The 143765-nt window shown below is 37.8% G+C and overlaps 9 protein-coding genes, 1 long non-coding RNA gene, 2 other non-coding genes and 1 pseudogene across 28 annotated transcripts in view; 4 read left to right on the top strand and 9 right to left on the bottom strand.

The window, feature by feature from the left end:
• Positions 1-16544: 16544 nt before the first annotated feature.
• Positions 16545-25721, bottom strand: LOC141656726 (CLP protease regulatory subunit CLPX1, mitochondrial). The gene is made up of 14 exons (XM_074463735.1): positions 24728-25721; positions 23803-23861; positions 22804-22901; positions 22538-22617; positions 21465-21515; positions 19329-19403; positions 19166-19243; positions 18750-18806; positions 18348-18418; positions 18149-18248; positions 17875-17979; positions 17624-17686; positions 17051-17173; positions 16545-16957 (listed from the first exon to the last, which is right to left on the bottom strand). Exons 1-14 carry the CDS (start codon positions 25295-25297, stop codon positions 16742-16744), a joined length of 1746 nt encoding a protein of 581 aa, XP_074319836.1. The 5' UTR covers positions 25298-25721; the 3' UTR covers positions 16545-16741.
• Positions 25722-29546: 3825 nt separating this feature from the next.
• LOC141656727 (uncharacterized) lies at positions 29547-40649 on the bottom strand. Of its 2 annotated transcripts, XM_074463737.1 has the most exons (12): positions 37993-40649; positions 37093-37226; positions 36681-36780; positions 36452-36584; positions 36208-36271; positions 35173-35926; positions 33937-34266; positions 32502-32903; positions 32140-32212; positions 31967-32052; positions 30191-30310; positions 29547-29950 (listed from the first exon to the last, which is right to left on the bottom strand). In XM_074463737.1, exons 1-12 carry the CDS (start codon positions 40417-40419, stop codon positions 29846-29848), a joined length of 4728 nt encoding a protein of 1575 aa, XP_074319838.1. In that variant the 5' UTR covers positions 40420-40649; the 3' UTR covers positions 29547-29845. The 2 variants fall into 2 exon arrangements, with proteins under 2 accessions (XP_074319838.1, XP_074319837.1); XM_074463736.1 differs by having other exon boundaries at positions 29687-29950; positions 31967-32212; positions 37993-40640.
• Positions 40650-43056: 2407 nt separating this feature from the next.
• TRNAQ-CUG (transfer RNA glutamine (anticodon CUG)) lies at positions 43057-43128 on the top strand. The gene has a single exon. It is a non-coding gene; the product is annotated as a tRNA-Gln (tRNA).
• Positions 43129-44437: 1309 nt separating this feature from the next.
• Positions 44438-44509, top strand: TRNAQ-CUG (transfer RNA glutamine (anticodon CUG)). Its single transcript has one exon. It is a non-coding gene; the product is annotated as a tRNA-Gln (tRNA).
• Positions 44510-44791: 282 nt separating this feature from the next.
• LOC141656733 (uncharacterized) lies at positions 44792-59087 on the bottom strand. 2 transcript variants are annotated; one of them, XM_074463748.1, is made up of 2 exons: positions 59004-59087; positions 44792-45384 (listed from the first exon to the last, which is right to left on the bottom strand). In XM_074463748.1, exon 2 carries the CDS (start codon positions 45368-45370, stop codon positions 44984-44986), a length of 387 nt encoding a protein of 128 aa, XP_074319849.1. In that variant the 5' UTR covers positions 45371-45384; positions 59004-59087; the 3' UTR covers positions 44792-44983. The 2 variants fall into 2 exon arrangements, with proteins under 2 accessions (XP_074319849.1, XP_074319848.1); XM_074463747.1 differs by lacking the exon at positions 59004-59087 and adding an exon at positions 48091-48300.
• LOC141656730 (protein DEFECTIVE IN MERISTEM SILENCING 3-like) lies at positions 50053-65780 on the bottom strand. Of its 2 annotated transcripts, XM_074463742.1 has the most exons (8): positions 65658-65780; positions 64029-64169; positions 63411-63525; positions 62290-62527; positions 61945-62136; positions 61548-61868; positions 60882-61107; positions 59955-60300 (listed from the first exon to the last, which is right to left on the bottom strand). In XM_074463742.1, the coding sequence occupies exons 1-8, from the start codon at positions 65676-65678 to the stop codon at positions 60256-60258; spliced, it is 1299 nt and encodes a 432-aa protein (XP_074319843.1). In that variant the 5' UTR covers positions 65679-65780; the 3' UTR covers positions 59955-60255. The 2 variants fall into 2 exon arrangements, with proteins under 2 accessions (XP_074319844.1, XP_074319843.1); XM_074463743.1 differs by lacking the exons at positions 59955-60300; positions 60882-61107 and adding an exon at positions 50053-50236.
• On the bottom strand, positions 52095-59093 carry LOC141656731 (transcription initiation factor TFIID subunit 10-like). Of its 3 annotated transcripts, none has more exons than XM_074463746.1 (7): positions 59004-59093; positions 57976-58130; positions 57805-57869; positions 56804-56866; positions 54820-54877; positions 54110-54160; positions 52095-52370 (listed from the first exon to the last, which is right to left on the bottom strand). In XM_074463746.1, the coding sequence occupies exons 2-7, from the start codon at positions 58075-58077 to the stop codon at positions 52290-52292; spliced, it is 420 nt and encodes a 139-aa protein (XP_074319847.1). In that variant the 5' UTR covers positions 58078-58130; positions 59004-59093; the 3' UTR covers positions 52095-52289. The 3 variants fall into 3 exon arrangements, with proteins under 3 accessions (XP_074319847.1, XP_074319846.1, XP_074319845.1); XM_074463745.1 differs by having other exon boundaries at positions 57976-58233; XM_074463744.1 differs by lacking the exons at positions 52095-52370; positions 59004-59093 and adding an exon at positions 53363-53565 and having other exon boundaries at positions 57976-58202.
• Positions 65781-66864: 1084 nt separating the features above from the next.
• On the bottom strand, positions 66865-68423 carry LOC141655905 (uncharacterized). Of its 2 annotated transcripts, XR_012548233.1 has the most exons (3): positions 68101-68416; positions 67281-67385; positions 66865-67137 (listed from the first exon to the last, which is right to left on the bottom strand). It is a non-coding gene; the product is annotated as an uncharacterized LOC141655905 (long non-coding RNA). The 2 variants fall into 2 exon arrangements; XR_012548234.1 differs by lacking the exon at positions 67281-67385 and having other exon boundaries at positions 68101-68423.
• Positions 68424-68646: 223 nt separating this feature from the next.
• LOC141656728 (structural maintenance of chromosomes flexible hinge domain-containing protein GMI1) lies at positions 68647-112404 on the bottom strand. Of its 2 annotated transcripts, XM_074463739.1 has the most exons (40): positions 111873-112404; positions 110945-110977; positions 110533-110619; positions 110372-110427; positions 109484-109567; positions 109261-109333; positions 108918-108973; positions 108714-108825; positions 108481-108549; positions 107966-108049; positions 107815-107859; positions 106992-107127; positions 106777-106829; positions 106510-106638; positions 105926-106016; positions 105794-105828; positions 105514-105583; positions 105233-105415; positions 104799-104957; positions 104614-104635; positions 104428-104530; positions 103951-104067; positions 103083-103400; positions 102886-102995; positions 101807-101984; positions 101617-101725; positions 101418-101512; positions 101181-101279; positions 100762-100828; positions 100160-100245; positions 99787-100065; positions 99363-99530; positions 98485-98667; positions 98218-98373; positions 97894-98020; positions 97194-97407; positions 96751-96918; positions 95988-96314; positions 95521-95876; positions 68647-69055 (listed from the first exon to the last, which is right to left on the bottom strand). In XM_074463739.1, the coding sequence occupies exons 1-39, from the start codon at positions 112224-112226 to the stop codon at positions 95570-95572; spliced, it is 5142 nt and encodes a 1713-aa protein (XP_074319840.1). In that variant the 5' UTR covers positions 112227-112404; the 3' UTR covers positions 68647-69055; positions 95521-95569. The 2 variants fall into 2 exon arrangements, with proteins under 2 accessions (XP_074319840.1, XP_074319839.1); XM_074463738.1 differs by lacking the exon at positions 68647-69055 and having other exon boundaries at positions 95292-95876; positions 111873-112394.
• Positions 74360-87421, bottom strand: LOC141656729 (protein DEFECTIVE IN MERISTEM SILENCING 3-like). 2 transcript variants are annotated; one of them, XM_074463740.1, is made up of 9 exons: positions 87308-87416; positions 84997-85137; positions 84525-84639; positions 83396-83633; positions 83040-83231; positions 82648-82968; positions 81908-82133; positions 74768-76506; positions 74360-74686 (listed from the first exon to the last, which is right to left on the bottom strand). In XM_074463740.1, exons 1-9 carry the CDS (start codon positions 87326-87328, stop codon positions 74629-74631), a joined length of 3051 nt encoding a protein of 1016 aa, XP_074319841.1. In that variant the 5' UTR covers positions 87329-87416; the 3' UTR covers positions 74360-74628. The 2 variants fall into 2 exon arrangements, with proteins under 2 accessions (XP_074319841.1, XP_074319842.1); XM_074463741.1 differs by lacking the exons at positions 74360-74686; positions 74768-76506 and adding an exon at positions 76581-77042 and having other exon boundaries at positions 87308-87421.
• On the top strand, positions 88403-90191 carry LOC141654835 (putative peroxygenase 4; annotated as a pseudogene).
• Positions 112405-127501: 15097 nt separating the features above from the next.
• Positions 127502-132794, bottom strand: LOC141656734 (uncharacterized). Of its 6 annotated transcripts, XM_074463753.1 has the most exons (6): positions 129948-132794; positions 129761-129821; positions 129436-129603; positions 128832-128956; positions 128277-128434; positions 127502-128097 (listed from the first exon to the last, which is right to left on the bottom strand). In XM_074463753.1, exon 1 carries the CDS (start codon positions 132276-132278, stop codon positions 130005-130007), a length of 2274 nt encoding a protein of 757 aa, XP_074319854.1. In that variant the 5' UTR covers positions 132279-132794; the 3' UTR covers positions 127502-128097; positions 128277-128434; positions 128832-128956; positions 129436-129603; positions 129761-129821; positions 129948-130004. The 6 variants fall into 6 exon arrangements, with proteins under 6 accessions (XP_074319854.1, XP_074319853.1, XP_074319852.1 ...); XM_074463752.1 differs by lacking the exon at positions 129761-129821; XM_074463751.1 differs by having other exon boundaries at positions 128277-128395; positions 129761-132794.
• Positions 132795-139932: 7138 nt separating this feature from the next.
• LOC141656735 (uncharacterized) overlaps positions 139933-143765 on the top strand; it is a 6856-nt gene continuing 3023 nt past the window's right edge. For 2 of the 4 annotated variants that reach the window (XR_012548556.1, XR_012548557.1), the window contains exons 1-3: positions 139952-140155; positions 140897-141246; positions 141603-143541. Coding sequence is in view for 2 of the 4 variants with exons in the window: in XM_074463757.1 (XP_074319858.1) it covers positions 140900-141246; positions 141603-143541 (2286 nt within the window). In the remaining 2 variants the exon portion in view is untranslated. Of the gene's footprint in view, positions 140474-140517; positions 141247-141602 lie in introns of all 4 variants that reach the window. The other 2 variants (XM_074463757.1, XM_074463756.1) reach the window with 2 other exon arrangements.

The following is a 143765-nucleotide window of genomic DNA, read 5'->3' on the forward strand; positions in this document are numbered from 1 at the left end:
GACAACATTTGTGAGCCAAAATTCAAGCCAAAATTGTTTTTACCCCTATTGCCAAAAGAATTGTATATATGTGTCAATAATCTTTCTTATCATTGTATCAACATCAAGGTAAGTGTATTAAGGTTTTTAAATTAATAATTTATTTATTTATTTTTAAGTTCAATTGGTTTGAAGTAATCTTCATATTTTTAACCCTAATATATACGTAATTTTGTTTTCATTTAGAGACTATATCAAGATTTGCGGAGTTGAACTATTCAAAGGTAAATATACTTATATCTTTGTAATACAATGCCTATTTCTTACCTTATTTAAGAGAAAACATAAATTAATAACGATAAGGTTAATATTACATAAATCAAATTCCACCATTTTATTTGTTATTAATCACTCAGTGGATTTTTTTTTTGTATGGATAGTTAATTGGAGAAAAAAGGCTATAAGAAGAAGAGAAATACTATAATTGCTTAAACAAATACTCCCCCCAAACACTCAATACTATGTTATAAACTAACTACAGGATTGAAAACATGAATGTGAATGAGTAATTGTTTCTAGGTTCATAATTTTTTTTTTATTATTTCAGAAACTTTCAACTATATGTTTTATTTGGGTATGTGTGATTTTTTTATTCATCATTTTGTCTTTGAAAAATAGTTCTCATAGAATGAAATTGAAGTTGCAAGAATCTCAATCTTATTAACAAGTTGGACAAAAAAATGTCTTTTGGTATTGATAATAGCTAAATGTAAATTATTGTCTAATACTTATGCGTACATGTCATATTATCTTGTGTGTATGTCTTATAACACAAATGAGATTGCAATGAGATTTATAGTAGGCTACCATTTAACTCATTTTATATTTTATAGAAAAAATTTAAATTTAGGAATTTTGATAAATTGATATAAATGATATATTAATATTATCATTTATTAAACTTCATAATTATGCTACTATTAGAAAATATGATTTATGAGAATTAAAAGATTGAGAAGATAAAAGGTTAGGCAAAAACAATTAATTTTATTCCATATGTCACTAGCAATTAATTTAATTTCACATAGGATTAGCAATCAATTTGCTTTATATACATTTTAATTATTTATTTTATTAATTACCAAGTCAAAATGAAAAGCACAAAAAGGAGTAGCAAAGAAATAGAAAAGCAAAAAAATGACAAAAAAAAGAGTAGTTTATTATTCACATTTCACCCAACCTCATCCAATTTCACTTCCAATTCCACCGACACCAAAATACTAACTTCACTCCCTTACTATTATCTATCTATGATCTATCTATCTATGCAATTTACTTAAAAGACTACATAAACCCATTTAATTTTATTCCACATGGCATTTCTAACATTTAATTTTAATCCACATGACATTTTTTTTAATCCATTAATACATAAAATATTATATTATTATCTATACAATATTATAAAAAGGCTAACATGAGTAGTCTCTATTTGCCATGTGACAGCTTCTAATCTGTTTAAAATGATGTGTAGTAATCTATCGTAAACAACAAAAATAGTCAAAAAAAAAGGTAAATGTGTAATTTATCTCTACAATTTAATTGTTATACTAATTATAATATTTAAGAGAGACAAGGGTCATTAATTTAATAAATTCTTTCAACCGTTTGTTAACTGTTTGTTTTCCCCTCACCCTTTTCCCTCCTCACTTGACCTAATAACAATAATTTAGTTGTTTGTTTCCCCGTTTTAAATAGCAACATTGATTCATTTTTATCTTCCTCAATCTCTTATGGGTCTCAACAATCACCACCTAGCGTTATCTCTCATATACATATCACTCTATTGAACTTTATTTTTATTTGATGCTTATTATCGTACTTATTATTGTATATGATTAATTTTCTTAGTTTGTTGTTAATATTGTTGTTATTTTCTTAATAGGTTGACAATGATAGGAATGCCGTGGTGGATGGAGATCAAGCAAGTGATTTGTTGATCAAGGCCACATTGTTATATAACATGAGTACCATTTTATTTTATTTTTTGTAAAGGGAAAGTGTCATTTTATTCTTCAATTTTCCTTTTCACGGTCTTTTAGTGATTTTTGGGTACATGTATTAGACTTTTAGTGATTGAATTTTCTTATTTTTTTCACAAATTATAGAATAAGACGGTGTCACACGTGAGACGGCCCATTTTGTAAATAAAGTTATTCATTTGTTGCTAATAAACGAGTTATGTGTTTACACAATCATACAGTAATTATTGTATTCTTTTGGAATGAAAAACATGTAAGCGATGCATATATATTTATGACTGATCTATCACACTTAGCTTGCCGAGTCGGGATACAAGTTTAGTTCTTTTATTCAATATTGTATATTAGCTATGAATATTAAGTCTTTTCTGTGCAGTGATGAAATAGATGATGGTTTTACAATATAATTGCTTTTGGTAGCTATAGATTGGTCTTATTAGTGAAACATGGACTATACTGCAATAAAGCAAATTAGAGAGCGTTTGAGTCCAAGGGAAAAATGTCGACTTTTCTTATTTCAGATTAGATGACATTTAAATTTTTTTGAACAATATTAGTTAAACAAACGCTACCTAAACCATTTAATTTTATTTCAAATGACATTTTATAATTCATTACTTCGTACGATAATAGCATTATTAAATATACAATCAAAAGGCTACCTAAATCATTTTATTTTATTTCACATGACCTTTTTATAATCCATTTATTCATAAATTATTATTATTTTATTATCATCATTATCTATACAATATAATATAAAAATGATATTTTGAGCAATTCCTTAAATGTCAAATGACATCATCTTACTCTAGCTAAGTGATCATTTAAGAACCCTTATAAATTTTCTAACATAAATATGCACTAAATTTTTCATAACCCCATGAATAATGATCTTGGTAACTAAAAAGACAAAGAAAGATACATATGCACTAAATTTTTCATAACTTCATGAGTAATGATCTTGGTAACTATAAAGACAAAGAATAAAAATTGGTTAAATAAATAGCTAAGTGATCATGTAAGAACCTTCACAAACTCTTTAAGAAAATATGCATGAATACTTTTTTATTACTCCATCGTTAATGATCTTGGCAATTAAAAGACAAAAAATAAAAATTGGTTAAATTGACTCACTAAAATGATGTTTACATCTTATAACTCCTTACAATTCATTAAAGTCTAATTTCAATAACTCTCATTTATCATTAGCACTAGAAGGGTTTATTGAAATCAATTATAACCGAGAACTCAAGAGACATATCAATTAAAAACCATATAATCCAAGATTATAAATAAGACCACAAAAAGGCAGCGGGACTTCCATTAACCTATAATTTTTTATTTGCATACTTTTATTTAGTCTTTTACACTCTATTCAATTGTATTCTAATTTATTTTTGTTTATTTTCAGAGTGTACTTACCAAGGATCTAAACGTAAAATGTCGAGGTATAAACAATTAATATTTCACTCTTTCTACTTTTATTTCACAACTATCTACCAAGTATTTTTATTTCCCTCAAGTGGAATATTAAAATGGAATACTAACTTAGGGGTTGTCATTAAGACAAATCAAACCATCATATCGATTCAAGGGTTTTGGTGTCTTTCCTCATTACATAGTTTTGACTAATATGATCACAAAATTTCACGAACAATACAACAAAAATAAAATAACAAAAAAAGGTCAAACCCGTGATTTTCACGGGTTACAAAACTAGTTTAAGTTTAATAGGAGTCTTTTTTTATTACAAAGCGTATTTTTTAGAGTTTTATTTGACTTGTATAAGGAGTTAATGTGTTACAGCCGATTTTGGAGTTTCATTCATTATTTAATTTATGTAATTTATCTTTTTATTTAATATATACTTTTAAGAGTTTCGCTAATGTTGGAGACTATATAATCGCTCGAAAAAAGCTTCCTTTATTAATATAGATAGATAGATATATTGATTCAATTCGGTATCAACTTCCACAACACCAGTTACAAAAAACTAAAACCTTGTAGTAGTATCCCGCTATACACAATTGAATTAACCCTCCTCCAAAAATCCATACTTTCTTTTGGATAAAATCAATGGTGGTACTAGGGAATTAACAGGGTCGTTCCTGCAGTCCTGCTGCACTAGGAAAATTTTGAAATTTTTAGTTATCGAATTTTACCAAATTAAAATTTTCATTTAAAAAATGTGCTTAATTGTAAATGATCCAACCTGAATAAAGTCGCATTTTCTAGTTTTTCCGATTGAAGATCCATATTGTAAGAGTAAAAAAGTGTATTTTAATTTGGTAAAATTTGATAACTAAAAATTTCAAAATTTTCCATAGAGGAGTAAGTCGCTTGTCATATGTAAACTATAATCCGACCTTCTCTGAAGTCTGAACATCTAAGACTCAGAAACAATGCTGCCTCATTTTCTAGTGCAACAAGCAACATAATAGAACTGTCTAAATAAACTTCATCTACACTTTTCATCTGAAAATGCTGAACAGATAAATTCAATACTTTACTACGACGACAAAAAGTGTAACCCAACTCGAAGTCTGTTATGAGATTATGACAATCAAAATCTGTAATGAATAAAATTTTACTATCAGCAAATGCTGAAGATACAAGTTCATTAATGAAACAACAACAAACGGCGAAATCATCAGATTAGCAAATCTGCAAACATCATCCCGATCCCCGAATCAGTAAAAAGAAAAATGAGCCCTTACAAAAGACAAAAGGTACTAACCAAAGGGAGGCATAGGTTGATTAGCAACTTATGGTGGTAGTACTGTGACAGCAAACATCATCGGTACGCATCATATACATGCACATGTGACAGCAACACTTTTCCTTAGTAAGATACCAAACTATATTCCTCAGATGTACAAAGGGTAAGCTTAAATTTGTGGCGTACGAGCTAAAGTTGACCCACAGTAACGTCAACAATCACAACATTACCTTATTACCTCCAAGGCTACGGGTAATCTACCAGATACGAAAATTTGCGCGGAAGCGGTTTCAAGAATAACACAATAATAAAAAAAAAAGATATTTGACCGATCTAGACCTATAGATCATTCAATGGTGATCAATTTCGCAAGACTTATTGCTAGTTGATCGAGTTAATGTTTGAAAACGCGTCAAACAAGAACTAGGGTTGGAACGAAACGCGTCGATCCGAATAGCACGATTGCAACAACAATTCTGTTTCTTTTCTTATTCAATATTCAATCTATCTGTGATAAACAATACATTAGACCTCCTTATATAGGAGTTAGAAACTGACCTAACTAACCTAAAACACAATCTGAAACTTACCTAAAACCGTCTTCCCTTATTCTGTTAACTAGGAAATAAATAATCTAATTAGGAAATAAACTAGTTCTATCGTTTTTAGGAAACCTTTTTTAAACTACTAATTAAAATATCAGCAATAAAAATTATAGTATTTCTCCTAAATCGAGCTAACCATTTTCGGATCATCCCCTCCCCTTTGAAAGAAATTGTCCTCAATTTATGTAACTTAGAACCGCCAGGATAAAAAACGAACACGCCTTTGATGCCAAGCCTCATCTCGTTCATTCCTCTTAATTTCAGCATCCTCTTGTGCCATAACTGCATGTGCCTACCACCCCTCCTCCCTACATGCACAAGTCTTGAAAATTCTCTATCAGCCTGATTGTTATGAATCGTTTTGATAACATATTCAACTTGAAAGAACAACTTCTCAACACTTCTATCATGCTTCTCTATTTGAAAATCAACCATCCTAAAATTCAACAAGTCCTTAATCTCAATAAAGGCCCACGCCTCCTCATGATCATATTCATCAAAGATAGGAGGTGATGTCGGATCAAACTTAACATTCTCCTCGTAGTGCTTTGACTTGAGAATACTCCCGACATGTCTTCTTCTTTTTGCCCTCCCTTTTTTTTCAGTTTTTTTTTTTGCGGATGAACAGTACCACGGCTCGTGAACAATATTTTTTTTTGTAACCGTCACGCCTTGAATAACAAGTTACTAGAATGCTCCTGAGATTCAAAACCGATTAACCCTCGAATTACCTCTACGAGTTTAACCCTTGAACTCCAATCGCAATCAGAAATTCAACTAACAACTTGGTTTTGATAAGCCTAGGACCGTCTAGATTTGAGGAAATCAAGAGCCAAAACTCTTATACCACTTATGATATGAAAATTTGCGCGGAAGCGGTTTCAAAGAATAAAGAACAATAATGATAGAAGGATATTTTCTTCGAAACCTGTCTAGAAATCAAAACAATGGGATATTTGCAAGACCTATTGCTATCAATCGGGTTAGAGTTTGAAACGCATCAAACAATAACAGTTTCGGAACAAAAATGCGTCGATCCTATGTTTACAGAACTTGCAAACACGAAGAAGCTTCTGCTTCAATTTTTATTAATTCTCAATCTATGTGAAAATAACATACGACCTCTATTTATACTAGAAAATAAACGACCTAGTGCTGCCTTGCTTCACAAGTTAATATTTTCCTAAAACCCGACTTATACAATTACCTTATTCTATTATTCTGAAACTAGGAAATAAATAAACTAGTAATAATCTAATTAGGAAATAAGCTAGTTCTATGGTTTTTAGGAAACCTTTATTAAACTCCTAATTAAAATATCAGCAATAAAAATTATAGTATTTCTCCTAAATCGAGCTAACCATTTTCGGATCACTACCATATGAGAAGCGCATCACACTCACACTTTAATCCATCAACCTCCGAAACTAAAGATACCGTGTCATCTATTTGGTTCAGAAGAGTTCTAATAACCTTAAAACAGTTTAGCACATCAATTCAACTGTTTAAAAATTAACTGTTTCTAATACTGCTTATAACATCATAGTAAGAAATAATCAACCGACGCAAAATGTACAAAGTTTTGACATCATCATTAGTATAATAACAAGTGGAGAAAACAGTTTAGCACATCAATTCAACTGTTTAAAAATTAACCAAGTTATAATTGCTTTTCCCAAATTAAAAAAGTTGATAGTTTTCATAACAAAACACCACAAATATCTTCCAATTCCAATTACTAAGTCTCTCTTGACCGTTGCAAGCGAAAAACGGAAGTACTTATTAATGCTCATTACCGAAAAACATTAAAAGAACTCTCACGAGCCTCTTAAATCTTCTCCCAGTTTCAATATTCCGGTTATGCGCTTGATACGTGCAATTTATATAGACTTTTTAGCCTCTTCTTGCACGCATTTCTACGCTTTTTGTATCGTTATGTATTGCAAAATGCCCCGAATTGGTTACTTTGGTTTGTTTTATCTTAATTGCAGAAATGGACCCGAAAGTAGCGGAATCGGCCTTTATTCATCCCATTTAGTATGCATTGTAAGGAGTGGGAAATATTGAAGCAAGATTGTGCCTCGGGATGTGTGAGGGAAGTCATATGAAGCTGCCAAGAACGATTTGAGGTTGTTGCATTGGATATCCACTCGATCGAGTGGAATTATGAGTCGATCGAGTGGTTTGGTTGGAACAGGAGGTCGATCGAGTGATTCTAAAAGCTCGATCGAAATGTGCTTATTGGGAGTTACTCGATCGAGAGCCTTAACTGCTCGATCGAGTACAAATGCTGGAGAAGACCTCGATCGAGTGGTCTGAAATCACTCGATCGAGGGGTTTGTTAGTTTACACGAGTTGACTTAATCCATGATAGGTTTAGTTTTGTTAATTTTCGCTCCCCTATATAAGGGAGTCGTGATTAGGTTAATAGGGGACACTTTTACATACACTTTTACTTCTACTTTTACTTTTTTTACTGCTTCTCTTTACTCTCGACTGCTTAATGTCGTACTTTGCTTAGTGGATTGTTTTCTACGCCGGATTCTTTAAGATTGTAATCATTCTTTTTCTCCTTAATAATCTCAATACTTAGTTTACATTAATTTCTTGCTCTTCCTTTATTACTTTTGCCCTTGTTTAATTTATGCTTTACTGTTGTTCTTTCATTATGTCTTCCATTAGCATGTCTTCTGTTGTTATTGTTAATTGCACTAAAAACATGAGTAGCTAATTTTCTTATGTTAGGATTAGGGAATCCATGATAGGATTGTGACGATGTAGTGAATAGGCTAGATAATTTACATGTGAGAATCTGTCCCTATAGCAATATAACTGTAACACCTATTTAGTTGAGTGCACGCCTCTAAATTACATTAATCTGGTTAACTTTGTTCCTGGATCGGAAAATTGGAATAAATAGACCTGCTATGAACAGTAGACTACCTTAATGAGGACGAAAGTTAAGTTATTGGAATTCTAGGGTGGATAGCGGACCGGGAGGACCTTTCCCATGCCCTTCTCACAGTAGATTGTCTAGGCTATTTGCAACTGAGTCGATAGACTACCATGGTGAACCGAAATCCTCGCATACTTTCTCTTATTTGATCACTCTTATCATATTTTCTCACTTTTACTGCTATTACTTTATTTCTCTTTCCCTTAAACCTTCAGTAATTTAGAAATCAAATACAAAACCCACATTTGTGACCTAGATAGACGGACTATAGATAGATATCTTGCCTCCCTGTGGAGATCGACCCTACTTATCACTAGCTTCTGTTAGTTTTATTTAGGTTTTATTTTTGGTACAGAAACGACCGTATCAGCGCTTGAGCTTACTTCTCGACAAAAATTGCACAGAAAGATCTTGGGTCACTCCGGGCTTTCTGAAAGACAACACTATCATTGATCTTGTTATTAGGCCCCCATCTGGAAAGTGCGTCAGCAACGCGGTTATCAGTTGAACCATCCACGTGAGTTATTGAACCAAGCCTTTCACTCTTTGGTGGCCTTAACCATATGCATTTCAGAGATAATCCAAAGAAGAAGAGGCATGGACTTCCAAACTTGTTCTTATAATTGCAACACAATACTCCTTCAGCATAAGAAGAATCAACAAGGAAAAGCGGATCCACCACTTGATTATCCTCAGCAATCAATGTTCCAAAGGTGAGACCAGCCGTTTCAACAATATTCGTATCAAGTTCTTTAGGTTTCACAATTCCCACAGGCAGGATACAAGAAAGATCAAAGCGAGCATACACGGTAAAGAGGATCTTCCCGTCCTTTGAATCTCTTCCAACAATCCTAACTTGAAACAAAAGGGTACGCTTTTTGACAATCCAAAAATCAACATTGATTGATGGAATTTCAGGATCATCTTGGCCAGGGTAAGAGTCTAACTACACGTGTGTTAAAAAACACGTGACTTCCCCACCTTGGCATCCATTTCCACCAACATCGCTAAAATTGCCAAATGAACCAAATGGGGAGTTACCAAGTGGGCAAGATTTCATGTCAGAGATTCGTTCTTGTTTCATGGAAGGCCTTAAGTCGGTGAGATATTTGTTTCATGGAAGGCATTCAATGTTGATTCTTTGTCGTGCAAGCTCGCTTTGAACTTTCTTGTATCCCAACATGTGAGAGGATCCGAACGAATTATGCGCCTCTGGGAGACATGCATTTTCGCCTGCGTAAGAGGCATTGATTTTTTTATCCAGGGGAGTGTGTGAGTGTGTGGTGTTAAGATGGGGTACGCTTGCGCAAAAGGGTACGTTTTTTTTTTTTATGTATATGACCACAATTTACTAAATTTTTGTCACGGATTATTAGTATTTTGCCATGAATATTGTTTTATTATTAGTGTTTTGCTACGATTATTGTTACTATTGTAGTTGTTGTATTCGAATTTTTTCATCTTATTTATTATACTCCTTTCCTCCCGGTCATTTGTATATTAAAATAAAAATTAATGTTTATTTTGTTCCTAAAATTATTCTGACAATAAAATCTCTAATAGTATTTATTTTGATGTTTAATGATTGTTTAATTTACTTTTCGAATAAAAAGCCAAATTTTAATGATTCTGTTTAATGCTATAAATTCTTTCAAACATTTTCTCTTCTTTTTTAAAAAATAAAATAATAATAAATACATAATGATGTGACTTACTAAGTTTTTTTAAGGGCCCATTTTACACTTTCGCCTAGGGTCTCGGAAAGCTTAGGAACGGGCCTGAGGGGATCCACAAAGGTTAATGGTCGGTCGAGAAGTAATATCATCTCTTAACCTACTAACTACTCCGTAGTTAATGACTCCATGCTCCATGGGCTTGCCTGTATCCATTTTCAGGGCAGCCCAAAAAACATCACATCACATGAAGGATAAACAAAAAATTCCAGTCCAACCGCCTATGAATCGCGATACGCAACATTTTACGATTCATTTACGTATCGATTCAGACCAATTCGTTATAAATGCGCTCAAATTGATGACTCCCTGCTCCATTGGCTTGCTCATCTCCACTTCTATGGCAGCCCAAAAAACATAAATAAATTAAAGAATTCTCACATAAACTCAATCAAAGTTAAGGAAACGTAGTGTTCACCGTCCTTAGGGGCTACCTATTATTGCCACCACTTTTACAAGCAACCTTCGCGGCTTCTAAATCCTCTTCGTTGCCATCATAGTAACTGAACTCCGACAAACAACTTAGGGTGGTTGTCATTAGCACTAACAACTGCAACAACAGCCCCAAAAACCCCATATATAAGCACTAATAAGAGCAGGGAATATAGGGACAAGCAGGGAATTGTTAGTTCGAGGAACAAACAATTTAGGGCGGTCCTGTCATTTGACTTCTCCACCCCAAGAACCTACTATCGCACTTATAAACAGATGGCAATAAAATCATCCCCAAACCCAGTTGAAATGGATTAAATAAATGTGAAGAGTAAAAAATTAACAGACAATTATAGATGTTGTAATCTAAAACCGTACTTGCAGCGGACCCATTCCACAGATAAACTAACAGCAGGCAGTTTGTCCCGTGCCCAAAGCATCAACCGGTGATGAACTATCTTCCTTCGGGCTCTCCACCCCCAAGACCTGTTATCGCAATTAAAACAGCGCAAATATGAGAGCTGAACAGGAAGGACAATAATGTTAAGCTTATTAAAGCACAAGTTCGCGTATAAGCAGAAAACAATTCCAATCCCAGACACCCCCAATTGCCATACCTAGCAGTAGCGACCTCAGCCCCGGTACAACAACTCAAGCCTCAGCAGATAGCATCGATAGTCCTGTAAGACAACAATAAATAAGCTGGTAAATCGCTCACTTCTTAGGAGTTATAGGAAAATTTCCCTCTAATTAAATGGTAACCCAACCCCGTTGATATTCAGCGAGAAAGACAACATTAACCAAAAAACAAATCTACCAACAACCCATTACCATCTCTTGAGGAATACAGACAACTCGGCCCTTTAACCCGACATAAAAATAGCCTACAACAAAATTACTTAAGAAACAATAATAAATAGCATGTATAATCGCCCACCTCTTAGGAGCTTAGGGAATTAAGAGCGTCACTCACTAATTAAATGAGAGTCAAAACCTATATAAAAAAAACTCCCCAACAGAGATAACCTACCTGTCTAAAGAACCAAAGCAACCAAAGCACAGTCAACCGTATAGAAGTATATAAGTCCGGAACTGCCGCAAACAAATATTAATGAGCCTTTGGAAGAAGTATGTTCCTGGAAATGCAAGAAACCGATTTAAACAGTAACACAGACAACTCAAATTTAACGTTTTAAAAAAAAGGATAAAACAAAGTAGACTGAGAACCAAAGAAACAGACGTAAACAGTTCATGAACAGTAGCACAAACAAAAAGTTACCTGTATGTCTGAGGTGCCGCCTCCAGCATTGAGGGGAAGTAAATGCAAACCCAGGATGTGTGTCGAGACGCTGGAAACTGGTTAGAAGACAACCTAGCTACCTGATAGGTAATCAAGAAAGTTTCAAAAACTATGACTATAAGGTTTGCCAGATAGGCTTCGAGCAGCCACTGGGGGGAGAGATGTTGTAAAGATAAACGATAATGGAAACAACAATCCCCACGAACTCTCCCCAAATAAACCAGTTAAAAAGTCATTGAGACAAGGAATCATATTCCCTAAACCGTAAATAAGGAAGCTAAATACACATTGAATCCCAAGACATGCAACCAAAATCAACAGAGACGCCTAAAAGTCAGGTAAACCACAACAAATGAATACATATATAAATCTGCATAATCACCCAGTAGCGTGAAAGTACCACCAGCAAGTAAAATGTCCGCTTTAACAAACGACAAGTATGTTTACTCAAAACCAGCACCGGAATTTGCGTAATCAGAGTACTAAATAACAAAGCAATAACATATTGAAACCCTAAATATGCCTTGCAAACTAAAAACCAAAAGAGAACATGCTTGAACGGCAAACACCAAAACCTACATTACTAATTTTGTGATTTAACACCAAAAACATATCTATCCCAAATGAGCAAGCGACTAAAAGCCTTTTCATCTTTCATTTGAACTCTAACATCAATCAGAATAGCAACTATATTATCACTCATAAACACTTCCAAAAATGCCAATACTAACTACACTAATAATAAAAACAATATCGATAATATCCACAGTTCTGATCATAATAATAATAGCAACGGTGATAACAACGAAGATAATTACAATACCAATATAGCGGCGATCGCAAAACTAATAATCACTACAATAATGACAGTTATAAAAAAACGAAGGTTGCCCCAAATCGGCTCATCTAACAACATAGCCGCATCTGAAATCAGAAAATCACAAATCCTAATTGATAAACCAACTATGAAGACGAAAGTAACAGTACACCAAACAAGACAACACGTTGACCACATAACAATAAACTGGAACAAGAACGGAACGAAATAACTTTGAAATCATCAACAGGGAATAGAAATTGGGATTAGCAGTCAATACCTAGGTTTTTCCGAGGGAACTCAATCGCAGTGTGAGAAACAAGAGACAGATGAGAATAAGTGGTGGAGTGAAATGGCTGAGGGAAAAGGTGAGATTGTGGCTGTGATTTTAGGAGAAATGGAGGGACGAGATCTTCAAGAAGGATCAAACGGTGGAAGAGGCACTTGTGGCTATACTGTTCATAGCTCCAGTTTGAGTAAGTTTACTCTTTTTAAAGGGTAGGGATTTGATTTTCTTGCTCAATGTTTAACGTTAACGGAAAGGGTGTTGATTTTCGTAGTACACTTTTTACTCATTACAATACACTTTTTCCAGTCTTACCCCTCTCATTTCACCACTCATCTATTCTCATTTCTCTCTCTACTGTACTGTACTACATTGAACAAGTGAAGCTTTTATTAACAAAAAATTATTGATTGTACCACCATTGACCCCGACAATGGTCACCCCTGACCAGCTTCCTCTACCGGCTGCCGCTACCGACTCTGACCGGTTGCCGTTATCGCCCCTTCCACCATCATATCCCCTTTCGCCCTGGCTGCCACTTTTCCTCTCGGTCAGTGATACCGTCGTTTAGTACCAAAAATAAATACCTATTACTACTAACAGAAGTCAGCAGTAAGTAGGGTCGATCTCCACAGGGAGGCGGTCACTATTTACTTGTTAATTCAGTCTGTCTACGGTCACAAGATGGGGGTTTGAGTATTTGAACTAAACTAATAAGGTCAAAAGAAAGAAAGAGAGCAAATGAGTAGAGAGTAAATAAGTAAAGAGAAAGCAGCTAAGACAGTCGGTTCACCATGATTCTCAAGTAATGTAGTCTAAGGTCTCAGGTAATGCAAGTTTAATCTACGGAGCAATGAATATCTCCTTCCGGTCTCAATTCGCCCTAAGACACTAATAGCTTAGCTTCCGCCCTCACTAAAGTGTCCTAAAGTTCGCTACAGGTCTTACTCCTTCCAATCTTCCGATCTAGGTCAAGGTGTACCACGGTTTATTAACTAATTGCGTCGACTCAATTAGACAAGAACAGTTAAATGTAGCGATTAACAACGTAGATCAAATTCGTATTAAACCTAATTACTTATTTCACGGTTCCCTTAAAATCATGGCTCCCCTATGTCTCAGCAAAGGAGAATTAGCTACGCATTATCATTGAACAAGCAACAACCATACATAAGCAATAAAGATTAAGCATGATAACAATAGATAAAGAGAGATTAATGATAATAATTGAAGATTAAAGGAGAGAAAATAATAAAGAGCAAAAAAAAGATTAAGATTAAGAAAAGAGCAGTAATACCGATTACAAGTAGCCAAATCCAAGTTAGGGTTCTAAGAGAAGAGAAGAGTATTCAAAGTAGAGAGGGAAATCGAAGTAGGGAGAGAGAGTCTTAAACCTAATTATGTCTCTCCTTATATAAGGGAGATATTTATTTTCTAAAAAATACAATGACGGGATATTAAAATCTTGCGTCATATAGAAAAGTACTCGATCGAGGACTTTAGAACTCCACGATCGAGTAAATCCTAGAAAAAACCTCTCGATCGAGTACTTTAAGTAGGTACTCGATCGAACACTTATCAAAAAGGCACTTTCGACCGAGTAGAAAAAGGAGTCGATCGACCACTATAGTACTCGATGGAGTACTTTTCAGCGCACAATTCCTGCTTCGCGCACTGAACTTCAAACGGCTGCCATTTCTTCTTTACTGGGGCAAACAGAGCGTTTTCGGTGGCGTTGGAAAGCTAAGAGGATAATATTTCATCTCCAATTGGAATCACCTGAAAATCAGTAGTAAAACTCGAGATATGGCTCTTCAAAGTAGGCACTAGTAATTTGAAGTTCTTCCTTTGCTCGCCTAGCTATCTTACTTCTTTGCACATCACAATTAGTTGTTTCCAAGCTCCGACTCTACTCATCTCTTAAATGCATGCATAGGGACATGTTTTAGGCTTGATTATTCTCCTTTCCGGTTCATACCTGCAAATAATACAAAACACACCAAAGTAGCCAATTCGGGGGACATTTGTAGGTAAACACTACACGAAATGCATAAAGATGCGTACAAATATGGTACAAAAAGTCTATACAAAATGTACGCATCAGTCAGCCGCCACGTCCAGCCCCTCCACGGACTTCAGTCGTCGGACGGCCACGCCGTCTTTCTGTCGAACGTCCACTTGGCCCTTTCCCTACGACACCCCGACCACCAGCCACAAACCACCGTACCAACCAAACCCAACCCTAATAGAACCCCAAAAACCCACAATAATTACCAAAATGAAATGGAAAAAAAATACTAATTTGTTCAATAATTTGTGGTATGAACTAACTATGAAGTTAAAATATTGTTTCACATTCAAATCAAGGATTGTAATCAAAGAAATTTGGTTGATATGTCAAGAAATTTGGTTGATTATTTGATAAGTTTAATTGTTGGAATTTGAGAGAATGAATTTCGTGAGTTTTTTTTTGGGGTAAGGGTATGAAATGGAAAAAATAGTATAAAGAGTACTGTAACGAGTAAAAATCGTACTGCGAAAATAAATTACGAACGGAAAATGTAACGGTGTATGGGTTGGAGACCCTTATCTGTAAAGTTTTAAAGTTCAGGTCCTTATCAGGAAAAAAACGGATAGTATAGATCCTTATCTCTGGGTTAACTCCTTGACAAGAGCAGCATCTTGCATTGGCATGGACCAATTGTCTCAAGGGTTCTCAAAATGTCGGGATAAAAGGTATAACATGGAGTTATTGGACAGAATGGAATCAAAGAGGGAGTCATGTAACCTAAGACCACCCCATTCGAAATCCAAGCACGCCCTGAGATGTCTCAAGGGTTCCCAAAAGTCGTGATTTCTATGAAGAAATGGCCGGTATACAGAAATGTTGTACCATTCTGCTAATTCACTAATCCATCCCAACTAGGCTAGGACAATTAAGTTCTCGTCTACGAAGTATTATCATCACAGTAGAATGCAGTTCAACAGTAGAGTTTTGCCAGTAAGTATGAAAAGTAGGTAAGAAATCGGCTTCTAAACTAAAAAGTGATGCAACAGTCTACTTAAAGCTATCAAATTACAGTCTATACGACACAGCCCATCTACGAGTCGATAATGGTTACCTTCTCTAAAAACTGAAAACAAAAATCAATGAAAGAAATCAAAGAGAACCCAGAAATACCACGACATCAAATTGCAAAACCCACATCCTAAAATTTTAAAATCCTATAGTATAGTATTCAGTTATTCACAATTGAATTAATCATCCTAAAAAAATCCATACTTTCTTTTGGATAAAATCAATGGCGGAAGTAGGGCGTTAACACAGTCGCCCCTGCTGCCCAAGGAAAATTTTAAAACTTTTATTAGTAATCGAATTTACCTAATTAAATCCTCATTTCAAACATTTGTTCAATTGTTAATGATCCAAGCTGAGTAAAGTCCCATTTTTTTATTTTATTTTTCGGTTTAAGATCCGTATTTTAGAGTAAAAAAGTGTATTTAAGATCAAATTTTCTTTGTTTATGGCGAGTAAAAGTGTAAATCTAGCTTCCACTATCCAAATAATATTTCACACATTCCACCTGAACAAAAAATGACACGCATTGCAATATACGGCAAAGCATTAGAAAAGCAAGTAAAATCGGGACTTCGGGAGTATAGGAACAAAGATGCACAAACAGAAACATTTTCTCATAAATCGTCCCAAATATGCAGAAAATGATACAAACATTGTTTGTGTTTCCTATTCCTTTCTTTCCTGGCCTGCTCGCCAACCCGTCATCTCCCAAACAGTAAAAATGATTGCGCTTATTATTTATAGAGGATACTGTACAATGATAGAACTACAAAGGGTCCCACGACCCATCTTACATGCTAGCGACCACAGATGGAAGGTCAGTTTCGGCCTCAGGTTCTCTTTCAGAACCGTCAGCCTCCTTTGGTGACTGTTGCATAAGATAACGGTCTAGGGCTCCCTTGCCATACAGAATTTTACCACCACACCCTTTACCCTCCAATCCTACTGATTCCTCGTCAATAATTACAGCGTCAATGATATTGTCACCCGTTCTTGTGTCGGGAATCTGCATTACATAGTTCACACATATCTCATTACCCAAAAGAAGGAAAACTGAAGGGACACCATCCAGATAAAAGAGAATTTATCAACTGTTTACCTCATACATGGCCTCCATCAGAAGGTTCTCTAATATGGCTCGCAAACCCCGAGCTCCGGTGTTTTTATTTATTGCCTTTTTCGCAATTAGTCTCAACGCCTTATCCGTGAAGTGCAGCTTCACCTAGAGAAAGATATGAAACTAAATCGTCAGCAACTCATTTCAGCCATTATACCCAACATAAGTCAAATGCAAGACTTCATTCTATAAACTTTTTCACAAATAAGTTTTATCGAGTGCATGAACAGCAGGCCCTAGACACTTTTGGGAGAGTACTTTTCTCTTACAATCCATCAAATTTATCTAAAAATGGAAATGTGGTGAATTTGTTTGGTTGGCCCCCAAAAATGGAGATCGTAGTGAACTGCATTAGTACAGTTCTTTATCTGTTCCTCAAAATTGAACCCCCTTCTCTTCATCATGTGTTCCGTAACAAATCACTACCTTTTCATTTGCATTAGAATCTATTTCACAGCCAGCCGTTTTCATCGACATTGCCTCCCTTATTCGTGAATAAAAAGAGCAGGCAAACCTGATCACACCAGAAACATTTTAGAAAGAAGAATAACTTACGCCATTCATCTGAAACATCTTTTTGTATTGCTTTCCTAGAGCATTCTTTGGCTCCGTTAAAACCTATGACATCACAAGGGTTGCATCAGTGAAATAATTGGAAACACGGAAACTAATTCAAAGGCTCCTTCGTTACTTTGTACATGATTTTGCAATAGATCGCAAAATAACTAAACTAATGTCTTACACGACAAGACCTGATAGTGTTCGACAGGTTCTGCACCCTCAAATCAAGGAATGATTAATATTACCTCAACAAGTTGGTCTTCAGTGAGGGCTGACAAGTTAACAAGGACAGGAAATCTTCCAACAAATTCAGGTATCAAACCATACGCAATAAGATCGCTACTTTCTACCTGGAATGATACAAAGCAAGCAAACAAATGAACTCAAGCAGGATCAAAAGAAGCACTACCAATTACCAAGCTTAAATGCCTCTCCGGATTCATTCACGAAGCTACTAGTAGGTCTAGGACCAAGAAAAGCACACAGTACATCCGAAAAGTAACTAAAGCACGCACTTACATTATCTAACAAGGACGAGGCTACAACAGCACTAGTAGGACCAGTCGTTCTCATGTTTGCCCGTACAGGAGCACCAAAACCGATGGAGGAATCATTGCGTCTGTAACAAACATGCATTGTTTTCTTAGTCAACTTTATCTAAAAGTTAATACGAGTATTATGTATGTAAAGAAAAGTAAATAACAATTTAAAACGGAACCTTTCTGAGATGGTTTTCTCCAAATCAATGAAAGCACCACCGCAAATGAAAAGGATATCCTTTGTGTCCATCTGTGGAGCAATGCCATTAAATTATAAAATATCAAACTCGCCAACATGGACTAAATATCCAGTAACAAAATGTGATAGCCAGGAGTGTATGCATTGTGATAAATCAAGGCGGTGACACCAAAACACATCCGTTTTATAATGATTTTGAACACTGAGGCCGCATGTTACAACAATCTTGGCCGCATTTAGCAAGACTCGGCCGTGACAACTGACAACCAATATTGGGGGCAGTGACCAAAACTGAGACCTAATAATAATAGAATACATTGATCTTTGTTTAAGATGGTCATTTTGGGTTATTTTCTTATTGTTGATTGCCAGAAAGTAATACCTGGATGTTGTCACCCCTAGGATGCTTTCGAGCTCCTTTCTCAGGGACATTAACAATCTGGTGAAAATGGCAAACATCAGTTGAAAGAAGCATGGTACAAATCCGTCAAACAAAAAGGTGTGTGTGTCAGATGCTCAGACAAGTAGACATGAAGTATAAATAGTGATCAGTAAAAAGATAAACTAAATTCCACCAGTAATTAACTGCTTGAATCATACAAAGACAGAAATACATTGGATACTCAGCGAGGTTTACTGTTTTCACACAACCCTTCAAAATTCAAATGCTCAACAGTTAATACTCACCACAAAGTAAACCGAAACAACAGATTCCAGCTCTAAAGAACAAAAAAGTCCAGCACTTCATGGACAAAAAACAAAAAGTAAAACAAAAGTAACTTTAAAAAATTGACCTACCGTTCCTTCTAACATTTTAAGTAATGCTTGCTGGACACCCTCTCCTGATACATCTCTACTAATATTAAGGCTCTCAGCCTGCAATTGAAAAATTAACTTGATCAAACGGATGTTAACAAAAAAGAAAGTGCAAAAAACGCCATAACAGGTAGAAATGAGTAACCTTTTTGGTGATTTTGTCGACTTCATCAATATATACAATGCCTTGCTGTGCAGCTGTCACATTATAATCAGCCACCTGTAGACAGAATCCCATACAGACTATAATTTCCTGACAAAAAAGATCATCACGCTCACATAGTTTTGTAGGCAATGCTTATATAGGTCATAGTCAAAAACCAAGTCCTTCAACTTTTGTAGCATCTCTTGCATATTAAAAGGAGTTGTAGCTTTTCAATCTAGGATCCTGATTCACCATTTTATTGTCCTTATCTTATACGCCAACTCTATTAGCAACGGAAGTAATTCTATGACGATGACAACAACGAACATGAGAATCATCCTTTTGAACTATTGCAGAGCTAAAAATGCAAAGGGATAGAAAGAAAAGAGTGAAAAGTGAATGAGACGGGAGACATAATACAAAAAATCCAGCTAATCTATACGTATACAAATCAAAAACTCGGTTCTCTTTCATAAACTTGGATAATAAAATAAAAATTAATAGCAATAATTTTTGAAAAACAGTACAAATTATTGTTTGAAAATAAAAAGTAAACAAAACATGATTAAATAAGGAGTTTTAAGTCGAATGTTTTACAAATCTAAAAAGTAAACAAATAATATTTTAAAAAATAAATAAGTAGTTTAACTAATAGAAAATATTAGGGAAAAAAATCATTTTCACTCACCTTTACCTAGCGGTGATAATGAGACGAAACAGCTCGCGAGCAACTCGAGATCGACTCGGTCAAAGCTCAACTCAAGCTCGAGTTCGGCTCAGGTCCTTTGCGAGTCAAGTCGAGCAAGGCCAAGTTTGGCTCAAAAAGCTCGCGAGCACCTCCATATTTTTTTAATACTATAATTTGCTTTTTTACTATTTTTTTTTAAATAAGTATACTTACATTTAATTCATGAAAATAAAAAAATCTAACAAAAAAACTTGGGTCTCGGGACCAATGCATAGCCACATTTAGTATAATGGCATCTTAAGATCCCAATTCAATAAGATAAATAACATATTACACTAAATTATCAGCATGATAAAGAGGGAGAGTTAATTCTAATTTCTTATTCCAAAAAAATGACCAGCGGTTAAACCCTAGTACCCTACTATAAGCAATTTTGGAATTACTTAAATGTTTAGCTGGCTTGAGTCGAGCTCAACTCGAGCCGCGAGCCTTTTTCTATACTCTGAAGCCACACTTCGAATATTCGAGCTTGAGCCGAGCAGACCTAGGCTTGCGCCCAGCTCGGCTCCACCCCTACCTTTACCCAAGCTTTTTTTGGGTCTTCCTCTACCCCTTGCAACCTTTTCAGTTTCCTAAGTAATTATATTAAGAGTTCAAGCAAAATAGATACACTTGACATTTCTTTCACAGAAGAACATGAGCCAACTATCAAAATGCAACGACGACATATTCATTTGCAGGAAACTGAGCCACACTTTGAATATTCGAGCTTGAGCCGAGCAGCCCTAGGCTTGCGCCCAGCTCAGCTCGGCTCCACTCCTACTACCCAAGCTTTTTTGGGTCTTCCTCTACCCCTTGCAACCTTTTCAGTTTCCCTAAGTAATTATATTAAGAGTTCAAGCAAAATAGATACACTTGACATTTCTTTCACAGAAGAGCATGAGCCAACTATCAAAATGCAACGACGACATATTCATTTGCAGGAAACTGAAACATGTATCCACCCACCAAACCGCTCAGATCAAATTTATATATGAATTGCTAAGCCCAATGGTAGAAAGTACACTGGGTTGGTAGTGAAGTAAACGTCAAGGACCCTTTGGCAAATATTTAAAGTTCAACCAAATAAAACTAAGACCTCCGATCCAGACGATGGTAACACTTACCTAAAATGGATGAACCACACCAATGGTAACATACCATACTTGGCATGAAAAATAACTAAATTACCCTTACATCACTACCTATTTACAATTTTACCATCCACTCACACACTCACCAACTACTTATTTAATCCACCTAAACTCATGTGGCCCCAATCAATATTTCCTACTTTACCCCTCATTTTTCCACATTTTTTTAAATAACCATTTTTTGCTTATGTTTACATCTGTCTGGATCGGAGGGAGTATTTAGCAAGGAAATGAGGAAACAAATTCTGAAGATACCGTAAGGAGCTTGTACAGAATAGATTCTACATCTTCTCCAACATATCCAGCCTGTAGGAAGGGACAGAAACAATTAAGTATAACAAATAATACAATTTTACAATCAGAATAGAGTTGACAAAAAAAATAAAGACCAAGTGAGAAAACATAGGTTCATTGGTGGATAAAAAAGTTGACCCCTAAGAGAAAAGAGTGACATTATTGATTCCATTGACTAACTCTGAAAGCAAACCAAACAATAAATCATTCCAAAGCCCGAGGCCCAAAATGTTAAATGGTACTGTGCTAGCCAGGTTAGAGTTTGGTCAAAAGTAAACCAGCCAAGGGTAGGTATAACTAGCCACAGACAAAATATTACATACAAGTGACTCAGAAATCAAAATTTGACTCGTTCACATCCAGATCAAGGAAGACAAGTCCACACAATTCTAAAACTAATAAAGAGTCCTAATTTCGACGCAGTTAACTGAATAACTAAATGTCTATTTGGAATTATCTCCATGGCAAAAAGTTGCAGTTTGCCAGCATCTCACTAAAACTGCCAATCATGTCTAAACTTAGTTGAAGACAACAACAAGAAGCATCCCCAGTAGAAGGTTTAAATAAAAACTGATCTCTTATGAGAAAGGCGCTTATGTACATACTCCCAAGCTAAAAATGCAGCTTATAAATCATTGATTTAGCTACCCAAATATTCTCTCCAAAGTTATAAAGTCAAACAACTTGATTATGCATCCTTCGTGCCCATGATTCAATGTGATTCAATGATAGGTTATGTGACAGGCAAGAGATGAACCCATTAGCCATAATTTTATTCAAAAATAATTTTGCTTCATTTGCATGATGGACTTGATTTTATTCGAAGCCTTCTCAATTTCGTATAAAGTGTATAACAGATATATATACCTTCCACAACTATTAGTTGTGCAAACAATTGGGTCCATCACTCTTTTCTAAAAAATAGCTCTAAAAAATAGCCTAACATTCGTAATAGGTAACAAACACAGTGCAGAATTTACAGGAAACTAAAATCCGGTAAGACAACCATAGAATAGTTAGATACCGCTATATACCTGAGTTAATGTGGTTGCATCTGCAATTACAAAGGGTACATTCACCAACCTTGCAAGTGTCTTTGCCAGTAATGTCTTCCCTGTCCTTGAGAAAGCATTAAAAGCGAGCCAATGAGAAGAGACACAAATGATCCTATAGAGGCCCATAAAGGGGGCATGAACACATACAAACTATATTAAGCAGAAACAGAGTTCATCAATAAAGGTTAACCAACACTCACAGCTAGAAGGAATCTTATCGGAGCAGTAACAATACAACACATTACCTGACCCTGTAGGCCCCATTACAAGGATATTGCTTTTCTCAAGCTCCACGTGTTCATCAATAGGGTCCGAATTGGCAGTAGATGACTCCACTGATTGCCTAGCTTACCATATTTCATCAAACAAATTAGCTTATATCAGCAAATTATTCAAAGATGGATCCAAAATTAAACTGACATATCGCGTGGCATCAAATAAATATAATATACAAGCAATACCCAAAACATGGTCTTAGACTCCTAGTAAAACAACCAACCATTAAACTTGCTGTCTATCGTGATCAATATCAGGTTTAATGCTATAAAGAATTGTATTTGCCCACAAAATATATTTTTAGCAAGCAGTGTAAACTAAGACAACGAAGTAACAACTCAATCATCCTATAAAATGGTATTCTTCATCTTCCAACAACAGATTCTCAAGCATACCATCCTCACACAGCTTATATATAGATTTGACAGAACCCACCTCAACTCATACATAGATTACAGCATATAAGCATGCGATATTTCAGTAACATTTATCTACACCTCAAAAATTAGGGCTCAACAACAATTTTGCCATTGCGACTAAAAAAAAGATATAGGTGCATTTCTTTTTATTCCCAGTAAGTTGGTGCAGTATATACATGTGATACATCTCACATGTCTTGGATTAAGAAACTAGTCTGTTATCTTGTTCATTGTATGCACAATTAAGGTTATATCTTCCTAGAGTCATCCACCTTCTGCGGCACTTGATAACAGAAACATTCATTGCACTATTGTTCAATAGCATTACATAATAACGGTATAAACGCGTTGCATTTTACCTACCAAAACAAATAATAGCGATATTGTCCCAACACTGAAGTAGAGCAAAATTCTAAAACATGATACATAATTTGTATAAGAAACAAAACAAGTCCAAAAAAAGGGACATTTGAAGCCTCCCCAAATTATTGATTCAGATTGTGTTCCTAAGATCTACAAGTTCAATGAAAACAAAAGGAAATCACCAACCTCTGCAAGGACTCAATATAGATTCTTTTATAGTGATTGTAGACGGCAACGGATAACACCTGCACACAACACAAAAAAAAATTAGAAAGGGACCAGCGCCAAGTAAGTAGAAAATTGTGGAAGCCAAATAACATCCGCAGCACATAAACCTAATTCACAACACAACAATGATGAAGTATCTTTTCTATCTGCATGTGAAATTATAACACACACAATAGAAGTTGAAGCCTTTCTACATGGCAACACCTCATACAAGAATGACTTTTAAGTTTTAACTATCCATGTTGCATGTCCACAACATCAAGAATACATGTGAGACCAACCACTATCCTTATAATTACACAAACAATACATAAGATTTAGGCTCTTCACACAAGTGAGACATGCCCTTGAGAGGGGAACAACAGCTGGAAACGGCTGCTGATACCCGTACACTGAGGAGCAAAAGGAGGAATCTACCTCCGAGGCTACGACTCACTAACATAACATTCCTACCCAGAACACTCTCAAAACTCAATATCAGCATTCAGCAGCAGTATATAATTACAAAGCATTGAAGTTACATATCTACACATTGACATCACAATCATGATCAAACATGTCACAATGTCAAATATCAACCTAAAAAAACTATCAAAGGCAAACCATAATCACCCTCCGTCCTAAACATTTGTTTGCCTTTGATTGAAATATTTTTCACAAAGAATAAAAAAGTTAAACAAATGATCGAGACGGCGGGAGTACCTACTAGTAAAAATCACTCTCTTAATGAAACACATCACCAACTCAAAATTGAACTAAACCAACTAAAATGCAATTCCAAAGTCTAATCCATTACACTAATGGAATCAAAACTCAAGCGAACAACACAAATTACGAACTCAAAACTCGATAAGTCAACTAAAATGGCTATCAAAGAGAATACCTTCTTAGCTTTCTCTTGCCCAATCACAAACTTATCAAGCCCTTTACAGATCTCTTTAGGAGTAGGAAAACTACCACCCAAACTTGACCCACCCCAATTCCCATCCTTAGAATTGGATCCAAACCCGCCTCCACCACCCGAACCCGAATTCGCCCCTCCCCCATTTCCACCAACACCACCACCTCCTCCACCTCCTCCTCCACCGCCACCTCCACCACCACCACCACGACCCGAATTAACACCAGACCTAACCATCACCCCATCATTTGGTGGCTGCCACACCTCAGGTGGATCACCAGAACAGCTCAAAACATTACTTTTACCACTCAATCTCACAAATTTAGAAGCTTGATCAACAAATTCACCACCAAGTGAAATTCTCTTAAAGGAAGTAACATGATAAGGTGAACCTAGAAAATTACCATCTTGTTTTTTACCATTTTGTGCACTGTAAGAACTAGACATACTACGACCAATATGCATATGATTTTTAACAAAGTATCTAAATTGATATCCTGTTAATATTGCTACCTCTTTTGTTGATTTCGATCTTATAGCTGCTGCTGCCATAATTATGTTCTTATTAATCTAATTAAAAATACACAAAAACAAAGAAGAGAGATTGATTTAATTACAGTAATAGAAGGTGAAATTAGGGAAATTAAAACATGGGTTTTGTAGATTTGGGGGTGAATTGAAATGGGTAGGAGTTAGATTTTCCAGAAAAGTAATGAAAACCGCAGGAATTATAGAGAGATATTAAAGAGAAGTAATGGATGAAAATTGTGAGATAAAATTGATGGGTGGAAAGGAAATTGGCAGTTATTGAATGAATATTTTATGGTTTTATTAGGGGAATCAAAAACGTAAATTGTGAATATTAAGAGAGAAAATTATGGATTAGATGATAGAAATGAGAGATATTTACACGCACCAAGAAGATGAAGACACACAACAACAAAACAACATACTCTCTAGTCTCTAGATGTCTCTCTCCTAGATAAGTTAGTTAAGGCGGTTTTATACCAATTTAGAGTGAAAAATATGTAAACGTAGATTTTGTTTTTTTAAGCTGAATGGATTTGAGCAAAGTGAGTTGAATGAAGCTGAACTAAAGTGAAATTTACGGAGATAGATAGAGATGAAATAAGCTGAGATGAATAAAAGCTTAAATTAGGCCGGAAAGAAGAGGGTCATAATCATATTAGTAGATCGATATAGTTTTAAGCAAACCATGTCCGTCTTAAACATTAAAATGCGTCATCAAATATATTGATAGACAAAAGGCGGAATGTCTAGTAAATGAAAAACTTCTTGTCCAATCTATCTATTTGGGATATTATTTAACCTGTTTTACACTTAACAGTGATATAACCGTTTTAAAGAAGATTAACCGAATAAAATGTTTATGTCACTTAGTTACTTTATAGCACTGAGTAATAAGTTGTTTTAATTTGAAATAATGTATATTGAGTGGCGTTGTTGATTTTTTAAGTAGGGTTATCGACTTATCGTTATTGTTTTTACCAGTGAAAGTGTGTGATTGGTTAAACTTTGGGCTTTGCTGGAGAAAATACATTAGAAGAATCTTGAGATTGCTTGACGTTAAAAACTACTCACTAATCTGGAAAAAATGTGGAACGTAAATGCTCCATAAAGGGATAGAATAGTCAATGACTTGTAAAGGGGGTTATGTAATGCACTTATGCACTAGTATATTATCGGATCAGATTCCAAATTAAATCATTAAAAATGGTTGGTGATTTAACGTAATTGTTAAATCCCGCACATAATTCTACTACATTTTGCACACTTTGTCCCTCTTTTCCATTATTACCCTTCACATAAAAAAAATTGATTCACGACAGAACCCAACTTCACTGACATCCCCGACCACCACGCCTACCATCCCCGACCACTCCAGTCCTCCCCCGGTGCCAACCACTCCGTTCTCCACGTCGTCGACCGTCCTAATCCACCATACTCGACCAATCTGTGTCCCATCAAACATCCGCAACCGCTTCTCCGTCGACAAACCCGCCCTACCCATGTCGCTGTTGATCTACCCCCTTCTCTGCGACCACCCTGACCCCATCGACGTCAACCACCCTACCCTACCCTACCCAACCTAGCCTCACTGTCGACCACCCAATCCACCATACTTCGATGTAAATCATTGTCATATCCACCCTATCCAACCTCTTCACCGTCAACACACCACTCTACTCACTTCGCCGTCGACCCAACCCCCGCCTCCTCCCCTGTCCGTCGCCGGTCATCTGGAGGGGCAGCTATCACGAGTCTCTCCTTTCTCTCTCTTTAGGGTTGTTTGTGGGTGAGAAGTGAAAGAGGTAGATTCGGATTCAAGTGTAAAAATGTGCGCGATTTAGCAAGTCCCGCACACTTTCTAAATCCCACACACAATTTTACTTAAATCCCGCACATTTTTCATCCTTTTCCGAGTTTACCCCTTCTATTTCTTACCCTAGTTTTTCACTCTCTAGAAATCAAAAACAAAGAGAAAACTCCAACAGCCAACAACCTCCCATGCCACTATCGACTACCCATCACCGTCGATCACCCATGCCACCGTCAATCACCCCTTCCCACCCTCATACTCGCGCCGACCACCCTCTCCTCACCATGTTCGTCGTCTTTTCTCAACGGCAATCATTATTCGATCCACCTTTAGTCGCAACTGAGGTGGAGACTGCAACCTTACCACCGGATAAACCATCAATCACCTGACTAACCCGAAGGTAAAGCCCTGCCGGATTACCAATCGCAACCAGTAAATCCACACCGCCAATGGAGATCGCAACTTTACCACCCAATCCCCGCTCAAAACCATAGAGTGAATAACCTATGTCCATTAATGTGCACATCTCCCTTGTGACAGGAACCACAAGGGGCGAATCAAGAGCGTGAAGTCATTCCCGACGATGACTCCACTCAGCCAGGGACGCACCCTGTACACAAACACAATAACACTATTACACAATCAGAGATACCACGCACCACACATGACAACCAATCGACACTGAGTAGGAAAACCTACCTTTAGCAATCAGCAGCAACACCGCATACATCCATATGAAGGCAAGGCAACCTCCATCAACACCTATCACAACCAGTAGGGAAGACCCTATTACTAACAACCATAACCACAACGAAACCCAAGGATGATGATGACTTACCTATGCTCGACATTCCGGCAACAAGACCGCGACTCGACTCAAGTCTATGTCCCAATGGTGACTCCAAGTGTAAGGGATCTCAAGAGGTTGAAGTATGGTGAGGGAGAAGGTGTGTCGTCAACTAGGTTTGAGGAGAAATGAAAGGGAAACTGATTTGGGTTTACGACTTCACGATTTATATATTATCGATGTACCCGCCATACTCGATCGAGTATGTAGCTTGCTCGATCGAGTGGCCTCTACTCGATTGAGTCACTTGACTACTCGATCGAGTAGCCTAAACTAGATTGAGTTTCCGCTTTCCAAAGTTCACCAAGTTCCAAGTCCGTTTGAATGAAAGGTTTCAAGAGGTATAACATAAGTCTAAGGTCAGTCAACGGGTCCCAAATTGAGTGTCACCCGGTGGCGCCCTTTCATTTTCCTATCCACAAACCTCCAATTTGTCTTCCTTAGATTTATGGGTTTTTGGTAGCAAACGGAACTCTTCTGTCAACTGAATGCATTGCTCAACATTCTCAGCGCCACTTTGGTGCATGACTGCAGACAATAATTTTGATCAATTGTTCATATACAGTTATGAAACAAAATAATATGTACTGAATTTCTGCTTTCTAAAGAAAACTGAGAGGATCTAAATCGAAACAAGGAAATTTAAAGAGTCACAAACCATATCCATGTTAAGCAGCCTCAAAAGTCAAAACAAAGAAGACCAAACTTAGCTTGGTCAAGTATTGAATGTTCTCAAAGATACCAATAGGTGACAAAATCCTGATCTGAATAAATCTAACTAGCTCATTTGATCCATTATACCTCTCACTCAAGGACTCAACCCACTTCATTTGCTGACAAAATCCTCATCTGGATACTAAAATCTTATGATCCAAAGAGTTCATCAATAGCAGAATTACAATTTACAAAAATGGCACAACACATAAACACAAAATTACTTATATAGGATTGTCATGTATATTAAAACAACACAAATAACACAAATTGTTCTATAAGACTGTCTTATAGAATAACAATACATTAACATACATAACGAAACTGGTCACATTTGAAACCGTCTCATACAAAATTCACCAAATCAAACAAATGACAAACCTTTAGATTATTACAAGGATCAAGGAGCAAAAGACTAAAACCATGCATGGCGAATGAAAAACATTATTCGGCAAACTTGGTTTAATTAATTAATCAATCCAAGAGGCATTCACAGCTTTGGCCATAAAACTATAGCGATCTGCAGCTTCATCAATCTTGTTGATGAGTAACAAGATTAGGGTAGTTGAAGAAACTTGTGTAGAAGATGTATTTGTACTACTATAGCTTTTATAGGAAAAGATAAATGGAGTATTCGGAAATATTACGATTTTTAAACATTCAAATTGTTTAAATTATTGATTATCGTTTAATCATATTTTCGGCATGACTAAAATATTGCGGAGTATTATTCGTTGCAAGTCTCTACTTTGCGTAATGTGAGGGACGACATCTTAAGTTGAAGATGGTTCAGACTCCAGATTTATGTTTGCATCTCACTTCTCAGCATGAACAAAGGGATGAAGGTCGGAAAAATGTAGTGTTTTCCGTACAACAGCAAAGATGAAAACGCCAATGGAAACAAAAAAAACACCGCGACTGGCCATTTTATTACATCATGAAAGGATTCTTCAGACATCCAGTATTAATTACATTACAATGGATATCCAATCAAATGTTTGAATGACATTGAACAATTTCTCTACCACATACACAAAAATACCGATCGACATGCTCAATGTGCTCATGGCAAAAATAAAACCAGTCAAATGGTAACAATGTATTACCTGAATCACATCAATGTATATAATGTTGATAGGGTGAATGCTAGATCAATTGAAGAATGAAAAATTAAGCTAAACTTGGCGAATAAAAAACTCTAGTTTGGCCTTGCCATCTGAGTAAAACCTAGCTCAGGGTCCGTCATCAGTTCTCTGGCTTCATTCAGAGCAGCACTTGCTGCATAAATCGCCATCTTCTTTACCTACAACAAATGAATTAAAACTTCAACCTTCTCGTATTAATCACACACGAAAATAAGCAGATTTTTCTCATTAAGGTAACTAACTATATTAAGAGTTCGGATCGAAAGATTGTTCCTAATCCACCATTTATGGTCTGCAAGTCGTTGCGTTATACAATAGTACAGAGATCAGCCAAGAAAGTTTTTTTTTTTCTTTTAAGAATTCAGCATGTTTCAAGGAAGAGATATAATATCACAAACCTCCAGTTTGTCTTCCTTAGATCTATGGTTTTTTGGTAGCAGACGGAACTCCTCTGTCAACTGAATGCACTGCTGAACATTCTCAGGTGATACAAAGTCCAGCGCCACTTTGATGCATGACTGCAGACAATTTTTTTTTCATCAGTTCTTCATATGTTTTTCATTCAATTGTTAGTTACTATTTCTGCTTTCCGAAGAAAACTAAGAGGATCCAAATAGAGAAAAGGAAACTTAAAGAGTCACAAACCATATCCATGTAAGCAGACGCAAAAGTCAAAACAAAGAAGCTCAACCTTAGCTTGGTCAAGTACTGAATGTTCTCAAAGATACCAATAGGTGAACGATACCATTATGCTATCCTAGGAAATTGGAATAAAATGCACATGTCCGCATGAAATTTTGCACAATTGAACTTTAAAGCGAGGTAAGTGTAAGCACAAATGCGACATCCAGAGGTCGCCAAAATCCATGAAAACTAAAAAGAGCAAATTTGGGGTTTTCTCTTCGGAAAATTCACTGTCCTTCGGGTGCAAATATTGGTGAGTTATCATTAAGGGCATTGATCCATGACCATAGAAAAACTCAAGAGCAAATTTGGGGTTTTCTCTTCGGAAAATTCACTCTCCTTTGGGTGCAAATATTGGTGAGTTATCATTAAGGGCATTGATCCATGACCATAGAAAAACTCTTAACATTTAGGGTGTGTTTGGATTGCAGGATTTGGAGGAAAAAGAAAGGGAGGGAGAGTAGGGGATTTAAAATCCCTTGTTTGGATAGCAAATGAGGGTGAAAGGAAATGGAGGGGGAGAGATTTGGAGGGATCCAATTTCCCTCCTCCAAGCCTAATTAAAAATCTCTCCACAATAGGAGAGATTTGGAGGGAAATTGTATCCAAACATCCACACCACATTCCCCCTCCCCTGCCCATCTCTCCCTTCCCCTCCCCTCTCTTTCCCTCCACTTTTGCTATCCAAATACACCCTTAGGACGTTAGGCCTTGTTTGGATACAAAAAATGGAGGGAAGGGAAAAGGAGGGGAGGGATGATGGAGAGTGAGATTTCCCTCCAAATTATTCCTTTGTTGGAGGGGAAATAAAGTGCCTTGGAGGGAAATGGAGGGATCCAATTCCGTTCCCCTCTAAATCCCTTATCCCTCCACCTCCATTTGGCTAACCAAACAAGGGAGTTTGCATCCCTCCAAATCCCTCCCCTCCCTTTCTCTCCAAATCCCCCAATCCAAACACAACCTTAAAGTTTAAACTAACAAGCATGTATAAAAAATAAAAAGCTAATAACATATTCAAGGTGTTACTAAGGGCTACATGATGTACTGAATAAATCCAACAAGCTCATTTGATCCATTATACCCAATCACTCAAGGACTCAACCTACTTCATTTGCTGACAAAATCCTGATCTAGATAGTAAAATCGTATGATCCAAAGGGTCGTGACCAATCGGATCTTAGGTGAGACTTATGTTTTTTGGATCTGAGTAGAATCCTAACTAGGTTCTACTATCCTACAACATAACCATTCAATTCTATACGACTAGGCAGTAGGAAATATTTTTGTTAATGCTGGCACAAATAAAATCTCTTTCAAACATGTAAACAATGGTGTTACTAAAAGAATTTCTGGAGCAAAACCTCACACTCCATACATAATTTTCCATTTTCAGCGCAGGGGAGAAAGAGTCTTTAGTGGACATGCAAGACTTATACTCGTAAATAACAATGAGAAAGGTCTGTTTAGGGGGATATTATGGAGGAACTTACTAGTCTATTTCTCACTTGATGTGGACATCCAGCAGGAATGAAAACAGCCTCACCAAGATGTTGCTCAAATGTCCAAGGTTCAACGCCTAAAAAAAAATCAGACAGAATTGAGAAGTGTGATGCGACCATCGGCAGAAAGCAGCAACCATAGTAAGCAAAAAAAATATACTTACCAAACTCTTCCTTCAGCTGTTTCTTATGCTTCTCACTCAAATAGAAGGTTTGATCATGGATAGGATGAATGACCTAAGTACATCAAAGACGAAAGTTCACAACTAAGAAAACAAATGTATAAACAGTTACATTTGTACTGTCTGTTGACAAGGTTAAACCGTTCATTACAATGGCTTTCAGGTCATAAAACTTAACCCAGCCATTTGTTTATAAGTGGTCTTTTCACATTCAAGAAAGTGTGAGATAGTTTTGGCGATATAATTTGCTTATTGACACAACCCCCACCTACACACGATGTGTAATTTAATTATCCTTTAAAGAAGAAAATTCAGAATGAGTCCTACAGGCCCACGAAGCTTACAGATTTGATAGGAAGTTTATTGATGTGGCGAAACTCCTGATGGTGTTTTCTCAAATATTCTACAATCTTAGGAACATCTTCCCTTCGGAATATGTCCCAGACAGCGCCTCCATAGGCCTTATTTCCATCTAAGCCGTTCTGTTCAAATGCTGAATCCTGCTGTCCACTGAAGTTCGGAACTTCTGAAGCACAGCTTCGATTGTTTGCATAATCAGCTTCTCCAGCCGACGAAAGTTCTTCATCAATAGCAGAACTGCAACCAACATCCGACTTTTGTAGAGCATCAGTTCTACAACTCGGTGAAGAAGAAGATACTTCAGTTACTTTTTCTCCTTTCAGCTTGTGTATACTCTTTTGCTTCCGTGAGTCATCAACTGATGTTGTATGCATTAACACATTAACCTACGAAGAGAAAAAAAAAAAAAAAAAACAAGTCACTGGACAAGGGAAACTCATTGCATTTGCATAATCTTGCTGAGTTTGGTCAAATAATCTCCGTAATGCATTTTGTTCGGTAACAGTGATTTGTCCATTTGAATTTCACAAATTCCCATACAAGACATCTTGTGATAAGATTATCACAAGGGTGATCCATATTATGGTATTTACTATTTATTTTTATTTTTTAAATGGGATGACAGGTATATGAGCAAGGATTCTAGTAGAATAGGGCTGGTCTCACATTATATTGATATGAGATTCTCGCATAAGAAACTAATGTAAAGTTTAATCACGGAGCTCTATGAGGATAATAATTAGAGATCCGGAATAGTTCAACACATCCAAAAAAGGAGGATAATAATTAGAGATCCTGAATAGTTCAACAAATCCACAAAGGTATCTACAACAACATTACACCAGTGCCTCAATGGCTCCAGCAAATTGCGGGGTGGGGGGTGTATGCAGTCTTACCCTCGTGTTAGCAACACAAATAGACTTTCCGACTGACCCAATATGAAAATTTGCGTCGAAACCTACACCGAATGACTGGAAGTTCACAATACAAAGAAGCACCGTCACTTTAGTGAGCCATTTTGCTTTATTCCATCATAATCCGGAACCAAAGAGAGTAACGAATCCTTGGCTCCATAGAAAAATGGAAAAATCCACAAAGGTATTTAAGTGTAAAATTTTAATTTCAATTATGAATTAAAATTGGCCTATGACTTCAGGTCTGACATCATTTAGCCATCTTGAAGAACCAAAAAAATGATTCAGTTCGGCAATCCAAGTGTACTTTGTAGCATTTGTGAGAACATCCTTCCTGAGTCCTGACCTGTTTTTCTATGTTTTGTTATGGCATAACTAAATAGGTTGATAATCAATATCAATTTTGAGGGATTTTCTACAATATCAACAGACGGCAATTTGTGCACAGAAAAGAAAAATGGGACATTTATCTGAGAATGTCAGAAATCAGAAATAAAATAATTACCGCATCAGATATATCACAATGCAATTTTGTCACTGAATCACCATCACCAAGCTCTTCCTTATGCCCATATGCAATATATGTTTTGGGTCCCAAATCTGGCTTTGGAGCACCATCAGGAATCTTCGAAGTAAGATTGAGGATACCAGATTCAGGATGAGTATAATCACTATAGGGAAGCATCATTATGAACTCAGAATTATGTCTTGGCATGCATTCTCCAAAGGAATTTGAAGCAGGCCAATCCTTCAGTTTTAAAATCTCTGGCCAACCATTACTGTGTAAGCGACCTTCAACGTAACCCTTAAAAAAGTGATAAATATCAATCTCCACCTACAAAAAATGGAGATAGAGGTTGTGGTTAATGGCTATAAAATGACATACTCCATGTGGGGATACTATTAATTGCTTATTGTGGTTTTCATCAAGCACAAACTGTGAACAAAAAATTCAAGGAGTGACAGAGAGGGACTGATTGTCAGAACGGTTCTTCAACTAAATTCTGAAATCACGGTAAATCCAAGCGAGGATACTATTCTGGATAGACAGAATTATTTGATCAAGCAGACTAATAGAATATTTTACACAGCAAGGGGAAAGCAAAGTAAGAATGCCCTAACCCGTAAGTTTAGACATACAGCTCAAGTGATGTATGTCACAAGAACCCAGCGAGTATATTCTATAGATTTACCACCTGCAGTTAGTACATCTACGGTCTATTGGCATACTTTACGGTATACTCCCCTCTATTTTTTTCAAAGCTTCTTGCTTGTGACGGCCTAATCCCGTCACAAGCTGAAGACCTCTCACAAAAAGGGAGAGGGGACAAGGTGGGGAACCCCCCATGTGCTCCCCCACTCACCTCTCATGGGTATTTTTGTGAGAGGAAATGGTATCCGTCACAAGCTTGTGACGGATATTGCCGTCTTCAATGAGATTTTGTGATTTTTTTTATATATGTCATCTAACATTTTGAGACACTCACTCCTCTCTTCAATATATCTCAAAATATGAGTAAATATTACTGCATCGAAAGCTAATTTTGTTATTTTTGGACAATATATTTTTGTAAAAATCAAAGTCAAAGACTTGCCTCAAAAAACAAAAATGAAGTCATATGTAAGAAAATGGAGTAATAAATATGCGATCCACAATTTTCCAAAAGTGAAAAAGGGTGCAGCTACAATATCATATCACACTTTCAAAACCATCATCATACCTTGAAAGCATTTCACGTACCTCACACCAGTCCAAACAATCGATTGCCTTCACATCAAGAGTTTCCTCCTTGAGTATCTTTTTGGCTCCTCTGAAAGCCCTGAACATAACCATTGGCTCCCAACTCAAACCAGAAGCCTTTTTTAAAACATCCCTAACAATTACAGGCTCACCATGTCTCCAATGCCTTTGAAAATGATCAATTTGAACTTCATCAATGTCCATAGCACTTGGACAGTAAAGAAAGTTATCATGCATTTCATCCCTTGAAGCTGCCTTTCTTGTTTCTTGGGATCTTCCTTCAACACCCGAAAATGTTTTTGGGCAAAAAAGACACTCCAAACCAGTATCCTTGTCAGTAAAATCATAATCTGTGGTGACCTCATCGATGCTTTTTATCAGGTTATCTACCCAATCGGATTCGAAGATTCGTCTTAGTTCTAGCATGTTAAGGCCACAACCACCAAATGCTTTTGGAGGACAAGGAATTCTGCCATCGATGGAGGTTTTCCAACAAAATCTACTGGGTAGACACTTCCCAACTACAGATTCTGGAGCATTCCTTGTTTTAGAGACATCAGGAGTCTCGTCCTTAACTGTCGTACTATGAAACAACAAATCTTCCCTTACCCTTTGACATGAAGAGTCGGCTTCAACGCCATCAGATATTGAACCTTCTCTTAGTTCTTGACAGCAGGATAGACACAGATCATAAGAACAAACAGGATTGGGGCAGCTTCGATGTACATTTACAATGGAAGTACTGCAATTATCGCTGCCAATTGAGATTATAAAAGTATGTTGTCAATTGAGACATCTAACCAAGAAGAACTATGGACAGTTATTTTGCTACACTTTCAAGAAAAAAGAAGAAACCGTAGAAGGTCAAGCAAGACCTAGGTAAATGGTACTAAACTACTAATTCAGAAAAGGGAAAGAGTGAAAGGCTATTTTGTCAGGCTGCAGTAACAGTAAAATTATCTTCAAAGGTATCAAAACACATCATACATAAATACAACATGGCGCTTTATTAATTTAACCAGCAAGTGCACATACCAGTATACTCTGTCATCCACATCAAGACTAGTCTTCCTTATGTCCTCTTGTTTAATAGGTTTGCCTGCACATAAAGCGAAAATACATAAAGATAACTCGATACTTGAATTAAACCGGCCATTAAAGAAGAACTAAATCAATATAAATTAGAATGCTTTCGTTCTTTTTTCAACTGTGTCCCTAAGCATGTCTCCATCACAACAAGTTGCTTTGATATAGATTAAGCATTGGCAGAAGAGTATACCTAGTATTCTAGCTTCTTCATCTAACTCGAATTTTTGTTCCTCTTGTACGTGTCTTAGAAGGGGGTTGATTTTCCACATCAAGTATAGTAATCTCTCTAGCTTGATCTTACTATTAGGTCCTTTACAACTGGCCTACAAACATCAAACTTATCATGTGTCACACTCTCGTACAAAACTAGTAGCAAAATTATGAAATGAAGAGACGAAGAGCAGAAGAAGTGCTTGCACCTCCAAAACTAGGCTATCCTGGAGACAGTATCTACAATTGCAGTTGCCACGACAAAAAGGGCATGCCTCCTGCACTTCCTTCATTGTTTTTCCAGGATACCTGATTCATTGTGCTTTATTTTGAGACAGAACATTAAACTAGTCGATCAACAATGGTAGCAACAAAATGTTAAGATTCAAATAATCTCAACAACAAATTAATACAATTATCAAAAATGACATGCTTACTTATTCAAATGATTACAGATAAATAATAAATAAATAGGCTAGATAAACTAGCTTCTATAGTAACTACGAAAATTATCTAGTATCTACGAAATACCTTCAATAGAAACAATGAATTTTTCATTGATAAGCTAACACAATTTTTCACTTGAAAAATAAAGACATACTCCAGTTTATAGTACATTACCATTTTTCAAGGCACTGGTAGCAGTAACGTTTCTTTTTGCAATGTAAGCAGGAGACAACATCATCTTTATGTTTATCACAATTTAGGCACTGATGACACATCGAAGTTTGCTCTTTTTTCAGGGCGCTGACTTCCTGAACAATATATCTTATCAGAATAACTACAATCCAAGTATGTAACAATATAGCTACATACTTTCAACTTGAACATGAGAAAAATAACAACCCAGCTAAAGAACAAGAACGGCAGTATTCAATCTAGTTTCATGCCTATCACCAAACTGCATCATGGCATTAACAGCATTACCCAAATGCCTGAATAGCTCCCGCTTGTTGCAGGTTAAGGGGAAGCCTTACCCTTGTGCTAGTAGAAATAAAATAGCATCACAATGCATTTCATGATACACGAAGCATAGAGAGTTTATGAAACGTTTTGCTTCATTCCAAAAAATGAAACTAAGAATATTGATTTCAGAAACACGGGTTCTCATGAATCTTAGCCATCTAGTATGACAAAAAAAAAAAAAAAAAAAAATTCACAAGCTGGCTTGCCAATTACCATCAACTTTTTCAGAATCAGTCATGGTCATTAACCAAAACATATTACTTTCAGTAGTTAACATCAATCCGCAGGTCTTTCATGGTTGATCCACACTGATATCTTCCATTAGTTTTTTTTCGCAGCTATCTTATTCGTTCTTTATAACTTCAATGTTTTCAGTTCTACATAACAATCTATACCTATGAGCTTGCAATGAAAAATTTTTACCATGAGAGCTAAAGGCAAAACTATCATAACCATCTAATTTCCCCAGTCCTCCCTCTAAACCACCTAAACCCTGCATATTAATATATACGGAGTACCAAACAAAGTAACTATCATTTTTCCAGGAAGCTTTACCTCGGGTGTGTCATTTTCTCCCATCTGGTAGTTAACAGCCTTTCTCCTAGGCCTCAGCTTTTCAACATTTGTTCTAAGCAGTTTCTTAGTATCATCGGCTTGACAACGTCTAGACTCCAGAGGAAATGCAACAAAGCTTCCCGTATCCTTCTCCACAGTCAACCTACTTTTCCCAGCCCCTGAGCTCACAACTTTATGAAGTACCCCACCAACAAGAATCACTCTTTTGTTTTTTATTCCTTTAGGCCGTCCACGCTTCTTTCTCCGGGAAAAATGAGTTTTAACTGTCTCATTTGCCCCGTCTTCAAAACCTAGCTTTTCAGTTGAACCATCAAGCTCTCCAAGCTCGTTCTTACCACTCTGAACCATTTCACTTCCGGAAGCCTCACTTGCTTGTTCCAATGCACCTTCTATAGCCCCCTCACATTTCATCTTCTTAGAGCCCTTGGACCGCCCACCCCTCTCTACCTTCTTTTCCAGCTCTACCCCTCTCTCGGTAGCTACAACCATAGCCTTCCTAGTCTTTGAACCCTTGGGCCGTCCACGCCTCTTTACCTTATTTTCCAACTCAACCCCTCTCACAGCAGCTACAACCATAGCCTTACTATTAATAAAACCCTTGGGACGCCCACGCTTCTTTACCTCCTTTCCAAATCCTTCCCCAGTCTCAGCAACCTCCATAATACCGTTTTCTTTCGAGCTCATTTTATCCAAATCATCCCCTTCTCCATCCTCATTAGGGAAATCAAAAACTGTCAATGCACAAACACTAGCATTGGCTCCATCATCAACCTTCCCAAAATCTGTACTAACCCCATTGCTCAACACAAGATCACATTTTGTCTTATTTTTCGAACCCTTGGGTCGTCCTCGTCTCTTTACCTTTTCCTCAAGCTTCTCTCCACCGTCAGCATCCTCCATAACTTTCTTCTTTCTCTTCTTTAAACCCTTGACCCTACCATTTTTCTTCTCGGTAACTTCTCCAGCCTCATCAGGAAAAACAACCTCGATTGCACTCACATTAGGAGAAACAACCAATTCCCAACCATTGATATACCCTTTATCACAAACCTCACCACCTTCACTCTCTTTCGAGTCATTCCTAGATTCAATTATCCTTTCTGCTTCCTTCACGAGCCCGTTCCCATCCTCCTCGTTCTTTTTTCTCTTCTTCAAACTCCTAACCCCGCCACTTCGACTCCCACCCCCTTTTCTACCCTCATTGTAAGAACCAGCCACCATCAATCCACAAACAATAACCCCTGCCCCTCCCCCTTCCCTCCTACCACTTGGACCACCCTCATGACTCAACCCTACACCACTAACCTCACCACAATTCACTTCTGGCTTATTCTTCGACCCCTTTGGCCGCTCTCCACTAACCTCACCACCCTTCACTTTCGGCTTATTCTTCGACCCCTTTGGCTGCCCTCCACTAACCTCACCACAACTCACTTTTGGCTTGTTCTTCGACCCCTTTGGCCGCCCTAGCTTCTTCTTTGCAGTCACCACCTCATTACCACCACCTGAAACAACAACTAACTCGCCTCCACGACACAAATCCTCATCTTTTTCCCCATTTCCAACGACAACCATTCCGCTTTTACCCTCAAAACCCTCATCTTGCTCACTATCAGACTCAAACAACTGCCTAACCCTCTTACTAACATCCTGAAATCCATCTCCTTCACCTTCCACACTCACACCACCCTCACCACCATACAAATTCCCATTTTGCCCCAGAAATCCAGCCCCTTCACCACCATTATCTCCACCCACACAACCCAAATTACCAATTTGCCCCTGACATCCAACCCCTTCACCATTACCTCCACCGACTAGACCTTCCTTCACAACCTCAACACAACCCAAATTACCAATTTGCCCTTGAATTTCAATTCCATCACCATTCCATCCACCCAAATCACCAATTTGCCCCTGAAATTGAATTCCTTCACGATTACTTCCACCCACTAAACCCACCTCCTTCAAAATCTCACCACTACCCAAGTTACCATTTTGCCCCTGACTTTCAACTCCTCCACCACCACCAGTACCCTTGATCACACTTTTCTTAGTCTTAGACCCTTTAGGTCTACCTCTTTTCCTTTTTTGCCCCTGACCCACCATTTCTTCTCCTCCAATTCCCCCAAAGTTTGAATCTTTTCTCCCCTCACTTAAACCACCACCAAGGGCAGAACCGTCATTTCCTCCTTCCCCTGATACCTTTATTCCTCCACCAAGGGCAAAACCGTCATTTCCATCACTACCCACATCACCTAACAACAACCCCATGATATCTTCCCCTTCACTAAACACACCCCACTCACCAACATTCCCTACACCACCTCCGCCGCCTCCCACACCGTCTCCGCCAACGCCGTTCGCCGGCGAGCTGAAATCTAATAGAGGGCGGTAAGGCTCCATTTTTGTGAAGAATAAGAAGAATTGATTAATAATGGCGATGATATAGGAGATTAATTGACATGGTTTTAATGGAAGATTATAAAAGAAGGATTTTGGGGTAAAAATGGAAGAGAATTTGGAAGGATTTTAGTACAGTTTTGGCGTTTTTATTAGCATTGACTCGTCGTTTTATTTGATAGAAAGTGTAACTGTGTAACTAAACATGTTAATGAGTTACGAGTTTTGGTATTGAAATTTTGATGATTCCATGCAATAATGGATTTAATAATACAACCAATATGGTCCATTGTTCCCACATTACTTTTGTTCAACTTTTTATTGCTTTGTTTTATGCTCGACTCTAGAGTCGAGAGAATATGTTTCGTTTCCGTGGTTCATCTTATATTCTACGAAGTATTAATTCTTGTTGTGATGATTTATACATAGGGACGATTCTAGGATTTGATAGATGGGGTACGTAAAATTTTTTTACAACAAAAAATCGAGTTATACATTAAAAAATCTTATTTAATTGAGCAACATGTATGGTAAAAGAACATTAAAAAAATTTGTTCAATTAGAGGATTGAACCCATGACTTTTAAGGTGAGAAAACATATCACAAACCACTAGACCAACATAATTTATATACTCATATAACAATCAAATTTATATTTATTTTTGACAAAGGGGGTGCGGGTGAATCCCCTGCACCCCCGTCATAACCGCCCATGTTTATACAGGAGTATTTAATAGATGATGCGTCAAAAAAATAAAGGTCAAGACCCTTAAAAGAGTGGTGATTTACTAGTGATTCATATGATAAAATAGACAAAAGTACTTTTGTGTAAGAAGAATTAGAATCCATATGGGTAGAGTTTTAACAGGTGAGAGAGGAGGGTTTTAAACTTAAAACATGTTAAATAGGATAAATAAAACATAAGCAACATGTTTTCATCTTATATATTCATTGTATTTGAGAAAGTTGGAATTGTGGAGGCATACTTTGGAGACTCATGGGTTTAGGCTAAGTAGGAGTAAGACCGATTAATTGAGGTATCAGTTCGCGGGGTCGAGATCGGCAGCGGTGGAGAGTATTATTTTCGATAGAAATGTTGTTGAGGGGTCAGATTCCTTTAGATATCTCGGATCTATTATTCAAAAAGATGAGGAGTTAGATGAAGATGTGGCTCACAGGATTAAAGCGGGATGGTTGAAATGGAAAAGTGCTACAGGGTTTTTATGCGATAAAGATATGCCCAAAAGATTAAAAGAAAATTTTTATCACACGACGATTAGGCCTGCCTTACTTTACGGCTCCGAGTGTTGGGTCGTGAAACATTGTCACATTCAAAAGATGAGTGTGGCGAAGATGCGTATGTTGAGGTGGATGTGCGGCCATACAAGGAAAGATCGATTCAGGAATGGGTGATTAGGGAGAAGGGAAAAAGAAAAAGTGGCGCCAATAGAGGACAAAATGATGGGAAATCGACTAAGATGATTTGACCATGTGAGAATGAGACCTATGGACACACCAGTTAGGAGGGTGAAGACTTAGGGAACATAAAAGGTTGCTAGAGGGTAGAGGGAGACCAAAATAGACATGGATGAGAGTGATAAAGCACGATATGAGATTTTTTGGGCTTGATGAGGGAATGGTGACGGAGAGGGCACAATGGAGGGAAATGATACATGTGGAGTATTTGATGTTATTTGAAATATTTAGTATTTTTATTTAATTTAAAAAAAAAAATTAGTTGTTCTTTTCAGATTTATTACAAACAACTTTCTTATATATTAATATTTGGTTCACTTTTAAGGTACCCCGGACCCTTAAGTTTTACTTCGATTTTCAAAATCGTTTTAATCTTTATTCTCAAATTAAATTTTAAGTTTTTATAAAAGAAATCCGGACTTCGATTTTAAAAACTATAAGTTTACCTTGACTTTTGTATTATGTTTCACTCCCTTTTGTTTTTCACTTTTTCTTTTCTATATTTTCACATTTTAAGGTGTGCGTTCACCATGGTTCTAAAGGATGATTTATGTCAGCCGACCCCAAATCATTTTGGGATTAATGCTCTGATGTTGTTGTTGTTGTAGACCATCCGGATAGTTCGAATTCGAGTCAGATAGGACCACTAGGGCAGTAAAGCACTCCCTCATAAATTTTAACACTCTTGCATAAGCAACGTGTTTAGAAACTAGCAAAAAAATATGTCTCATTAATCTAAGTGGGGTATTATTTAACCGTTTTGACACTAAATAAATTCTTAAGGTAGACTAACAGTACAACCAATATCCAATACGGAGTAGCTTTTTCCCCTTCAAAATGGAAATGGATCCTCTCCATTTCCTTTCTCTCCATTTCCTCTCACAATCCCCTTAAATAATAATTTCTTCTCTCACCCTCATTTTCCTTTATTTTTATGCGTAAATTTAGAACCGTTAGATGATATCAAGATACGATCCGGGTCATTAATAGGCACTTGCCTCTCCATTTCTTTTGAGGAAATGGAGAGGAAATGAGCTCCTTCAAAATGTGGGTCATTTAGTATATAGCCTCATAATTTAGCTGGTTGTACATAGTGTGTCCGTAACTCCGTAAGTGTCTCGGTTCAATAACAAATGTATCTCAAAGCCCAGGTAATAACACATTGGTTCTATGGTCTAGCGGTTAGGACATTGGACTCTGAATCCAGTAACCCGAGTTCAATTCTCGGTAGAACCTTTTTTGTTTTTTTCGTTGCCTTTTTGGTACGATTATTGACGAATAGATCCGCTATCTGAAGAATTTATTTTTCTTCTATCTGCTTTGAAAAGGTCGGTCCACTTGAACATTGTTTTTTGGACAAATAATAATTTTTGAAGCGGGTTATCTTAAACCATCGTAACTAAATTTCCTATGTTCACCGATTTTTCAGGGTTATCTTAAACCATCATAACTAAATTTCCTTTGATCACCGATTTTTCAGTGAATACACTCGTAATCGTCAAATGAAAAATTTGTAAATCGAGTTAACAAAGTGACTTGAACCTTTTTTTTTTTTTGGACAAATAATAATTTTTGAAGCGAGTGACCTTAAACGAACAAAACTAAATTTCCTTTGATCACCAGCGTTTCAGACTTTCAGTGAATAAGAAAATTGTACTCGTCAAATGAAGAGTCTGTAAATCGAGTTAACAAAGTGAAACATGCCAGTTTCACATATTGTTTTATTCCCTCCTCCGATTGCATTCTGAATTCATACAAATGCCAAATTGCACAAAATTATTCGAAAAACCAGAATGCTAACGTGAGTCGGATTCAATGAAATTAAAACACATCGCAGAAGCATAAGAACTACACTTACTGACAACTGACAAAGAATTGTCATTGCAACAAAGATTTCATCAAAGCAAAATGTCAAACTAATCAAAGTCACCTACAAGGACAACGATCTTCAAAAAAAAAAAGGAACTCTCATTTGTAGGGATACGTCTACTTAATAGTTTCCATCTTCTTCCTTCATCTCCTTCTCCATCTACGCACGACCTTGTTCATCAATAAGAAGATATAACACGCTCACCAAACGTAAACTTGAAAACATGTCTCACCCGGACATCATACCCTGCTCCCTTCTTAACTTTCTTAGAACTCTTTAACTTATGCAGTGAAAACCTCTTAAAGTCCGTCATCTCCCACCGGATTGCATCAAAAACATGACTATCATTTATGCGACCAGTACCCAATCTCGATAGATTATCAGCCACTTGATTTTCTGTTTCGCCAGCCACATGTTCAATTGAACCAAACATTATGCCCTCTGGTGGGTTTAGCCAAATGTACTTAATTGATATGCCTAAGTATAGGGGGCAATGTTGTTTAAACATTTTCAAAACTGGCCTCACCTTTGCGGATGCTCTTGGCATATAGCCTCATAATTTAGTGTGTCCGTGAGTGTCTTGGTTCAATCACCAAAGTATGCATCCCAAGGTCCAAGTAATAAATAGATGGCTTCTAAAATATATATTTAACGCTGTCAATTTTATAACAAAATGGTTCTATGGTCTAGCGGTTAGGACATTGGACTCTGAATCCAGTAACCCGAGTTCAAGTCTCGGTAGAACCTTTTTTTTTTTTCTTTTTTCTTCTTTCGGAAAGGAGCGGTCCCCTTGAACGTTTTTTTTTGACAAATAATAGAGTAATTTTTTATGCTGGTGACCTTGACCTCAAACAAACATAACTAAATTTCTTATAATCACCAACGTTTTCAGTGAATAAACTCAAATTCGTCAAATGGAGGGAGTATAAATCGAGGTAACAAAGTGAAACATGCCAGTTTCATCTTGTTTTATTCCCTCCTCCGATAGCATTCTCAATTCCTACAAATGCCAAATTGCACACAATTCTTCGAAAACCCAGAATGCTCAAGTGACTCGGGTTCAATGAAATTAAAACACATCCCAGAAGCATAAGAACTACACTTAGTGACAAGGAATTGTCATTGCAACACAGATTTCAAAGCAAGGTGTTAAACTAATCAAAGTCACCTACAAGGGCAATGATCTTAAAAAAAAAGGGACACTCCTTTGTAGGGATAGGTCTACTTATAGTTAGCATCTTCTTCCTTCATCTTCTTCTCCCATCTACGCTTCTTGTAGTCGAGCAAAATTTGGGGCATCTTCTTCATCAACTCAGCAGTTTGAGCCCTCTTCTCAGCTGCAATTCTATCGACTTTGTGTCCTTTCCTCTTAGTTCTCATCTCCTTCCTCGCAGGATCATAAGTCCAATCTTGTCCAGCTGCTAGCACTTCTTTACGGAGCCGGGCTCGTCTACGAGCACTGATGCCCAGGGGCTTCCATGCCCCAAGCTCCCAGTATCCCCATACTCCTTTGGCGAGTTCATCCTTGTACTTTACCAGCTTCTCTTGCCAAGGATATTGGTATTGGGTAGCTGTCTTCACCACTGTTTTCACAGCTTTGCTGGCCATCACACCTCAACTATCTGTCCACGAGGAAACGATGGGTTATTACGATATATCAATCTATTAAAAGTGTGCCAAATGGCATGAAAAAAATGAGCACAAGTAAAAGTGCATGATTGCAACACTTGGAAAACAATGATAGTGATTTTTCTTTTTGACAAGGTGCCGAACTACAGTCTTCTGCAAATAGCTCCTGATGATGGAATCAAAGTTTCCTCCGCCAATATGTGTCCAGAGATTCAGCTACTTTGATGTTTCTCGTGATTTTTCACCAAAAACTAAGCAACCAAATGTCATACCGGTATACGAGCATGGTGTTTCCGACACAGCCCACATAAGTAAGCAAATCTCATATGAATAGCCACACGGTAATATAGCCGAAACAAGCTAATGATTCACTGGCAAGAAGATTCTTAGATATTTGAGTTTTTTATTAGTTTCACCTTATCCAAGATCTAATGGCGCGTAAGGTTTTCTTACAATTAGAAATCAGCAGAAGTGAAGAGCAGCATTCTAGTGAAATGTTAAGAAAGAATCACAGCATTTGAGTAGAGTCAAATGTCTCCCAAAATTCAAAAATGCTTCTGCGGACCAAAATTTTCAAACAAAACAAATAAGTACTTCACTTCTCCCAATTCTCAATCATCTTGCTGAAATAAATGCATGAACACAGAAGTATTAAAGGACCATCCCACTACAAAAGTATGGATAAAGCCTACAATGGCCATAGTTGCACAAAACACCCAAAGAGCAGAATACCCAAGGGGAAAGAGGGACATTAAGAAATTAAGCAAACTAATAAAAAACAAGTAAGCTGTTGTAAAGCTCACAAGAAACAAGAAATAAAAAAAAAATCCATTTCTGGATTCCCTGATTCTAAAATATGTCAGCTTAGTGAAAAAGATTTATTTGACACTGACTGTCTACTGTATTGAAATGAATGCCGATGAGCAATTTGTATTCCAAAACCCACACGAGAGATTTCTGGTCCATGATTGTAAGCTCTAACTCAACAATTCCAGTCAAACTGTTTTTAAAGAGGAGAACTGAGTAATAAGGTATGGATTGCCTATCCCATTTGTAGTGCGGAGAATTACCAGTCACAATCAGGCACCAATGAATCATCACAAGCAAGTTCAGTTCCCACAGGCATAACATTACAGGAAGCGCAGCAAACCACAACCTAACCTCCTTTTCATCATTACACAATTTACACGGACTCAAATCGCCTAGGGCTTATATTGTTTGTCTTAGAATAAAGTTCATATTTTTCTTTTTAGACCTTCTCACAATAAGATTTACTCTCGGCGTTTTTCCTTTTAGATACGGAGTAATTTTTTAGATACTTTTTTCCTAGTAAAGACATGATATTTATAAGATATATCAATCATTTCTGCCCATTTCTATAGCCCTTACAACTACTTTAGGTGAAATGCCAATCATTTTTCTCCTTTCTCCCCTCTAATCTGTCCTCACTTCTAGTCCTATATATTTATCCTATTCTGCTGTCTAAGAGGGCGCGGAATTTAGTGAGACAGAGGGAGAGGCTAAAAGGATGACTAATTTTGCAAACTTTCCTCCTATACAAAAGGCGTGTCTCTTAAAAATGGCTTCAAAATTATACGTGGGTGCTAAATATGACTGGATCTAGATAATTGCCATGAAGTTCAGCCAGAACGACCATAAGCCCACAAGTCCATAACTGTAACACAATTTACAGTTAAAGGATGTTTTCAAGTCCCTAACCTTTTCGACCCCGTTTAAATTTAAAACTTTCCTTGTCACTTCACTGCACTCTCCAAGAAAACAAAAGTTATCCAATGTATCCATCCACCTTAACATCCCACACAAGTATATTTCAGCAGCTCTCTAGTTTCTATTAAGAATTTAAAATACTCGTAATAATTTTACAGGAAACGGATGATCTCAATTCTCACACATGAAACCATCTCATACAAGACTTGCTCTATATTAACGAGTTCTCAAAAAATCACTCAAAAACTACATCAGGAAGAAAATAAATCAAACCAGGACTGAACATTTCACACAAAAGGCAACAAAGTCAACTAATATTCATTGCCTCTAGTTCCGACTTAAGAGTTAGGCTCAACAATTGAACAACTTCAATGACACAAACCCAAACAAAGTGCATAACACAATCCTAGAGCACCAGTCCCGACATCAATTGAGCTTCATACCTAAAGCAAGTCAAAATCCACACATAAAACCAACAACTCTCGTAATGCAATCGAGTTTAAACACCCAAACAACTCATCAAGGCTCTCGCACAAGCGTTATATCATACGGACTATCAATCAATCTCTATAATCCAATCCACAATCATCAAATGCAATGAAATCAACATCATTTATCAGATAAATAACACTTCACCGCGACGTAAAAACATACATTCTCCTGAAAAAGAACCAATATGGATCCATACACTATAAAACCCTATAAACACAGCAATTTCATAACTTTTCCACAAAAAAATTGATCGAAGCATTCACAAATCTGTAATTGCGGCTTAAGACACCAAAAAACCCTAAAAATTCGCAGTTTTTTTAAAATTATTAAGAAGCAAAATTGAAGAGAACCCTAGAAATCAACATAAATCGTTACTTGGAACAAATTAATGCAATGGAATATAATTTAACATGAACAAATTCAGTAAAAATACAATTATAAATGATTCATAGTGAATATAATTAGGGTTAGAAAATGACCTAATTAAATCCGACGCCCTTAATTTGGTAGAGCGAGATAGAATGCCGATTATCTATTTTCCCAGAGAAATGGTTTGGGTGGGGAAGTGAGGTGAGAAGGAAAATTAAACCGAACTAAATTAAACTAAACTGAACCGAAAAAAATACGGTTTTACTGATTTGCAAGATCAATCATTCGGTCTATCATATCACAAAATCTCATTGAAGACGGCGATATCCGTCACAAGCTTGTGACGGATACCGTTTTCTCTCACAAAATACCCATTGAAAGGTGGGTGGGAAGCACATGGGGGTGCCCCACCTTGTTCCCTCTCCCTTTTTGTGAGATGTCTTCAGCTTGTGACGGGATTAGCCCGTCACAAGCAAGACGCTTTGCTATCATATTGAGGTCACTGAGAGTCTGAGACAGATTATAGTCGATAATGCTAAATACTCGTATTTGTTTTAAGTTTTTATTCGTTAATGGTGAGACCCGTGATTTATTTTTGTTATCGTTCACTTTTCAAGCTCGACCGGCATAGGCTTAGCTTAGCTGCCATTTAATTAATAACCTTTTTTGTGGTTTTAGTAGAAAATTGATACAAATTTCATATTTTATTAAATATTTTTCCTAAAGTTAAATAAAAATTTGAACAATGGGACATGTCAAGACGGATTTCAGGGTCGGTGTGTTATCTAGCTTTTACTAAAAAAAATTACTTCGCATAAAAGTCATAAAGACGATGTATGTTTCACGTTAAACCTTAGGTTCCACGTCTAAGTCTAGGTTTGGACGTAGGACCTGTATGTCGTCAACATGTCGTGCAAGTGTATCTTGAGGATTTAGGAGCTAACAATGTCGATTATTCGAACTATTTTAGAATTAACAGGAGATTTAGTTCAAGTAAATAAGCCTTTAATTGGGCACTGTCGATCGCACTTCCACTCGGATTTAGTTCAATTAAAATCCCAACTCATTTCAGAGTGAAAATTATGAAAAAGAAATCATTATATAGAATTACTCCTCAATTCTCTGATTTCCCTAAACCTTCCATCTAAAGGTTTTCAAAGTGATCTTCCACTTTTCTGAATGATAAACAAATTTTCACCTTGGATAGTAATTTTTCTAAAACCCGAGTCTTGAAAGCGCTCGACACATTCCATAATGTAACGACTGTGCTACAATAATCTGGACGTATTACACATTTACACTGGACTAAAAGGGTTTCACAAAGTTTCAAGATACAAGTTATTATAATAACCACAGCCCAACCCGACTGTTGGGGATGGGTTTAATAAAACCTCAGCCTTTCACAACTACACATGACAGATACAAACCGATGCTAGAAATAAACCCGACACGACAAACCACATAAAACTCGCACCAAACATGAACGGGAAAAGGACCATAGCTATTTCACTTCTCCAGCAGCGATGACAGTTCCATCATCGTGGAGACTGTTTATCTCGGCCTAATGTCTGGAGTTGATGCTGCCAATATGAAACAATTGTGGTTTAATACTTACATACTACATGAAACATTGCTCGTGTTGGAAACACCTAGAAACTAGTGCAATTTGTATCACAGAATTATTTGTCATTAACTGTGAAATTTGCATGCATATATCATATATGTAGCAACCGGTTAAAACTGAATTGTCGAACAAAGGTAATAACCAACTGTATTTAGCCTTTCGTTTCATCCATGCCAACGACAGTCGACATAGAATATATAGAAGGATTTACCTTAGTTATGACAGATGAGTTGTCCTTTAAGGAACTTGAGGAAATCTTGCTTCAATTGGTCTCCCTTGTGACGGGTTACCATTTGTGGCGGATATTTTGTGAGATAAAATGGTAACAAAATGGGTTAGTGGAGAAAGGGGACCACATGAATAATGTTGCAGAGAGAGAAAAAGTGGGTAATTTGTGAGGTAAAATGGTATCCGTCACTTTATGTGCCGTCACAAACAAGAATTTGTGATCTTGCTTCCGCAATTAGAAGTTATATTTTTCTTGATCCAATAATGATTGTTCTCTCCGGATATCCTCTTGAAGTCTCTCCTTTTCCCATTTCCTTTGCTTGAGCTGGTTCTCAAGCTCATGATGATTTTCAGAAAGGCGATGCCTTAGAGAGCTTATTGGGAACCTTACATTTACGTCCTCCCTTTCACAGAAAGGGTGAAAAAAGTTAGGGCAACAAGGAATTAGTAAAGTTCATTTAAAAATTCACAAATTCTTGTTTCAGGCGGACACTTTTCGTCTTATTTTTCAGACGGGCATATGTGACCATTTTATAGTTAAATGTAACCACAATGATATACGCAGTATTACACTTAAGATAACTGGTTTTTCAATAGTGGTCACATTTAACTGTAAAATGGTTACAAAATCCCGTATTATTATTTCAGACCAAAAAGGCCCGTCTGAAGCAAGACGCACTAAAATAAATTACACTAGCTGAAAAAAGGTACAAGCTTCATTTCCAAAAAAAAAAAAAAAATAGATCACTTGGCTCTTCTTGACTCAATGGTTAAGCGGTGAATATATTAACTCAAGGTCAAGGGTTCAGATTGGTCGTCGTTAGTCCAAGATCCACCACTAGATCTATGTAATATTGTAATTGATGCGTGCCTATTTCATACAATTATTCTATTCTTTTGCACACATTTCTATACATTATTGAGTAGCGTAAACTACTATTCTCCCTTGTTTTGGCTACTTTGGGCCGTGTTGTGTTTTATGCAGGTTATAGGCTCGGGAATGTGCAAATAAGCTAAAACCCATAACTAAATCTTGAAATCTTGGTCTTGATGGAAATGAGCTTGGAAACCATCCTTTTGGAGTACTTAGTGAAGTAAAGAAGCTTAGCGAGCAAAAGAAAGGCTTCACATTACTAGTGCCTACTTTGAAGAGCCATAACTAGAGTTCTACAAATGATAATCAAGTGATTCCAATTGAAGGTGAAAGCTTATCCTCTTAGCTTTCCAACGCCACCGAAAACGCTTTATTTGCCCAAGTAACGAAGAAATGACGGCTGTTTGAAATTCGGTGCGCGTTGCAGGAAATGCGCGCTGAAGAAAAGTCGATCGACTATTCTTCTTGGTCGATCGACTTATCTCCAGTTTGGTCGAAAGCTTCTCCATAATTTCGGCCCACTACTCTTATTATTTAAGAAGGACTTAGTAAACATTATTAGGTTGTATGGAGCGGGGAATGGAGTTTAAAACTTGAGGGGGAAGGTGGGTATGAGATTCCAAAAGGTTTGAATGGAAATAAAATCCATCAAAATTCTAATTCTTCCAAAATGCGCTAACCAAACACTAAAATGGTTCAAATTCATTACATTTCATTCCAACTCCCCCAAACACGACTAAACCTAGAAAAATATTGTGATGTTTTAATATCATAACCTTTTGGATTTTAAAATTCACTCATACTCCTCCTCTAAATCGTCCAATATTATCCTAAACTCAATGAATAGTTCCTAAATTAACTTGACTAAATTAACGAATATAGACCGTTACTTTTCTGATAAAAAAACGAGAATTTTGTTGGTCACCATGGTGGGGGAGGGCATAGGATGGGCACAAAGAACTGAGACAGCGTCAATGGCGGTAGAACCGGATGGCTAATTGTAGGGTCACACTGTTAATGGTGTGCTCATGGTAGTTTACGGAAATGGGAGAATGGTGGTGGTGGGTGTAACGGAGGGCTGTTGTACAACGTGAGATGGAAGTAATGGTATGGCACTGGTGCAATGAGAGGTGCAATCTATCTTTAAGAAAACTGACGAGTGTTGATTACCTGTGTTGGACTTCATCGTTGTAATTCGTAATGACGTTCATCGAACAATGGAAACAGTCTTTGCCGTCTTTCGTCTTCAAGTCTTCGTTTCTATCCTATAGATACAATGACCACAACAGAGAGCGTGAATAAAATTTACGCAAGCCTGAACTTGGGCATTAAGTCTATTACTTAAAACCGATCAGCCAATCAGACATTTAAAACGTGATTACTCTAAGTTGTACCAGCATGGGATTGTACTTAACCCAAATTTTGTATTACATACATGGTGCAAAGCAGAATCAAGTGACTGTGTTTGATCTTAAGAAGGAAAAGACGAGCGAAATAAGTTTTAAGTTGACAATCCATTCCATACATGAGAAAATTAAAATTGTATACAATAAGTTGAGCGCATCTGCCTACCAACTACAAAGTCATTCATCTCTTGAAGCTGGATCCATCCCTGCTGAAGGGCTGTCAGCAAAGTACTCTTGATGCTTCAAGTTAACCCCATACTGAAATGAATAACATTGTAGTTAGCACCAGCAACAGATTGATAACCCAGATCACATAGCTCCCAATGACAAATGAGCAAACATCGTCTTTGCAACTAAAAAGCACTTCAGTCCATAACTCCATATCACAAGCAGGATCAAACAGAGCCCCAGTATTTTGTGTAGCCCAAATGAAAGGGTTGGTGGCAGCAGGGCGTGGTCTCATACAAACAACAAAGGATAGATATGAGAAAGGGGCCATGGGTTCCAGGTAGATAAAAGCAGCACCCTCACAGTTAACAAAAAACATAAATCAGCGTTTCAGAACCCCTAAGCCTTAAAAGTAAAATAACCTATGGTGGCAGAGTGATACAGTGTGACAAGGCTGAAAATGCAGAGTGCAGAACGAATAGAAAGGAAGAAAAAACTCAATGGTATTCTTTCAGTACACACAAGCTGTAGCAGATTCACCATCATATTCCATTCAAAGGAAAGGTAAATATTCGAAAAAAAATTACAGCCCAACGGCGCACCACCAAAACGTAGCAATTTCGTAAAGGTTTTTATTACCACAAGCACATTTTGCCACATTTTTGAAAGGTTTTGAAGATTATTACTCCCTTCCATTCTGTGAAAGGTATCAACTATTCAGAGGGAGTGAAATTCAAGGAATAACCTAGTGACTATGTTATCAGACCACTAGTAGGTAGTACCACTACCACTACCACCTCCACCAAAAATCAACCCACCACCCACCCACCACTGCCACTGCCGCCACCACCAGGCATATATCAGTCACCACCTGCCCTTCTCTCACTAAAATTCACCGCCACTTATCTGCCTTCAACAAACATCCATCATAGCCGATCTGAACCACCACTTCCCCACCATAAAGCCACCATAGCTGCCGCTTACCAACCTACCCCCCCCCCCCCTCCCCAACATCAACAGCCAGATCTGCCACGCCCACCCCAGTTCCTCCACCAACTCCCCCCATCCCATATCTCCCCTTCTCCCCTGTGAAACTCCCTCACAAGTGGCTCCTGCAAAACTAAGGCTGCCACCCATCTTCTTGAGATCCGGCCAAGGACTTATTGAACCAACGAATTCACCTTGGGCTTGTGAGGCATTTTATGTCAACAAAAGAGCAGAGCAAGTTCGTAGAAAATTGAGTCATTTGTTGGTTCATCATCACGAGAAAAGATGGACCCAATATCTGCATCATCAATATCTTCAATTCATTACCACCCTCAAAAAATGTAAATATGGGGGTGGGAGGGACGGAATTTCGTACTTCTGTCGGATCCTGGTGGGCAGGTGGCAGTTTCAGAGGACTGGAGAAAACCGATTTTGAAGCTTGGGTCTATCAACGGAGAGGGGTGAGTTAGTTTGGGTGACTTTTGGCTGGGGGTGCGGTTTGAGCGTTGTTGGGTGGTCTGGTATGGAGGGCGGTGGTATGAGTGATTAATCTGACGCAGTGGAGGGTACCGGTGGCTGAACACGGTTGTTCTGGCCTAGTGTCGGGCAGGTTGAGCTAAAGCGTGGTGGCTATTGAGGTGACCATGGACAAGGGAGTGGTTAGGTTTGTGAGAATAAGTGAGTGAGATGAGGGTAGTGTGGTCATTTTTATGATATTTGTGTCCAAAATAGATAAGTGGAAGTTTTCAAGAATCTGCTCAAAAAAGGAAACTTGGAAGCTTTCAAAGAATTAGAGAGAGTATAAATCTATGATAACAACAATAACATCATAACTCTTGTACCTCGCGGAGGGCTCTTGATAAGTCATCCATTGTCAAAATGAGACGCTTGTCCTGCAAAAAAAAAGCATAGACTTGCTATTAAAAGAGAGAAGGAAAAAAAAAAACTTGAAATCAAAAGCTAAAAGCAATAAATTGTGAATCCCTCTGCTCCACATTATAATATACATTTTGATTATCGGGATATTTCACTCATTTCCACATTTCTTTATGTGTTACGTTTTAAGTCAGAAACTTAAACCATCTCCAACCAGAAAGTCAAGTAATTGGGTCAACAACATATTAACTCTTAATCTTGTTTCACTTTCCCAATCATTTTCCACTTTCCCAATCATTTCTCACTTTCTCTAACCCACCAATCTCTCTCTCGTTAAAGTACAAAGGTCATCACATGACACCCTCTTTTGCATTGGGTCATCTTAATGGAATGCTTAATCTTTATTTAACTTGACCCAGCCCCTCCATGACCTACCTCATGACCTTGAATGGGGGTGGTATTTTACCCTTTGTGGGGGAAGGAAGGCGAATAAATTGAGAGGTAATAAAGTAAAAATTACTAGAAAGCCCACTTTTTCTACACTCGTACTAATTGAGCCAAAGACAAATGTATAACGCTAAGTGGAACATAGAGAGTAAAAAACTTCTATACGCTTCCTAATACACGACGGTAGAAGTTGGAAAGAAATACAACTAATCATTACTCATTTGCATACCTTTTGCTGCTTATCTCTCTTATCTTTCACTATAGAAGATTGCCTAGCTTTGCAGTGGCTACATAAAAGTAAGAAAGTGAACATGCGTCATCTTGTTAAAAAATGGAGCTGCAAATACAAAACCTTTCATTAATTAAATATAACTATAAGCTATGCTTTGTTAGTTTAATTGAAATAATGTAATGCTTAGATTAAAAAGGTATGAGGGGCGCCAATTTGACAAGAGGGCATGGTGTGTTGGTGATTTAAGTTAATCACGATATCATTTGAATGCAATCGAGATTTGGCCAAAAATCGTAGGAAGTTTGACCGTTATAATATGGGTTAGGGAGTGTGGAGTACACGCTCTTATAAACGAGTTTGAATGAGCGATTTTAAAGAATAAGTTACAATGCAAATTAGTTGATGTTATCGTAGCTCGAAAGTGAAAAGTTGGCTAACCCCGATAGGGGTTGCTAGACCGGATCGGGGTTGATGATGCCTAGCCAAATTCAACAAGTTTTATTTACGTAAATTGGGAAAGCTACGTCCCCGAACGGGGACACTAACCCGATCGGGGTGAGTGATGTTTATCGGGTTCTATAAACCGTGTTGCATTGTTTCATACTTGTCTTTATGTTCCGTTTGAATGATAACTACCTTTCCTTTTCTGTATACATTGCATTAGTATATACTCCCTCCGTACCACACCAAAGGTAACACTTATTATAAACGGACGTACCACACCAAAGGTAACATTCCTTATTTGGCCCACAACATTATCAAATTATCCTTACACCCATTTCACATTTACACAAAATGCCATTACATACCCCACCTAACACCCCACAATTACATACCCCACTTATTTTTTTCCCTCTTTACCCTTATTTTTTCCACTTTTTCTTAAATACTCCATTTTTCCCTACGTTACCTTTGGTGTGGTATGGAGGGAGTATATATATACAAGAAGTGCATGAGGAAAGATTAGAGAAATAATAAAACAAACTTTATTATTCAGATTTTTGCATAACATAAAAATAAAAACTTCATATAGTTTTCTCTTGTTTCTTGCCTTAGAACAAGAGGGAAATTTGGTGCATTATCCTACGGAAGATTTCTTGTAACCCAAAGGCGTAATACGGTAAAAATACTTTTCGAGGAAAACGATATATTTCGTGATCATCAAGTTATCCAAATTCGATTTGTCACACACCCTATAATATTACAACATGGTGAAAAGGTGCGATTTAAAATGAGACACCCGCATGTGCATGAGGCGTACTGTTTTTCCGCAAACATTGCTATTTCAAAATAATATTTGTGCAACAATACCTTTCTATACCTTTCTATTTTAATATTATAGAGGGCTAACATTTGAGATAATGATAATGGGCGATTGAAGGTTAAAATAAACAATTAGAAGAAATTTTGTGCGCCAATACCTTTTTATTTTGCACCAGTTGCAAATTGCTTATTCCGCTTTTTGCGTAAGACGAACCTAAGGGCTAAGGTGGCCTAGATAAGGTTTGGTTTTAAGCACACTTGAGGTGTACTTTGTAAACCTAAAATGTGATGGGTCCCATCTACTACACTTGGTGAAGGAAAAGAGAGGAGTGCCATAGAATAAATCATTTCCTTATATAACAATTGCCCAAGTTCAATCAAGCAATCACTTATCCACCATTACACTTCTATGCACATGAATTTTCTTTGATCCCACATAGTTCTTCAATTTGCTATCCATTACACCGAGGCTCGATTACTTTCAATAAAATATAACCATAGAATCGTAGAATTTTCTAATCAATGTGAATGAACAACTGGGCCACTGTTATATTCCAGCCACACCAAGTAGTTCAAATAAGCACTTGCATTAGTTACTTAACATTGAGAAGTACATGAACTCTTTAGATATGGTAATAAAACACACTTGCAGCATGCATTTTGAAGTCTGAGTGACTGAGTCACATACAAAAAAACGGAGTAGCGACAAGAAACTTACTGAAGAGCATCAGTAGCAACCTCAGAAATGAACTTTTGAGTTGCAACGGACACGAGTCTAATCCTGTAAATCGAAAACAAAACACAACCTACTAAGTGACTATGTACTAACATATTGATAACCATTAAGGTCAAAGAAACAGAAGTAAACACCTCTTGCAGCAAGTACGAGTACAATTGTGACCCATAATAAAATGTGCAATACAAGGAATGTTAAGTATGTTAAGTGGGGAGTCTAAAGTGAGAGATAAAAGTGGTATTTAGGGAGTGTGATTGATGACCTCCAGTTATTGAATGATGAACACAACTGAACTTGAATAACTATGCTGCGGTCTCATTTGCGTCGCACCTTTTCACCATGGCTTCTTGTATTACATAAACAAACATAACCAACCAGTTTGCGTATATAGCATTGTTTGTAACAAAACTAATACAACAACAACAACATCAGAGCCTTAATCCCAAAATGATTTGGGGTCGGCTGACATGAATCATCCTTTAGAACCGTCCATAGGTGAACGCACACCTCAAAAAGCGAATAGAAAAGGGAAAATGAAAAACAAAAGGGGGAGCGAAAATGTAATGGAAAGTCAAGGTAAACTTACAGGTTTTAAAATCGAATATTTATTATAAAGTAGGAAACAAATTAATTTCCGTATATTATCTGGGCAAGCAACCCTTAGGTTTTCCAAACATTTATGCAAAGTGGACACTAAAATTGACTAATTCATCCTTTTCCAATTTATTTTTTTCCTGAAAGATGCGTGAATTAAATGGGAGAGAATAGAGGAGAGGGGAAATTGGAAAGGGTGTTTGTATTCAAAATCTGTACTAGTGAATACGGCGGCGTAAGTATTGGTGCACGGCGGTGGTGTTAAAGAAGCGAGTAATTGAAATTGCATCTATCAAAGTAGACAAAAATAATAAGGAAAAGGAAAGCAATTAGAGGGAAGAAGAAGAAGAATGGTGATAGAAAAGAGAAAACGTAAAAAAGAAACATACAAGCGAAGATCGGGAGAATGAAAACCGCTTTTAGCGAGGTAATGTTCCGCCAATTCGTCGGGAATCTAAGCATATCATATCATATCAACAAACAAAACCATTAATTAAGGTTAATAATAATTAAAATTGAAATAAAAGAATAGAGGAAAGGAGAAAGAAGGAAGGGGATACAGTGGGAGAGTACTCCATTAAAGAAGAGAGGAAATGAGAGAGTTGTGTATCTTCCTCCTGTTTAACTTCACTGCTCTGCCCCATCATCTGTCCCGTGTTCATCTTCTTTCCCGCTTTTCCAACTCTATTTTCTGATGCTCAATTCCCCTACCTTTCTTTTATATACAAAACAAATTGCCTGAGTTTGATGTCCTGCTGAGGCAGTTACCGACTTACCGCTGTTTCGGACTAAGTCACTAAACTAGAAAGATGATACTTCTACACAAGGGTTATGTTAACTTCAGTCATGAAATAAATCACTAAACTACATCAGGAAGAAAATAAATCAAACCAGGACTGAACATTTCACACAAAAGGCAACAAAGTCAACTAATATTCATTGCCTCTAGTTCCGACTTAAGAGTTAGGCTCAACAATTGAACAACTTCAATGACACAAACCCAAACAAAGTGCATAACACAATCCTAGAGCACCAGTCCCGACATCAATTGAGCTTCATACCTAAAGCAAGTCAAAATCCACACATAAAACCAACAACTCTCGTAATGCAATCGAGTTTAAACACCCAAACAACTCATCAAGGCTCACGCACAAGCGTTAATTCATACGGACTATCAATCAAACTCTATAATCCAATCCACAATCATCAAATGCAATGAAATCAACAGCATTAATTAAATTAATAACACCTCACCGCGACGTAAAAGAATACATTCTCCTCAAAACTAACCAATAATGGATCCATACACTATAAAACCTTATAAACACAGCAATTTCATAACTTTTCCGCACAAAAATTGATCGAAGCATTCACAAATCTGTAATCGCGGCTTAAAGCACCAAGAACCCTAAAATTTCGCAGTTTTTTAAAATTATTACCAACCAAAATTGAATAGAACCCTAAAAATCAACATAAATCGTTACTTGGAACAAATTAATGCAACGGAATATAATCTAACATGAACAAATTCAGTAAAAACACAATCATAAATGAATCGTAGTGAAAATAATTAGGGTTAGAAAATTACCTAATTAAATCCGACGTCCTTAATTTGGTAGAGCAAGATAGAATGCCGATTTTCTATTTTCCCAGAGAAATGGTTTGGGTGGAACCGTGGAAGTGAGGTGAGAAGGAAAAATAAATCGAACTTAATTGAACTAAACTAAACCGAAACAATACGGTTTAGTTATTTGTGAGATCGATCATTCGGTCGTATTGAGGTCAATGAGACGGATTAAAGTCGATAATGCATAATACTCGTATTTGTTTTAAGTTTTTATTCGTTATGAGACTTATGACTCATGAATGGTGAGACCGGTGATTTATTTTGTTATCGTGCACATTTCAAGCCCGTCCTAGGCTTAGCTGCCATTAATATTTTTCCTAAAGCTCAATAAAAATTTAAATTATGGGGCAAGTCAAGACGGATTTATAGGGTCAATGTATTATTTAGCTTTTACTAAAAAAAAAATATTTCATATAAGATTTAAGTCATAAAGACGGTGTAGCTTCCACGTCTAAGCCTAGGTTTGGGTGTGGGACCTGCATGGCTGCATGTCCAACTTGTTTTTCTGTTGTTTTTTTTTTTAAAAAAAATCTAATAAACTATGATCGGTATATAGACATGTCGTGCAAGTGTATCTTGGCAATTGTGGAGCTAACGATGTCGATTATTCGAACCATTTTAGAATTGACAGGAGATTTAGTTCAAGTAAATAAGCCTTTAATTGGGCACTGTCAATCGCACTTCCACTTGGATTGAGTTCAAGTAAAATCCCAACTCATTTCAGAGTGAAAATTATGAAAAAGAAAACTGCCACTTGCGCCACTTGCTTATTGTGAGAGAGACACTAAACCTTTCATCTCCAGGTTTTCAAAGTGATCTTCCACTTTTCTGAATGATAAACAAATTTTCACCTTGGACAGTAATTTTTCTAAAACCCGATTCTTGAATGAAAGCGCTCGACACATTCGATAATGTAACGTCTATGCTACAATAATCTTGACATATTACACATTTACACTGGACTAAAAGGATTTCACAAAGTTTCAAGATACAAGTTATTATAATACATCAGTCTTCGGTCAGCATAACAACAGCTCAACCCGACTGTTGGGGATGGGTTTAATAAAACCTCAGCCCTTTCACAACTACACATGACTGCTACAAACGATGCTAGAAATAAACCCGACATGACAAACCACATAAAACTCGCACCAAACATGAACGGGAAAAGGACCATAGCTATTTCGCTTCTCCAGCAGCTATGACAGTTCCATCATCGTGGAGACTGTTTATCTCGGCCTAATGTCTGGAGTTGATGCTGCCAATACGAAACAATTGTGGTTCAATACTTACATACTACATGAAACATTGCTCGTGTTGGAAACACCTAGAAACTAGTGCAATTTGTGTCACAGAATTATTTGTCATTAACTGTATGAAATTTGCATGCATATATCATCCCCTATATACTAAAAGAATAGGAAAAACTTCATGTTTTCCCGCCTAAAGCACATTTCCTAAAAAAAAATTCTCTTATTTACTTTCCTATTTTGATATAATCCCTTAGTTAAAATTTGTCTTTAAGATTTTTGTGATAAAAAATTCGTTCTTTGTATGTTAAATCGTAACTAAAAGATATGTTAATAAAAAAATTATAAAATTAAAAATATATACATTTTAAAACATTACTCAATTTTTTTAAATAATTTTATAGTTCAATTTTTTTTTCTAAAAAAAAAACTCTATAAATACCGCGCGTTCATTGCGCGGGATCTAAACTAGTATATGTAGCAACCGGTTAAAACTGAATTGTCGAACAAAGGTAATAACCAACTGTATTTAGCCTTTCGTTTCATGCATGCCAACGACAGTCGACATAGAATATATAAAAGGATTTACCTTAGTTATGACAGATGAGCTGTCCTTAAGGAACTTGAGGAAATCTTGCTTCCGCAATTGGAAGTTATATTTTTCTTGATCCAATAATGATTGTTCTCTCCGGATATCCTCTTGAAGTCTTTCCTTTTCCCATTTCCTTTGCTTGAGCTGGTTCTCAAGCTCATGATGATTTTCAGAAAGGCGATGCCTTAGAGAGCTTATTGGAAACCTTACATTTACGTCCTCCCTTAGACGGAAAGGGTGAAAAAAGTTAGGGCAACAAGGAATTAGTAAAGTTCATATCAAAATGACAAAATTACACTAGCTGCAAAATGTACACGCGTCATTTTCAAAAAAAATAAAATATTGTACGAGATCTAGGCAATGGCAGACTTTAGTTTTGGCGGCAGGCCTCCCGCTACTGCTAATTTTTCAAGTTCATGTACATATTAATATAGAAATAATCAATTGGCTCTCCTTGACTCAATGCTTGAGCGGTGAATATTTGAACTTAAGGTCAAGGGTTCAAATTGGTCGCGTCCTTAGTCCAAGATCCGCCACTAGATCTATGTAATGCATAACTATGTCAAAAAGTGGCTTACTTTAAAGGAAGCATAAAAAGGATCAAATGTATGACCGCATGCCGTGTGTGTATCTATAAGATCCAACAAATACTTGAACAAGTACCTGGTACCGAGGGAGAAGACACCGTCAGCCCTGATCATCCCACCATCTAAAGAAACAGCTCCTTCAATGATGCATGGAAGAGCAAGAAGCATTTCAGCTCTAGTTTTGTACACTTGAAGGCGTGAGAAGAGATTATAGAATAATGTTTCCCTAAGGCCGCAACCGCTAGACGTCAAACAAACTAAATGGGCTCTATCTACGTGGACCATATTTACGGCAAAGCCAAGAAAACCAGCTGGAATGTCACCGTTCGGCAGTCTTGGCTTTGGAATATCAAGTATCCTTTGGGGATCGTCTGCTACTATTTCACCTGGATATGGCCTGCATAAAGGAAAATGTTAGGAAAGACTAAATACAGAAGATCGGCTTATATAGTATAGAGTTTGCGAAACCATGCCTTAAATTTTCAAGACACATAACAAGAAACCGGCCCTCCAAAGTTTGTCCAACAGACGCTCCAAGTGCATAAATACCAGAAAACTTGTTCACAGCCCCTTCATAATCGTACGTTTCCAGAGATTTAATGCCGTCACAAGTCTTGCAGACAATTGCAAGCATTGTCGGCAAACCTAGGTACTCGGAGAAAAGCCTGAGATGACATTCCACAACAAGATGAAAATGAGAAAGATCAGACAGACTAAAAAGCTTTGATTAAGACCATGCTTCAATTGCAAAATTTTTACTGTTAAATTAATTTATCACTATCAACTATTTGACTCAACAAATTCTGCATACATGCTACCTGCTGAGATTACCGTCGTTGACTTTGCCCAGCATAGCAACAACCCCAAGAAGTTCTTGGGATAAAGTAGGATTAGCAAGTTGGATACCATGGCAGCTTTTGAGCACGCAAAAAATAACAGCTGCAGATTTTTCATGCTTCAAGATTTGCTCAACAGTTTCCTCCTCACTACGACCACGGGAAGAATCATCATCTTCAGTGTTGGGCAAATCTGAGGAAAGGGACTTACCAAGGCTGACTACAAAAGCGGAAAATTAAGTTTCATTAGATATGACTACAAAATCACAAGGTGATAAATCAACACCACAAATACTCAAGTCTTCCCTAATAATGTAGACTAAAAAGGCCCAACTATCATCCTCATATAACTATGTTTGCCATGGGAAAAAGAAAATCTTAACATGGCAAACACGGGAAAAAAAATTAAGAGCTAACAAGTTCAGTGGGATTTCACTGTCTTTGCACAGGAAAGTTGCGGAATACAAAAGCAAATTACAGTCTGTCTCATGAGTACATGCATGTTTCATCTGTCGACAACAGACTCTGTCAGAAAGAGCAATATGAATAATATTCTTACTCGTATTTTTGTCAAGGGGACTACAGTTCCACTTAGACAAATATCACCTGAACCTAACATAATACAATGCAGAAGGAGACCGTAAGTGCTAATATTAGGTCACGAGAGGTACACAGTTCTTTCAAGAAGTAAGCATAAATTTTCAAAAATATATTTAATGAAGTGAAAGAATTCAGGAAATCTCTCAATGCCACGTCAGAACATTTTTGTTGTGGTAAAGTAAGGAAATGTGAAAATTAAGATGTTGCTGTGGAGGCACAGCCGAAACTTTTTATGAACAGACTACAAAGAGTCGGTGCATGGGTTTCTACAGCATTCAACAGCCCTATGAAAAGGCAAAAGAGCTGTATCATGTGGTTTCTATACAATGACATAGTAGATTGTCCTGCATCTCCGAAATCGCAATCAAAGTGTCAACTTAAAAACAAGTCTTCTAGTCTAGTATCTGTCCCACACAAATCAGGTTATACTCATGCATCATTAATCTTCTCGTAGTAGATTTAAGCAAAGGTCGCATATTACCAGAGCAGAAACTAAAATATACCTTGCAAATCAAGAATGGTATCATCCAACTGATTTTTGTGAGCCTTCAGGAATTTCAAATTATCCTCATGCCGTCTCATTTTAGACCCAGATTTCTCTAGTTCATCTTGCATTTTCTGCACATTAAACGTCAATAAAACAACATTGAATAACATTCTAATTGGAGATAAATCTGATGACGGCTGTAAAAGTGCGAAACGCACCGAAACGATGAGGCGGATGTGCACGCTTCATGTCGTTTTACAAACAAATTTGTACTTTCAGTAAAAAAAATCATGCAAGAATACTCACTTTATATTTTGAAGAGGGCTAAAATGTAAAGGACTAAACGCTACCGATAATGTGGAAAAGAGAATGCCATTACAGAAGAACTGGAAGAAAAAGAATATGGGAAGTCCCTTAGTAGTGCTCCTTGCTAGCTACGCCTTATATACAAAAGGCGCATAGAGTCGTTTTGGCTAATACCTTCACTAAGCCTTGGGTATAAGCCTTTAACTTATTTACTCATAGCATCCTCAATAGCACGGCATGCACAAGTTAAGTACATACAGACGATACAGTCATACAGTAGGGTGTAATGTGATAGTAATACATAAGGAGCTCCAAAGACAGCACCAACCTTTGAACTAGCTATTAAAGAATTTGCATAAGGAGCTCCATTGGATCCTTCATTTCCGTTTTTCACATTAGAGTTATTTGGATCTGTATGTTTCACAGACTCGACATCATGGACAACAGGGGTGTTTGAATTGATTGGAATCTGTCATAAGAGAAAAAACCAGTTGAATGATCAGCAACATCATAGCATTTGCTGTACTGTCTATATTAAAGACTGCGGTGCAGTAAGTTCTCTATTCGTCAATCATCAAACCTTACGCAGTTACACACACAACATACAACACCAGAATCATTTCTTAAGGGGAACACAGAAGCATGAGGACAAGCTATTCTACAGTAGTACATAAAACCATTCCAATTTCTTATACTTCGTAATATACAAGAGCTAATCAGCTACTCCGTTTTTCTGTTTTCTTCCCACTTCTCAAATTTCCGCTCACATAGTTGGAGACATGGGAAGAAAAAAACAAGCTGCAGTAATATACAGCTGCAGTTGCTATGGAACTAGAAATATTTAAGGTGATGGTTGAGGTCCAACAATTATATTTATTTCCTATTACCTACTCCCTCCGCCCTGTTCAATTGTTGTCATTTGGTTTGACACAAAGATCAAGGAACGAGGAGTGAGCCAATTACTAAATGACAAGTGGAACAAATTGAGTATGAATGATCAAATTACTCATTAAGTTCATTCTTAAAATAGAAAGGACAACAATTGACTGAGACACCCAAAATGGAAAAGGACAGCAAATGACCGGGACGGAGGGAGTAATTCTTAACACAAATTCTTGTTTGTGACGAGCATGGATCAAATATCTGCCCGCATGGGTAGATAGACAAGTCATTTGTTACTCCCTAGCATTATGATTTTTGTCTTATCTACTATGTAGGCGACATTTAATAACCCATTAGTCATTACAGATTTATACGGATATAGCCGCCATAAAAGAGACTTTCCGTTTATTTAATCAAAGGTAAATAAATGATGAGACGAAATGAGTAACTTTGAAATTTGAAAGCCTAGGAACTAGGAAGAGCAACAAGAACCTACCTATCTACAGGCTAAAGGCGCTAAAGCTACTTATTGTCACCTTTTCCTATTATTCCAAAATTAACAGTATAGAAAAAAAAAAAAAAAAAACAATCGTCCTTAAAAGTGACCAATTTATGTTAAAAGTTGACCATTTTATAAAAAGTGACTATTTTATGTTAAAAAATAACAATTTATTATTCTTAAAATGGTTACTTTTTATCCTAAAATAGTCACTTATTACTATAAAATGGTACATTTTTATAGTCTCAGAATTTAATTTGTGCCTTCACAATCAATTATTTACCTTGGTGTCGAGCTTTTTGTTTAATTTTTGTGTGCCAAGTTCATTTTTCACTTCTTTTTTCGTATTTTTTAAAGCATGTTCTCAATCATATCCTTAATCTTTGTGTCAAAAAAAAAAAATTAATCAAGACGGAGAGAGTAATAAAAAGATAAAATTTGAGCTACAAAGCACACACTGACACACACTGTCAGAAAGTAAAAAAAAAAAAGTAAAAACACAACGGTAAATAAACATGCATGCAGGACAACTCAAGAGTGAAGAAACAATGAAAAATGGAGGAGAGAGAAACTTGCCGGTGTATTCGTCGGGAACATTTCTACTGCCGATGACGTCACTCCGGTAATCTTTCCCTCTGTTGTATTCTGGCAGGGAAATTTATCTCACTAGATTTTAAATGTAAATGTAAGTGAAAAAGTGAGTGACACTGTGGATTGGGAAGTGATTTATGTAACACGGTGGTGGCCTGGTGGGTGGGGTCAATTGTTTTTTTTTTAAATAGTGTTTACTAGGATTGGAATTTTACATTCACATTTACGACTCCGTCACAAGCTTGTGAAGGGTCAAATAAAATCAATATGGAAGGATAAAGACAAGTCATTTAATAATTCCTTATGCATTTTACTTTTTGTTTTATCTATCCGTGTAGGTGATATTTGAACTGTTACAAGTGAAATCTATTGTAACGATAACGGTTCACTTTCACTTCCCCAGCGTTATAAAATCATAGCGGTTCACTTTCACTTCCCATCCTAAAACTTCGATCCTATATAAACACTACTAGTTTAGAACCCGTGCAAAGTTGCACGGGTATATATATAACCATTATATAATTTTGTGTTACAATATTTTCTTATTTTAATTGTCTAAACTGGGGTGTATGATGTGCCTTAATCACAAAGTTAACAAACAAAAGATATGAAGAAATCTATACTTACACTGCATCATAGAGCGATGTTATCATAGTCGATGTTTGTAGTAAGCAAGAATTTAAAACTTTAAAAGATATTTACTCCCTATTGAAGACGTGTTATCATAGTCGATGTTTGTATTAAGCAAGAATTTTGCCCTCGCCAAGTTTATTTCCTGTTTAGTGGGATAAACACAGGCGAATAGAAGAATGGCTTCTTTGCATTTACTTCCCTGTTTTGTGGGATAAAATTGAGAGCATCATTCTAGATTTTTTGCGTTTACCTGCCGTTTTGTAAGTTAAGAATGATGCATTTTATGATGTTCTTATGCAAAACAATCTTCATATCCTAGCAAAATTGCTTTAATTGCATTATTTTGATCATCAGTCAATTTTGACTCAAATATTTAAATTTGTGTGGTAATTCAGTTTCTAAAGTTACCTCTTAAAGAAGATCTTGTAATTCTTGTCTAATATTCTCTGTTTCAATTTATGGTCTTTCGACTCATGTTAATGGTTTAATTAGGTTTTCTAATCCATATTCATATGGGTATACCGTATACATATCATCAATTTTTATAGAAGACACGTTATTTTTCAAAGTGCAATTTTCATTAACTTTAATCATTACAATATGTGGAAGAAAAGAAATACGTAACATAAATTACTAATTAATTCTAATAATGGGAGCAATTACATTTTTCTAAGCTAAAAAATGATCATCTTTTGGGCTTCGAGACGTCAACCAACAATGTACCGCTTTAATGCTGAAGTCGAGTGTTGATGAGGAGTAGCTAATGTCATCTTTCAATCTTGTTGGATCCAAAACTCACTCATCGATCTTCATTGTCTATCACATGAAAAATCTGTATTTCACATAGAAGAACAAAATAAACAAATATTATTCTAAATCATGCGGCTCACTTAGTCATATTTGACTAACAATAACTAATGTCATTCATAGTTGAGTTTCATGAAATTAAACTTAACTTATCCGTGGATGACTCACCATTCTTAACCCTAATCACCACTCAAGTACGGTGCCTGACCGTTTCGGATAAGCAAAGCGTGATCATTTACATGATTTCTGGACATGTTACTAACCTGTTGTATTCTGATATCAACATAAAAAGCATGCAAATTAATAAATCATACTCTCCCCGGGAGAGTTAGCCGTGTGTTTACCTTTTAAAAGGTGATCGAGGAGTATTTTAATCAAATGTAAATAAATGATTGGAACGAACGAAGGAAGTAACATGAAACTTTGCTCAATGTTTTTCCAATAAATTCAATGATTTTAACATTTAAAAAAAAACTTTAAACAAATACAAAAAAAGTTGAGATCTAAATAATGTACGTTTGAGAACTTAAATTGACATTTAAGCACTATACAGTATAAATCAATTAGTCCTTAAAAACAATGACATGCAATCAATATAATGATCAAACAACTTACAACTATGTCTTTGTAACCATTCTAAAAAAAACTTATGAGAACTAATAGAATATGGTCATACTAATATAATGGTGAAAGTAAATGATTATTTGCCTTCAAGATTGTTACCAGTTAATCAAATGTAAACTTAAATCGCATTCTAATTTCTACTCTTTTATTTCCCAATTTATTAATTGCCTATTTGCCTTCAAGATTCTTATCAGTTATTCAAATGTAAACTTAAATCGTGTTCTAATTTTTACTCTTTTACTTCTACAGTTAAACTTTCTTTATTGCGATTTTGTAGATCTTATCCAAAAAATTATACACTCTTCCGATGATAAAAGTTAAATAATTTGTTCAAATTATTAATTAATACTTTAAAAAAACTTACCATCAGAATTTGGCAACTGCGGGAAAGAACTAATGCATACTTCTAGCCAAACTTATGGAATCATTGGTAAAAATTAATTATTGGATGAATAACCCTTGTATGACTGTATGATATGATTTTTCAATTTTTCAATAAAATTAATAAAGTTTTAGATGAGGATGAATAAATATATGGAAGAGAAATATACAAAATGACGGCAAATAGGAGATGGATCAGGAGTTAGTGCTTAGTTTAGGTTTTTGTTTTAGAGGAAAAAAATATTTAAGAGATAAAATAAGCCATAGAATACGTGGTAAATATGTAAAGAATCTTTAGATTTTTAATTTTTTGTTAGAGTGTAGGAGTACTTTGCTGTTGGGCGGGAAAAGAAGAAGCGAGAGAGTGACACCTGTACAATTATGTGGGTATTTATTACTGGTAAGTTGTAAACAATTTGTCTTCTAACAACATTTAATAAAAAAAAAATTGTGGGGCCGGGTATCATATTTGTTTGACTTAAGTCAACACCAAGCACCTGATTGCAACACCAACGTGCAACATTACGAATTTATGAAAGAAAAGCGTGCACTTGATTTATTGAGTCACTGGACGTGCCATATGTTCACGGTTGATAAGTGATAACACAACAAGGGTGAGGGTAATCGAGTCAAATTAGCGTCTTGAAGATTACAAAGTCAAATGAGAAGATTATTTTGGGATGGAGAGAGTAAATATTAGAGTAAACGCCAATATTCCAAAGCAAAAGCCTTCCAACAAGGTAATTTCTTCCTAATATTCCGTAGATACATCAGCATTGGTTCTAACTACAACTTTAATGTTGTTTCAAAACGATACCATCAAATACAAAATTATTTACCTACATCCCAAGTATTTGCACCACCAATGAGTCTTGTATGAGACAATCCCATGAGTGACCGTGTGAATCCAACCTTAATACTTGTAGATTATAGGAGTACTAGTTAATGGTTATCCATCCAATACAAGTTTTTGTGTTTGCACCAAAATATACTCGAGCCTCCGAGAACTAGAGACCCGGTCTGTCTAAGTTTATATGAATAGGCCATCAGGTTCGTTGTGAGATCGACATTTCCTTAGCTTCAAGTAATTTGAGATAAGAAGCCTTCTTTTCCTGAAACTCATGCAAGTCTTCACTCCTTTGTTGGGTTATGTAAGTGATGGTGTCCTCCACTAAGCTCAACTCTGCTTTATTATCTTCAATTTGCTGCTGCTTCTTTTCAACATTTCTTCCAAGCTCTTTTATACTACTTGCTGTTTCACAAAATGAGACTAACTGATTTTTCTCTGCAATGATCGGAAAATGCACATCCACTTCCCCGAAAGTGAAATAATGAGTTGCTCAGTAAACTGCATGAATTTCAGGTAAGTGAACACAAGCTTTACTGTAAAATGAAGATTGTAACATTGTCAGAGTGACATGAGAACTGCTTTAACACATTTTACCAGTTTTTATCCAATTGTTCTGCAGAGAATGAAATAGACGGAAATCCCAGGTAGCGAAGAGTAAGCAACATTAAAACATCAAGGTAGCGAAAACATGTAGATTTAGGGGCCACAATCTCAGTAGCCACAATCCCAGGTAGCCACAATCTCAGTAGCCATGCTCTGACAAAAAAAAAAAAAAAAAAAAATCTCAGTAGCCATGAATTACTAAGTTAACTGACTTTTGAGCTATGTTGATTGATTGGTGACGATTTAGGGGCTCGTGGCCAAGGGCAAAGGGGGTCGGTTGGAGTTTGCCATCATAGTATAAGCCCCTAAATACATGATCGGCTGTCAAACACCTAAACACCTGGGGAATACTCCTACAGTCCTACGCCAGTAAGATCCATCCTTAGTTTGAAGGTAAAGGTGTAATGGGAAATGTTGGACTCACAACAAAATGGCGTCATAAAACCCTTTAGGCTTCTGTTTTGTGAGAATAGAAGATCGTTCAGATTTCCATTATCTGTCACTTAGAAACCACCTCTTTGTTACTGCCAGGAAAAACTACTTACAGCCGAGTGACCGACCCCCTCCCTCTTCCCCCGCTTTGAGCAGGAGCCTTCTATATAAGCACAAAGCACTTGTGCAATAATTATGATGATAGGGTGAAGGGAAAAGAGAGAGAACAGAAAATCATACCTGCAGCCTAGTGTAATCATTCCACATCCTCGCACAATTCCTCCATCCAGAGATAACGCACCACCTTTCGCACACCCACAACAATAAGCTTGTAGCATGTCTTCCTTTGTTTCATAGACTTGAAGCTCACCAAAGAGCCGGAAGAATTGAGTTTCCCTAAGACCGTGACCAGCCGATGTCTTAGTGTTTAGATATTTGACAGCTGTCTATCATGTTGACACTTGACAGCAAATCCTAGAAAACATGGTGGAGTTGTTCCATCGGGTAAACTAGGGTTGGGTAAAGACAGTCTTTTCTGAGAATCGTCCTCAACGAGCCTACCCGGAAACGCCCTGCAAAAGGAATATTTTTACTTCTAAGGTATCAAGCTGATTCTCATTTGAAGACATAAAATTATGCACATGCGTAGGGATCTTTCACCAGAATGCACAGCAAAATATAGTTTTAAAAAGGCTTGACAATATACATCGGATAATGTTGACTTGCCTTGTATCTTCAAGACATATAAATAAGTCACTGCCTCGGATACATGTCCCAAGTTCTGAAGCTAAGGACTTAAGCTCAAGTTCATACTTCCCAGGCGTCCTTATAACAGCATTTGAGTGACAAACAACTGCCAACATTTGTTCTTCTCCTAAGTATACAGCGAATGAACTGCACACGCAAATGAATATACAATAAGTATTCAGCTCAGATTGTATTGTCACATTTGACTTTGGAAATCAAGCAGTGTCATATAATGTCAACTTTGATAAACATTTTCTCACAATGCAAATAGCTACACCTTTAATAAAAAATGATGTGACAAAGTTGTTTCGAAGAATCAAACATGCCAAAATTTAGATAGTTGTCATATTTTGGAGAAATTAATGGTCAAAGTTAACATTGGTTGACCACAAAAAATAGGAATATAAAAATGGTATTGAGGTAGTAGTGTAGTACATCACAGATTTGCTGCACAATTGTCCAGAATAATTCATCAAAAGGAAGAATCACATCACGGACTAAGGTTGTGAGTCGGAGCAGTCCCAATTAGAGCAACTAATCCTACCATGTCATCCATAAACATTTGAGTACCGACTACCGATCCCTCAAAGGCGAATGTCTTGAAACGGATCTGTAAAAAGCTGCTGCTGACTCAAACTTGCTCTCTATTTTCTCCACCACAGCCACTTCTAGAGACATGCAGTCTGCCATTGATAGTGGCACTGGTTCTAATGAAGCTAAAAAATATTCAGGGTCACAGGCAATGAATCAAAAGGGTTGTTTTTCCAGTAAAAGATTCAAGCTTTTAAAAATAAAAGTTTCTACCCTCTAATTGCTAAAAGTGGCCTGACAAATGGGACTATCCAGTGGGGTAAGGGGCTTATGCACTTCAAGTTGGGGAATTTATGGTACATGTCAGCTCAGGTAAACGTCGAGTTTTCTGATCATGTTTACTAATCATTTGCCAATTGTTATGGACATAAACTCAGGATTAATTTCGAAGTAGTCATTTTTGGTCAATTCAGGTCATGTATGATCAGGTAATAGCAGCAACAACAACAACAACAACAACAACATCAGAGCCTTAATCCCAAAATGATTTGGGGTCGGCTGACATGAATCATCTTTTCGAACCGTCTATGGGTGAACGCACGCCTCAAAATGCGAATAAAAAAGGGAAGATGAAAAACAAAAAGGAAGAACGAAAATGTAATGGAAAGTCAAGGTGAACTTAGGGGTTTTAAAATCGAATTCCGTCTTTCTTTTATAAAAAAACTTAAAATTTAAATCGCGAGAAAAGATTAAAACGATTTTTAAAAACCGAAATAGAGTTAAGGATCCGGAATTAACCAGGTAAAATCTATAAGAAAGTGGTTGGTGAAAAAGTGTAATAAAGGGAGGAAAAATAAATAAATTAATTTCTTTAAATTAAATAAAAAAACACTAAATCTGTCAAAAAACATCAAATACTAAAAATCCACATGTATCCTTTCCCTCCATTGTGCCCTCTCCGTCACCATACTCTCCTCAAGCCCCAAAACTCTCATATCGTGCTCTATCACTCTCAACCAGGTAATAGCAGCATCTTTTAAAATAAAGCAGACCTTGTACCTGCAACAGCATCTTTGCAAATCAAGTCCTCGATTACATTTTTGCGTGACTGATAGTATTGCAGCTGATCTTCATGGTCTTTGATGATAGATGAACCATCTCAACCAAAACCTTAAGGTGATGGTTGAGGCCCAACTATTATAAATATTCCTATTACGCTCCCTCACTCTATTATAAATATTCCTATTACGCTCCCTCACTCAAATGCCCGTTGGGCTTGAAGAGTGGTTAGTTGTGCACCGGCTCCCCGTACCGTACCTTCGGTCACACTGGCTCTGATACCATGATAGATGAACCATCTCAACCAAAACCTTAAGGTGATGGTTGAGGCCCAACTATTATAAATATTCCTATTATTTGATACGCAAACCACAAACGTGTATCTTTTCAGCATCCTGAAGGAGTGCCAAAAATCAGACTATTAAAATTGCAGTACAAGAACAATTTATGACCACCAAATAACAAAGATCAACCAAATAAGACCATAATACTGATTCTATCCATTGATTTCCGGAAGCATATCCTAGATAGATCAGTAAATTCGAGGTTAAAAAGGATTCCGGCATACATCTAACTCAAATAGCAGTGATTTGGCTGTACAACCTGGGGTAAAAGGATCTACACAGGTAACCTTTGATTCAGGAGATTTAAACATGTGATCAACTGATCATCATGCTTGTCATTTGAACCATAATGCTTCATCGGAGTTTTTGTAAGGATTGGCTGTGAAAGAGAAGATAAATAAGTAACATGGTCCTCATACACAGAAATTTTTTGACGAAAGAACATATTACAGTCGAACTCATCTTCAAATGGAATAGAGAATTAGCTTAAACATGTTTTTGGAATCTTCCTGCTGGTTATCTGACAATATTCTCTCAGTTGAACTCTCAAACTGATTAATTGGAGGATGATCCATGAAACTGCCAACAAACTTTTCAGATGCCTTCTCTGGATCTGAAGTTCGGGAAGGAAATGAAAATGCACGTTCCTGTGAAGGTTGTTTGTAAACCTGTATACATAATGCTCTAGTTAACTACAACCACATCCCAATTCACAATCTTCTTACACCAACATTGAACACAAGCAGATCTCCGAACATCACATCTAATTTGTTCCTTAATTTTTGTGCAAAATGAGCCATATATTTATCCACGACAAAAGTGTACCTTTTTGTCCTGAACCTTTGATGCAGTCCTGGTTGCTATGACATTAGAAACTGGAACAGGAACGAGCCTCTCATTTGAAAATCGGTTTATGAAATCATCACTCTCCTTTGAAGCTTGAAGATCACAAGGGAGGTCACCCGTTGCATCTGCTGCTGTGAAACAGCAATCTGGGAAAGCAAAGTAGGACAATTAAACAGTAAATAACAGTGTAAGCATTTAAATATAGGAACATTTAGGTCCGTTAGAGACGGTCGAAAATTAATATAATGTGAGACTAACCAATTTGGCTAAAAATACTACCTATAAAAGCATATACCCATTAACACGCTAAAAACTGAAATTGTCAACGAGTGGTACTCAACTATTCAAGACTTGGATCAAAAAGCCGCCGGTATCAGAATTGTCCATATATCTCCATGTACACTAGAAGGAAACAAATTACTTCAATACATGAATGTCAGTCAATATCAGGTAACGTGCAACTCTTCTTTAGTTTTGAACTAATTGTTAGGATCTTAAATAGCAGAGCTCCAACATAAACATATATTTTGATATTTATTCATGAGAACTGTCCATTGCACACAGAATCATTGAACAATTAATAAGCTTTAACTCTAACAAGACCCTTCACACTGGTTTCCTTGGCCAAAGCTATTGAAAACAAATCTGGTCTGGAACTGATAGGATACTCAAGCATATCGTCATGATTCCTGTACTATCATGCAAGTTTCTCTATTATTCTCATTGCGTCTAAAATACTGCCATTTAAAATTTAAAAGTACAGTTCTAAATCGAGTGAAAGCCATTGTGCGAACAGATGACTGGAAATGTACATGGAATGACTGTAGTACCTTGCGCTTTTGACCGAGACCATCCACGAAACAGAACCCATGAATTGAACTTGCAGCTCGCGGGTTATGACCTCACCTCTATTGGCTGTCATCGCCTATGATCGTCTCAGATCCTCCCTTTTTGGCCCCTCTCCTAGATCCTGTATACTTTTCGCCTATGTCCCAACCTAAGACACACCGTCTACCTCTCCCCCTACTGCCCTTAGCAGCTCGACCTATATATGAGGGTAGCTGGGGATGAAGCGTCCTCATAGATTGTGGTAGATCTCCTAGCAATCTAGCATCACTGGATCTTCAACATCCTCGTACTGAGGTGGATTGCCTGATCTGAGGAAAATATCGTAATACATTATTAACAGAATATCAAAATATTTTACTAATTCACGTGACGTATTTGAAAAGTAGAACCTTGCTGTGGGCAATGCACCACTCTCATCTGCCACGTTCATCAAGTAAGGATGCGAATGTGTAGTAAACCACTCCATATATCCATCAACCGTAGCATAGGGTGGGTAAGCCAAAAATGATAACCTATCTGGATGTGCCTTGTGGTCCCTCCAACTACACCATGTATGGTCCAAAAAAACACCATTAAATTGCACATCATAGGCAATGGACTTTACTGGACGATAAGCCTTGTCCGGTTGCGCCATGGGGGCAGGGATGATCTGCACGTAACCAAACTGTCGAAGACATCGGTCTGGCTGGTAGGGCTCAAGAATATCAATAAATCTCACCAAACCAGTATACAAACTACGAGGGTGGTCAGTCTTGGGGGGTCTAGAGTAGGGTGTCCAAGCCAACATCTCCACCGACATCCTATCTAACTGCAGTCGATAGGACTGCAAAGCGTTCTTCGAGTCAGCCCGTGTGATCGCACTAGTAGACCAAAAAGCCGCTCTCGGTGCACCAGGAGCAGCAGCCGATGTATTTAGGGCGGTCGGCCGGAAAGGGGGAAAGTACTCAAAGATCCAAGTCTGCAACAAGGTCAAACAACCACACAACCCACGACAATCAGCCCTCGTCGCAATCCCCAACTGCCTATATAGATAAGCAAGTGTGCCGGCACCCCAAGCGTACTCTCTAACACTCCCAACATCTCTAAGCATAGGGAATGTGTTCGTCCGAACCCTATCACTCGATTTATCTACAAATAAAGTAGACCCCAATAAAATAATCATATAACCCTGAGCCTCTGACACTGCTCCCCGCGCGTCGCCCTCCACCAACACCTTCAAAGCTTTATTCAAAATCAAATTTCCCTTACATATCTTCGCGTCCTTATCCGCTCCCCATTGCTGTGCAAGCTCAGACTCTGTCATCCCCAACAACTCGGTCATGCCAATCACAGGATGCGCAAGATCATCAACCGGTATGCTACATGGACGCCCGTCAATGGGAATCCCAAGAATCTCCTCAACATCGTGCAATAAAATAGTCATCTCACCCCACGGCATGTGAAATGTGTTGGTATCTGGCTGCCACCTCTCAATAAAAGCACACAACAAAGGCATGTTCAAGTGTTTATGCATAAGGTCGGTCAAGTGACTAAGCCCCGACTCCTCAACCATCTGCCGAACCTCATTCGACATTTTCCACTTACGAAGCTCGGCCAACGATCGATCCCTAGTATACTTGGTCAAGAGCTTACGCTCCAACTCAGGGTGACTCCACAAAAGGTAAGCTATGTGTCCCGCAAAACTTGGAATCACATCATGCAACAATGGACCTCCAGGTGCTGGACCTCGCAACAGCCAAGTAAAATCCTTCCCTCTAGCCCTTATTTTTCTCCTAGGCTCTACTACCGAGTTACTGGAACCCTCAACATAAGTCTCAAACCTACCATTCTTCCCTCGCCTAACTTGTAACGTAGAAGGTACCTCCTTTCTACCTGACTCTTCATTAGGGGCCTCCTCATCACCCGAATCCTCATCAACCACCTCATCCTCGGACACACAATGAAACTGTTCCTGTTTCTGTTCCAGAAGCTCCCTCTCGTACTGGTCGTACTCCTCGGCAAATAAATCTGGCTGAATAGGAATGGACGCTTCTTTCGACCCGTTATTTGTATCTCTGTCCCTCAAATTAACCTTTGCAGGACTATAAGAAGTATGGAGTCTAGGTCTACGATCATCATTATCAGACAGCTGGAAAGTAACCCAAATAATTTTTTTAAAAAGAATTATTTAAATAATTAATTATTAATTTCAATTACACATTCAAAAATGTAGAAATTTTAATAAATTAAAATCAATCATTGAAATAATATAAGAAAATCAATTCAACGCTCATAGTATAGTCCCGGTTCTGGATCGGCGAACACCCCTATCTACAATGATCCTTGACATTACACATTTACACTGGACTAAATTGGTTTCACAAAGTTTCATGATACAAGTTATTATACATCAGTCTTGGGTCAGGATAACCTCAACTCAATCCCACAGTTGGGCAAGATAGAGACTTGACACCTGAGGGGATGGGTTCCGTAAAATCTCAGCTCTTTTGCAACTATACATGACTTCTACAAGCGATGCCAGAAACAAACCAGACATGACAAACCACATAAAACTCGCACCAAACATGAAAGGAAAAACGAGCATCGCTATTTCGCTTCTCCAGCAGCGATGACAGTTCATCATCGTGGAGACTGTCTATCTCAGCCTGCTGTCTGGAGTTGATGCTGCCAATATGAAACAATTGTGGTTCAATACTTATATACTACATAAAATATTGCTCGTGTTGGAAACACCAAGAAACTAGTGTCAGAGAATTATTTGTCAACTACTGCTATTACTTTGGCTTCATTGAAAATGGAATTTGCATGCATATATGTAGCAACGGGTTAAAACTGTTGGAGAATAATTAGCCAAATTATTCTACTGCCTTTTGTTAATATTTTGTAATCTTAGTCAAAGATTGTATTTATCTCTTCCTCTTAACTAGGAAACTAATCCCATGACTTTAGGCTTAGGTTAACCTCTTGTACTATATAACTATGTACCTTGCTCATTGTTAATCATCAATCAATTCATATAACTTACATGGTATCAGGAGAAAGGTTCGACCTCCGTACCAAACCCTAAAAATTTTTCCCTTTTTCACTTTTCTATTTCCAACGTTTCCTTCATGTCTGGAAACACAATCCCAAACAACGCCGAGCCGTCCAAACCGCTCGTGCTCTTAAACACTCACGCTGTCACCAAATTTGACGGCTCCAACTACCAACAATGGCGCCTTCAATTCGAAGCACTGTTGCAAGGCTACGGTTTGTCATCCTTTGTTGATGGCACACCTCCTCCATCTCAACTTCTAGAAGAAAAAGACAAGCAACCCGTCTCAAATCCGGCATTCCAAACTTGGTTTCGGCAGGACAGACTTCTATTCGGTGCTGTGGCTAGTACCCTTGCTCCACCCATTAGCCCTATCTTGAACCGATTAACCACCACAAAAGAAGCGTGGGACACCCTTGCGGCCTCCTATGCTCGACCCTCTCGTGGCCACATCAAACAACTCCGCCACAAACTCAAAACCACCACCAAAAACTCCTCCTCTATCACCGAGTATATGAACAAGATTAAGGCCATTGTCGACGATCTTGCTCTCCTCGGCACTGTCCTCTCTCAAGAGGATATCACTGACCACATTATTGATGGACTGCCCTCATCATATCAGTCCGTCATTGATGCGGTCAATGCCCGAGATACCCCGATTAGTTTCTCTGAATTTCATGAGAAATTGATCCGTCAAGAACTCATTATCCAACAAACTGAAACCTCCCAAACAACCACCTTCAACCCAATAGCCCACCCCACCTATACCCGAACTCCCGCTGCCTCATCTCACTCTGCCCCACGAACCCCTGCCACCACCCAAACTGTCACACCTCCCAACCAAAACCCGAAAAACCCCTTCCGTGGCAAGTGCCAATGGTGCCATGTCCAAGGCCACACCTTATCCTACTGTCCCATATTTAAGGCCTTGTACCCCGACATTCGTGTCCCCCCTTATCCACGGAACACCACCTCCCAAACCCCTGCTCAAGCCAACCCTACGGTCCTCACTCCCCCACCAGTTCAGTCCCCATGGCTCCTTGACAGCGGAGCCTCCCACCACGTCACCGCTGACCTTGCTAATCTCGCCCTTCACTCACCCTATGATGGAACCGATGAGATAGTCATTGGTGATGGTTCGGGACTACCCATCTCGAATTCCGGTTCTGTTTCCTTACCCTATTCTTCCACTGCCTCTTTCACTTTAAAGAATGTTTTACATGTCCCAAAAATGCACAAAAACATAATTTCTGTTTCACAATTTTGCGCCGACAACAACGTCGTTATTAACTTTACTTCTCATTCCTTCATTGTGCAGGCATGTGATTCCGGTGCCATACTCTTCACCGGCCCAGCAAAGGAAGGAGTTTACTACTGGCCCACGTCCTCGTCTCCGCAAGTCCACACCATCTCCATTCACAAGGCTGACCTCCATCATCGTCTTGGTCATCCTCATTTAGCTGTTTTTAATCACATTGTTTCCCGTCTAAACATTAAAATTTCTCAGTCAAATAATAATTGTGATGCATGTTCTATTTACAAAAGTCATAAATTGCCTTTCTCTACTTCCTCGCTCACTAGTCAGTTTCCTCTTGAAGTAGTTTTTAGCGATTTATGGACGTCTCCGATACATTCATTTGATGACTACAAATACTATGTTATATTTGTCGATCACTTCACTAAATTCACATGGCTCTTTCCACTAAAGAAAAAATCCGACACTTATCGCATATTCTTCAACTTTAAAGCGTTCGTCGAAAAACAATTCTCTCGCCCTTTACTCACCCTATACTCGGACAATGGAGGTGAATTCGAGAAAATCAAAACTGACCTCGCCACCTCCGGAGTCCAACATCTCACCTCACCTCCTCACACTCCCGAACACAACGGTTTTGCGGAACGACGACATCGCCATATAGTGGACACCGGCCTTGCTCTCTTATCACATGCCTCTATGCCCATTAGCTACTGGTCAGTCGCCTTTCAAACTGCTGTCTACCTAATTAACCGTCTCCCCACCCCCTCCCTCAACAACGAGTCACCCTATTTCCGCCTTTTTCAAAACCCGCCCAAATATCACAACCTCCATAACTTTGGTAGCTTATGCTACCCTTGGTTGCGTCCGTATACTCATCACAAGCTTGACCCACGATCCATAGCTTGCGTATTTATAGGTTACTCACCCACACAGCACGCCTACATGTGTCTTGACCCAACTACTCATCGAATTTATGTCTCGCGCCATGTTCGATTTGTAGAAAATACCTACCCCTTTGCAGCCAAACCCGCTACCACTTCCCTGCCAACCTCAGACTCGTGGTGTCAAGTCGACATCCCTCTCCTATCCACCACACCACCACCTCCTCAAAACACACCCACCCCTCCTCCTTCACCTCATTCCGCTGCCACCAGTCCCACTGAACCCCAAACACCTCAAACTCGTCCTCCCATAACTAAAGTCTACCAACGCCGCCCCACTGCCCAGCCCGTATCACCCACTCCTTCCTCACCATCCACGGACTCCCCTCCACAAACTACCTCCCCATCGAACACTCCTCCCAACACACCACCACCCCCTCCCCATACCCATGCCACTCGTGCCTCCCATAACATTTTTAAACCCATTAATAAATTGAACCTTTCAGCTCAATTACAACCAACCGAACCAACCACCGCAAAACAAGCCCTCCTTCAACCCATTTGGCGAGCTGCTATGGAGACCCAATTCAATGCACTCCTCGCCAATGACACGTGGGAGCTTGTTCCCCCCTCATCCGATCAAAATATTGTCGGTTGTAAGTGGGTCTTTCGAACCAAATACAACCCCGATGGTACTATCCACAAACACAAGGCCCGCCTTGTTGCCAAAGGCTTTCACCAACGACCTGGGCTCGACTATACTGAAACCTTCAGCCCGGTTGTCAAACCCACCACAGTCCGTCTGTTGTTAAGTCTCGCCGTTACCAAGAATTGGTCCCTACGCCAGCTTGACATCAATGATGCTTTCCTTCAAGGCACACTCGCCGATACGGTTTATATGGCTCAGCCCCAAGGCTTTGTAGATTCAAAAAATCCGTCCTATGTTTGTCGCCTCAAGAAAGCTATTTACGGACTAAAGCAGGCCCCCCGGGCCTGGTATACTGAGCTTCGCTCATATCTCCTTGCTGCGGGGTTTCACAACTCCGTCTCCGACACATCACTGTTTATTCTCAATGATACTTATGACCTGTTTGTTCTTGTCTATGTAGATGACATCATTGTGACAGGTTCTAGCTCGTCTCGTGTCGACTCCTTCATTCAGGCTCTTTCCAAGCGGTTCTCCCTGAAAGACCTTGGTCCCCTTGCTTATTTTCTAGGTGTTGAAGTCCAACCGTGTCCTCAAGGCTTGTTTCTCACCCAACAAAAGTACACGGCTGATCTTCTTGCTCGCGCTACCATGTCTGATGCCAAGCCGTGTCCCACACCTATGGATTCCTCGATGAAGCTTCGTCTTCGTGATGGTCCTCTGTTCGAAAATCCCACTGAATTTCGCACTCTTGTGGGCAGTCTTCAATACCTGTCACTTACACGGCCTGACATTGCTTTTGCCGTTGGGAAGCTCTCTCAATTTATGCACCAACCCACTACGTGTCACTGGTCCGCTCTAAAACGCCTCTTACGCTACCTGGCTGGCACACCTTCCCATGGCATTCTCCTATATCGTGACACACCCCTTAGCCTCCACGCATATTCCGATTCTGATTGGGGTGGTAATAATGATGATCTCACCTCCACTGGAGCTTATATTGTCTATCTCGGCAAGACCCCGATCTCCTGGAGCTCCAAAAAGCTCCGTACTGTTGCTCGCTCTTCCACGGAAGCCGAGTATCGCACAATTGCTAATGCTATGGCTGAACTTATCTGGCTCGGTCACCTTCTACAGGAGCTGCACATTACACTTCCATCGGTCCCGGTTGTATACTGTGACAATCTTGGCGCCACTAATCTCAGCTCCAACCCGGTCTTCCACTCTCGAATGAAACATGTGGCCATTGATTACCATTTTATTCGCGAGCGAGTCCAATCTGGTCTCATGCGTGTCACTCCTATTGCCAATGATGATCAGCTTGCCGATGCCCTTACGAAGCCTCTACCCCGGTCTCGCTTCAACATGCTACTGTCCAAGATCGGTCTCTCGTCCCGGCCGTCCGTCTTGCGGGGGGATGTTGGAGAATAATTAGCCAAATTATTCTACTGCCTTTTGTTAATATTTTGTAATCTTAGTCAAAGATTGTATTTATCTCTTCCTCTTAACTAGGAAACTAATCCCATGACTTTAGGCTTAGGTTAACCTCTTGTACTATATAACTATGTACCTTGCTCATTGTTAATCATCAATCAATTCATATAACTTACAAAAACTGAATTGTCGAATAAAGGTAATAAGTAATAACCAACTGTATTTAGCCCATTGTTTCATCCATGCGAACGACACAGAATATATAGAGGGATTTACCTTAGTCATGACAGATGAGCTGTCCGTAAGAAACTTGGGGAAATCTTGCTTCCGCAATTGGAAGTTATATTTTTCATGATCCAATAATGATTGTTCTCTCAAGATATCCTCTTGAAGTCTCTCCTTTTCCCATTTCCTTTGCTTGAGCTGGTTCTCAAGCTCATGATGTCTTTCAGAAAGTCGATGACTTAGAGAGCTTATTGGGAACCTTACACTTACGTCCTCTCTTTCACAGAAAGGGTGAAAAAAGTTAGAGCAACAAGTAATTAGTAAAGTTCATATCAAAATTACACTAGCTAGAAAATGAAAAGCTTTATTTCCAAATAAAAATGCAAGAGATATAGGCAATGGAAGAATTTAGTTTTGGCGGCAAGCCTCCCGCTATTGCAAAGTTTTCATGGTCATGTACATTTTAATATAGAAAAATCACTTGGCTCTCCTTGACTCAATGGTTGAGCGGTGAATGTTTTAACTTAAGCACAATGGTTCAAATTGATCCTCCTTATATTTCTGCCCAAGATCCGCGACTAGATCTATGTAATGCATAACTAGGTCAAAAAGTGGCTTACTTTAAAGGAGGCATAAAAAAAACTCCTCCCGTCCCACTCATTTGTTTATTTTTTTTTTATTCTTTGGGAGGGTTATTTTAATCAAAGGTAAACAAAAGGGTTGGACCGGGGGAGTAAAAAGGATAAAATGTATGAACACGTATAGGATCCAAATAATACTTGAACAAGTACCTGGTACCGAGGGAGAAGACACCATCAGCCCTGATCATCCCACCATCTAAAGAAACAGCTCCCTCAATGATGCACGGAAGAGCAAGAAGCATCTCAGCTCTAGTTTTGTACACTTGAAGGCGTGAGAAGAGATTATAGAATAATGTTTCCCTAAGGCCGCAACCGCTAGACGTCAAACAAACTAAATGGGCTCTATCTACGTGGACCATATTTACGGCAAAGCCAAGAAAACCAGCTGGAATGTCACTGTTCGGCAGTCTTGGGTTTGGAATATCAAGTATCCTTTGGGGATCATCTGCTACTATTTCACCTGGATATGGCCTGCATAAAGGAAAATGTTAGAAAAACTGAATACCCAAGATCGGCTTATGGTAAAGTTCACGAAACCATGCCTTAAATTTTCAAGGCACATAACCAGAAATCGGCCCTCCAAAGTTTGCCCAACAGACGCTCCAAGTGCATAAATACCAGAAAATTTGTTCACAGCTCCTTCATAATCGTACGTTTCCAGATATTTGATGCCGTCGCAAGTCTTACAGACAATCGCAAGCATTGCCGGCAAACCTAGGTACTCGGAAAAAAGCCTGGGACGACATGCCACAACAAGATGAAAATGAGAAAGATCAGACAGACTAAAAGCTGCTTTTATCAAGAGTTCAAGACCATGCTTCAATTGCAATTTATTTTACTGTCAAATTCATCTATCATTTTCTACTATTTGACTCAACAAATTTTGCATACATGCTACCTGCTGAGATTATCATCGTTAACTTTCCCCAGCATAGCAACAACCCCAAGAAGTTCTTGGGACAATGTAGGATTAGAAAATTGTATACCATGGCGGCTTTTGAGCAAGCAAAAAATACCAGCTGCAGATTTTTCATGCTTCAAGATTTGCTCAACAGTTTCCTCCTCACTATGACCACGGGAAGAATCATCTTCTTCTGTGTTGGACAAATCTGAGGAAAGGGACTTACCAAGGCTGACTACAAAAGCGGAAAATTAAGTTTCATTAGATATGAACACAAAATCACAAGGTGATAAATCAACACCATAAATACTCAAGTCTTCCCTAAGAATGTACACTAAAAAGGCCCAACCATCTTCCTCATATAACAATGTTTGCACAATTGCACGGGAAAAAATAAAATCTAAACACGGTGAACCCTGGAAAGAAAACAAGAGTTAACAAGGTCAATGGGATTCCACTGACTGTGACGCAGGAAACTTACGAAACAACAAAAGCAAATTACAGTCTGTCTCACAACTCACGAGTACATACGTGTTACATATGCCGACAACAGACTGTCAGAAAGAGAAATATGAATAATTTTATTATTTCCGTAAAGGGGACAAGAGTTCCACTTAGACAAATCTCACCTAAGCCTAAATGTAATAGTGCAGACGGAGATTGTAAATGCCAGTATTACTTCACGAGAGGGGCAGTTCTTTCAAGAAGTAAACATAAGTTTTCAAAGTTTATTCAAGAGAAGTGAAAGAATTCAGGAAATCTCTCAATACCATGTCAGAATAATTTTTGTTGTAAAAAGCAAGGAAACATGAAAATTAAGATGTTGCTGTGGATGCACAGCCGAAACTTTTTATGAACAAACTACAAAGAGTCGGTGCATGGGTTTATTCAGTGTTCAACAGCCCTTTGAAACGGCAAAAAAGCTGCATCGTATGTTTTCTATAGAATGACTGATAGTAGACTGTCCTGCATCACCGAAATCGCAATCAAAGTGTCAACTTAGAAACAAGTCTTCTAGTCTACTTTCTGTCTCACACAATCAGGTTATACTCATGCATCTTCCATTAATCTTCTCGTAGTAGATTTAAGCAAGGTCGCATATTGCCAGAGCAGAAACTAAATATACCTTGCAAATCAAGAATGGTATCATCCAGCTGATTTTTCTGAGCATTCAGAAATTTCAAATTATCCTCGTGCTGTCTCATTTTAGAACCAGTCTTCTCCAGTTCATCTTGCATTTTCTGCACATTAAAAGCCAACAAAAAACATTGAATAACATTCCAATTTGAGTGACCGTTAAATAGGCAAATATTATCATTTTAGATTTTAAAAAGGGCTAACATGTAAAGGAGTAAACGCTACTGATAATGTGGCAAAGAGAGTGTGATTACAAACGAACTAGAAGAAAAAGAATATGGAAATTTCCTTAGTAGTACTCCTTGCTAGCTACGCCTTATCTGCAAGGCACATGTTGTTTTGGCCAATGCCTCACTAAGCCTTTAACTTACAGTAGGGTGTGTAATGTGATAGTAATACATGATCAACATGAGCTACTAATAAAATTCACCGTCAATTGAGGTACCAAAGACAGCACCAACCTTTGAACTAGCTATTAAAGAATTTGCATAAGGAGCTCCATTGGATCCTTCATTTCCGTTTTTCGCATTAGATTTATTCGGATCTGTATGTTTTACAGACTCGACATCATGGACAACTGGTGTGTTTGAATTGATTGGAATCTGTCAAAAGAGAAGAAACAAGTGAATGATTAGCAACATCATAAGCACTAGCCTAACAATTAGATATTTAACTTACGACAATAACTATGTCGAAGTACTTCAAGTTCAGCCACAACACAATCTACAAATACCCAAAAAAAAAACATTATTTCGCAGATCATGTACACAGCTAGTTTGAACCTTCAACTCTATGAGGCAAGCTGTTCACTTTCCACTCCGACCAAAAAATTTGCTAATGTGTAATGTATTGCCGTCGAAGAATAGCGAGTTCAACAAAAATTGCACCGGCAATCTAAGCTTTCAATCTATTTAGTAAGCTAAAAAAACAAACAATCATCCCATATTGCTCTCAATAAGTCTCTCTTAAGACGGGCATATCCGTCATCCCACTTGCATAGATGAGACAAGTTTTTTTGCAAATCTCTACATTTTGTTTTTGTTTTATCTATCCTATTTGACCAGTTTCACAAGAACTTGTGGACTGCCGTAGTTAAGCAACCATTACTCCCTCCAAGGTAATTTAATTTTCTTTATGAGGTACCATAGATATCTTTATCATTTCTTCGGAAATTATTCCAAAATAGAAAGTAGGATAATATAAATGGGATAGAGCAAGTATTATCCATTTCAACAAATTCCAACAAATGTGAGACAGCATTACAACTTGAGTAATGCATACTTCATCATTCTAACATTCTCGTCTCACAATCACACAAATCACCCCACATCTTAATTATTTGTTTACCTTTAATTAAGTATGTGTAATTAAGTATCCGTCACAAGGAACAAAAATATATAAACAAATAATCGGCACACACAAAGTTGCATTCATAGTGCTTGGTTGGATGTCAGATGGATCATGCAAAATGTACGTTATTACTCGGTATATCCCTCCCTACTAAGAAAAAAGTGATCATTTTATAGTAAAAAATGACGAATTTATGTTAAAAAGTGACCCCGGTCATTTTTGAAAAACATTAGGTAGTCAGTCCTTTTTAATTCAAAATGATCAATTTGAAATTTCTAAATGTGCAGAAAATGCAAGATGAACTAGGGAAGAGTGTGTCTAAAACAGGGCCGTCTTGGACTTTTCGGGGCCCCTGTGCGAAAATTCAAAATGAGGCCCCTGAAGTTGTTCGGAAGCGAAAATTTTCTTAGTTTTATATAAATCTTATTTTGCACATATCGTGAAACAAAACGTAAATTTTATTGTAAAGTCAATTTCGTAATAAATTAAACATTTAAAACCATATAAGAATATAAATTTATTAGTTATTTAATTTCGTGAGCCAATTTGAAAGTCGTCTCCCAATTTTTTGGGTATTATTCAAGTGAAATTTTACTCATTATAAATTATTTTAAATTGAGTTGAATTTTAAGAAGTACAAAATGAGTAATTGAACGTCCTAATGCAAGCAAAATAAAAGATCTTCTAGCGCATTATGTGAGCCCAACTGTAAAAATGCAAGCAAAGTAAAAAATTGGAGAGGTGCAAGAATCGAACACGTGACTTAAGGATTGGAAGGCAAAATACAAACCATTGACACACAGTACTTTCCATGTTCTAATAATGCGCTAGATTTACTTATGATTTATATGTGTTTTTGGGCCAAAAATTTGGGGCCCTGTACAGCCGCACGGGCTGCACGGGCTGAAAGACGGGCCTGGTCTAAAATGGACACTTTTCTTCACGGGTCCATTTTTTACAAACGTCTTGTTTTTGTAAAAAATGGACACATTAAACCTAAATAATTGATTCAATCAAAAAACGTAACTATACTCGCTATAAGACCATCCTATAGACCTATAGTTCATCTTGCATTTTCTGCAACTTCATTTTTCACTTCTTGTATTTTTAAAAGCTCTCGTATTCTTATTCTTGGTCTTTGTGTCAAAAAGAAATTAATCGGAGTGAAAAGAGTAATAGTTAACTAAAATGACTAAGACGAAGGGACTATAAACATACTGAAGAACACAAAATCTCATACTATCCGTCTTAAGCTTAAAGAAGGGGTCGATCGGCCTTATAACTCTTAAATGAGAATTTGTGAAGATAAAAATTGCGCTACAATCACAGTGTGAGAAGACAAGTAAAAACATAATGGTAAATAAACATGCATGCAGGACAAGAGTGAAGAAACGATGAAAAATGGAGGAGAGAGAAACTTGCCGGTGAATTCGTCGGAAACATTTTTACTGCCGATGACGTCACTCAGTTACTCAATCTTTCTCTTATATTCTGACTGGGTAATTTATCTCACTAGATTTTCAATGGAAGTGAAAAAGTGATACAACTGTGAATTGACAAGTGATTTATTGTTTTCACGAGCGATAGTTAAACATTATTTTCGTTAATCCTTCTCCTTTAAAATGTGAGAACTTCCCTAAAATTAGTCTTAGGAATAGTGTTGCACAATGAATAGGGCTTAGCAATAGTAGTCCTTCATCAAATCTCATCGGAATATTGTTGCACAATGAATAGGGCTTAGCAATAGTAGTCCTTCATCAAATCTCATCGGTCCATTACTATTTAGATTAGATTTCATCTCAGCCGTACACCTCACTCATCCTCTCATCTTATATTTTATTGTTGTTTCAATCTTATCCCGTCACCGACTCTTACGCTCACCTCAGTCACCCTCTCATATGATAACTTCTAACTCCTAAGCTCACCTCTCATTCACCCTTCTTTCTATATTCCGGCGTTCCTAGATCACTAGGCGATTGATTTGTGCAGTTTGTCAACCACTTTTTCGCAACCTCGTGGAGTTTGACGTATCTGGACATGTGACCAGCTCTGCAACTATGATGGTGAACCACTGAGTCTCATAAACGCTGGTGCTACCTGATGCTCTGCTGTTATATGCCTGGTGGTGGCCCAGTCGCCGTAAGTGTATGGTGAGTTCATGCTCAGTCTTTTGTCGCTTTGATCATCTCTGCAAAAACAGAGTTGTTGGGCTTCTTTTCTATCTTCATATTAACTTCATCACGAGGAAGGACAGTAAAGTAAAGATCAAAGTAACTGTGTTGAATATCGATTGAGAGATTGCAGGGCATGAAGATTTCATTGAAGCAGAAGCAATTATCAGAAGAATTGAGCATAAATCTCGCAAGATTGAGAGTCTTCTCAAACAATAATTCCTATCCTTTTTTTCATTCTTCATTAATCTTCCTTTTTCTTCATCAAAAATTTCTGGGATTTGATCATTGATTGGTTGGTTTTTGTGGGTAGTTGGCGAATTGGATAGCTGTACATCGGACAATCATGGCAATTAAAGATGTTGATGGAATGCTCTCTTCCTTAGATGCTGAGTACTATGACATTCTCAGTAAAGACGATCAAAGTAACTGTTGAATATCGAATAGTGGATTCCTTATGAATAGTCCTTAGCAATAGTGGCTGTGAAGTTGACTTGCAAGATCAAGAAGATGAGCCTTTTAGTTACCATACTTGGCTTCGTCATATTACTGTATTCCAAACAAGTTGTGTGCCAAAGTTGATCACTATAACAAGTTGTTGAAGCCTCCTATTCCAAAGATGTTCATCACTGACTCTAAGCGCCATTCTACGTGTGTTACTTAGCAAACTTGCCTTCTTTATATTACTGTGTTTCAAAGATGTTGCACAATCCAGAATCCTAAAGGCTTGTGGAATAACAGTAGGCTGAAAAAGTGCACATGGAGTTCATCAGGCCACTACATTAAATACGTATATAGATATGTATCAATTCACGTTATATATACCTATAACAATGTGCCCATGTTTGAAATTTATGGGCACATCTTTTTTTCAAACATAATACTAATAATGTGCCCATATAGATTGAAAGTGCCCATGGCCATAAGACTGATGTTTTTACACAAGGTTTGGTTGATCTTATAACGGCTTATTTGGGTTAGCTCATTGTGAGTTATGTTCGCTATGCGAAATTACATTAGTAGCGTTAGTGTCCACATAAATGTCGTGTTAATACGTGTTCACTACTACTGAGAATCATTAAGACTAATTAAGCTTACTTGAAGTCTTCATGATTGAGCTCAACTTTTTACTTATTTGTTGCCTGACGTGTTGCAGGGGAAATTCCCATCATTTCTATTTCCAATTGAAATTAAGAATATAGCCAAAGCCAAAACATGGGAGTGATTATGGTGTCTACGACACCGAAGGAAGGTGTGTGAGACTGTCTTATTCTACAATTTGTTGAGACTTTTTCGGGACTACAAAAACTTAAGGAAGGTGTGTGAGACTGTCTTATTCTACAAAAATTATTTCTTTGAACTTGCTTATAACTTTTGAGTGTGACAAACTCTCTTGCACCATGTTTTTAACACTTTTTGGGTATGTTCAAAGGTTCGTTCGATCAAAGTTTGAAGTGGTTTTCAGCAAGCATGCACATAGCAATGGTAATGCTCTAACCAGTAACGAACTTGGAGATATGCTGAAGGCAAACAGACAACCAAAGGACTTTGCAGGATGGTAAGCAGCTCTCTTTGTGTAAACCGAGCCACATGTTGGTATAACAGGATTTGAACCTTATCAAAAGCGAGTCATTTGTCGACTCTTTACCAATTATCATATCACATGCCATGCATTCGAGATGAACAAATGCGAAATTGGACAGACCACACAAGGAATTTGTCTTTTCCAATCCATAAACTAGCGAGCTATTACATTGTTCATAACCGCTTCTGTTGGGATCGTGAGGGTGAGGTTCATGAGTCGTAGTGTCGTACTACCTATGAATGGCTCTAATATATGTCGTCTTATGTTCAGGTTTGGTTCCTATATAGAATGGAAGATCCTCTTCTATCTGTGGAAGAATAAGAATGGGGTATTGGAGAAAGGCACAGTAAGAGCAGTTTATGACGGAAGTTTATTCGAGAAAATGGAAACGGAGAAAAAAGCTTCTAAGAAATCGAAACATTGGTAAATTTACAAACGTTTTGGCCAACACGGTTTTTATTATGTAAGATTTAATAATTTGATGAAAATTATTTGGTTTCTGATTTAATTTTCTTCTCTTTTATAGTGTTAGAGAATGTAATAAGCAGTGGATCACAGGTTGGGCCTGGAATGTAATAGCTTGAATTGATCGCTTACACTGTTACCTACAATTGGTAAATTTACAAACGTTTTCGCCATGCTATGTATTTATATCGCTTACAATTTAATTTCGCGCTAAACAAATTCTATTGTATTTTAATTTATTATAAAGGTGTTGGTTTTTTACTGTAAATTATGGGTGTTACACTGTTACCTACAATGGATTCCATTTTTCTACCATGTACTGTACATTACATTACAATGTTGTATGAGGTATAATTTTTAAGTTTTTTCTGCGAGTTTTCTTATGTTCGCGCGTATCTAACTTTGTCTTAATGGAATTGAATTCATACATGGAAGAGATTTATGTATTGAACAAGTGCAATTATGAAAGCAATGGGTCTCACTTGAATCTGTGATATGAAAGAGGTGCACCACAATGAGAACAGAATTGTACAATGTACAATCAGAACTCATTCAAATTTGAGTCGGAATCTTAGTTCCCTTTATGAGTTTATTCCGTCTCTACATTGTTGAATGCTGACCACCGATTGAATTTCGAGTTTATATGATATTCATATACGTATCATAATAGCTTACATTATCTACACTCTTTTATTTAGTGTCCAAGCTCTCGTGTTTCAGTTGGAGAAAGTTAAAGACAAGGACGAAAATTGAAAGGTGATGGAGAAATGAAGGACCTAGAGACAAAGGACCCAAAGATGAATAAGAAGGACCCAAAGATGAACAAAGGCGGACGAAGATGAAGAGTGATATAGTTTTTTTATTTTATTTTAGCTGGGTAACGCCTTAACATGAACTGCTTACTTCGACTTGTAATTATTTCCGAACAACTTTTTTTGTCTATTGTAGGGACTCTCGCTTCAGATTTACACATTTGTGATATCTTAATTATATTAATTACCAATGTGTGAATATATTAAGTTTGTACTTATATTTTTTAAAAGAAAATTGAAAACTAATTTACATGGAAAAAGTTCGTTCCATTAATTGTTATTAATTTACAAGTCCGATTGAATTTCGATTTAGATTGTGAGAGTTTTAACAGTGAATTGTCAGCTATTTTTCAAAAGGCTAAAAAGTTTGCCAATAATGTTGTGTAAGTTGGAAAGTTGTGTGTGGTTTACTTTGCAATGTTTAACTAAGGCAAATAATTTATTGAAGTTTTAAGACCATGTGCAAGCGAGGTCAATTACTAAGTCATGACCTTGCTTGGTCATGCTAATGACATAATTAAGCAAGCTTAATTGGTGATCTTTGATGGTTAATTTGTGACCTTTGATGGTTAATTTGACCATTATAGAATAAAATTGACCACCTTCGTGATATTCTAGGTGTATAATTTCTATTGGTTGAACATTAAAAAAAGGTATATAATAATTAAGCAAGCATAATTGGGAATGTTGTGTAGTGGAAAATGATTGAGTTGATGACCTAGGTCGTGACCATCTGCTCGGGAGGGTGAAAGTAGGTCAAGATAAATAAATTGGAATTAAGAATAAAACCGGGTCGCGACCTAATTAACGCGGACTCTGCTTGGGGTTGGTATAAGTTAAATCAAATATTCATAATGCTAATATTAGATGTGGCGCTGTTTGTTTAAACGTAGTGTGCACATCTTCTGAAATTTGAACCTCCAATGAATAGTCCTTAGCAATAGTAGTAGATCTCAGCAGTCCATTGCTATTTAGTTTTCATCTCAGCCGTTCACCTCTCTTTCATCCTTCTATCTTATATTTTTCCAATCTTATCCCATCACCGCACTCATCCTCTTATCTGATATTTTCCTTCAATCTTGTATTTGTTTAAATCTTACTCCTGCTACGTTCACCTCTCATTCATCCGCTCTAAAGTATCGGCATGAAAACATCTCCAAGATTATACACGAGGTAGGAGCAATAAAAGATGTGATTGCTGCTTACACTGAACCAAGCACTGGAAACAATTTGTTGCATCTTGCGGCTCAACAAGCACCACCACACCGACTAAATTGTGTTTCCGGCGCAGCTTTGCAAATGCAACACGAGCTACTCTGGTTTCAGGTTATCACTTTTGCATCTCATATTCTTTTGTTATCAACTGAACTAAATCATGAATATTACTAAGGGGTTGTTTGGTTACCTTTCAAATTCATAGGAATTGGAAAATCATGGGAAGTAGGTAAATGAAGGTTTATTTGGTTGCCCAATTCATGGGAAGTAGAACTTCCTATGGAACTCTAATTCCTACATAATGTAGGAAGTCAATTACCTAGCCCCTCCTAGGTAAGTGCGAGTTTTCACATGAATTCAAGCATCAAATATAGCAAATTAAATAACATCACGAGTGCCGCAGACATACTCCAGACCTCGTGATGAAGTTAATATGAAGATAGAAAAACGAAGCCCCAAAAATCTGTTCTTGCAGAGCTGATCAAAGCGACAAAAGAATGAGCATGAACTTACCATACACTGACGGTGAAGCAATAGCTTTCATCTACAACCAGGCTCACCGCTTCACTTTGACAGTGCATTTTCCAACAAACACCCTGAATTAACCTTTATGAATTGACCTTTATCAACAGCCATTTGGCATGCCCTCCTCAACCGGGACAGGAGGATCATAGTCTGCTAATTCCTACTGCTAACACAGCAGGTACTATTCCAAGGCCTATTCCAGGGCCGGAACTTAATTTTAACGCTATTGTAAAGTAGCGAATGCTATCAACGGAAAAATGGACCAAATTGAAGGAATATGAAAAGGGAAAATTGAATACTGGTTTAAACAAGATCGGCCATAGACTAAATTATACTGTATCCAACTTAATATAAAGATTTTACAATTACATTCACATTATCGGAGTAAAACGTTAAAGTAACGTCATAGGATACCGCGACCGTTAGGTCGCGGACACCCAACTAGTTTAAGAAAGTCTCTGGTTTGATGATTTTTTCAAGGTATTTTGAAAGTCGGTGATTTTAACTTACCTTTTTTATTTAAAGGGGATTAAATAGGTTGGTCCTATCTCAGAAAGTAGAAAAAGGATTACGCGATCTTTTAGTTTTTGAGCATATACACCTTTTTTTTCTTAGCATATTACCATTTATAAATATAGTTTTTGAGCAATATTATATTTTTTTAGTGTAATGTTTTAGTAAATGTGCTCAAAAACTTTATACTAAAGCAGAACTCAAAAGGTTTAAAATAAAACTAAAAAAATAAACAAAAAGAGATATTATCTCAGATGTATGGTCTATGAACTCAAAAAAAAGCAGCGGATCAATCTAGTATTTTCTATTTTTTTTTTTTTTAAAAAAAAAAAGTGATCTATGTAAACAGGTGGTGGGTAGGTCAATTCATCAAAATGTAGACAAAAAATACTTTAGTTCATAGTTTTTAAAAAATGGGTCTAACATAAAGGACTTCATTTTTTAAATAATGTTCAAAAATAAAATAATTGTCGTTTTTGAAAATATTTGTCAAAATGGTGTCTACGTAGGTTCGGAATTTCCGGACCTAAAACATGCCACTACCAATGGGGTGTTTATAATGAGTAGGGAAAGAAACTTCATTAAAAAATAGACTAAAACAAACACGCCATTGGGAATGGCGGGTTTTGGAGCGGAAACACGCCACTCCCTATGGCGTGTCTTAGTATAATATTTATTTATTTTTATTTTTTTTTAAGTTATGTCAGTTGAAGAAAAAAAATTGTTGTAAAGACATTAGACATGCCACTGCTAATGGAGTGTTTCCTTCACAAAACACGTCATTGTTAGTGGCGTGTTTCAGGTCTAGAAATCCCGAGCTTACGTGGACACCATTTTGACAAATATTTTCAAAACCGACCCAAAACGACAAATATTTTATTTTTGAGCATTATTTCAAAAATGGATTCAACATAAAGTCATAAACTTGGTCATTTGGAGTTGTATTCTCGGCTTTTAAAATACTATCTTATAACTTGTATAATAACTACGTATAACTGCGTCAAAGTTATTGAGCTCTCACTTCCCATCCTAAAACTTCAATCCTATATAAACACCATAATCCTAACCACAAATATTCTTATTTTCAACCCAATTTATTACGAGTACTTGTAAATAACTAGTATAGGACCCGTGCTACAGCACGGCATTTTTAAGATTTTGTTTATAAAAAGGAAAATACAATAAAATTGTTTTTGGCATAAAATATATGGTACTTTTAAGTTAATGTTATAATATAGTAGATATAATATTAGGAAGGAGGACAAAAATTAAGTTTATTACCGTAAAAGATAGTTGAAACTAAGTTAGTCTTGTTTCGAACTATTAATAATAATACTATAATGTTAAATCAATAAGGGGAACTAATTTATGAAATTAAATTAGATGTAAATTATACTTAAAAAAACCTGTTAGCCTTATAAGAAAACGGTCAAAATAATATACGAAATAAGGGGAACTATTTTGGTTGGTTCTAATGAGATCTGCGAAATTATGTAGAAACAATTTGTTTCCATATAGGATTGTTACTCCGTATTATCTTAGTCAGAATTTTTTTGGTTATACGTGGGAATGGTGTTATCAATGGGAAATCATTTTGTTTGATTCTTAATTAGAAAAGTCAAAGGAATTTTTTGGTTATACGTTGGAATGGTGGTAATCAATGGAAATCAATATGTTTCTATATTCTTAATTAGATAGTGGGCTCAACTCAGATCTTATTTGTGGTGATTTAAATACATAAAGTGCATGCCGATTAATCAGAATCTTATTTGTGGTGACTTAAATACATAAAGCACGGGCCCATTAAAGTAGGGGGGAGTTGGGCGGGAAACTACTAAGAGATTTTTATTCTCTTAGTAATAGGGGGATTTGCTTCTAACACCATTTAATAAAAAAAAATAGTGGGGCCGGGTATCTTATTTGTTTGACTAAAGTCAACACCACGCACCTGATTGCAACACCAACGTGCAACATTACGAATTTATGAAAGGAAGCGTGCACTTGATTTATTCAGTCATTTGACATGCCACATGCTCACGGAGTCACGGTTGATAACACAACAAGGGTGAGGGTAATCGAGTCAAATTAGCGTCGTAAAGATTACAAAAATGAGAAGATTATTTTGGGATGGAGAAAGTAGATATTAGAGAAAACGTAAATATTCCAAAGCAAAAGCCTTTCAACAAGGTAATTTCTAGCTAACTATTCAGCACATACATCAGCTCTTGTTCTAGCTTCAGCTTTACTGTTGTTTCAAAATGATACGATCGAGTACAAAAGTATTTACCTACATCCCGAGTATTTGCACCACCAATGAGTCTTGTATAAAACAGTCTCATGCTTAACGACCATGTGAGTTCAGCCCTAATACTATACTTGTGGTCCGAGCCTCCTAGAACTAGAGACCGGGACTATCAAGGTCTATCGGAATAGGCGATCGTTGTGATTGCGAGAGAGACATTTCCTTGGCTTCAAGTAACTTGAGATAAGAAGCCTTCTTTTCATGAAACTCATGCAACTCTTCACTCCTTTGTTGGCTCAAGTAAATGATGGCCTCCTCGACTAAGATCAACTCTGCTTTATTATCTTCGATTTGCTGCTGCTTCTTTTTCACCATTTCTTCAAGCTCTTCTAGACTACTTGTTTCACAAAATGGGACTAATTGATTTTTTTCAGCAATGACCGGAAAATGCACATCCACTTCCCTGAAAGCGAAAATAAGGAGTTGCTCAGTAAACTCTAAATTTCAGGTGAGTAGGCACAAGCTTTACTGTAAAATGAAGATCGCAACATTGCCAGAGAATAGAAGATCATACTTGCAGCCTAGTGTAATCATTCCACTTCCTCGCACGATTCCTCCATCCAGAGATAAAGCACCATCTTTTGCACAACCACAACAATAGGCTTCTTGCATGTCCTCCTTTGTGTCATACACTTGAAGCTCACCAAAGAGTCGGTAAAATAGAGTTTCCCTAAGACCATGACCGGATGACGTCTTGGTGTTTAGATGTTTGGCAGCAATGTCTATCATGTTGACAGCAAATCCCAGAAAACCTGGTGGAGTTGTTCCATCAGGTAAACTCGGGTTGGGTAAAGACAATCTTTTCTGAGAACCGTCCTCAATAAGCCTACCCGGAAATGCCCTGTAAAGTTAATGTCAGTTTCTTCGCAGAAAGTCTAAAAGATGTACCCGTAAATAGGAAGAGATGGTCTTTTGTTATTACAATGCACGACTAACACATTTAACTGTAAACCCTACTTATAAACACATTATCCGACTGCCTACCAACTTAATAAGAAGACTGCCTCATTTTATTCTCGTATACTGCCATTAACCTCATTTGAAGACCTACTCATTGAATTCTCAAATGGATCATTGTCATTCTATAATATTATCGTAAAACCGTTTCATATGAGTTTCTCTAAAGGATATGTAAAATGCTTATTGGGATTGTTCATTAATAATAATAATTCTAATTTCTAAGCTATTGAGCTATCTGATGATCTTCCACCTGAATGTACAACAAAATATAGATTAGAAAAGGCTCGACAATATATACATCGACCATATTGACTTGCCTTATATCTTCAAGACATATAAATAAGTGACTGCCTCTGATACATGTCCCCAGTTCTGAAGCAATGGACTTAAGCTCAAGTTCATACGTCCCAGGCCTTCTCATAGCAGCATTTGAGCGACAAACAACAGCCAACATCTGATCTTCTCCCAAGTATTCAGCTAATGAGCTGCATACGCAAATGAATATACAGCAAGTATTCAACTCAGCCCATTATATTGTCAACTTTGATAAACATTTTCTCACAATGCAAATTGTTTCGATGAATCAAACATAACAAAATTTACATTGGATTTACGCGTATTTTGGAGAAATTCATGGTCAGAGTTAACATAGGTTGACCACAAAAATCAAACTAGGAAGATAACAATGGGATTGAGGTAGTACATCACAGATTTGCTGCAGCTGTCAAGAATTATTTATCAAAAGGAAGAATCACATTACCGACTAAGGCTGTGAGTCGGAGCAGTCCCAATTAGTGCAACTAATCCTACCACGTCATCCATAAACATAGAGTACTGATCTCTCAAAGACGAATCTCTTGAAACGAAGCTGTACAAAGCCGCTGCTGACTCAACCTTCTTCTCTATTTTCTCCACCACAGCCTCTTCTTGAGACATGCAGTATGCCATTGATAATGGTACTGGTTCCATTGTAGCTGAAAAAAAAAATTAGGATCACAGAATGAGTCAAAAGGGTTGTTCCAGTAAAATACAAGCTTGTAAAAATAAATGTTTCTACCCTATAATTGCTAAAAGCTGTGCTGTATTGCCCCGACTCTGACACGTGTCAGAGTGTCGGACACGGCTATTTGAGCGAATTTTTGAATTTTTGGTCTAAAATGAAGTGTTGAAGTGCTGTGTCGGACACACGACTCGATAGCCAAGTGAAGTGTCAGAGTAACAGGCTAAAAGTGACCTGACAAAGGGGTCACTCCAGTGTGGCAAGGGGCAGCACTTCAAGTCGGGGGCATCTATGGTACATGTCAGCTCAGGTATACCGTATACGTTGAGTTTTCTTATCCTGTTTACTAATCTTTTGCCAATTGTTATGCACATAAACTTAGGTGATCATTCGAATCAGTCATTTTCAGGTCAAGTCCGGATCAGGTAATAGCAGCGTCTTTTTCTTAATTACAGCAGACCTTGTAACTGTGACAGTTCTTCATGATCTTTGCAAATCAAGTCCTGAAATACATTTTTGCGTGACTCATAATATTCTAGCCGATCTTCATGTTCTTTGATACGCGAACCACACACGTGTATATCATCCTGAAGGAGTGCCAAATATCAGACTATTAAATTGCAGTACAAGAACAATTTATAGCGCCACCAAATAACAAAGATCAACCAAATAATACCATAATACTGATTCTATTCATTGATTTACGGAAGCATATCTATATAAATGCCTAGATATATCAGTAAATTCGAGGTTAAAAAGGATTCAGACACATGCAAGCTCGTACCAGTATGTCATCTAACTCAGATAGCAGTAATTTGCCTGTGCAGCCTGGGGTAAAAGGATCTACACAGGTAACCTTTGATTCGGGAGACTTAAACATGTGATCATCATGCTTGTCATTTGAACCATAATGCCTCATTGGAGTTTGTGTGAGGATTGGCTGTAAAGAGAACATATATAAGTAATAGAGACCTTGTACAGAAAATCTTTGATAAAAGAACTTTATATTAAAGTCAAACTTTTCTTCAAATCGAATAGAGAACTAGCTTACAGTGTTTTTGGAATCTTCCTGGTCATCTGTCAATGTTTTCTCAGTTGAAGTAGCCATATTCTCGAACTGATTAGTTCCAGGATGATCCATGAAACTGCCAGCAGACTTTTCAGATGCCTTCTTTGGATCTGAAGTTCGGGAGGGAGATGAAAATGCACGTTCCTGTACAGGTTGTTTGTAAACCTGTACACATAACGCTCTAGTTAACGACAACCACATCTCAAGACAACATGGAGCACAAACAGATCTCCGAACACCAACATAGAGAACAAACAAGAATTTCACACAATCATAGTCATCCCTCTGTCCATGAATAAACTTCCTGATTATATTTTAGGATGTCCATGAACAAACATTATTACACACTTTTTCAACAACCACTTTCTTATAGATTTTACCTGGTTCATTCCGGATCCTTAACTCTATTTCGGTTTTTAAAAATCGTTTTAATCTTTTCTCTCGATTTAAATTTTAAGTTTTTATAAAAGAAAGACGGAATTCGATTTTAAAACCCCTTAGTTCACCTTGACTTTACATTACATTTTCGTTCTCCCTTTTTGTTTTTCATCTTCCCTTTTTATTCGCATTTTGAGGCGTGCGTTCACCCATGGACGGTTCGAAAGGATGATTCATGTCAGCCGACCCCAAATCATTTTGGGATTAAGGCTCTGTTGTTGTTGTTGTTGTTGTTGTTGTCCATGAACAAACATCATACTTCAAATCGGTCCATCATTGTATGTAAGTAATTCACTTAAATGTGATTATTTATGGTTTGTGAGCCCAATTTTCACCGACTCGCACTTTCAGCCACATATTCATTATGTTCCTTAATTTATGTGCAAAATAAGCTGTAGATTTGTCCATGGACGGAAGTATACCTTTTTGTCATGAACCTTCGGTGCAGTCCTGGTTGCTATAACATCTGAAACTGGATCAGGAGTGACCCTGTCATTTGAAAATCGGTTTATGAAATCGTCATTCTCCTTTGAAGCTTGAAGATCACAAGTGAGGTCATATGTTTCATCTGTCGCGTGAGAAACAGCAGTCTGGGAAAGCAAAGTAGGACAATTGAAAAGTAAATAACAGAGTAAGCATATTAAGAACAATTATGTTCGTTAGAGACGGTCTCAAATTAATATAATGAATTCTGAAATAATGTAATAGTGACTACTCTTTCCGTCTCGATCATTTGTTTACCTTTTATATTCATTGTGAGGAGTATTTTAATCAAAGGTAAACAAATGACTCGAACGGAGGGAGTACATTATTTGTGATTCAATAAACCACAAGGCAATTTCCAACCTTGAACTTTAGATGCAGCTCTGGGTAATGAGAGTGAACAGCCTCAATGAAGAAATCCCCTTTCCGTTTAGGAAGTGTAATAGACGGAACGACACAGCGACCTTTCTTAAAAACATATCTTGCAGAATCATTCTCTGCTGATCCTGTTCTTATTTTCAGAATGTGTGGTGGGCTATGCTTGTCATCATTGTGTATAGTTTGATCAATACTCCCATCAGGATCAACAACTTCGAAAACCACGTGTTTCAACTTAGAACCCGCATGGCAAACCTCAGGTACCTAAGATCAGGATTTATGCAAAGGAATAAGAAGAAAAAAATAAACAAGAATTTTTACTCCTAGTAAATTAAAATAGGGGGATCACAAGACCAACCTCGGTAACCATTCGTAGCAGTCGCTTTTCAACATGAAATTTTTTAACCTGAAGCACTTGTTTGTTATAGAGGACGGTAACAGACACTGTAAATAAAAAAGCTTTGAGTTATACAAATGGGGATAAGGGATATAAATATACCGAGTACAATTAAGCATACACTCCTGTTATCAAATAAGAACAGTGACACCGGAAGCTTAAAATATCAAGTAACCTTTTTTCATGAAGCATCAACAATAAGACTAAGCAAGAGAGAGGGAAAAGAAAGATCACTGTAGTTAGCATAGTTAGCGAAAGGAAACCGCTTAATTGTCAACTGTCAACCCTTCCATCGTCAACAAGCAGCTTATGACACAGAGAAAGGTTATTTTCAGAAAGCCCATGGTAACAAATGACTTCTAGAACAAATGTCAGCTAGCCTAGTAGGAGTCATTGAGGAGTGGTACTCAACTATTCAAGACTTGGATTAAAAAGCCGCGGGTATCAGAATTGTCCTTATATCTCCATTTACACGAGAAAGAAACAAATTACTTCAACACATGAATGTCAATATCAGGGAACCTGCAAAACATATCTTTAGAAACTTATTCATGAGAACTGACCCGGATTTCCATAGCCTTCTGTGACTTTCAATGCACCACCAAGATCAACAAAACCTTGATCATCAACCTAGAAAAATAAACGTTACGAGTTAAGAGAGTCAAAACATTACTGCAAAAAAAAAAAACATGTCAAGTACAATGTACACAGAATCATTGAACAATTAATAAGCTTTAATTCTAACAAGAACCTTTCACACTGGGTTCCTTTGCCAAAGCGATTGAAAACAAGTCTAGTCCTACAGGAACTGATAAGATATTCTAGCATATCGTCATGATTTTTGTACTAGCACATGCAAGCTTCTCCATTATTCTCATTGTGTCTAAAATACTGCCATTTAAAACTTAAAAGTACAGTTCTGAGTTGAGTGAAAGCCATTGTGAACAAAAGACTAGAAATGTACACGGAATGATTGTAGTACCTTGCGTGTGTGACCTAGTCCATCCACGAAACAGAACCCATGAACTTGCAGTTCAACTTCTAGTCCCTCTTTGACGTGATTATTATGTCTATCAAAAATCTGATTGCACATACAACACCAACATCACAAACTGCTGTGCACAAAGCTGCAAATTCATTGTTGATCAATTTTGTCTTTTGTTCAATTATCATAATTTTGGACTCTACAAGCATACAAAATGCTTTGACGCTCACATACCTCAAGTTTGATCTCGTCAACCACTTGTCTAGGAAGCCAACAATTGCCAGATTCTGATAAATGGAATGCTAACGATTTTGGAGCTCCGGGAAAAACTAGCCAAATAGGACAAAACAAAAGTCATAAAGGCATAACGAATATGATAACCTTTTTTCTACTTATTTGTTCAAAAGTAAAGGTTTAAAAAACACTTAAATACCTCGACAGGGAATACTGAGAATGTCTGACTTATCACGTAGTGATAAAACCAAAGTGGCTTTGTAACTTGGGCGAATCTTGTCTAAATTATCAGTCATTACACGTACATTCTGCAACAATCACGGAATATGACAACTGTAGGGGTAAAGATATTCACGCTTGAAACAACAAGGAAGACCCGCATTTCACACCTTAACAGTAACTTGGAGCTTATCTGCTGACAATTCCACCATAGCTGATTTTATGGGGGAAAGTACAATTCTATCTGACATTAGCTTGCATAGTATGTCTGGGACAGAATTGAATGCCACACAGTTGCCATATCTATCATAGCGTTCAACCGAGAATGATGGATAATATGAACCTACACTGTAAGATTAGTAATGACCCATTAGATCGTGTACTGATGAATACCGAAACTATTCTTGTAAATGTTTTAGGCTCGAAAACATCAGAAGAAGCAGATAAAGCTTTGTCACCAAAAATATAGTATATACTCCTTCCATTCCATTTGGATAATAAAAAACCATCATTTCTGGCTGTCCAACTTGTAATCATCACTAAGTTTCAGTACATTCTAGATTTGATACTGCAGAGAGCTCCAATTATGACATTATCCACATCTGATTGTTCCACGTTAATAAAATATGAGTTTATGCTTTATTTAAGAAAGAGTGTTCCACTCATCACCATCACTAATTGGTTTTGGGATGAAACCTCCTTCAGACTTATGTAGCGGATACTCTCTCCTCCATATGAGTGTGGCCCAACCTGTTTTATACGTAATTTCACAGATACATATAGGACTGCCAAATTCAATCCTTTATCGTGAGCAGTGGTTCATTGATTCTAACCTTCAACAAACTCTTAAATGTGACAATACAAGTGGGACAGAGGGAGCATACAAGAATCAAGAAAGCATTTTAGTTTAAAAAAAGGTGCTCATCGGGCGCTAGACAAACACTCGAGGCACCATAGCAACGCACCTATGCCTTATGGAGGGCACAGATAGAGAGGTCTGCTTTTATGGGATTTTCATATTATTTTCTAGTTCTTTTATTACGCCCTTCCTTTCACTCCATTATCCATATCATTTACGAAGTACTTATTTTCTATATGTTGCCTTGTTGCGCAAATTTCATTTCTGTAAATACATAATTGTATGCAAAAATATTGTGCCTTGTCGTCACTGCCCTCTTTGCGTTGGTGTACCTTATGTCCTTGTCCCTTTAAGAACAAAGAATAATGGGGAAGAGGTTTGGTAGCATACCTTACGTCAAATGGAAGGGTGTCATCATCTTCCGATAATTTCCATGTTTTGATCTCAGAGCAAGCTTTAACCTTTATGCTTATTTGACATCTTGTACTAGCTGAATTTTTCTGCAGAGATGTAAATTCCAATGTAGCCTAAGAATGTCAAGAAATGCAGGACAAATTGAAGAGTAATAAAGAAAAATAGATACTTACAAGTGAAAATGAGAATGAATAAATCCCAGCCTTCTGGAACAGTTGTGGAACGAGTAAGGGAAAGATGTACAACCCGTTGCATCCCCTACGAGAAGTATTTGCTACACTTGCTGAAAAAATATGATCAGCCTCCGGGGATTCTGCTGCTGCAGCCTTGAATGTAACTTCCATGCACATCTCATAACTCTCCTTTACAATATACTTTGGATCCAACTCATCAGTTGACGTGCTTGAAGGGAAATTTGCAGGCCGCAAAACAGCAACAACTTCTTTTGGAGGTATTAACCCCGCAGAAATTACAGCTCCAGAAGGTAATGCCTAAAATATAATTGAGGTTATCAAAAGAAAAGGCGGTATAAAGCTTGGCCTTTCAAAAAGAAAAAAGAACCTTAACTTTTTTACCACTCTACACAGCTTTTGCACAAATTCTCAAATGAGACGGTTTCACGCAATGTTTTAGTGAGGCTGATCCATCTACCAACTAACTACCTATTTATACATGTATTATCACTCACTCTCTATACGTCTCGCAATTTCTACATGTGAAACAGTCTGTAAGGAGTCTAAGAGAAACTGAATTTTTTGCATTTCAAATTCCAAATTAACAATTAGACGATTAGAACAAGGAAGTCATTATACTGAATGTAACATTCACTCTGATGCAAACAGGGGTAATCTATAATTGTTAACCAATCAATGTTGAAACAGAAAATTATCATAGTATGCAGGCTGATATTTTACCCTGGAAGTAGTGAAACAATCATATATTCTCCATAACGACATTTTTAAATAAAGGGCATTATCCTTTTTCCCCCTTGCGGGGCATAAAAAAAATAAAAAAAATAAGAAGCTAGAAATTTGTACTAACCCCATCAATATCTAATGCTTTGCACTGCTTCAAACCCAGTACTTCGATAGATGAAGGCAATTTCAGATTTAGCTTCTCAACATGGCTATTCCAATCTTCATTATTAAGAGCAACACACTGCAGTCAAGAACATCCCATAAATAGGCAAGCAAACTCTTACCCTATGTTTGGACACACATTTACGTGGGAAGGGGAGAAGAGGGAAGGGGGCGGAGTGGACCAATCTTATTATAATTCAAGATCTTTCCTAGGTTGAATAGATTTAAATTTGGCTTGTAGGTGAGAAAACGGATCATTCATTTCCCTTTCCTCCAAATCCCTCACATCTAGCTTGTAACCCAAAAAAAGGAATTCATAGTCTACCTTTGGCTCCAAATCCATCAAAACAAAGGGTTAATGAAGAAAATAAGAAGTAAGCATGATGCTTTAGAGTACAAAGTATCACACATAATTTTATGTATAAGAAAAAATCTCCACCTTTCCTGAATCTATCACAGTGATAGGAACAGATATAGAGCTGTGAAGTTCCAAAGCTTCATCTGTCAGCTTAGCTCCATCTTGAACCTGAACTTGCCTTGGCCTTATGAACCATAATATCAGAAGACGTATAATATGATGAGGAGATGGAAAAAGAACTGAGAAGAAAACACAGATTATTAATACCTGCAAATAATCCGTGCCTCTCCTGCACATTAACGGTGATAGATGAGTAAGATAGAACACAGAAAAAGTTTATTAGAATATGCAGGGAATCTTCAGCTACCAGTGAAAACATAGTGAATTGATACAAGTTATAATCAAATGAATTAGACAATAGAGCACTAATGTAATGCTTGAATGCCACTTACCGCCTGCGTCACCTTGGAGATTCTCAAGCAGAAAATACTCTACAGTTGCATAAATGTTGGCTTTGTGACAGCCGGGACAGGCTCCTTTTAGAATCTTTATTTTCTGCCCTCTATTCCAAGATCTGCCCTTTCGTGTGACTGCCTCATGAACCCTCACAACTACATCATACGACCAGAATAAAGAGTCATTACAACATAAAAAAAAAATTAAAGCTAGGCTCAATACATGGAAAGCTCTCGCCACCATCTGGAATATAATAAGTAACAAAATGGTTGGCGTAAGTCACAAGTTACCCAGATACTCAATACTTCCAACAAAAATATAAAGGACCATTGGCCACTACCTGTACACTACATAGAAGTAGAACAACAGAAAGGGCTAATGGTGTTTACTTTAACAACCACAGGAAAAGAAAAAAAAAATTATACGTCACCATTAGATGTGATGCCGAGTTCTTCTTTGTTAGCTAAATTAATAAGGACAATAGGTTCATCGTCACCACCGCTAAATTCTTCATCATAATCGTTATGCATCTGATGAACCCAAGCCTGATACTCTCTTTCAAGTTGCAGCGGTGATAATTGCTTTCCACCTCTTAAAATTCGACATTTTACGCCTGCAACAATTGTGTAGTTTCAATTGTATTTAGCAAAATATAATTATTCCCCAGCTGATACATAACGAGAAACTTCAGTATGCAGTATTCACCATCACCTTTCATGGCAGTATCTCCACCAAGTTCTCTTAAAGCTCTGGTGAAAGGGTGATGAAGTGCTAAATCAGTCTGCACAATAAACAAGCACTTAAAGCACATGTTTTTCTCTCAAAAAGGTCACAACAAAATTAAACCTCACAATATCAGCATCAAAATCCAAAAGATATCCAATATTTTTAGGTGTAGGGCTTATTCAAATGTCCTACAATTCCGCATTTCCGTGTATAAAGATCATCATAAATGACATCACAGTAGCTAGCAGTAATAAAAATGTGTCACCTTTGAAGGTATTGGATTGAAACCAGCATCCGTGTCTGTAAGTGAAAGAGAGCGCCACAAGGAAATGAAGTCAAGAAAGGAGAAAGGTACAGCCTTACAAAATTACAGAATATATTTCATAACAAATCTTACCAATGAAGCACTTAACTCTCGAGCAAATCCTCTTCAAAATTAGAAGTTTTTCACCTCTCTTCTGTTTAGGCCTCATAAAAGGTAAAAGGTCCTGTAGCACATATTACAACAGTACAAAAAATTATCTCTAACGGCGTGGAATTCTGGACTTCATTTCAAAAATCTAACTTGAATAATTTTACATTACACCTAACATGACTAACTTTACATTGTATCGCGGCCAAATTTATTTGGAGACTTAATTGTCAAAGATGATATCTGTTGACAATTAAAGTCAGGTGGAGACAATGTAAATGGGATGGGGGTAGTACTTATCTAAAAGCTTTCGTCAGGTAGGGTTAAAGGATGGACATTAGCCCCAACTTCACATAATAGAACATTCAGACGTTCAATAGACAACTTGAACACCTGATATCTTTTCCTCAGTTCCTTGTAATAAAATTAGCTAGTACTGCTCAAACTTAGCTAGATAGTGAACAGCAAATACTTTTCGCTTTCATGTTCTAATTTGAATGTAACAATTGGTAATGAGTCTCAGAAATGGAGACATTAGAGAACGAAACTACGTAATTGAAATGCCATACCCAACGAGCGTCAGGAAGTAGACGACCCAACCGCCTGATGGAAATACGGCTGAAAGTTTGAAAGTCCTCCTTAATTCCACAACCATCCGCATTCAATTTTTCCAGAATTCTCTCAATGTTTTCTTTACCCTGTGCAGAGAATATTTGCAATCAATCAAAAGCCATCTAAGGTCTTGGCATTGGTGCTGGGACACTGTAAAAAAAAGGGTCCGAGGTCTAGCACTGATCTAGGGGAATGTGGAAGAAGTATTACACAGATCTTCGTACCTCAATAATTGGAAAGTAAACACATTTCAGCCGTGCATTAGCTTCGTTTTTACCTAAAACCACAGTTTAGAAGTTATTTCACCTTCCAGCATAAAGTATATACGGCCATGAGATGACAGCTAAATATTAAAGAGGCTTGGGTAATTCAGTGTTAGCAGTGGACATTCTGTAATAGAAAAGCAAATATCAGCATTAATGAAAACTTGATGGCTCACTTTGGCCTTTGACTGCAGCCATGTCCTCTTCAGTAGAAAAATGAATGTCTAGAATAAAATCTGGACCATTACAAGAATGCAAATTTGTGATAGCAACTTCACCACCATCAATTTCAGCTAGATTTATGTCATTGACCTACAACATCTCAAGTCAGGAAAAGGTGATCAGGCACAAGGGAAGCACTAAAAGTCAACTGTAACATACTCGTCATAACACCCGTAACATCAACAGCGCAATAGCAGCAACAACAAGACATTACACTCAAATAGGTTACGGCCAGGACAAACACCTAAAATAAAACACAATATCCACTAACCGAAGGTGGATTATGTATGACCTCCAGTGCTGATTAAAGCAAAAACATTGAGCGTTCGGACAATACAAACTAACAGTTTGCCTAATTGGTAGCCTAAACACAACGGCCGTCGAACCAATTATCACTGCACTAATAATACAATACCAGACCTTTCTCAACCTTTTGGCTAAGATTAAGTGTAAAAATACGAGTACCAAATTATGCTAATTAAAATATCATCGACAAATTCAGTTATCAAGGGATGTGACATTGAACAGCCACCAAGTTATCAAGGTTTTGAGCGTTTAAGCGTTTCTGGCATAAAAGCCTAGGTTGAGTTGCAACGACTGGGTCCAATCTGAAACCGAGATTTACAATGATTAGTGTTTCAAAGTGAAGGAGCAATTCCATGATCACACGGGACCATGAGCTCACAATAACAGCCATAAGTTTGACTACAGAGTTCCACAACCACATAATAATTTGTAACTGGGAAACACTGCAGGGACAAGCAAATTGAAGCAGACCTCAAATTCGACGAAAGTAGCCGTCCTCCCGGCCATCTCATCACACTGCAAGTCAATATGAAAAACCATATGAAAATCCAGCAAGCAGGAGAATAGCCTCTAATCCTTGTAAAGCTTGAAGTCAGCTTAGACAATATTTTCAGAAGAGCACCTGTATGTAAGGGAAATAAATGTCTTTGAGCTTGCACTGGAGTTTAAATAGATCAGGAACTTTCAACTTAGGCTTCATTTCAACCTGTAGATTGATGGTTAAATATTCAGAGGTCAGCCTAGTTAAATTTGACCATTAACGACAGCAATCAGCATCACAAAAAAAGTTGCTTAAACAGTGCCTCTTTATATGGAAAATGTTCAGACATCCAAAACACAGAATGTAAAGACAAGTACATTTGGACTACTCATACAGTCATACAAGCTGGTTACGGATGTACCAAGCTTAGGGCCATAAACCAATCAGGACACTAAGTAATCTACACACTTTAATGTGATCATTATCATTACCTGTTTAAAAGGACACAGAGAGAGCACTACATCTCCAAATCACCAACAAACATGCTTTTACTTTTTTGTCTACCAATTAGATATAGAAAGGCGCCTTAACACCATTGGGAAAACAGCAATCATTTATTCACAATGTAATAGAACCATAGATGTAGCACCATTTACCTTCAAGAAACTTCCATGCTCAGACTTCTCGGTCTCATCATCTGTTGGATCGCGGATACCACCAGGAGCCTGAAATCAATTGCTATTTAGAAGAGTAAAAGGAAGAAGGCAGAAGGTGCCAGTAGGATATTTCTTACTTTGAGTACTATAAAAAAAATCTAGGAGTAGAAGTCTTCTTCCTTAGGAAGGCTAATGAATTCCTTTGAGTACTATAAAAAAAGAATTCTTATCACCTTCCAATTTATAAGAGAACTTGAACCAGCTCGCTTGAGTAAAGCATCCCTTTCTAAACGAAGCCAATAGACTTTCTTCGATTCTTTTGTCTTGGCGGAGACAATAGCATGCCTAGTCAAGGAGATGAGAGAGTAAGGGGTAATGCGAAAAGGCCTGCTGTCTGATTAATTTTAATTAACGGAAACCCATTGTTCATGTCATACCTCCCTAAATGCATGGACGCTATGGTTCCACCATACCCAAACATCCCAAAGAAAGGCTGCATACAAATGCAAAGCAATACTAATAATTACTCCCTTTGTTGTTTATGTTTCCTTATTTATCGGTTTTCGGTGTAAGGACATGCGAGAGAGTTAATCAATGACAAGTACACTTGTTTTAATTACTGAGTTCAATAAAACCAATATGTCTCGGAAAGAAATATGACATCAGGCTCCAAACGTGCAAGAACCAGAAAAGATGTTTACATTATACAAATTCATTTATAACAAACTTTCTGCCAATGAGTTGAATTGCTAGTAGACCGCACATAAATTTTAAAATTACCCTGAGAAACGGAGGTTTGCCACCAATGGCTTGTTTTTTGGATGATCGGTGTAGTGAAGCGCCCATCTTTCCCCTGAAACCAGACAATTTACAGCATACAGAAACTATATAATAGGAATTGAGAGAAAGAAGGCAAAAGAACCACAAAGAGCATAACTTGGCCAGACCAGGAAAAAACATAACTCGTAAGAATCAAATGTTTGAAGAGACAGACTACAAATACCATTTAGCAACTGAGTTCTCCGCGCTTCCATCCATTCCAGGCCCAGTATCAAATACGGAAACTTTATCGTCATTAATCTCAATGCTGCAATATAAATTTTTCAAAGCCTTTTTCAGCTAACCATATACAAACAATAAAAGAGAAACCATAGACTAAAGGATACAAACATCCAGGAGAATAATCAATAACTACAAAGTAGCTTTTGGTGAAAGACCAGCATCAAGAAAAAATAAAAGTGAAACCATAGACTAAAGGAAACTACACCTGATACATTAAAGCTGAATTGTTAGGCAAAGGCCATGAGTGCATCAAGAAAAAATATCCAGAAGACAGACGTGAACTTGTAGGATATATTGGAAGATATGAATTTTAACATATCAAGGAGAATAATCAATAACTACAAAGTAGCTTTTGGTGAAAGACCGGAATGTGGGGACTAGAGAGATAATACATGAATGCATGTATGGAGGATCAAAGAGTCTATCAACTTGTCTCTGAATGCATGAAAGTTCAATAAATATGAATGTAAAAGCACATAGCTATAACTTGTTGCAAGGTATTTCACACAGACCGTAGAGTAGGTAAGCTCACTCAAACCTGGCTACTAGCAGAGACTTGACTACATAAGACTTGTGTTGCATGGCATAGCTGTATCCATATACGGAGTACAATTTTATACCATGCATTTGATACAATTAATGAGCATGAACACGCGCTTGACCAGACAGTGCAAATCAGATGAATGCAAAAAGAACACTACTAAGCAAAAGCAATGACATGAATTCGCTCATCCTCAAATAGCAGCCACCTCAAAATCACTAAACATGGAAATAAGCCCCAAAATAACAGAGATTAAATTAGAATGATAATTAACAAACTAACGAATACCTTATCAGCTTCCTTTCACCTTCGCTGTTAGACCACACTGCCTGCAAAGAATTATCCTGTAAAAGAAGTACGAGTTACTGCGGATTGCTATAATAAAAGCAAAAATGAACCATAAAACAGTCTGTTTCCACAATGCACCCTCAAAACACTCAGCTACTCACAATCAAGTCGGCAAGAGCTGTCTCAAATGTGTAGTCATCAGGAAGCTCAGACAACAAATCTGTGTCTGGTGTCAAATCCCACATATTCTGGCAAACAGAAAAAGAAACAAAGTTAAAAGGTTACCAATTCAACAACATTACTCTGGACTCTGGTGCCTTCAAGGTTACCTATGACGGGGTATGTACGCAATACTACCCATGTATTTAAAGTTTAAACAAATAGAGAGGTGGTTGCCAGAACTCAAGATGAAAATTACCCCATAAAATGCATTGACATGCTACTTAACGATACAACAAGCATCAAGACTTTAACGAGATATTCTGTTTTATCCAAACATATTCCAGACAGAGAATAGGGAGTCTTAGTCCCCATTACTCTCAGGATACAAATCTTAGGAAACTATGCACAAACCTGGAATGAATCAACAGTATGTCCAGCACCATCCTGCGCCAGAGAAAAAAACATTACCAAATAAGTAAGAATCTCTCCTATTTCGTCGACACTTTTTATGTTTGAAATACAGATTTGATGTGAAACCATCAACCACACAATCCAATAACTCGCAATTGAGAGGAAATTAGAGAAAACCATACTATTTACTACTAATTTACATTTCAGTCCATGAAACCCAAGATGGAAGTATCCAATCCCAAACCAAGCCACTCAAGCACAAGTTCAATACTATGTCATATATGATCAACATCTTGCACTCTCTCGGACGACCAATTGTTCTAGCTTGCAATTAAATTTTTACTCGAACCCTTCCAACAATTTAGGGTTTCAACCTTCAAGGCTACAAACTAATTAAAACCAACAATCATACAAATTAATACCAAAAAAGTATTACTCGAACTCTAAGTCTCTAACCCTAGACGATCAACAAATACCAACAGCATTTTTAAAGTCTAGTAGTTCTTTAAACCTACATACCACCCAAATAACATCATCAACCAACAACTTTTCTAATTCTAAAACAAAAAGGTGTAAACTTCAACCCACAAAAGCACCCATAATCCAAAAACAATGATTTAACAATTTCTCAAACAAAAGAGAAACCGCCAGTCAACAAAATCTCCCAAAAACATAAAGTAACTATAAAAACAAAAACAAAATAAATAAATAAAGGAAACAATGTTAAATTGTTAAACCTCTACAAGTCTACAACATAAACAAACACCACATCATCATCACCAAACAAAAACAAAAACAGACACATTTCATAGCTAAAGGAGACAACTTTACTCCAAAACATTACACTTAAAACGGATATAACCGTCTCGATTACTCAAAAACAGAACACTAAAGTTATAAACAACAAAAATGTTTAAAGGGTACTTACAAAAAGCCTCAAAAAGTGAATTTTATTAGGCTTAAACTTATCATAACAAAGATCACCCCTAATCTTCATCCCAAAACCATCTTCTAAGTACAATTCCTTGCTACTCCACAAAATCTCTCTTTTAGAATTAACACAAACCTCAACATTACTAGTTTGCCTTAAGATTAAATTACATCTTTCCTTAACTTTTTCAACAAATGTTGCTAATGACATAAATTCATTAACTGGGTTTCTTTTAATTACTTGTACATTTAAACCATTTGGTAAAAGAACTTGAAATCTGTAAACTTTATCATCATTTTCATCATTTTTTGTCGAAATTTTTCTCTTGTTGGCAGAATTATTGCCCTCCATTTTAAAAGTTTTGTACTAAAAAAGTTAAAAAGATTGAATTTTGAGAAAAACCCAGAAATTGTATGCTAATAATGGAAATGTAAAGAAGTTTAAAACATGATTATGGTGATATGAAATATGAAGCGACGTTCTATTTTTTTTTTTTTGTACTAGCGCAGTTGACACTTTGACAGTTGGTGCTAAAGGGGGCGTATGTTAGGGAGAATTTTAGGAGTCTACTACCTCCCTTCAACTCCAACCTACCACTTTACTTTATCACGTTTGTCTGCCTGTGTTTTACGTGGTAAATATCGTTAGCTACGTATTTACAAAAAATAATTATAAAAGTTGGATATTTTTAATGTACTCGTAAATACGAATCAAACAAGATCTCACATGAATATATTTTTACTTATGTATTGAGAGAAAATTAAAATTGAATGTTTATTTGTGAATAGTGTAGAAAATTGAAAGTGGTAGAGGAGAGTTGAATGGAGGAAGTAGCTTAATTAAGAATTAAGACCGAAATCCGCAAGGGTGGAGTCTAATAGTTAAAACTTGGGTGAAATTCCTAGGAGACTCGGGTTTAAGCCTCCCAATAGCAAAATATTGTGGAGCATTCTTGACTTGAGTGTTGAATTCATGCCTAATAGATTTCGAACTTGTCACCCTCGTCACAAAAATAAAATAAAAAATAAGACGGAAGAATCTTATCTATATAAATTCAGAAGACAATACTCATTGTACAACGCGCCACGTCATAAATGCATTTTTTTTTTCTTTGGAAAATTCAGGTTATGGTGGAACCCATGAGTGTGCAACGTATTTAATTATTAAGATATCCGTCTTTTCAAACATGCGATAAATTTCGTCTCGCAACAAATTATATAAAATCATCTTATGGAATACTTCTTCGAATTAATATTATGATAAAATTTTATACATTCCGTGTAAAGAAAATGCATAACATTTACGCAGAATTAATTACAAATGCGAGTAAATGTGATTAAATTACATAATTTTTAAAACAAAATTACACAATAAAATTATATAATTTCAGGAAGGAATTACAGTTATATACGGGATCGAACATACAACGGAAATGAATTACAAAAATAAATTACATGTATTTTTGTTAATATTATTGTACCACAAAATCATAACATAATTTTTTAAAAGTACAGGGTACTAATTTTTTTTTTTCAAAAAACAATAATAACGGCATATGTACTTGGAATATAAAACTCGGCATCTGAACTATCAGCCGCGCATACCGAAATTGGTAGGTGACAATGATAGATACAATAGAAATGCAAAAACAAATATACATCTTAACATTAATTTTGGCCCAAATACATACCCGTGCAATTTTGCACGGGTTTGAAACTAGTTTGTCTTAAAAGGAAGAATATGTGACAAGTTGTCTCGAAAATGTTGAAAATTTTATCTTTATTATAACATATATAATATTTAAATTCGTTTTATAGATAAAACGGATACTCCGTCATTAGCGAGCCGGTTGTCCACCGGGTGTGTATTGTGGTTTAGAGTGTTGTTTTGTGTAGATGTGGAAAAAGTGGTAGGGGTATGTGTGGTACTTGGGTCTACATAGATTTGGCTTTTTTGGAAACTATAGTAAGTTGGAAATGGGGAATACGAAGTATGTGGCATTGTGGCTTGGTGACCAAGCTATGAAATTGGAATAGGACACTAAGGTGGGGGGAGAGGAAGTAATAAAATGGTGGAATTTTGGAGTTATGAGCTTTAAAATTTCGAATAAAACGGTTTTATATTTGTTAGACGGTTTTTGTGTTGTTTTAAATAATTACTCATTTATTGCTAGGGTAATTTTTATATGTGTATTACTAGTCTTAAACCCGTGCAAATTACACAGGTATGTAATTCAAACATTTTTATCTTAAAAGTAGTATAATAAAAGAATGGTATTATATGTAAATCGTTAGGTTTTTTTATCAAACACTTATTCTAACTGATTGTTATCTACATAATAGCAAAAAAGTAACCCGCATAATCTACTTTATATTTCATATAATTAACTCTTTTAGAAAAATATTGTGTAAACTCTTAAACAACAATATTATACGGGGTGATAGATAATAACACTTACACATTAACAACAATTAGATAAGACACATCTTAGGTAGACCGGTTAAGATATGCCCGCACCCGTGAACCCAAACTAATGTAGACCCTTTAATTTTCCCATAATTAAAACTCGAAAATCTTGGCCCGTGATCTACTTGACCCGAACTTTAAATAAACTCATTAAGTTTAGGTTAAAAATCGACCCAACCCGATAGGTCAAAGTAATTATGTTAAATGTGAATATAAACCATTTAAGGCACAAATATTAATTTTGATTTTTTTTTATACTATATTTGAAATAATAACTAAAAGATTGTTAGTTTTAGTGCTTTTAAAATACCAACACAATTACAAAATCAGATTCAACTTATAACATGTCCTGCCCGACCCGTTTGAAATATCTAATTTCAGTTATGCCTATTAAACCATGGAGCGGGTCGAGTCATAATCAAGTCATAATACTGATCATGTTAGGATCATAACTCAGTAAAAAATTGTTTCTAAATTTTTTTCGTACCATGTGTTAATTATATTTTATTTTAATTGCTAACTATATTCATCGCTTACATTATTTATTTTTAAACAGTTATAAAGTTTGAATTATTTTTGTCGTTATTATATTATTAAATAATACTTATAAAAGTTATATAGAGTTGTGTGCTTATAATCAAAGCACCAAATAAAATTAACAAATTTAGTTTACCATTTAAAAACAATACATAATTATTAAAATTTAATAATATTTTATGTGTTATAAGTTTTGTTTAAATAGATACTAAGAATTTTTTCTTTTTTCTTTTTAATTTATATGTTTTATATTCAAATTTAACATAACATGTGTGTTACCAATAGGATCGAGCGAATTGGGACGTGTCAGACCTTAAATTATTAAGTCATTTCGGTTTGGGTTGACTCGGTCACATGTAAAATTTTATGAGTCGTAAACTCGTAATCACAATAACAAAATGGTCTTTCAATAATTTAGTTAGAGACCGATCTAATAAAAAAAAAACTGGTCGGATCGAGTTAGATTTACGGGTGGTATAAATTTTTCACAAAATCTCATTTAAAACGGTTAAATAGCATATCATTTGCATAGATAAGACAAAAAACAAAATGCTTAGATATTAGCAGAAGACTTGTGTTATCTATGCAAGTGGTAGATTATTTGACTTGTTTTAATCTTAAGACGAATATACCCGTTTTAAAAAAGACTTATGTTCAAAATTTAGCAGATTAGATTCATAATAGATAATAGATTTATTATAAGATTGCCTATTTATTTATATAGATTTATTCTAAGATTATATATAATAGTCATGAAATATAATTATTTGAGATTTGTATATTTATAATTATTTGAATTTGTATATTTGGAGTTACTGTTTTTTTTTTATATTAATGTAGGAGTTTTTATAATATTTGTTTTTCTTTTGTAATTTTGTCATGTTTGTTCCGGGTGTAAATCCAGAGCAGATGTTTGATACCACTCGCAGCTAGTAGAATGATGTCCTTGCTAGAATCCTTCCTGCGGTCTCCTGAAACGATGAACAAACTGAGGGCTCGGCTTTGGCCGAGCGTACTCACTCCGACGCTCAAGTCAGTAAACTTAGAGAGGTAAGTCGTTGTTACTTGGCTAAGAGTGTATCGTAGAGAGATAAGGAAGATATTACCAGATGAATAGTGATTATTAGGTCAATTTGTGGATCCCTTCCTCAATGAAGGTTGAGGAGTATTTATAGGCATTCACCTTTTGTCACGTAGTGGCCAAGTGGCCAAGTGGCTCATTAGGTGGAAAGACCGTTTTACCCTCGGCCGATGGACCTGAGGAGGCTAGCCGAGGGTCTTGGATATGAGTACGCGGATATGCGTCCCGGCTGGCTAGTTGTCCTGCCGAGACCTGTGTGACAGCCGATGGATTGTGTCGGCTAATTTGTCTAAGTCGTTGACTTTGCTATGGATACCCTTGACCTTGCTCGATATGTTGACTTGGTCGGTGTGCAGAATATGCCCCATCAATTTGCCCCCAGCGTAGTCTATGCCGTGGCATGGGCCCGGATGTATGTTGAGCGTATATTCTCGCGCAAGTATTTTGCAAAAATTTTTGCGTCGGCTTCTTCTGATGCATCGGCTTGATCATTCGTAGGCCTACTATATCCCCCTCCACATGGATGCGTAAAGGGTAACCGATGTGGGAAAGGATGATGATGCCGCCGAGACCAGGGTCGTGAGTGCGGTTCTTTCGATTGCCCCCCGGCCGTGCTTCATGGCTTGGTCGATCGCGTGGCCGGCGGAGAGCGGGAACTTAGGGATTTTTTCGAGGGAGATGAACAGGCGGAGAGATGTGAATGGGCGTGTTGAATACGCTTGGTAATCGTAGTATTGATTGACATTCAATCGTTGCAACGATTGACATTCCATGGTTGCATGTCCGACACGTGTTTGCTTGCCGATTGGTTGACGCTTCATGGTCGTGCCTCGATTGGTCCTTCTTCATGGGCTTTTTCCTATAAATAGGGCGGTTATTCCGTGATTTTGGCCATTACTTTCATTTCCTCAAATTTTCAAAATTTTCTCCCAAAATCTTCATCTCTCTAAACTTTCAGGGGCTTTCTTTTCTTCAAATTCTCGATCTTCGATCCATGAGTGTTTTTTCTCGAGGTAAACAAACAAATTTTCTTTTATTTCGTTAGTAATTTGTTGTGAACATGTCTTCTCGCTGATCTTTGGGACGAGTGCTTCGCGCCGGGGGTTCTCGCCGCGTTTTGAGGAGGAGGGGATATTAGATGCCGTCCCGTTAAGACTTTGGGCCCCTAGGTCCCCTTCTCCCGTAGCTGATTTGCCCCTCGTGGAGGAGTTGGAGGATGAGGATGATGTTGATGTTGTTAATGATGACGGTGATGAGAGGGCTCCTGTTGGTGGTGGAAGGACGACCATCTCGGATCATGGCGAGGCTTGCACGACTGGCCTCGACCGTGTGTTTACAAATAAATTCGCAAGCAGCTCCGGAGAGACTCTTTTCGGAGATCATTTCTTCTTCGGTGAGGGGTATAAAATTGTTATCCCTAAGGAGGGTCAGGCGGTCTGCTGTCCTCCCCCGGGTCATATCGGCGTATATATTAGGCATCTGGAGTTTGGGCTCCGGTTCCCTTTGAATGAACACGTCATGGCCATTGTCAAAGCTATGAACGTCGCCGTGGCCCAACTGCATCCGTTGGCCATGAGGACGATAGTCAGCTTTGTATGGACTCGTCTTTCGGGGGAGGTTCCATCGATTAACTTGTTTCGTCGCCTCCATAGCCTTCGGCCGTCAAAATCTGGCAAAGTGGGGTGGTACAACGATGACGGAACCAGGCTATGTCACCGTGAACAAGCTTACCTCTTGCAAGGACTGGCAGGGGCGATGGGTGTACGTCCGAGTGCCGGAGGACTACCCATTGCCTCGGTCTTTCCAGAACCCCGTTTACTTACGGTGTGAGACCCGGGAGGAGTACGAGAGACACGTCACCCAGGGTAGCAAGGTTAAGATGGACGCTTCATTCGTCCCTCTTACCTCGGATGAGGAGCGGGCAATGCGGCTATTTGATGCTGAGGAGGGTTGGTCGCCCCGACTCGATTATTCTTCGGATGAGCTGCTATGCCGCGTCGGCCTCATACCGGCCCTCAGCTGGGGTGAGTGGGGTCGGTGTGAGGCCCACCTTTGCTTGTTGTGCCTCTTTCTTCAGAGCTTTGTTTTCTTTCCTTTATGTAACCCTTGTTTTGATTTCTTGCAGATCGGTTTGGGCGGGATCTGTCTGAGAAGGACTTGAAGAGGCTAGGGCTTGATAAAGACGGGAAGGTTGTTACCCTAAGATCCTACGGCCGATTCGAAAGATCGCAGACTAGCTCCCAACGAAATCATGGAGAAACAGACGAGGGGTTAGATCGGGGAGACGGCCAGTCACGGGTTCTTGGGGCGTGCCAAGAGATCGAAGAAGGCAGCGTCCAAATCGGCGGCGGTATCAACGCCAACTCCCTCTTCTACCCCGGTGGTCCAAAAGGATCATGTGGAGGTGATCAACATTACCGAGGAGGAGGCGACCGTTGCTAAGGTCCCTTCTCCGAAGAAAAGGAAAGACCCACCGTCTGCCTCCACCCGCCGGGAGAAACTCCGCTCCACCACCCTCCAAAAGAGGGTCCAAATCGGTACGGATCTAACGCAGCGATTCGGATTTAGCCGGTTCATTGGACGTTCGATGACGAGATTTTTCGATGTGTCCATGCACGGTGACATGGATGCTGTGTAAATTTTTGTAGATCCATCATCGCGCAATCGGCGTTCTCACCGAACGTCAAGCAGGAAGCACCGAGAAGGCGATCGAGAAGGCGGGTGACAGAATGTCACCGTTGACTCCACACCCTGTAGGCTACTCCTCCGAACTCGTGGCGGAGGGTGAGAGAATATACAGGAGTTTGGGGAAATGGAGCCGTCTAGCCGCCTCCCTCATCATGGAGCAGGAGAAAGCCGCGGAGCAACTGGGGCCACCGATTGCAAAGCTCAAGCTTGATATCTCTCTGCGAAAGGGGAAGCCGGAAGGCTAAGCGCGATCTCGGTGTCTGCCGAGAAGCGGGTGGAGGAGGTTGAGAGGTCGCCGAAGGCCGAGAGGGCCAAAGTTGAGGAGGTCGATGGTGCCACGGCCAAGATGATGGCGGAGCGGGATAGGTATAAGGAAACCTACGACGTTGTGGTTGCCAAGAGGGATGAGTGGGAGGATCTGCTTAAGCAAAGCGGAGGTGCTCGGGGACACAAAGCTATCCTTGCTCAAAAGGAGAAGGATATTGACATGCTTCAAGGTGATCTCCTCCCTAAAATGTGCGCCCACCGGGACCGGCCGAGGAGACGGCCAAGGAGGCAATAAGAAAGCTCGTGGAGGCGGTGCTCTATCCCCGATGGCTTCCCGTGGGATAATTATGACCAGCTCCTCGATGAGATGGCCGAGGCGCGAAACAGCGGCCGCCGAGAAGGAGGAGCCGGCGAAGGCGGCTCGGATAGCGTCGGCTAAGGCGGCTGTGAGGCAAAGGAGGCCGAGAAGGAGATCGAGAATGTCGGGCCCTCCTTTGGGCCGGTCATCGAGACGCCGCCGCTGCCTCGGTGGAGGGCAAGATGAGGCATAGGGAGACGGGCGGTCGTCACCGACTCACCCGGCGTCTCGGATAGCCTTAGCTGTTTGGGGCCAACTATTGAGCCTTTCCTCCCCGCCATCTTTTGGCGCTTCAATTGATATGCTTGTAATCTTTTTGCTTTTCTTTTTCCTTGTTTGTAAACAAAACAACTTTCTTGGTAGGTTGTGTTTAGGCTTGCCCTTATGTGGACGGCCGTCGTCTGTATTCTTCTCTTAACTCTTTTAACAAAGTTTATCCTTTCGGCCTCTGGCTTGGCCGAGGCATTGATCTACCACCTTTGTTTGTCCTTTTGCGTTTATTAATTGAGTGCCTTCGTTTTTGCCCTTGGTACGGCCGAGGCGGTTTGAATGCACATCTCAACTGAGTAACGTCTTTTATGTCTTCGACCGATGCGTCCTTGTCGCCTTGCCAATTGCCAAGGTAACGGGGTTATGGCTCGGCAAAGAATTCTTCTAGCGCACGGTCATTGTTTCCCCGTCGCTCTCGGCCAATTGCCAAGGTAACGGGGTTATGGCTCGGCAAAGAATTCTTCTAGCGTGCACGGTCATTGTGTCCCCGTCGCTCTCGGCCAATTGCCAAGGTAATGGGGTTATGGCTCGGCAGCAATTCTTCTAGCGCACGGTCATTGTGTCCCCGTCGCTCTCGGCCAATTGCCAAGGTAACGGGGTTATGGCTCGGCGGCAATTCTTCTAGCGCACGGTCATTGTGTCCCCGTCGCTCCGGCCAATTGCCAAGGTAACGGGGTTATGGCTCTAAGAAAGCAATTCTTCTAGCGCACGGTCATTGTGTCCCCGTCGCTCTCGCCAATTGCCAAGGTAACGGGTTATGGCTCGGCAGAAAGAATTCTTCTAGCGCTCGGTCATTGTGTCCCCGTCGCTCTCGGCCAATTGCCAAGGTAACGGGGTTATGGCTCTAAGAAAGAATTCTTCTAGCGTCGGTCATTGTTTCCCGTCGCTCTCGGCCAATTGCCAAGGTAACGGGGTTATGGCTCGGCAGCAATTCTTCTAGCGCACCGGTCATTGTGTCCCCGTCGCTCTCGGCCAATTGCCAAGGTAACGGGGTTATGGCTCGGCAGAAGAATTCTTCTAGCGCACGGTCATTGTTTCCCGTCGCTCTCGGCCAATTGCCAAGGTAACGGGGTTATGGCTCGGCAGCAATTCTTCTATTTGGGTGGCAAACTACGGAGGGGACAAGCAGTTGGATGGAAAAACTTGGTTGTTTCTTTATTTAAGATCACGCGTTGGGGTGTCCACATTGGGTTTTGACACCTCCGCCGCTACACAAAGTACTTTCTCAAGTTGTCGGTGTTCCAATGGCTCATCAAAGGCACACCCTCCATATCTGTCACCGGTATGTGCCGGCCTCATTTCTTCAACCACCTTGTAGGGACCCTCCCGATTGGCCGTCGATTTGCCGTGGATATTTCCTTTGTTGGTGGCGGCCGACTTTCTTAGGACTAGGTCTCCTACTTTTAAGTCCCTTTTGTGGACTCTTGATTTGTAGGCTCTTCTCATACGATTTTGGTATACCGCCAAATTGAGGCGTCTTGTATCCGGCTTTCTTCGACTGATCTAGGGAGGCTTTAAGGCCTTCCTCATTTTCGACCGGGTTAAAGGTAGCCGTTCTGAATGTTGGCACCGTCGCCTCAATTGGTAGGACTGCTTCGGATCCATAGACTAAGTGGAAAGGGGAGTACCCCGTTGCTTCTTTCTCCGTGGTTCGTAGGGACCATAGGACGCCGGGTAGTTCGTCGGCCCACCTTCCTTTAAGGTCTTCCACTGTCTTCTTCAAACCGTTGAGGATCGTTTTATTGGCTGCCTCCGCCTGTCCGTTGCTCTGTGGGTGGCAGACGGAGGAGTATGCGTACTTGATGCCAAGCTCTTCTAACCAGTTCATTATCAGGTCACTCCAAAATTCTCGGCCGTGGTCGAACACCATGACTTGGGGCAATCCGAAACGGGTTATAACATTTTCCTGCATTACCTTTCGACGACGCCGTGGTCTTCGCCGGTACCGCTACAGCTTCAACCCATTTGGTGAAGTAATCAACGGCGACGATCAAGAACTTCCTTCCTCCGGAGGCCGTTGGAAATGGCCCTAGCATGTCCATCCCCCATTGTGCGAAAGGGAGGGGGCTAAGCACCGGTTGCAGGTCTCGGGAAGGAGCGTGTATTAACGGGGCGTGCATCTGGCAGTTTGCGCATTTCTTGGTCTTCGTTCTGGAGTCCTGGTGGGTTTATCGGACCGTGACCTATTGTCGCCACGGTGCCTTTCTTCCGGGCTGTCCTCCCGGCGGCTTTTCTTTTCTGAGGGCTCAGTCTCGCTGGGCCTACCAGTGTTTTGTGGTAGTCCTCTACTTTGATGGCCGATCGGTCATTTTCCGACGGCACTCAGCCCCAAACCTCCGTGTTTGATGAGCTCGTCTTTTAAATTTCCCTTCGGGAGGCCTTTCATCGTCTGTCGAAAGCCGCTAGTTGGGGTTGATCTCCGAATCTGTTGAACCTTGCCGTCGAACCTCTTCACGTAGCTTCGTAGAGACTCGCCCTCCTCCCGTTTGATAGTCGAGGTCCGACGTCTCCACGACCGTCCTTTTGTTGCAAGAATACTGGGCTAAGAAGGCGTCCTTTAGGTCGGCGAAACAATATATCGAGCCGTCTTGGGAGCCCTTGTACCAACTCGAGCCATCCCATGCGAGTCGTTGGGAAGACCCGGCACCAGACTTCATCGGGCTGCTCCCATACCGACATGTGAGACTCAAAGGCCTCGGCGTGGTCGGTTGGGTCACTATCTCCTTTGTATGTGAGCGCCGGCAACTTCAGCTTGGGTGGCACGGCGATGTCTAGGACATAGTCGCTTAGGGTCGCTTGACCACGTGTCGGATGACACGCGGCGACCGACTCCTCACATTTCTCGTCCGGCTCCTCTCCTCGTAGCGAGAAGGACTCCTTCTTTGATTTGGACTTCCTCTCCGACTCTCATGAGTCGGACTTCGCCGGTTCCCCGGGGTGTGCCTCGTCGGTGTTGCGGCGACGCCTGTCCCCTCCCGAGTGCGAGATGGACTTATGTTTACCACGAGCACCTTGGGCTCCTCCGGCGTATTGATATGGTCCGCCTCTCCCGGTGCTCGTTCAAGTTTCTTGGAGTCACGCTCCGGGCCCCTGTTCTCCGGACGCCGCCGCTTGTGTTGGCACTGTGTGAGCCGGTGTACTCCCAATCAGGTCTAGGAGTGTCTTCGGTTTCGCTTATGTCAACCACCTGTCCCATGATGGTGACTGGTTGATGGGCGGCGGTATGTCCAGAATGTCGGCATTCCGAATTCCGGTTGGATTATTCCGCTAGGTGGAGGTTTGCACTACCGAATGGTGAATGTATCATCTTGGTGTAGCTCGGTTTCGTCGGTCACGACTACTTGTTGCTTTGACATCTTAGCTTTTGGGGTGGGTTTTTCTTGTGTTTTTGTTTTTGTTGTTTTGGGAATGAATGTGACTAGCTTTTAGTGTCTAGTTTTCCCACAGACGGCGCCAATTGTTCCGGGTGTAAATCCAGAGCAGATGTTTGATACCACTCGCAGCTAGTAGAATGATGTCCTTGCTAGAATCCTTCCTGCGGTCTCCTGAAACGATGAACAAACTGAGGGCTCGGCTTTGGCCGAGCGTACTCACTCCGACGCTCAAGTCAGTAAACTTAGAGAGGTAAGTCGTTGTTACTTGGCTAAGAGTGTATCGTAGAGAGATAAGGAAGATATTACCAGATGAATAGTGATTATTAGGTCAATTTGTGGATCCCTTCCTCAATGAAGGTTGAGGAGTATTTATAGGCATTCACCTTTTGTCACGTAGTGGCCAAGTGGCCAAGTGGCTCATTAGGTGGAAAGACCGTTTTACCCTCGGCCGATGGACCGAGGAGGCCTAGCCGAGGGTCTTGGATATGAGTACGCGGATATGCGTCGGGCCGGCTAGTTGTCCGCCGAGACCAGTGTGACAGGCCGATGGATTGTGTCGGCTAGGCTGTCTAAGTCGTTGACTTTGCTATGGATACCCTTGACCTTGCTCGATATGTTGACTTGGTCAGCGGTGCAGAATATGCCCCATCAATGTTATTTACTTCCATTTATGTAATTTGTACAAAAACTCTTATTTATTTTTAATGAACCAAAGCAATTTATCATACCTTCATACATCCAATAAATTAAATCGATTATATAAATGTGGCTATTAACTTTGCAAAAAGAAAGAAAAAGAATATAATTCAGGATGATGAAACATGATGGTGCCTTCATGTTTCTTTTAAAAAAATTGAACTTTCAACTACAGACACATCAGTACTGTGGTTGTTCCTTTAATAAAGAGGATTTTACAGCGTATGACCATTTGACATTGGAGCTTCATCATACAATGGAGAGGTAATTTCGTATTTATGCATTTCGGTGATAAGTTATCTATTTTCAGCCGGGGATGTAGCAAATTACCCCCATTACTTTCATACTATGTGCAAATCAACCCCTTAAGTTTCACTTGTAGCAAATTAGCCCCATAAGTTTCCAAAAATGTGTAATTAAGCACAAATCAAATTTATACCCTTTTTTTTAACTAAAACTTAATATTTTCTATTATAAAAATAATTTTAAATATATCTATTAAAAATTAAATACAATATATTTCTACATATTCAACGAAAAATGTAAGCCAAATTTAATTTAAACAAAAAATTTGGTCATGTAATTTTGTAACTTCACTTAAAATTCTTATATTGTGAACATTTTTCACCAAAATAAAAAAATAAATATTATAAAAATATACTTGAACATGTTTTCTGATAATAAGGAATTTTAGAATTTATATTTGATTAATATTTGGACTTTCAATAATAGTATAATAATTAATTTAGTAAATTTCAATCTCAAAAATAAGATTTGTAGTTAATTACACATTGAGAGAAATTTATGGGGGTGATTTGCTACATTTATAAGTTAAGGGGCTTAATTGCACCTAGTATCAAACTAATGGGGGTGATTTGCTATATTTCCCTATTTTCAGCCAAGGGTGTGTTATTTAATTGTATTTTTTTTTAAAGTTTTTATAGGTAGTCACATGTTTGATGTAGGGTGATTTGTGTTTGTGTGGTCCAAAAGGACTCTTTTTTCTTCCCTTTTAGCCGTGGTGTCAAAACTCAAAAGTAGTATTCCCTTCAATTCTCTGTATCTACTCATTTATTAGGTTAGAGAGTGTTTAGACCCAAAGTAGTGAAATAGTAAAATAATAGTCACCCGACCTGATAATGACACGGCCCAAAAAATGAGCCTAATAAGTAACAACGTCCCAACTCCCAACCTGACAAGTACCTGACCCAGATAGGTTTATCGAAATGACCGGATGACCCGACTCGACAATGACCTGAACCGAACCGAACCGAACTAGACCCAAAATTGGGTGATAATCTTTGACCCATCATCTTTTAACACGTACTTTCGTAATTCGTATATGTCTAGAGATCCAACTGATTTCAAGACTATCAACCAAAACACAAATTAGTGTTAGAGAAATAAATAATGCCCATTTTCTCTGAAGTGTCCTGAGCTGCAACCTGCAACCTGCAACAACATCAACAACAACAACAGCAACAAAAACAACAGCAACAGCAACAGAAAATGGTAGAAGAAGAATTCTCAAAACCCAGCATTATAGAGGAAAGATTAGAGTTCATGGTTGATCCAACAGCTTCTAAAGTTGAACAAAACCCAACAAAAAGAACAGGTCATTTTCTAAAACCCTCTTTAAATCTCAATGCATTACCACCCAAACTTCCAAAGATTCAATCTTTTTCATCCTCGTCGAAGCCGAATATTGTCTTTCTTTGCCATTCAACTCCTCTTAAAGGATGGCAAACATGGGTGCAGAATTTAGAGGAAACCCATGAACCGGAATGGCGAAAAGCCGGCATCTTTAATGCTATTAAGTGTTCTACTTACCACATTACCAAATCTACTGACCTCATTTGTACCTTGGTTAAAAAATGGTGTCCTGAGACTAACACCTTTGTTTTTCCATGGGGTGAAGCTACTATTACATTAGAAGATGTTTATATCTTGGGTGGTTTTTCGCCTTTGGGTGTTCCGGTTTCTAGTGTTAGTTCTTCTTTGGAGGAAAATGTGGAAGAAGTTGAGAGTAAGTTGATCAACTTACATGGAAAATTAAAGGATATAAGCAATTATTTGAAACAGTTAAATTGGCAAGAGCATGTAATGGGATGTGGAAATCAAATAGAGTATGCTGGTTTTCTGGCACTTTGGCTTGCTCGCCATGTTTTCCCAAGTAATCATAAATTCCGTTTTGGGAAGAAGGTTTTCACAATGGCTGCTATGATTAGTTGCGGGGCTAAACTCGCATTTGGTCCTGTTATTCTAGCTTCCATTTATAGAGACTTGACCTTGTTGAAAAGGGAAATTGTGGGACCTTTAAGTAGTCATTTTCGCGGTGGTAGTCCTGCAGGTCCATTGAAACTGTCATCACCATTGCAGTTAGTCCAGGTTTGGGCTTGGGAGAGGTTTCCATCGCTAGGACCCGTTCCTAGGATGATCCCGGTTCATAGTGGAGGAATTAGATTGGCGCGTTGGGAATGTTATGTGAGGAGATTTTTGTATGACAGTAATGCTATAGAGATGTGTCTAGATTCAGCTAGGGAGACTTTTCGCTGGCGTCCATATAGCATGTGTATTGAGAATTGGTCATTACCGATGTTTTATGTCAATTTAGGGCTGTGGGTTGTCGTGAATTCCGTTGAAGAATGGAAGTTATTTGCTAGGTGTTTGATGGTTGGCCAGTTGAGAGGGTTTGATTGTATTCAGGGGTATAATCCTCATAGGGTGGCTCTCCAATTCGGGTTTGATCAGGACATTCCGGAGTCTAGCTATACATTTGATGAGCCTGAGTATGGGATGAATCTTAAGGGTTTGAACTTGTACTTGCCTCCTCGATTGCACGAAGGAGATATTACATATCGGTACTTTGATTGGTGGAGGACAAGGTTAGATGTACAAGAAGTGGCGCTGGTAGGATGTAAGAGGAAGAAGATCACTGAGAAGACGGTGAATAAAATGGCCAAAACTTTTGATAGAAGTAATGAGCTTGAAGCAATAGTTGTTGGAAATGTCAGGGAAAGCTCCATGGAAAAATCGCCGGCTGAGCTGACCAGAGGCATAGATCAGGAAGATGGCGGTATGGAATTGGCTGAAATGCTTCTTGAAAAAAACCAGGAACAAAATTTGATCAAGCACAGTATGAAAATGGAAAAGAGCTTAGGGTATTTAGAGGCCAATGTAGGTCATGTCGGAACACCAACTGAATGTAATGGAACTTTAATCAGAGTAGCTTGTGAAGATAACCCAGCTGAAGCATTACGTCAAGACCCAAACACGAATCATGACAATGGTCAGGTGACTGCCAGTCTGCAAGTGATGGATAATTGTGTTTACAAACCATTTGCAGCTCGTTTTCATGAGTACGAATTGAGGCTTCGTAGGCTTGAGAGGGTGTTTCGGCTTAATTAGTTTATAATCCTACATAACTTGCAGCTATTAGAGGATAGAGTCGCCTTTTTTTGTCAGCAATCGGTTTCAGGTACACTGTGTTGCCATTGAGCAACAGGAAGTCAGTAATTAGTAAAACAGAAACTTGGTTGTTGTAGTCTTAACTAGATTATGGAACTTGATGAGTTGATAAGTATCTAATATCGGTGTACCGTACATTTTACTAATGACTACCTGCCTTTGAAGTTTGAGCAGATATCAAATGTCGTTTACCCTTGTTTGTCACTGTCTTACATTTTTACTGTATGACCTGAGAGAGGGACTTGTATGTAAGATTTCAGGGCCTCTGAACATTATCTGTGTATGTTATGCCGAATATATCAATCGCTGCGAAGAGAGCATTCAGCTAGCTGAATTGCACAGGTTATAGAAATTGTAAGGAACAGCAAGATAAAAACAGGTTACAGTAACTGTGATACTCTTATTATAGAAACAGCTGGTTTCAAGTAAATAGACTCAGAATCCCTACAACACTTTATTTTTTGAGGCAAAACAGGGGAGTATATTATTTCAAGTCGATTTCCGACAACGCTATAATCGTTGATGGGAAGTCAAGATTACAAATAAGTTCCTCTCCAAAAGATCTACATAATCTAGCAACACTATGTGCAACAATATGACCCCCCGCTACTTGACATGACCTCTTCGTATATGAGACGGTCTCACAGTGTCAAATAATACCCGTCCAATATAAGTTACAGTGTTGCACCAAAATATACTTGTGCTCCAACAGCTAGAGACCTAGACTACCGAGGTTTATAGGAATAGGCGAAGACGATTGTTGTGACATTTTCTTAGCTGTAAGTAAATTGAGATAAGAAGCCTTTTTTTCATGAAACTCATGCAAGTCTTCATTCCTTTGTCGGGTTAAGTAAGTGATGGTGTCCTTCAGTATGCTCAACTGTACTTTGTTCTCTTCAATTTGTTGCCTGCTTCTTTTTCACCATTTCTTCAACCTCTTTTATATTACTTGTCGTTTCACAAAATTGGACTACTCGATTTTTCTCTGCAGTGACAGGAAAATGCACATCCACTACCCTGAAAGCGAAAATAACGAGTTGCTCAGTAAACTGCATAAATTCCGGGTGAAAAAAGTTTAACCTTTGTTGACTACAAGATCAAAATAGGATAATAAAAATGGATGAAAGTAGTACATCATCTCAGATTCCCTGCGCAATTGTCTAAGGACTATTTATAAAAAGAAAGAATCACATTACCGACTAAGGTTGTGAGTCGGAGCAGTCCCAATCCCACAAAGACGAATCTCTAAAGACGAAGCTGTACAAAGCCGCTGCTGACTCAATTTTGTTCTCTATTTTCTTCATCACAGCCACTTCTAGAAACATGCAGTATGTCACTGATACTGATACTGGCACTGTCAATTTATAGCCACCAAATAATAAAAAGCCTGACAAAGATCAACCTAATAATACCATTCGTTGATTTCTGCAAGTATATCTATATAATGCCTAGACAGATTAGTAAATTCGGGGTTATAACGGATTCCTACATATACAAACTTGTACCAGTAAATCATCTAACACACATAGCAGTGATTTGCTTGTATAACCTAGGGTAAAAGGATCTACACAGGTAACATGTGATCATCATGCTTGTCATTTAAATCATAAAATTTCACCGGAGTTTGTGCAGGGTTTTGCTGTAAACAGAAGATAAATAAGTAGCACAGACCGCGTACAAAAAATCTATGGTAAAAGAACTTTATATTACAGTATAACTTATCTTCAAATAGAATAGAAAAATTAGCCTACATATTTTTGGAATCTTCCAGATTTTCTGTCAATACTCTTTCAGACGGAGTTGCCAGATTCTCGAATATAAGAGCTGATGACGTCTTTGGATCTGAAGTCCGAGAGGAAAATGAAAAGGTACATTCCTGTATAAGTACACATAACAGTTTAGTTAACCACGGCCACAAGTCCACAAGCCAAGACACAATCTTTCTTTTGTGAGCCGGAATCTTCTAACACCAATGCAGAGGACAAACAAGAGTTTCAGACATTATAGTAATCATCTTTTTATGAATAAACTTCATGATTCCGAGTTTGGTGTTAAAGGAACTGATAGAATACTCTTAACATATCCTCATGATTCTGATACTAGCACTTGCAAAGTCACTCCATTATTCTCATTGCTTCTGAAGTACTGCCATTTAAGTACAATTCTAATCAAGTGAAAGCGATTATGTACAAATAATTAGCAATGTACATGGAACATTGTAGTACTTACTCATAAAAATTACTACTTGAACTCCAACCCTCGACGATCAATAAATACCAACAGCATACCTAAAGTCTAGTAGTTCTTTGAAATGTCACCAAACTAGCTACAAACTGTTTCCTACATATTACTTACATTTGAGACGACCGGGAATTCTTTCTGAATGAATCCACCACCAAAACCACCTCTTTTGTGGGCTTTTTTCTGTCTGTTGTTCAGACCTTTGGTTGTCCAACCAATAAATGCAGGCCAAGTTTTGGTTACATCCCTTTTCGAATCAACGACTGTATCAACAAAGTGTATCTGCAAAAATCATTATCATTTGATATAAACGGGTTAATAAGATTATTAGGAAACAAGTTTGACATGAAGCTCCTTACGGACATCATGATACTTTTATTAGAAGGCCACACAAATTAAATGATGTTATATAAAAAAGGCATCTCAAACATTGCTTAACTAGTTTGATTAGTGGCGGAGCCAGAATTTAGAAATTGGAGGCGTAACATTTGTGGACGAAGCTGTAAAAAAAGCTCAGTTTCAGATATGTTAACAATTACAGGCCATTACATATTAAAAAGGAGACTAAAAGACATTATAACCAAGTTTCTGAAGTAGTATTACTAATTACTACTGTTCAATGCTACCTGCAATTGTTTAATGGCAAAAGTTAACCATCTCTATTACATGTATGTCATGCAAGGTTAGTGCTTAGTATCTAACAAAGCTGAAATTTCCCTCTCCAGTCTACTAATCCTCAATTCGTACTGAACACAGAGAGCCTCAAACGGGTTGTCAACATTACTGACAGCAAGCTGACCGCCAGCAGGAATATCAGCCTGATTAATGGGATCATTGTCCTCACATAATGCTTCGTCAAGTTCATCTTCAGCAAGCAGGGAACCCGATGTCTTCACCTTCGTCTTCAGAATTTCTGGAACCCCTTCTGGCCTAACCTTCCCCACTTCATTGGCTAAATTCTGATGTTTTGCAGCAACATCTGAACCTACAGGTTCCTCACATGGGGTATTCAGTTTAGTTTCTGCTAATTTGCTGCAGAGAAAGTTGTTCACCTTTTCCTCCATTTCAATGTAGAAGCTACTGCGAACTGCATTATTACTACACTCGCCCATACTATGATTGATATATCGGACCTCATCCACCCTGTCTTCCTCTGTACCCGGGTCTTCTTGTGAGCTACTTCCGATGTCATTACTGATTTGCAAGACATTTCGAGTAGAAAACTCATCACTAGGTAACAATTTTTCAATGGGATTTTCCCCGACACTGCCACATGTATGTTCTGCTTCAAACTGGTTACTTTCATGATTGTGGGAATTAAGATGATCTGAATAATAACCATTCTCATCCAAGCTACGATTGATCGTCATAACCTCATCTTCCTCTATACCCGCGTCTTCCTCTGAGATTGACCCAACCTTCATATGGAACACGCAAGTCGTTCTGGTGTGATTACAAACTTGCAGGACATTTCGAGAGGACGACTCTTCCCTAGATGGTGCATCAAAATTGTTACTTCTATCACAACTTTTCGACATTTTCCTAGATCTCTTCCTAGTTCCCTTCTTCCTTTTACATCCAACTTGCGCCTCTTCTTCTGAATATGGCCCTGCCCTCCACCAGTTAAAGTACCGACGAGTAACATCTCCTTCATGCAATCGAGCAGGTATGTATAACTTCAAACCTCTGAGATTCTTCTTATGCCCAAGCCAACCAAGTTTACAACTAGCCTTAGATCTATTAATAGACTCTGGAATATCTTGATCAAACCCGAATTGGAGAGCCACTCTATGAGGGTTATACCCTTCAACACAATTCAACCCAACCAATTGACCAACCGTCAAACACCTAAAGAATAACTTCGAATCCTTATGGGAATCCACATCCACCCACTCTCCTGCATCGACATAAAACCTAGGTAATGACCAATTGGCAAGCGAAATGGTATATGGGCGCCATCTAAAGGTCTCCCTCGACGAGTCTAGACACATCTTCATATCATCAAGGTCATCATATAATCTCCTTGCATGACTTACCCAACGAGCCAACCTAATCTCTCCACTCTTAATCATCCTAGGGATAGGTCCTAGAGACGGAAACCTCTCACAAGCCCAAACCTGAACAAGGTGCAATGGTGATGTCAACTTCAAGCAACGACGACTTACACAACCCACAATCTTCTTTTTCAACAAGCTCAAGTCCCCATAAACGGAAGCCAAAACCGCTGGGCCAAATGCAAGTTTAGCCCCACAACTAATCATGGCCGCTATTGCAAAAACAGCCTGAGTAACAACCCCAGTTGTCCTAGATGGAAAAACATGGCGCGAAAGCCAAAGACACAGAAAACCAGCATGTTCCATCTTCTGATCACCACACCCCATAAAATGCTCTTGCCACCTTAAATGAGACACATAACATTTCGCATATATTTTAATCAACTCATTCTCAACAAATTCAACATCTTTCCCAAGAGAAGACTTGCTCAAAACCGAAACCCCCAAAGGCGAAAACCCACCTAAGACATAAACATCCTCTAATGTAACAGTAGCTTCACCCCATGGAAAAATAAATGTATTAGTCTCAGGACACCATCTTTCAACCAAACAATAAATGAGATCACTAACTTTGTGAATGTGGTAAGTGGAACCCTTAATAGCATCAAAGATACCGGCTTTTCGCCACACAGACTCATGGGTTTCCTCCAATTTCTCCACCCATGTTTTCCATCCTTCAAAAGGAATTGAATTGCAAAGAAACAACACATTGGGCTTCGACGAGGACGAAAAAGATTGAATCTTTGGAAGTGGAGGTGGTATTGCATTGGGTTTTAAAGATGGTTTTAGGAAAAGGGCAGTTCTTTCAGTAGGGTTTTGGATATCATTACAAGTAGTAGGATCAACCATGAACTCTACTCTTTCCTCCATAATCCTACCTTCAGATGATTTCTCTTCTGCCATTTATTTTTCAAATGAATTAGGGTTTCAACATCATCTATATCAACTTCATTAAACCACAACAATGCTCAGAATCGACTGCGAAATCGACATTGATGTTCATCAAACTAACATACAAGTATACAACAGAACAAACATGACCCAAATCACATACAGAATACATAAAACCTTCAAAATATCAATTGAGGTGAGATTAATCTTCCTGAATTAAGTAGAAATTACCAAAGAAATGTTCATCAGTTGAGAGTTGAGCTAGCTTGAGTTAGATGGTGATGCTTACATGAGAAATGTAGCTAGGAATTCAGCAACGTACCTTTAGGAACGTAAGAGTTGTAATTTGTAACAAAGACAAATGAGCCTAATTTTAGGGGTTGTTTGGTTTAAGAAGTTACCGAAAATCAGACAAAAGTTTTGGGAAAGTAGGGTATGAGATTTGAGACCGTTGGAATGAATTCAAAATTCATGTATTTGCGAGATTGGAGTGAACCCATGTAGTAAAGTTGAATTTCCTTTTTGGGAAAGTAGGGTATGACTTATGAGATTTTAGGTGGTTGGATCGTAATTTGGATCCTCATATTATACCGAAACGATTTAACGGTCACAACTATGATGGTGATGTACTCACTCATGTGTATAAGAAATAATATATTAAAATGTATCTATTTTTAGTAATGAATCATTTATAATTTTTTGAGGTGATTGAGAGGATCCTAACTCGTTGGAATACATTCAAAATCCACGTATTTCTTGAGATTGAAATGAACAGATGAAGCAAAGTTGAAACTTTTTTGTAAAACTACTCAATAAGCTTATTTATGAGTTTGTTAATTAAGCCGATTTTAAGTAAATGGTTACCATGATACTCACTAAGTGGATTATACATCTGATGTAGTACATCAATCATCAGATGTTATAGTTTTTTAGCATTAAGATATAATTTTTGAGTTTTAATTTAAAATCCTGGAGTTTTATTATAAAGTTTTTGGGTTCATTTACTTAAACATTAATCTCAAAAAGTTATATTATAACTCAAAAAAATTACATATAAGCTCAGAAAAACTTGATTTATGACATCATAAAACTAAAATGTAATTTATAAATTCTATATAACTCAAAAAAATTACATATAAGCTCAGAAAAACTTGATTTATGACATCATAAAACTAAAATGTAATTTATAAATTATATAGAACTCAAAAAAAATACACAAAAACTCAAAAAGTCATTAAATATGAGGTAGTATATCTGATGTACAATCCTTTTTCTCCATGACACTCCGTAGTAAAAATGAGGTAGGATAATATTTTAATGAACGAGTTAAAAAATAAATTTTTAGTATAAATTTTGAAGTGTGTTACAATCTAAAACACGATTTAATTTTTACCCGAGCCAAACATTATTGGACCGAAAAATAAGCCCCCATAGCATCAAATCAGTACATACAAACATAAAATCGTCATAATCTTCCAACTAAGGGTTATGAGAGCAAGTACAATGGTTTAGTTTAGGGACTTGCTTGCAATTTCTTAAAATTGCAAGCTAGTGGCTAGACCATTGGAGATAGCCAAGTAGGATTGCTTAGAGCATCTTCAATGGTTGAACAAAAGGACTTGCTTGCAAATTCTAAAAGTTTCAAGCTAGTTGCTCAACCATTTGAGAGCTTCACATGAACTAGCTTAGTTTGAGCAACTAGCTCCATGGAGCTAGTAGCTCAAATGGACCCACAAAGAGATATGTGTCAATTAAATAAATGTATATAAGTCAATTTAAGCAACAACTCTTATAGCTTAACCATTGGGGAAGTTTGTAGCTTAAAAGTGTTCAAGCTCAAAAATGTGATGTGGAGAGTTAAGCTAATAGGGTTGTTGCTTACCATTGTGGATGCTCTTAGGTTGAGCAACTAGCTTCATTAGGCTAGTAGCTTAAGTGGCCCCACTAAAAAAAACAACCAATAAGAAATTAGTTGGGTTCAATCAAACTAGTATAAACAAAGCTAAACCATTGTACAAGTTTGGTAGTTGTAGCTTAACATTTGATGTGGCAAAGGCAAGCTAGTTGCAACTAGCTTATCATTGAACTTGCTCTGGGGATATTCCAAATGTTCGTAAAATTTAGCTTCCAAATGAAACTTTTGTTTCGTTAACTAATAACACATCAAACACAATACTAATTTTTTTTTTTTTTTTTTTGGCAGCTGTAAAGAAAGTTTTTATGCAGATGATATTTGACTCATATGGTCAAATGCACTTATTTTAGTAAAACCGTAAACTAATACAACAAAGTAACTACAACGGGTCACAAAAGTGTGTTGATGGCGTACGGATGAATGAACACAAAGATCAACTTCAACATCCTCAGCATTCTTGAAGGGATGAACAGAGCTAGCTAGATGATCGAACAAATCTTTACTCATCTTAACGGACTGAGCTTTGGAGAAATACCTACAACAAGACACAAAGATGTGTCTCGGAGATTCATCTTCTAGGCTATGATACATATAATCCGGAAACCAACGAGCCCCTTGATCCATCGGGAAGGAGCAAATTATGGTCGCATGCATGAAAAGATAAAATACGTGTTGATATACAAATTGAAGTAGAAATTTACATCAAAATATTATTAGATGCATTTTGCTTCTGTTTTTCCATTGTATGTAATATGAAAAGGTTTAGCCGTTTCGATAATGGAGAGTAAGATATAGAGTGTAGTTTGGCAGTGCAATTGGTTCGTGCATGGGCATGAGTTTAGAATCAAGAATCATACTCGGTGGTATGAGTTTGAAACTTGATTTCTTATATGTGTTTGTTTCAATTTGGGGTAGGATGGGGTTGAACTTAATCAAAGTTAAAAAAAATCTAAAATACAACATTAAAAATAATTATTTTTGATATTGAAAAATAATGAAAATGAAGATTTGATCAAATAAATGTAAAAAAAAAATCATTTAAAATGTTCCATATAAGCCTTTTCATGGTTTTTGATTTTATTATTTGATACCCACAAGTATTAATCTCATACATACCTCCCCCGTTGGGTACGAGAAACCCATACCTCATTGGTTTGAGGTATGGATATAAAACCCCTATTTTTGCCTAACAAACGCCTAGTATGAGTTTGGCTCAATTCAAACAAATACCTCATGCCTTTATAAGTTGAAACAAACAGCCCCTAAAAGTGTATCGGAGAAGTTTGTGAGTTGGTAATATTTACTTTTGGACGGTACAATATTTGATTATTTGAGGTAACACTTTTGATTATATTTAGTCATTTAAATATTACAGTATAATTTTACAAAAGAAAAAAGATTTTTTCATAATAAGAAAAATAAGGCTTAATTCAAATTATTATAAGTTAATCAATAGTTTGGATTAGTATATGAGAAGGAAATACATAGTTTGGACTTTGGAGGAAATTCTCACTTATACTCCCAGTTATGGGTTAATCCTACTTATAAAGTTTTTTTTTTTTTTTTTTTTTTTTTTAGCAAAGCCCATTTGTGCCCTCTAACTCTCTAATTATATGGTAGTTGCGACCGTAATGTTAAACACCATCAATTAAGACGTTAAGTCGTACGTCCATAGCATGAAAAAGAGTACCCTAACTGAAATGTTTATTTTCTCTCCAATAAACATCGCCTTTTGCTCCGAATTTATTTAATACTGTATATAGCCTTGTTCATCTTCAACATCCATCTTTTACCCTTCTTTCCCACTTCATCTTCAACATTCATCATTTGCTCTTCTTTCCCACTTCATATTTACTCACGCTCAACTATATTTACTATTTACTCATGTCTTCTTAATGTGTTTACCCTCGAAGCTATGAAGATCGTGATGATGATTTAATTGAGTTAAAAAAAAACATTATGTCTATAAAGTTTTGTTTGAATTGGTAATATCTGAAAAAAAACAATTTAAGTGCGTAACATGAGTACGGTAATTGGTAATATCCAAAAAAAAAACAGGCTCGATAAAAAATGCATAAAAAAATGTCGGATCAATTTGAGAGTTTACCAGATGTAATGAATATGTTTTTTCTTTTCACTTATATAATTAGTACTTAACGTAACACTTAATGCTTTAATTGACGATACTTAGTATTTTTTTTGTGTGCAAACGATACTTAGTATTATGGTCATGGTTAATGTGTAACTAGCAAGTTGGAGGGTCCAAGTAGGACTTTCGAGAAAAGTAAGAGTATGAAGTTTGCTCATACCTAGGGATATGAGTCAGAATTTCGCTAAAAATAATTCGACAACTATATTAAATTGAGCTTATGCTCAAAAACTCTAACTACACCCCCATTGATTACACATAACAGTATAAGATCAAATGTGTTTAGGCACAAATAAGATTATACATTCAGATGTATATGAGCATGATACAACCAATACAAATCTAATTGAGCTTATATGTAATATTTATGAACTTTTAGAATTTGAGTTATATTTAATTTTTGTAGGTGTCAAAATTTAAATCTAATTGAGCTTATATGTATTATTTTTGAGTTTCATTACAATATATTGAGTTTAAAATTTATATAAAGGCGCTCAGAATCTTTCTAATAAAGCTCGTAAAATGTACATATAAGTTCAAATTCTTTATTATAAAGCTCAAAATTTATAATACCAGTTGTATACATGCTGTATAATTGGTATTTACGGGTCGTTTGATTACATATGAGAACTTGCAATGCCTATATCACGTGATATTAAATATTGATTTCGTGAAGCTGACAAGGTTGCTGAATTAATGGCTTCTATTGGACATGAATGTCCAACTCTTTCGAGGTGGTTTGAAAGCCGGTGGCTTCAACTTACCTCACTCATTCAAAAGGATGAGATAAGTTGGTCCTACCCTATAGAATCAACCTAGTTTTCTTACCTTATCAAAAAAAAAAAAATCACGTGATATTACAACTTATGTGAATTAGAAAATATTGTTTCATTTGTTTGGTTACATGTAGGCAATTATTCATGTACGGAGTAGCAATTTCCATTTACCTAGTAAGATTTAGGCAAACAAGTTCCTCTATTATGGAGGGATTTGAATTCATATGAAATTCCAATTCATGTGACTATCCATTTTGCAATTTATATGAATTACAGTTCCTCTATAATTTAGTGTGTAACACAAACGTTTCCTTATAGTGTAATTCAATTTTCGATTAAAATTATGAGTTGTATTCTACCTGTTTGTATCAATTACATTTGATTAATTTACCGCGCCCGTAAGGGTGAAGTATTGTAGTTAAAATTTAGGTGAAATTTCCAAGAGACTCAAGTTCAAGTCTTTCTAAGAGCAATCTTGTAGAGTATTTATCATGGCCTGATAACGCCCATTGGTGCGGTGGTGCCCCCATTAGCAAAAAAAAACAAAAAAAAAAATTATTATTGCAAGGATATAATGTAAATAAATAATTTTTTAAAAAAAGTATAATTTTAGTCACAAAGGCCCTGTTCTTTTGGACTTAAAGTCACTTAATTTCAGTTCACTTCAGATCCTATAAGTTCAGTTCAGTTCAGATCCAATAAGATCAGTTCAGATCCTATAAGTTGATTCGAGATCCTATAAGTTGATTCGATTCGGATCCTATAAGTTGATTCGAGATCCTATAAGTTGATTCGAGAAAAATTCAAATCTTATAAATTTAGTTCAGAAAAGCTATATACAGAGTATTATTCTTAAAGACCGATACAAAAATATTTGACATTAATTATTCGATACATACATTATTATTTGAAAAAAAAATCACTCCTTTCATTAATAATTTCAGCGTCACCATAGATCTGGGCATGTTTGATAAAAAGCGGAATAAGGCCATGTATTAGGTACGAAACAACATAGTCAAAAATATTTGGCGAGGCAATGGATCCGTTGTTGAGAGTGATAGTGAAGATGAAAGTGATGAGGATTATGATAATATGGAAATAAATGGTTAGAAAAAAAGATATAATATGTGATTTATTTGGTATCGTAATGTAAATCGTAGTATAATGTATGAACAAACCAATGCATATAAAGCGGAAAAATGTTATTATTTTACCTTGTGTTTTAGACTATAATTTTTTTTTCGGTTTTTTCCCATGGTACCCTCGAACTTTGTCACATTACACATGGTGCCCCTCATTTTAAGTTTCTACACATGGTACCCCTGTGTTTATCTTTTTCTTTCCCAAAATACCCTTTCCCAAACGTCCGTCATAACACCGTTAGTTTACATCCCCTAAACACTACTTTGCCTCTTGCTTTTACCCATAACACATCTTCTAATCACTAATCTTCAATTCTTCATCTTCTTACACACTAATCTTCAACTTCTTACATTACATTATAAAGCCTAATCTCACCCATCCCCTTTACCGCCGCCACTACCACTGTCCACCACCACAACCAACGACAACATCCCATCCCACCACCACTGATGACGCCACTCTGCCGCCCTCTCGCCGCCGACGTATCTATCTCTTATTATTCGCCAACGACGCATTTTAGACCCACGGCCCCACCCTTAAACGACCAGATATGGTGTCTTGAGGGGAGGGGAAAGAGTTATCATGTTTCAAGGAGGAATTTTTTGGTATTTTATGTGGTGATTTTGGAGGTGAGTAGTAATTTAAACGGTAGAAGAAAAGGAATAAAAAGTTCAGTGTGGAGGTGGACCGGCTCGCGCGGTGGCAGGTATGACTTGCTTATTTGGCGGTGACTTTGTTGCTTAGGTGTGGGTCACGATTATGGTGGTTGGTGTTGAGTGTTGGTTTTTATTGGTGGTTGGTGGGTGTTGATGATTCTTGTTTGGGGGAATGAATAATGAGAGGTGGTTGAGTTTGAATTGGTGGTGTATGGTGGTGTGGTGGTAGTGGTGTGTCGAATGGTATGTGGTGGTAGGGTGTGTCGAATATGTAGATCTGGTTGTGATGCGGATTTCGAGTGGTAAAGATGGGTTGAGACCGCCTTGTGCGTGGTTGGTATGGGGTCTTCGGTGGGGCGGGTCTGGGGTGGTCGTTGGTTTGGTTCTGATGGGTTTTTTTTTTTCACATTTTTATATTTAAGAAGAAGATGATGATGACGGGTGATTTGAGGATTTAGGTATTAAATGCTTGTTTAGTAGATTAATTAAGGGTTTAGATAATAGGACTAACGGTGTTATGACGGAAGTTTGGAAAAGGGTATTTTGGGAAAGAAAAAGGTAAATACAGGGGCACCATGTGTAGAAACTTAAAATGAGGGGCACCATGTGTAATCTGACAAAGTTCGAGGGTACCATGGGAAAAAACCGTTTTTTTTTATCAATGTTCTCTCTTGGCAAGTAATAATAATAAAAATAATAGTTATGTTAAATAAAATAAAATAAAATTAAGTTAAGTTCGGCTCCTATAAGTTTAGTTTAGTTCAGTTCAAATCGTATAGTTCAGATCCTATAAGTTCAGTTCAGTTCAGATCCTATAAGTTCAGTTTAGTTCAGATCCTATAAGTTCAGATTAGTTCAGATCCTATAAGTTCAGTTCAGATCCTATAAGTTGATTCGATTCCTATAAGTTGATTCGATTCGGATCAGATCGTTTGCTTTCACCCAAAAAAAAGCGCGGTAAAGTTATCCAATTTGCGAGTTGTGACAGATCGGATACATACCACTTAATCCGTACCGACCCGTCACAGGACTAATTGCTTCAACCCAATCGATATGACATCATTAATTGAAAATATATTTCCATAATCAGGGAAATTAGGGTTCTTCATTTATGCCAAACCCAGAACCAGAACCAGAACCAGAACACAAGCATCCTGTTCTTATCTAATTTGCTTAATTCTTCTCTATTTTGAAATTTATTGTGATTTTATTTGTAGCCCTGCCCATTTGGTGGGAGAGATCATCAAAGGGTACTTTTTTTTTTGTTACTAATTTGATGTTAATTACATACTATTTCGGTCTCGGTCAATAGTTATCTATTTCTTTTTTATGCGAGGTGGATTTTAAACAAAGATAACTATTGATTGAGACGGATATTTGTCTTGAATTTGGTGTACTGATCCTGCTAAATTATTTGTAGCATCCACATTGCTTTAATCTCGTGTTTTTATCTTTAATCGTGATTCGTAAGTAATGTAGTGGGGGTTGCTGATACGCCGGAATATTTATAAGTATAATTGTATGTGCAGTTAGTCTTGTACTCTTCTGTAAAACGGTTTTACCCAAAGGTAGTGTTAAATGGATCAAGTATAAGTAAAGGGTAGTTATTAAGAGAATCGGTTTTACAATAAACTTGTGTAAGACCGCCTTAACACAAGTATGTGTGTTGTATGTGTTCTGAATCAATCAATGCTGTCTGAAAATTAGACTAATGCGGATGGCGTATGCTGTATGACATGTTGATCATTGAAGCCTTGTGTTATGTAGCATGTCACAAACTTGCTGAATTTTAAGTGCCCACTTTGTATTTCATGCCCTCCAGATTTGTATTTGATAGGGAATGATGATTTTTGGGATTTTAGTATTTAAGGGCTTCATGTGATTAATGTGTTGATGGTGGGATTTGTGCGAGTGGCAAAATACGGGTTTCTTATAATGACATATTAACATGGAATGAACTTGGATTAATGTGGTATTATTTTGTGAGGTAGGTTATGGCTGGGAAGAAAATTATTGCAATATGTCAATCCGGGGGAGAGTTTGAGACGGGTAGAGATGCTATTATGACCTATAAAGGTGGCGATGCTCATGCTATTGATATTGATGAGGAGATGAACTTCAGTGCCTTCCAAATGGAGGTGGCTGAAATGTTCAACTGGGGCACTGGTGCAATGTCCATGAAGTATTTCCTTCCCGGGAACAGAAAGACACTAATTACCATATCTAATGATAAGGATTTGATGCGCATGATCAAGTTTCACAGCGATTGTGCAACTGTTGATATTTATGTCACGATGGCAGAATTCATGGTCCCTGAAGTCTCTAATATGCCTGCCAGCAGGTAGTTGTCGTGCTTTTCTGTTTTTGTTAACATTTTTAATCTGCTATTTTGTGTGGCCTTTCTAAGTTTTCATTTTTCAATGGAGCCAAAGAAAATAAAAGACTCACTATTTAATTAGTTCGAAATTATGATGGAATAGTGCAAAATGTCTCACAAAATAGACTGCATTTTGTTTTATGCAAGATACTTATCATCTTGTGCAATTATCAATGCAATTTTTTTCATCCCGAAACAACCCCTTAAGAGTAAGGTTGCTTATGTTTGAGTGTTTGGCAACCCCTACCGGTCATTTGTTGGAGCCCTAAGGCCAATGGTAATGCTGTTATATGACCTTGCTAAACGAATGCTATGTGTAGGTCAAGCAGAACGACTCTGTCGGAGGCAGTGATGCAACTTGATATCCCTCTTGATGGAGTAGTGGATGCCGATCATCCTGATAATGTTGATTTTGTTGCTCCAATGGATATTACTCTTTCTGATACTCAAATTGACTTATCAGCCGACATTTCTCCAGTACTACCACTCACTAGCTCCAGCGATGAGAAGCTTACGAAAGCTGCTCAGCAATGGCAAAATAACATCACTGGTGTAGGTCAGAGATTCAATAGTGTGGCTGAGTTCCGTGAAGCTTTGCGAAAATACGCGATTGCTAACCAGTTTGCGTTTAAATATAAAAAGAATGACAGTCATCGTGTGACTGTTAAATGCAAAGCTGATGGATGTCCATGGAGAATCCATGCATCAAGGTTGTCAACCACTCAGTTAATATGCATCAAGAAAATGACTCCTACTCATACCTGTGAAGGTGGTGTACAAGCTACAGGGTATCAGGCAACAAGAAGCTGGGTAGCAGGTATAATAAAGGAGAAATTGAAAGTACTCCCGAATTATAAGCCTAAGGATATTGTCAATGACATCAAAGAGGAGTATGGAATACAATTGAATTATTTCCAAGCTTGGCGGGGAAAAGAAATTGCCAAAGAGCAGCTTCAAGGTTCCTACAAAGATGCTTATAGTCAGCTGCCAAATTTCTGTGAAAAGATTGTGGAGTCAAATCCAGGCAGTGTGGCTACATTTACAACCAAAGATGATTCTAGTTTTCACCGTCTATTTGTCTCATTCCATGCTTCGCTGTATGGTTTCCAGCAAGGTTGTCGGCCTCTTCTTTTTCTTGACAGCATAGCTTTAAAGTCTAAATACCAAGGAACTCTGTTAGCTGCAAATGCTGCTGATGGCAATGATGGTGTCTTTCCTGTTGCATTCGCTGTTGTGGATGTTGAAACCGATGAGAATTGGCGATGGTTCTTACTTCAGCTGAAGTCAGCAATGTCAACACCTGGGTCTATAACGTTTGTTGCTGATAAAGAAAAGGGTTTGAAGGAGTCAATTGCTGAAATATTTGAGGGGTCTTTTCACAGTTACTGTTTACGCTATCTCACGGAGCAACTTTTGAGGGACCTAAAAGGGCAATTTTCTCACGAAGTAAAATGCATATTAGTGGAGGATTTCTATGCTGCTGCTAATGCTCCTACTCAGGAAGGATTTGATAGATATGTTGAAAGCATAAAAAGTATTTCCTTAGAAGCTTACAATTGGGTTATGGGATCTGAGCCGGAGCATTGGGCCAACGCTTACTTCACAGGCGCAAGATATAATCATCTAGTGTCTAATTTTGGGGAAATTTTTTATAGCTGGGCTTCAGAGGCCCATGAGTTGCCCATAACACAGATGGTTGATGTGATACGGGCAAAGATAATGGAGCTTATATATACTCGTCGGTCAGAATCTAAGGAGTGGTTAACTAGGTTAACTCCATCCACGGAAGAAAAGCTAGAGAAGGAAAACTTGAAAGTTCGTCCTCTTCAAGTCTTACTCTCAGGTGGTAGCATATTCGAGGTACGTGGGGACACCGCGGAGATAGTTGATATTGATAATTGGGATTGTAGTTGCAAAGGCTGGCAGTTGTCTGGTATACCTTGCTGCCATGCTATAGCTGTCGTTGGTTGCATTGGAAGGAGCTCCTACGAATACTGTTCCCGATATTTTACAGTTGAATGGTACAAGTTGACATACGCTGAGACACTAAATCCCGTCCTGACCATTGCCACACCATTGCAAAATGATTCTTCACCGAGTGTGGTGACAGTGACCCCTCCTCCAACTCGTCGGCCACCAGGCCGACCAGCAAAGAAGAGAATTGGTTCACTAGAAATCGTCAAACGGCAGTTGCAATGTAGTAGATGCAAGGGCATGGGACACAATAAGTCAACTTGTAAAGAGGTGTTGGCAGAGTAGGTAAACATCTTGATGATATGTATTTTCAAATATTTATGGTTTTTCATATATTACATATTCATTTTCTCCGTCTTTCCAACAATAAATGTCGCTTTTTCTAGTGAAAAAGAGATTCAAAATCTTTAGTTTTTGGTTTATTTCTTAAGTAATTGGTTGAAATGCTATCTGTATAAAGTACTACAGTACATATTCAATAATACTTTGGAAAAATTTCCTTTTTAGGT

The sequence above is a fragment of the Silene latifolia genome, chromosome 5, assembly GCF_048544455.1.
Source record: "Silene latifolia isolate original U9 population chromosome 5, ASM4854445v1, whole genome shotgun sequence".
NCBI classification, from domain to species: domain Eukaryota; kingdom Viridiplantae; phylum Streptophyta; class Magnoliopsida; order Caryophyllales; family Caryophyllaceae; genus Silene; species Silene latifolia.

Bases quoted from the DNA above. Each gene is read 5' to 3' on its own strand.
- LOC141656726 (XM_074463735.1), bottom strand. From the start codon at position 25,297: ATGGCAGCAGCAGCTATAAGATCGAAATCAACAAAAGAGGTAGCAATA. The intron at 23,862-24,727 runs GTATTCTCTTTG...TGTTGTGTGCAG, and splicing joins GGCAAGAGAAAGCTAAGAAG to GTGTTATCCGTTGCCGTCTA. The intron at 19,244-19,328 runs GTTACTCATTTC...TTTCAATTGCAG, and splicing joins TCGACAAAATCACCAAAAAG to GCTGAGAGCCTTAATATTAG.
- LOC141656727 (XM_074463736.1), bottom strand. From the start codon at position 40,419: ATGGAGCCTTACCGCCCTCTATTAGATTTCAGCTCGCCGGCGAACGGC. The intron at 36,272-36,451 runs GTATACTCTTCT...CTTTATGTGCAG, and splicing joins TGAAGAAGCTAGAATACTAG to GCAAACCTATTAAACAAGAG. The intron at 34,267-35,172 runs GTACGTGAAATG...CATTTTTTGTAG, and splicing joins ATTGTTTGGACTGGTGTGAG to GTGGAGATTGATATTTATCA.
- LOC141656733 (XM_074463748.1), bottom strand. From the start codon at position 45,370: ATGGCCAGCAAAGCTGTGAAAACAGTGGTGAAGACAGCTACCCAATAC.
- LOC141656731 (XM_074463744.1), bottom strand. From the start codon at position 58,077: ATGAACACGGGACAGATGATGGGGCAGAGCAGTGAAGTTAAACAGGAG. The intron at 57,870-57,975 runs GTATCCCCTTCC...TGATATGCTTAG, and splicing joins TAATGGAGTACTCTCCCACT to ATTCCCGACGAATTGGCGGA. The intron at 56,867-57,804 runs GTATGTTTCTTT...TTCGATTTACAG, and splicing joins CATTCTCCCGATCTTCGCTT to GATTAGACTCGTGTCCGTTG.
- LOC141656730 (XM_074463742.1), bottom strand. From the start codon at position 65,678: ATGTTCCCGACGAATACACCG. The intron at 64,170-65,657 runs GCAAGTTTCTCT...CTCTTATGACAG, and splicing joins TGTTCCCGACGAATACACCG to ATTCCAATCAATTCAAACAC. The intron at 60,301-60,881 runs GTAAATCCTTTT...TCGTATTGGCAG, and splicing joins GCTCATCTGTCATAACTAAG to CATCAACTCCAGACATTAGG.
- LOC141656729 (XM_074463740.1), bottom strand. From the start codon at position 87,328: ATGTTTCCGACGAATTCACCG. The intron at 85,138-87,307 runs GCAAGTTTCTCT...CTCTTTTGACAG, and splicing joins TGTTTCCGACGAATTCACCG to ATTCCAATCAATTCAAACAC. The intron at 82,969-83,039 runs GCATGGTTTCGT...TCCTTTATGCAG, and splicing joins ATGTGCCTTGAAAATTTAAG to GCCATATCCAGGTGAAATAG.
- LOC141656728 (XM_074463739.1), bottom strand. From the start codon at position 112,226: ATGGAGGGCAATAATTCTGCCAACAAGAGAAAAATTTCGACAAAAAAT. The intron at 107,128-107,814 runs GTCTGCTTCAAT...GAGATGTTGTAG, and splicing joins CTACTTTCGTCGAATTTGAG to GTCAATGACATAAATCTAGC. The intron at 101,280-101,417 runs GTATGTGAGCGT...ATGTGCAATCAG, and splicing joins TTGACGAGATCAAACTTGAG to ATTTTTGATAGACATAATAA.
- LOC141656734 (XM_074463752.1), bottom strand. From the start codon at position 132,278: ATGGCAGAAGAGAAATCATCTGAAGGTAGGATTATGGAGGAAAGAGTA.